General features: G+C 39.5%; 3 protein-coding genes and 1 long non-coding RNA gene across 7 annotated transcripts; 2 read left to right on the top strand and 2 right to left on the bottom strand.

Moving 5' to 3' along the window:
• Positions 1 to 27239: 27239 nt before the first annotated feature.
• Positions 27240 to 29752, top strand: LOC309700010 (dynein light chain Tctex-type 1-like). Its single transcript, XM_082523341.1, has 5 exons — positions 27240 to 27434; positions 27775 to 27816; positions 28378 to 28501; positions 29092 to 29169; positions 29251 to 29752. The coding sequence occupies exons 1-5, from the start codon at positions 27396 to 27398 to the stop codon at positions 29322 to 29324; spliced, it is 357 nt and encodes a 118-aa protein (XP_082379467.1). The 5' UTR covers positions 27240 to 27395; the 3' UTR covers positions 29325 to 29752.
• Positions 29753 to 32471: 2719 nt separating this feature from the next.
• Positions 32472 to 46942, bottom strand: cybb (cytochrome b-245, beta polypeptide (chronic granulomatous disease)). The gene is made up of 13 exons (XM_082524454.1): positions 46797 to 46942; positions 46041 to 46133; positions 43233 to 43343; positions 42059 to 42143; positions 41566 to 41714; positions 40014 to 40195; positions 38915 to 39047; positions 38714 to 38806; positions 38142 to 38395; positions 36140 to 36302; positions 35715 to 35861; positions 35416 to 35540; positions 32472 to 34098 (listed from the first exon to the last, which is right to left on the bottom strand). The coding sequence occupies exons 1-13, from the start codon at positions 46839 to 46841 to the stop codon at positions 33981 to 33983; spliced, it is 1698 nt and encodes a 565-aa protein (XP_082380580.1). The 5' UTR covers positions 46842 to 46942; the 3' UTR covers positions 32472 to 33980.
• A 13539-nt stretch (positions 46943 to 60481) lies between these two features.
• crfa4 (cytokine receptor family, class I receptor 4) lies at positions 60482 to 122255 on the top strand. Of its 4 annotated transcripts, none has more exons than XM_082525655.1 (9): positions 60482 to 60972; positions 89892 to 90001; positions 103996 to 104137; positions 110737 to 110906; positions 113974 to 114152; positions 114808 to 114961; positions 116641 to 116728; positions 118051 to 118120; positions 118556 to 122255. In XM_082525655.1, the coding sequence occupies exons 2-9, from the start codon at positions 89911 to 89913 to the stop codon at positions 119231 to 119233; spliced, it is 1572 nt and encodes a 523-aa protein (XP_082381781.1). In that variant the 5' UTR covers positions 60482 to 60972; positions 89892 to 89910; the 3' UTR covers positions 119234 to 122255. The 4 variants fall into 4 exon arrangements, with proteins under 4 accessions (XP_082381781.1, XP_082381779.1, XP_082381780.1 ...); XM_082525653.1 differs by lacking the exon at positions 60482 to 60972 and adding an exon at positions 74814 to 74922; XM_082525654.1 differs by lacking the exon at positions 60482 to 60972 and adding an exon at positions 88525 to 88866.
• Positions 66404 to 66786, bottom strand: LOC309699728. Its single transcript, XR_014274449.1, has 2 exons — positions 66657 to 66786; positions 66404 to 66576 (listed from the first exon to the last, which is right to left on the bottom strand). It is a non-coding gene; the product is annotated as an uncharacterized lncRNA (long non-coding RNA).
• Positions 122256 to 128320: the final 6065 nt, after the last annotated feature.

The raw sequence follows: 128320 nt of genomic DNA, 5'->3' as shown, positions 1-128320 counted from the left end.
CATAAGCATAGAGGGATCCAAACTTCAAGTACATCAAAACAAACACAAGTGTTTATTTCCAAGTATAGGATTATTTGCAATCGCCATAATGACTATATGGGTTACTTGGTCTGCAGTGAACATGCTTCCTCTGCCCCCAGCATCTGGTCATCTAGCAATTCTGTAAAGTAACAATTTCAGTATTTTTACATCTATGGTATCGGTGTGTTTCTCATTGGCATATGGCAGTGCTACAAATCTTTGTGCGAAGTGACTGTACTAACCGATTCTCATTTCAAGATGTCCTTATGGTACTTGCTACAGTGTAGCGGCTCGAGTTAGGCTGGACCCTCAGGGTCATTCCACGGTTGATTACATGGTCCACTATTGTAGCTCTGATGTCATCAGCAATTCTATTTCTTACTCTTCCTACCCTTCCTCTCCCCCCTCCTCATCTTCCTCTCCCTCCTCCTCGTCTTCCTCTTGCTCCTCCTTGTCCTTGTCGTCCTCTTCATCCTACTTCTTCACCTCCACGTCCTCTTCCTCGGCCTCCTCTACTTCTCACTCTTTCTGCTCCCTCCATTGTACTCCGCACACACAGCTTACCTGTATTATAGTGCTTAGGCTGATTGCAAAGTGAACTAATTATCTAAAAAAGTTTTCACATGTGAAAGTGTGCCAGACAGTTGGCAAGTTAGTGTTAATGATAGCCATACATGTGTATACTTTTGCTAGGAGTGTGTTGGAAATTTGGTAATTGAGTGTTGTGCAGTGAATTGTGCCTACAGTTTTGCAAAGTGTGTGTTACAAAATTGCAAACTGAGTGCAAAGCAGTTTTTGTGCTTTTAGTTTTGCAAACTCAGTGAGTGGTTTTGCTATAAGTCTGGATAGTTTTAGAGATTGTGCTACAGGAATCACAGTTAGGGTTTAAGCATTCAGAAAAAACTGTAAAATGCTTAAAATCTATACTAATGTGGACTGGGTAATGTCTGTGGAATCACAGCATGTTGAAAATGTTTGATGGGAATAAAATTTCTCATCCTACAGAGGGCTTAATTCAAAGACAACCCAGGTGCACTACAGTTGGAGAAGGATCAAATAGCATGTAGCAGAGAATGGCGGCACCCCACCACTGGCTAGGTTGAAACACATGTACTGTAGACCTCTTGGCCAAACTGCCCCCCAACCTCAAACATCCTTAAAAGGAGAAAGAGCTTGTCCATTATTCCACAGAATCAGAATCAAAATCAGAATCAGAAAGGGTTTTATTGCCAAATGTTGAGCAGGTTTACAACATTAGGAAATTGCTGCGGTGCTTCAGTGCAAACATACTGTCATAAATTACGCTTAAATAGACATGAAAAAATAAAAACATAAAAAAATAAAAATAAGAATAAGAATAAGAATTAAAAGTGCTAAGTAGATAGATATATACATGAGTGCAGATGGTGATCAGTGCCAAACATGGAATGAAGCAGTGAACACAGCGTAGGGTCATGTGTTAGTGGTGGGAACAGTCATACGGTTATTGTTCATGTGTCCAACAGCAGAGGGGAAGAAACTGTTCTTATGGGGAGAGGTTCTGGTGCGAATGGACCGGAGCCTCCTGCCTGAGGGGAGCAGGTCAAACAGATTGTGTCCAGGTTGAGAAGGGTCAGCTGAGATCCGAACTGCACGCCCCAGTGTCCTGGAGGTGTACAGGTCCTGCAGAGATGGGAGTCTGCAGCCAATCAAGATGAAGACTGTATTTTGATTTTCTTAATGAGTCCTAAGTACAAAAAAACTCTTCTCTCCTCTTTCCTAGGAGTCTGTAATTGAAACATAACCTTCGGTCCCCCTCCTTAAAGTTACAAATCACTGCCCAGAGCTGTCTGTTATCATTCTTCATTCAGCCTGTTTGTCTTACATGGAGAATCAAACATACTGTCATCACTTGAACATGAACAGGAGATATCTATGTATGTTTCCTGCATGATAAGGTGATACTGATGAGATGTACTTTGAGAAACAGTAGCTCCTTCCTAAGCTGAAACCCGCCGCTGGCAGCTTCCTGTAGTTAGATGGTGGAGGCAAAGGAGTTTTTAGTTTGCTCTGTCCAGCTGAGTGATTAGTGTTAGAAATATAGAGTTTTATCTTAGCCGTCATTATGTTGAGTGTCTTTAAAAGTCATAGTATGGGCCAGTATTTCACCAGAAGGTTTTATTGAACATTTCATCTGAAAATCACTCAGGGTACCAGCATGTTGGCCAACTATCATAAATTTGGTGATTATGGAGGCACTTCTGTAGATAAATTTTACAGACAAACCCAAAAGTAAAGAAACAGTTATTTTGTTTTTAAGGAGAAATTACAGTTTTTTCTGAATGCTTAAAACCCTAACTGTGATTCTTATAGCACACTTTCAAAAACTATTGATACTTATAGCAAAACCACTCACTGAGTTTGTAAAACTAAAAGCACAAACACTGCTTTGCACTCAGTTTGCCATTTTGTAACACACACTTTGCAAACCTGTAGCTACAATCGACTGCACAGCACTCTTTTTGCAGAAGTGTGAACACAACTCACTGCTTTACACTCAATTTCCAAATGATCAATGCACTCCTAGCAAAACTATACACATTTACGGCCATTATTTATACTATTTTGCCAACTGTCTGGCACACTGTCAAATGTGAAAACTGTTTTAGATAATTAGTTCACTTTGCAATCAGCCTAAGCACTATAATACAGGTAAGCTCTGTGTGTGGAGTACAATGGAGGGAGCAGAAAGAGTGAGAAGTAGAGGAGGCTGAGGAAGAGGACGTGGAGGTGAAGAAGTATAGGATGAAGAGGACGACAAGGACAAGGAGGACCAAGAGGAGGACGAGGAGGGGGGAGAGGAGGATGAGGAGGGGGGATAGGAAGGGTAAGAAGAGTAAGAAATAGAATTACTGATGACATCAGAGCTACAATAGTGGACCATGTAATCAACCGTGGAATGACCCTGAGGGTAGCTGGCCAACGGGTCCAGCCTAACTCGAGCCGCTACACTGTAGCAAGTACCATAAGGACATCTTGAAATGAGAATCGGTTAGTACAGTCACAAAGATTTGTAGCACTGCCATATGCCAATGAGAAACACACCAACACCATTGATGTAAAAATACTGAAATTGTTACTTTACAGAATTGCTAGATGACCAGATGCTGGGGGCAGAGGAAGCATGTTCACTGCAGACCAAGTAACCCATATAGCCATTATGGCGATTGCAAATAATCCTAGACTTGGAAATAAACACTTGTGTTTGTTTTGATGTGTTTGAATAAACACCAGTACTTGAAGTTTGGATCCCTCTATGCTTATTGATCTATGACAAAAGTATGAGCTCAAACTGACATAGCCTACCTTGTGCACAGAGAAAGCAAAAGCCAGATGTGTTTTGTATTCATACCATCAGTGTGCAGTTGGCGCATTGTGTGCTTAGTAGATGATGCCCTGTGTGTACTGTTTGATACGGAAACACCATTTTTACGAAGGTGTGAAGAGTTAATCTAGCTGTGTTTGCTTTTGCAAGAGAACTACAATATTTTGATTATTGGGTGACAGGTTTTCTTATTTGTGTGAAGAGTTTTGCAAAATTAGCCAATAGTTACAAAAAATGTGCTTAAGCAATCAGAAAAAACTGTAAGATCTAATTAAATGCTCTTCTCAGAAATGTAGGTTTGTACTGTAGAAGTGTCATCATGACAAGAATCTGTCTTCTAGGAGCTGGGAGCATGCTGAAACTCACATGATGTTCAGTTCTGCAGTTGTTGATATTGTTGTAATATACTCCACATTGCTTGAGGAAATTATGGTTAGTGGATTTTGACATCTTGGGGTGTGTTACATGCTCTGAAAAGACACTGCCATGTGTGTGCACTACAATGCCAGACATTCTGATCTCACAATGTGTTACTGCTTCTAGGGTGTGTGTGTGTGTGTGTGTGTGTGTGTGTGTGTGTGTGTGTGTGTGTGTGTGTTTGACCTCCCTATTAAACACTGTATTTCAAGCAGCTCAGTCATCCACGCAGAAAGCCACAGTACTGTGAGTTCATTTGATCAAGACTTTTCTGCAGACATGATTTGGGTTTCTCCACCAGTGTTTGTGCTGCTGCCGTTTGTGGTGAGTCCATGGCTCTTAGAGTTGATATTGACTGATGCTGAGTTTTCACCCTCTTATTTGATCTTTGAAATTTTAAAAATATTTTTTTGAACCAATCAAGCCGGCACTGCTGGCTGACTTCTAGCATGACAAGACATATATAGGCCAGACCTGGCATACATGCCACTGTTTATGCGATGCATGCCATATCTGGCTCGATTGTGGTTGGGTTTATGGCCCAGACCCATAGAAAACAGGTCTTCCCTAGATCCGGCATCAAGCTGGCACTTCTGACTGACCAGTGTCATGGCAGAGTGTATGTCAATCAGATGTGGGCCAGGTCTGGCAATGATGGCACTATTTATATTCCTATTTTAGTTAGAAGACCCAAATGCCATGTTGCAATACTATACAGCTATGGGAGCCAACGTTTCAAATGCAGGTTTGACAGGTTTGTGAGTGTACACTTTATCCAAAGCCTAGTGAGGGTTTACTGGAAGGTTAGTGGTTCGATCCCTGGCTCCTCTAGTCTGCATGTCGAGAATGTGTATGAATGTAGTTAGGAAGCACTCAGTTTAGAAAAAGTGTGTGATTGGGTGACTGTGGCATGTTGTATAGAGCACTTTCAGTAATCTGGGATAGTGAAAAGCCCTAAATAAAAATCAGTCCATTCACTGTCTGAACATAGTTTTGTCATGTTACTTTTGCACTATTATGCACATGTTGTTATTACATGGCTCAACTGAGGTACACATTAGGATGACATCTGGGGCCAGAGCTGAAACTGTTCTGGGCCAGCACAGGGCCAGCAGTGTGTTTTCAACTGGTCTTGTGCTAGCCCATGTGTGGGCCACCTCTGGTAAACCAGATCTGGGCCACCAAATGGCCAACATTCTTTGCAGCATGTGGACCGTGTGTAGGCACATTGTGTGGCCCAGATTCGATCCATGCCAATTTTGCTATATGGGTAAAGATAGTCAACTTTATTTTTAGAAGATAAAGTTACTAAAAGATGATGTGACCATCAGAGTCAATAACATTATAGTTCATGCAGTATCAGTTCATCTTACCGCACCATCTCCCTAAAGAACTTCTGGGGGAAGATGAACTTCAAATTTCAGCTCCTTACTGCCATTAATTTATTAGGTTTGTGCATGCTTGAAAACGTCTTGAGCCAGCTTATTATAGGACAGGAATGAAAAATAATTGAAGAAGAGCGGTGGATAGTGTCTTTGGACTCAAGCAACAAGTAAACTTATTGAAAACAAACAACCCCCACCCCCCCAAACATTATCTATAAAAATACAAATACAGTATGTTTGCATGGTTAGTACTTTTAACTAACCTGCCATTTGACTGGCACTTCAGCATTTAGGTGCATTTCTTTTCAAATCTCTTTTTGAGCATCCATTACACCGGCCTACTGTCTCACATTGTGTGCAGAGAAGCAGGTAAAAAAACGAATGCCTTGCAGTGGCTAAGTGGGGATATACCATGCAGCCTATGAGTCAAGCAACTATTGTTTTTACTAATGAAAACAAAATAATCATATATCCATACATCAAAAATGTTAACCTGAGAGAGAACAACACATCTAAGCAGCTACAACAGGGGAATCTAAACTACATAGAAATCTCAGACAATATAAATACCACGAGAATGACTCATCTACACAAGTCAGAGCAGGTTATAGAATGTGACTGTTTTATATTGTTTGTATTATACATAGTTCAGTTGATAGTTGAATGCCTCTGCACCGTCTGAGAGACAAACCTGTCTGCCTCTCTGTCTGTCTCTGTGTGCAGGATGACCTATGTTAACCCAAGACAATGTAGAGTCACTCAACCTGTAAACAGGTGCACAATGGCACAAGAATATGTGAAATTCTAAATTAATCCATCAACAAGGTGCTCCTACAGTACTCATGATGATAACTTGACTGTGGTTGTTTCTTTGTTTTTCATTTATGGAGTTGCTGGTTTGCAGTTTGATCATTGATGTTTATCAGGTAAGGCTGTCTTGTTGCTGGATGTGTTTCTAGCCCATGTGATGGATAGATTCATTTGCAGTTAGTTATAACTTAGATTCTCTACCACACACTTGGTAGCAGCACAAGTTTGTGGGCATATGCCTGAATAGAGCCTATTGTTAGCTATGTGGCCTGTTTATACTTCTTGATGTCCAATGACTTGAAAACTAACCAGGGTTTTTGGTTAGGACACACATGTTTGGGTCCAGATTGAGGAGCGCCAATTATTGTAACTACTGTTAGTGTCTTTAGTCCATGTAGTTTGTAGCTTCATTAAGTGAAGTTTGAAGAAAGATTTATATACAGTCCTTGTGTTATTGTAACAGTGTTTCAAAGGGCTATTTCTGTGGTTGGGAAGTTGACAAACTGATAGAGTTTTGATAAAGTTTTCCAAAGATTGTAGAGATTAAAATCGCCTGAAACAACAGCAGCCTCTGAGTACTTGTTCTCATATCTACATATCATGTCATGGAGTTGTCTGAGGACATGGAGGTTGTACATTACCCTCAATACAATCCATTAGACTTATCTAGCTAAATAAGTAATAGCCACCAGAGTCTCCTAGTGTAGTTCCAGGAAAGAGTCGAGCACTATAAGATTAAAATATTCTTTGTGACCCTTTCTAGGTAATCGTATTAAGGTTTCTCTATCATACTTAACATGAGCCTCAACTGACAGCAATGGGTTTGCTGAGGTGTTTAGAACAAAATTATCATTACTATTGTAAATATTATAAGTACCTGAATTAATGTTCAAGGCCATCATTGTATTAGAAAATATATACAATCAATGTAGAATCTAAAGCAGGGGTGTCCAAACTTCAGCCCGCAGGCCCCCGCAGTTGGCCCGCTGGCCATTTTTAATTGGCCCGCAAGTAATTTTATAAATAGAATAGAATATGGCCCGCGCTTCAGCTTTTGCTTGACAATCTGGGATAGTGAAAAGCCCTAAATAAAAATCAGTCCATTCACTGTCTGACCACAGTTTTGTCATGTTACTTTTGCACTATTATGCACATGTTGTTATTACATGGCTCAACTGAGGTACACATTAGGATGACATCTGGGGCCAGAGCTGAAACTGTTCTGGGCCAGCAGTGTGTTTGCAACTGGTCTTAAACTGGCCCTAAAAGATGATGTGACCATCAGAGTCAATAACATTATAGTTCATGCAGTATCAGTTCATCTTACCGCACCATCTCCCTAAAGAACGTCTGGGGGAAGATGAACTTCAAATTTCAGCTCCTTACTGCCATTAATTTATTAAGTTTGTGCATGCTTGAAAACGTCTTGAGCCAGCTTATTATAGGACAGGAATGAAAAATAACTGAAGAAGAGCGGTGGATAGTGTCTTTGGACTCAAGCAACAAGTAAACTTATTGAAAACAACCCCCCACCCCCCCAAACATTATCTATAAAAATACAAATACAGTATGTTTGCATGGTTAGTACTTTTAACTAACCTGCCCTTTGACTGGCACTTCAGCATTTAGGTGCATTTCTTTTCAAATCTCTTTTTGAGCGTCCATTACACCGGCCTACTGTCTCACATTGTGTGCAGAGAAGCAGGTAAAAAAAACGAATGCCTTGCAGTGGCTAAGTGGGGATATACCATGCAGCCTATGAGTCAAGCAACTATTGTTTTTACTAATGAAAACAAAATAATCATATATCCATACATCAAAAATGTTAACCTGAGAGAGAACAACACATCTAAGCAGCTACAACAGGGGAATCAAAACTACATAGAAATCTCAGACAATATAAATACCACGAGAATGACTCTACACAACTTCTGTGTAGAAACAAGTCAGAGCAGGTTATAGAATGTGACTGTTTTATATTGTTTGTATTATACATAGTTCAGTTGATAGTTGAATGCCTCTGCACCGTCTGAGAGACACACCTGTCTGCTCCTTCTGACATCTGTGTGCAGGATGACCTATGTTAACCCAAGACAATGTAGAGTCACTCAACCTGTAAACAGGTGCACAATGGCACAAGAATATGTGAAATTCTAAATTAATCCATCAACAAGGTGCTCCTACAGTACTCATGATGATAACTTAGAATGAAAACAACAGAATTTGAGAGAAAACAACAGAATTAGAATGAAAACAACAGAATTTGAGAGAAAACAACAGAATTAGAATGTAAAGAACTGAATTAGAATGAAAAGAATAGAATTAGAATGAAAAGAACAACATTTGAATGAAAACAACAGAATTAGAATGACAAGAATGGAATTTGAATGAAAACACCGGAAGTTGAAAGAAAACAACCAAATTTGAAGGAAAACAACGGAAGTTGAAAGAGAACAACAGAATTTGAATGAAAAGAACTGGAATAGAAGGAAAACAATGGATTTCGAACGAAAACAACAGAATTAGAATGACAAGAATGGAATTTGAATGAAAACACCGGAAGTTGAAAGAAAACAACAAAATTTGACTGAAAACAACAGAATTAGAATGACAAGAATGGAATTTGAATGAAAACACCGGAAGTTGAAAGAAAACAACAAAATTTGACTGAAAACAACAGAATTAGAATGACAAGAATGGAATTTGAATGAAAACACCGGAAGTTGAAAGAAAACAACAAAATTAGAATGAAAACAACAGAATTTGAAAGAAAACAACAGAATTAGAATGACAAGAACAGAATTAGAATGACAAGAATGGAATTTGAATGAAAACACCGGAAGTTGAAAGAAAACAACAAAATTAGAATGAAAACAACAGAATTTGAATGAAAACAGAATTAGAATGACAAGAACTCATTTATGGAGTTGACAGTTGGATATTAATTAATTAATTTCATGATGAGGGTATTGGGTGTATTGCACTTCTTAGTTTTAACACCCTGAGCTAAAGGATCTGTATTATAACTTATGCGCCTGCTATTTCATGAAAGAGCTAAGGGTGGTACCAATCCCCACAAATGCCAATATGAACTGCCAACAGTCCAGCATCACCTACAGAAAACACCTGGCTCATTATATAAGCGCAAAAAAAAAGAGGACATGAACTGCATGGATTAAAATTCTGTCTAAATGGGAAAACATGCTCCTTTCTAATCTCTCATCTCTCCCATGATGTCTCCATGGTGGGATAATTAACAAATCAGCATTAAACCAATATATAGGTGAGATTGTGTTAAGTAACGCTTCATTAACAAAAACAACAACATAACCCTTTTGTTTTGGTACAGCTGCTGGCTGTTGCTATGCTGACTCGTAAATCTGAAGATAGTCTGGTAAATTTGGGAAAACAAAAATGGCTTGCTCTTGTACATAATTGGGATTACACTAAAGAGAAATGAATTGCCAGGGTAAGTCGCTGTTTCCTTATTTATTTTAAATTGATACACTAACTTTGACATGGGGGCAGCACAGCGGTGCATCGTAAGCACTGTTGCCTCACAGGAAGGATTTCAGTTTGATTCTACCAGCTGGAACCTTCTCTGTAATGTTTGTGTGACGCCCACAAGTGTATGGTCACAATTTTAATTTTTTGTGAATTGTTTTGATGTAAAAGACCTGATTTTATGTTGGTATTGCACTTTTCATTTAGAGTTATGGACAATGTAATTGCGTGGCATTACCACAAGGGAGAGATAGTGGTGAGTGCGATAGGCCGTTGTAACGCTTCTCTGACTAATACGGCGGGGTCCCTGTCGGCTCGTGGCCGAAAAATAGCTTTACTTTGTTGTGTGGGTCAACTTTGCTTGCGAGAGACAGAGAGAGGCGTTGAAAGACTGCTCCAACGGAACTTATTGTTTTCGGAGGAAAACACGAACACAGTGTACAGTCGAGTCTTAATAGCTTACTTACAACTGGGCTCGTCAGGTACTCTTCTTGGCTGAAGTGGTTATTATTATATTTACATGCTTCCAGCTCCCGTTTTTCCTCGATGACAACTCGTACCTTTCCACTCCCCTTTTTCTCCCTCCTCGCTCACAGACACATAACGTGTATGGCAGTCCATTCTCCCTGCAACACGGACTACACTGCCCATGATGCTACATTCTTTAGAGCTATGCTTGTAGCATTCTGCCTGTTAGCTTAGCACAACAACAACAACGAAAAGGCGCTCTCTCACCCAGGAAACTCACAGTCACCGAGAGAGAGAGAGCGTCGCCCTGTAACTATGGCAACCGTAACACTTCCGCCTGGAACAACAGAACGTAGCTGTCAAACAAAACCCAAACAGTCCTGACCCGCGACAAAATGAAACAGGAAAGTATCGCAGTGTAATCCATTTATTTCAACAAACTAACTGTATTCTGAATACCACCTTTTTAAACCGTAACTGTAACGGAATACAGTTACTCATATTTTGTATTTTAAATACGTAACAGCGGTACATGTATTCCGTCACTCCCCAACACTGGTTAAATGTCATCATAACAGCTTTGACTGGCAGCAGTCACGGAGAAACTTGCGTATCTCTGTTCAGGAATAGCAGATAGAGTGTAGGCTCTGAGAGGAGGGCCAGCGTTTACACTACGAAAACACGACCGAGTGTTTTAACCTGACAGCCTGAGGTGTTCTTCAGTAAACTGGACTACCCGACAGAAGGACCCAAGGCCCCGCTGCACTTTTTCGGTAAGTTAAACGTGTTTGTAAGCTAATCCGTAACTAAAATTCAAATTCAAATTCAAATTTTATTTGTCACGTGCACAGTCATACACAGTACGATATGCAGTGAAATGCTTAGACAACTGCTCGTGACCTAAAGAAAAAAAAAGGAAAAGGCTATGAATAAGATAGGAAATAAATATGAAAAATTAAAAAGGGTAAATTTAACTAGGAAGGAATAAAATATAAAAAAAAATTAAGGTTAAAAATGAAATAACTGTACAACACAAATTAGAATGAAGGGTAAATTTAACTGGGAAAGAATAAGATAAAATATATAAGTTAAAGTTGAAAATAAAATAACTGTACAACAAAATACACAATACACAGTGTAGAAATATATAAGAATGTATGAAGAAATATAAATAAATAAATATATATATACACAATACCAGCAGCTGTACAAGTATTAACTGGAAATGAAGAATATAGTGACCAGTGTTGTGCAATCCACATTATGTCTTGTGCAGTGCAAATATGCTTAAAGTGATTTAAGTGATGAAGTGAAAACAATGTCCAGAAAGTCCAGTGTGTGTGTAAGAACTATATGTGTGGGTCAGTACTGTGTGGTGGTGTGATTGAGAGACCGTATCGCCTGCGGGAAGAAGCTCCTCCTCAGTCTCTCTGTGTTGGTCTTCAGGGAGCGGAATCGCTTTCCTGACCTCAACAGAGAGAACAGTCTGTTGTTGGGATGGCTGAGGTCCTTCACCATCTTCCTGGCCTTGGTCCAGCACCGCCTGCTGTAGATTGAGTGCAGGTCAGGGAGCTCGGAGCGGATGGTGCGCTCAGCTGACCGCACAACCCTCTGTAGAGCTTGTCTGTCCTGCATGGTGCGGTTCCCGAACCAGGTTAAGATGTTTCCCGTCAGGATGCTCTCTATGGTGCACGAGTAAAAGTTCCTGAGCACCTTGGAGGGCAGTTGGAAGCCTCTCAAGCGTCTGAGGTGGTAGAGACGCTGACGGGCCTTTTTCACCACGGTGTTGATGTGACAGGACCATGACAGGTCCTGCGTGATGTGAACTCCGAGGTATTTGAAGCTGTCCACTCTCTCCACTGGGCACTCGTTGATGACAGGGGTCTGGTAGTTCCTCTCCTGCTTAGTGCTGAAGTCCACTATCAGCTCCTTTGTCTTACTGACGTTTAGAAGGAGGTTGTTCCTCTGGCACCAGTTCTCCAGATTCCTAATCTCCTTCAGGTAGGCCGTCTCGTTGTTATCAGAGATCAGGCCCACCACGACGGTGTCGTCAGCAAACTTGATGATGGTGGTGGAGCTGGTAGTGGCCACACAGTCATATGTGTACAGAGAGTACAGCAGGGGGCTCAGAACACACCCCTGGGGGGATCCAGTGCTGAGAGTGGTGGAGGCTGAGACATGTCCACCCATCCTTACTGCCTGTGGTCTGCCAGTTAGGAAGTTGGAGATCCACTGACACATAGATGAGCTGAGTCCCAGATGCTCCAGCTTGGTGGTGAGTGTGGAGGGAATTATGGTATTAAATGCAGAGCTGTAGTCTATGAAGAGCATTTTAACATAATTCCCCCTTCTAGTGTCCAAGTGAGTGAGTGATGTGTGGAGGAGATGAGAGATGGCATCGTCTGTGGAGCGATTTGGACGGTAAGCGAACTGTAGTGGGTCCAGTGTGTCTGGTAGTGAAGAAATGATGAAGTCTCTGACCAGGCGTTCAAAACACTTCATCACTACTGAGGTGAGGGCTACAGGGCGATAGATAAGAGAAGCAGGGTGGGGTTTCTTCGGGACAGGAACAATGATGGACTCTTTGAAGCATGTGGGGATCACCAACTGAGATAAAGAGATGTTGAATATCTCAGTGAACACAGGAGCTAGCTGGTATGCGCAGTCTCTTAGGATGCGACCTGGGATGCCGTCTGGTCCTGCTGCTTTCCTGGTGTTCACTCTCTTGAAGGCTCTCCTTACTTCATGCTCGGAGATGACGAGCACGTTTCCGGTGCTGGCAGTATCTTCCTGTCTGCAGCCGTTAGCGCCGCTAGCACTAGCATCGTTGGAGTCCTTAGCTGCAGCCTCGAAGCGAGCATAGAAAGTGTTCAGCTCGTCTGCCAGAGTCACGGCCGCGTTTGTCATACCGGTTGTTGGTGCTTTATAGTCCGTTATTGTCGTTAGTCCCCGCCATAGGCTCCTAGAGTCACTCTGTTGGAGTTGTGACTCTAGTTTCCTCCCATAGCGCTGCTTCGCCTCTTTCACCGCCCTCCGCACGTTATATGATGCGGCTTTGTACGGGTCCATGTCCCCTGTCGTGAGTCCCGTGTTGTAGGCAGCGGTGCGGGATCTCAGAGCGTTGCGGATGGTTTTATCCACCCACGGCTTCTGGTTGGGAAACGTTGTGATAGTCTTTGTCTCCACGGTATCATCCGCTAGTTTCCCGATGAATCCCACAACCGCTTCCGTAAACACGTTGACATCATCATCGGAGCTGTTTCTGAACATGCCCCAGTCTGCGTCATCGAGTGTGTCCTGTAACGCGGCCACCGATTGATCCGTCCAGCGCGCGACCTTCCTCTGAACCGGAACTTCCTGTTTCAGCCTTTGTTTGTATTATGGCATGAGGAAGATGGCGGCGTGATCGGATTTGCCAAACTGAGGGTGAGATTGTGCCTTGTAGCCGTCCTTGACCGTAGTGTAGCAGTGGTCCAGTGTCCTTTCACCTCTGGTGGGGCAGGTGATGTGTTGATAAAAGTTCGGCGCTGCGCGTTTGAGGTTGGCGCTATTAAAGTCCCCCGTCACAATAAGCGCAGCGTCCCGGTGTTATGTCTGGTGCTGTGTGAGTGCCTCATGCAGCTCGCATAAGGCGGTGACCGTGTCCGCTTGTGGTGGAATATAAACGGCACTTACAATGACCGATGTAAATTCCCGAGGTAGATAAAAAGGACGACACATGATGGACAGTAGTTCCAGATTTGGTGTGCAGGAGCGTGTGAGAGGAACAACGTTCGCACTGTTGCACCAATTGTTGTTCACCATTAAACACACACCGCCTCCCCTTGACTTCCCCAAGTCCCGTGTCCTGTCCATGCGGTGAACCGAGAAGAACTCGGCCGGCTGGATGGCGTGGTCCGGCACCGCTGGGTTCAGCCATGTCTTGGTGAAGCAGAGGAGATTGCAGTCCCGAATGTCTCTCTGGAACTTTATCCTGGCCCTGAGGTCATCAAGCTTGTTCTCCAGTGACTGGACGTTGGCGAGCAGGATGCTAGGCAGAGGTGTGCGGTGTGCACAAGCTCTCAGCCTGTTCCTGACGCCGGCTCGCTTACCTCTAGGCCGCCGCCGCTTCCTACCTACCGTCCTTAGCTCGGTCCTGAGACCTAGCTAGCTAAGATGAGGACTCGGCTGTCAGGGTTCGTTTAGCTAAAAGGTGCAGGTGAATGAATTTACTAAAGAAATCAAGAGAAACGCTCCAGGCGACTCAGTCACTAATTACTGTTACTGTACTTTTATTACAAGTATTATACTGTAAAAGCAACAGGATGCACTCTGCTTCAGCTCCTGTGCAGAGCTGATTATTAAATATGTGCAAACAACAGCATGTTTTCAGTCTCTTGTCACATCTATAAGGACAGTAACTTTAAAAAAAAAAAAAAAAAAGCTTGTACCTTGTAGCTCCGCATTAATCAGGAACTATGGATTAAAGTACTGTAGTGTACTGTAATACTGAAAAAAATGTAAGAGAAGAACTTCAGATCCTGAGTGTGTGAGGACAAAAGAATCAGCTTTATTTCAATTTTGAGGGATAAAATTTATATTTGAGTTTGATGGTTCTGTTCTCTTTGTGATTACAAGAGCTGCCCTCAGATTCAGACCTCAGCACCACCCAGTGACAGCAGACAGATCATCCAACATGTTCACATGTTAACTGCAAAATGAACTGATGAAAACAGTACAAAGGTTAAAGTACCACATGTGCTGCAGTGAAAGCTGCAGCTGTTTTATTGATAAAGTTAAACACACACACAAAAAAAAGGATTAATCACACCTGTAACTGTGTCACTGTATATCAGCATTAACAGGACCTTAGTTTGGTGTTTCACAAACCTGCTGATCTTAGACCTGCACAGCTTCCGTTTTAAACACTTGATGTACTCAGCTGCATGAAGAGCACGTTTGAGTTTCTCTGACACAATTAAATAAAACCTGATGAAAGTCAAAGGTCATTACTTGTATGTTGAACTACAAACTTGTCATCTGGAATTCTTTCACAGTTTTTTGCACATAGTGGGTTATTTATCATAAAGTGATGCAGAGTTATTCATACCAGAGTAACCAGAGAGGATCATATATTTTTAAATATATAACTTTCTACAGGACTAAATATAATATCTTTATGTAAAAGTCCGGAGCCTCTGGGGAGTATCCGAGTATTTATAACATTACACAAAGCAAAGGTCTCCATCACAGTGTTCATGAAATGCTGGGTTTATCCATCTTCTGGGGCGGGCCTACGGAGGAGCTCTGAAGATTTCCCTGTGAGGGAGCTGCTGGTGAAGATCATGAGTCCTGCTTGATCAGTGCGATGAGCTTCAGTGTTCCTGGTGTTTCTTAAATGAAGTCTCTTTCAGTGGGTCAACAGAACTTCTGGCACAGGACAGCTGTAATGAAAGAAAGGGAAGTTTCTCCAAACCCCTGGACTCAGAAACCCAGCTTAGTCCTGATGGTCTCCCTCACTAGTTTCTCTCCAGGGTGAATGTAGCTGTTATACATAATATGGACTCTATTATTAAATGAAAACAACACATTAGACTACACTAATGAAACGTTCTGCTGCTGTTTTTAAAGTTTCCATGTTACCAGGCTGTAGACTAGAGATTTAAACAGTTTTAGATCCATTACACTCACAGTCTTAAATGTCAAAATCTCAAAGGACAGCGTTACATTTTTGGTATTAACAGTAACTCTGGGCCTCTGTGGGATGTGCAGATGATCTCATCGCTGTCTAAAAATGGATAAAAAAAAAGAAGAAGTGCTGAATCCTTCAATAACACAGAGTATTAGAGTAACAGGTGTGTAGCATCGCTAACTAGCTAGCAAGAAGCCTCCAACACAGTGCGTATGCTAGCGGCTAATGTAGCAAACGAATTAACAACAGAGCGATTTATAAGATGATAAGCTGTGTGTCTTTTTTTATAACAGTGACATGGTTGTATTTACCTTAATTAAACGAGTCGTCAGTCGCGGTAAACCAGCAAAAAACTCGAACCACAGGTGCTACGTAAAAAGTGTAGGGGGGCGTGTTTGCGGTCATGTCCAGCGGGTGTGTGGGCGGGAGTGTTACACAGTCGCTCCACCTCAAGTCACTACTGCGCAGACTCTGGCTCCAAATTTGCAAGATGGCAGCCTCCACAAGCGGGATATTTTGGCTTCATTTTTGCACAATGGTAGGAGGCGGTGTCGCGTTGTCCATCTTTTATACAGTCATTGGTTGGGACTAACGCGTTATTAAGTAACGCGTTATAGTAACTACGTTATTATTGTGGTAACGTGCACGGTAACTAGTTATTATGCCAAAACCGGGAACGCGTTACTCATTACTGGGATTTAGATAGGCTCGTTATTCGTTACTTCGTGTGGTGGCTATCGCGGAGCTTCCACAGATTCAATAACATTAGCAAGTGGTGGAGGCCAGCAGGTGGATGAAGGAAAAGGAAGGCAAGAGGAGAGACCCTCAGGTGAACTGAACTTCAGGTAAGAAGTTATAACCTGCAGTCCATCTGGGTTAGATATGAACCAAGTTTAGGTGGAGTTTATTTTCGTTATGCTGACTTTTTCGTACTGCGTGCTAGCTAGCATGACTGAGTTTCTATACAACTGAGTGGGTGCTATGTTACTGATGTTGAACTTTATTTTGTTCATAAGGTTAATTATTAGAGTTGCCAACCGTCCCGCAAAAAACAGAATCGTCTGGTACTCAGAGAAAATATTACAGGTTTCGTATTGAGGTGAAAAGGAACACAGTTTGTCCCGGACTTCAACTACAATGAAAAAGACACAAAGCTGGAGTTATTCTGTGTTTACGCCGCACAGCTGCCTCTTCTTCTCTCATCCTCTCACCCTCCCTCTCCTGTTTCTACTTCAATCATGAAACTGATCAATGATCAGCTGATCGGCTTTTCTCTCTTGTTTGTTTATCGCCCACTTTGCGCCAGAAAGAGGAAACCAGCGGATGTCGCGGTAAACAACAGCAGCACGTTTAAGCTTGATCAGCTGTTGTTAGAATTTATTTAATATTAATTTCTAGTATCAGCTGATGTTTGCTGGAGCCACAGCTGTAAACCTGCTGGTCATGATATCGGTTTGGTTATGTGATGAGAGGGAAACATGAAGATGAAACCAGGAAATGTCCTTACTGAATCATCAGAGCTGTGATAGAGAAACAGGTTTACCTTTTAGTTAACATGAATGAGTTGAAGGGAAGTTATGAACTGTTTCTGAGAGACAAATAACCCCAGGATCCTTTTCTAAGTAGCTGACAGCTGGTAACTGTGCAGGGGCAGGTCTAGCAAAGTGTTGCCAGGGGTCCATGTAGGGCATTAAAAGGGAAAGGGGGGCACAAGGAAATACTTTCTTATTCTCATTTAAAATGTCTCACTTTTAAAAAAATAATTATCTGAGTCTTGCAACAAACAATTGATAGATTGATACATATATACCATCAGAACAGTGAACATCACTGTCACAACAGTGTTTATTTTCATTCAAAGGCTTTATGATTTTTGCTATAGTGGTGGGCCCGGGACGATTTTTTTGTCCCAGTCCAGCCCTGTATGAAGCTCATCTTCAGTCTGGTGTTACCTACATCTTCCTATTCAGAAGGCAGAATTTCCGAGTTCTGAGTACAATCGAAAGCACCACGACTGCAGTTTTTGTGTTGGATGTAAAAAGCAGGCTAGGATAGAATCAGGTGTGGCAATCTTGCTGGGTATCCAGTTACGGAAGCAACACATTAACAAGAGAATTCTGAGTAAAACCAAAGTTACTTTCTGTTACGTGTCTGCAGGCTGCATGTTTTCTTTCCCTCCCCTTTTGTTTGCCATTCCCTTAGGTCGCAGACTGCAGGCTGATGTCAATCTGGGGACGTCCAATTAATTAGAGGAGGGAGGCCCTAATTGGACAAACCAGGAGTGAAGCCCTTGATAAGGAGACTCACCTGTGGCTGGGCGCGGCTCTCTTCCCTCCTTGAATTGTTTGACACATGTGTGACGTTTCCCTGCTGTCTTTCTTTTCTTTGATGATTGTGGTGGGAGTAAAGTGGACTAGGTAAGTTTGGGGACCCCATACACTTACTCACGTAGAGTCTTTGTGTTAGAAACACTAGGTAAGTAGGTTGGTGCCACCCATGTAATTTTGAGCTTGTTTTAAGTTGAGGTTTAGGGTCTTTCTCTCCTGTTTGTTGCTTTTCTAGGATAGTAGCTCAGCTCAGCTAAGTTTTGGTTTTGTCTTTTTGGTGGTTTTTTTTTTTTTGGCACAACCTAACTGTCCCTTTTTCCCCCACATTTGTTGTTTGAGTCTGGGTTGTTTATTTTGTGAGAGCGCCGCCATTAAACCTTTTTTCATAACACCTGTACTGAGTTTCCGGAGTTGTTGTGTTATCCCCTCCTGCCCTCGGGGAGACGTAACACTTTCCCTAGTAACTAGTTACTCTGAAAGTAACGAGTAACTTGAAGTAACTGAGTTACTTTTGATAGAAGTAACTAGTAATGTAACTAAGTTACTAATTTAAAGTAACTTACCCAACACTGGTTTTCACCGATTGAGAGAAAGCTAACTATACCGCTATTTGTAATGGCAGCCGCCATTTCACTTGTAGTCGTTGGAGATGCTAGTTCTCTACATTGGAGAACTGGCTGAAAATGTGTGGTCAATGCTTACATATGAAACAAGAATTACATGTTATCTTCTCTTCCTATGTACAAGAATAACTGGCTATAACTGGTATAGGTCCTCCCACATTCCAAAGACATGCATTTAGTCATGATAGGTTAATTGGAAACTCTAAAATTGCCCATTGGTGTGAATGTGAGTGCAAATGGTTGTCTGTGTCTATATCCTAACCCTGTGACGGATAGGTAACCTGTCCACGGTGTACCCTGCCTCTCACCCTAAGACAGCTGGGATAGGCTCGCAACATTGAAAAGGATGGATCGAGATTTTATATTTTAGCACTGCTTACTCTATGCAAGGGTGTCGAACTCCAGGCCTCAAGGGCTGGTGTCCTGCAGGTTCTCACCCTTGGTCAACACACCTGAATCAAATGATTAGTTCATTACCAAGCTTCTGGAGAACTTCAAGACATGTTAGCTGTGTCCCAATTCAGCGACCGCATGCTTCGTAGTACACATTTGTAGACCGATTACGTCACAGTGACGCGACAAAGGGTGTCTCTATTCGAAGTATACGGTGGCCCCTAGAGACGAAGCGCGTACAAACTCCCAAACACTTGCAAACTCCCAAACACTTGCAAACTCCCAAACACTTGCAAACTCCCAAACACTTGCAAACTCCCAAACACTTGCAAACTCCCAAACACAACGTGCTCCAGAACGCTAGGGGCAGTGTTGAGCTTTTGTTACCTAGTAACTACACAAGCCAGGAAGTACCAATGACCGGATTTGGGCTGTATCCCAATTCATGGTCTGCAGCCTTAAAGGCCGCATTTTAAGGCCGATTACGTCACACACTTGACACATGAAAATACAACATTGTGGTATTAATGCGCAGTTGTTTAGAAACCGTTATGCTGTCTTGGCGAACTATATTTGTAACTTACAAAATGTAGTCACCGTAACATAAAAATCTGCTTGACATTTTAACTTCCAAAGAACCTCGGTTTAACTTGATGTTGCAAATTCCATAAAAACCTCACAATTAATGAACAATTCTAGGATGTAGTGAAAGTAAAAAAGTAAATGGCCAAACATAACAGTAAAATGATTTCACGTTTTTGAAAGATTTAAAACATTAAAAATTATAACTGGAACTTAATAAAATGGAAATGGACCAATTTTTTTTAACATCATTTGGTTGTGCCTGCATGTCATTGTGTGTGTGTTTTTTTTTTTTTTTATATAATTTAACATAACTTACACAACGGTAGGTTACAGATATTCTTTGCATCATAGGATAATTTACATACAGAGGAGAGGACCAACAGATTTGATTATAACATGTAGCTTTTATGAGCACACTCACATCTCATATGAATTTTACAATTAACCAGGCCCATCCAGATTTTCCTTTTTTTTTTTTTTTCCAGTCTTTCTTTTTTATTATTTAAAGTAAACAAGTTTACATATAAAATGCACATACACATACAATTACATATACAAAACCTTGAGCACATACAAAAGGGAGAAACAAGGAGGAAAATCTAGCATCTGAGTCCACACAACGCTCACAAGACTTACAGTTTTAATTCGTTCCAGGGGAAAACTTTCCCAAGTTTCAGGTCCATTGTTCGTCTTCTCCGAAGGTCTGTAATGATATGTTTACTCACCACATCACTACTTATCATCTTTTGTTCTAACACTCCTTTGGCACGAGTTTTCCAAATATGTGTGTTTATTACACACATTACTAACCAAAAGAGTCTCCTTTTGTCGTCACACATTTTTTCTTTAAACAAACCATATTTAACTGCTTTAATATTAACATCCACATCATAGCCAATTTCTGTCATTTTCTGCCTGATCTCAGTTGTCCTATAACAATCCAATAGGAGATGTTCTAGGGTCTCATCTTCATCACAACCTGTCATAGGGCATTTCATGGTGGTAACAAAACAACTCCATTTTACCACCGCTCTCACAGGGAGGCGCCCGAGCGAGATGAGCCATGCTTTCAGATAATAATTTGTCTTGTATATTTTTAACTATTGAAAGGTTTTCATCTTCATTTGCATACTTATATTGAATTACACCTTCATTTTTGGTTTCATTAATTTTTTTATAGATATTTTTCGTATTATCTTGGAGAAAATTTAAACTATATTGTTCCCATTGACTTGATAAGTCACCGAACATAAGTCTGTGGTATGGAACACCCGCTCTGGCCCTGCCCCTTTTCTTTTGCCACAATTGCTCCTTCCCTCGAACCCACGGGGCACCCCGAGAAATTGCGCTTTGAGTAATTTTTATAAAAGGAATTCGCAAAACAATCTCTAAGTCTGGGGCTCCCAAGCCCCCGTGCTTCCTACTCTTGTACATAAATTTCCTCTTAGTCACTTCTCGATTGGATCCCCAGATAAATTTAATGCACATCTTACTTATTTTCATTACAGTTGTTCTCGGGGGAGGAAAAATTGCGGCAAGGAAAAGAAGTTTCGAAATTATGTGTGTTTTTACAATATTAATACGTGTTTTATAATTTGTATCTTTATTTTCCCATTTCATAATTTCCATTTTAATTTCATTTTCTTTCTTATTCCAATTTAGTAAACTAGAGTCAGTATTATCAATCCATATACCCAGAATTTTAATCTCCCTACATAGAGAGATCATCATTTTAGGTTGTCTGGTCGGATGTCCAAGCCACACCCCTTCAGTTTTGTCTTGGTTCAGTTTGGCACCTGATGCCTGTTCGTAATGGTGTAATATCTCCATAACTGAAGACAGCTCGTTTTGGTTTCTAATTATCACCGTCACGTCATCTGCATACGCCAAAGCTGCGATTTTAAGGGATTTATCAAGGACGTATCCCTTGATCCGTTTATCATCATTTATCCTTTTCAATAAGGGATTAATTGCAAGGACATATAACGCAGCACTCAAAGGACATCCTTGTTTAACCCCGCACTCAGCACTAAAAGAGGATGAGAGCTTTCCATTTACCTTAACTTGCACTAGGGACTTTTTATAAATCAATTGGATAATAGAAATAAATTGGTCCGGAAAATTATAAGCTTTCATTACTTTCCATAAATAAGAGTGGGAAACAGAATCAAAAGCCCTCCTTTGATCTAATCCTAAAATGCAGAGTTCTGAGTCTTTTCCATTATAAATAATTTCTCTTAACATACTTAAGTTATCCCACATCAATCGTCCCTTAATTGCGCATGTTTGTTCTTTTTCAATGATAATATCTAATACATCCTCTAGTCTAGACATAATTATTTTAGCAAAAATCTTATAATCTACATTCATTATTGTCAGTTGCCTATAATTGTTAATGTCTTCTCTATCACCTTTCTTATATAATAAACACATAACTCCTTCATAAAACGATTTACCCATTGTTTCTCTTTCTATTCCTTCATTAAAATACTGAGTTAACAATTCAGACAGTTCTTTACTCACAGTTTTGTAAAATTCAGAGGGGAGTCCATCCAGACCAGGTGTTTTATCGGTACTAAGTTGGTTAATTACTGACTCCACTTCCTCTCTTTTAATTTTCCCAATCAAAGTTTCATAAATGACAGAATCTAATGGTTCAACCTCACTCAAAAAATTGTTAATAGCGTCGCTGTTTGTAACTATGGATGAAAACATCTCCGAACAATAGTCTCTAATCACTTGTCTTTTCCCCTCTTCTTTAAAAACTGACTTTCCATGTTTATCCTTAATTGAGACAATAAAGTCATTCCGACTTTTCTTTTGATTATTAAAAATCATATAATCACTGTTCCCGTGAAAGTCAGTACGTCGCAACATATTAAATAAAACTTCTCTATTGACTCGATCAATGTCCTCTTTAAGAGACATCATTTGATTTTCCTCCTCCTCTTCCTTCTCCTTCTTATTTCTTAAATATATATATCTACTCACATCTTCGTTATATTTTACATTCTTTGCATGATTTAATTCTCTCGCTTTAAATTTAAAAAATTGACACATACGTCGTTTAAGAAGCTCCCAAAGTTCCGAGAAAGAAGTAGTAAAAATCTTAAGATGTAATATTTTCCTAATTTCAGATTTAACTTCGGACACAAGCAACTCGTCTGCTAACAAGGATGTATTCAATTTCCAATAGTTCAAAAATTCATGGGGACAACACGACACTGTTGCTATAACCACCATATGATCAGAAAAGTCTGTTAAAAGAGTGTCATATTTCAGACCTTGAACATTATGTGATATGTAGAATCTATCAATCCTTGTTTTAGTTAACGAATCGAATCTAGTGTAGTGGACGGTATGTGGATGCAAGTGCCTGTATAAATCACGGAGTGCTGCTTCCTTACAGACTTTAACCAACAATTTGCTTTCCCGCAGTTCTCTAAATTCAACCTTGGATATTCTGTCAGTTGCTTCAGTAACAATGTTAAAATCACCACATAAAATTATATTAAAACCAATCTCTAATAAATACTTCAATTTTTTCAACAATTGTATCTTTTTCGTTCGTTCGGGTGCATTATAAACATTAATAATACGCAACCTTTGCCCGTAATAACAGCAATCAACAAGGAGGAGTCGTCCCGGTATTATGTCTCTTCTTTTGATTATATTCACCGCATCTTTTTTAAAGAAAATACCCACTCCGTCAGAGCTGTCTTCCCCTATCGATATTATTGATTGGGCAGTGTTCCACATTTTATTTAATTCGCATACATCTACGTGTGTCTTTATTCTCATCTCTTGAAGGCACAAAATATCATAATCAAGTCTTTTTAAGAAATCAACCTTCCTTTTCCTGCTCTTATCTGATTGGAGACCTCTGACATTAAATGTTATTATTTTGATGTTACTCATAGGTTGACTAAAGGAGAGACCATCTCAGAAATATTACTCACGGAGGACTTGGTCTATTATCCTTCCGCTTATCTCTTCCAGAGCTAGAAGCAGAAACGCTCCTTTTTCTGCTTCCTCTCGTATCCTCGTTGACGAGCTCGTTGAGGGCCGGGTGACTTCCACCAAAGAAGATCTTCTGTTTTACTTTCGTTTCCCCGGGCAGCGAAGCAAGAGCCAGAGATGCCGCCTCTGAGAGAGGGAAGGATCCATGGTCCTCGCTATCTCCGTCGTCCTCAGGTGTCTGCTCGCTGTCAATTTCTTCGTCATCACTATCGCTTTCATTCTCACCATCCGATGTCTCTATGATTAGATTACCATCTAGCTCTTTATCACTCTCGTCGCTTGACTGAGACAGTGGAGATGGTAACTCATTTTGAACAGGGCTAGACTGGGTATCCTGTTCATCCACTTGTGGATTGTCCAATCCAGGCGAAACTGGGAGTGACAGAGAGGTAGTTGTCGGAGGAAGGTGGGGAGGAGTAGAGGGAGGGGGCTCTCTCACCTGGTCATTCACAGGGGGATCCAAGACTTGGGAAGGGTCCACCAAAGAAGGAAAATCCATGGTGGCAGAAGGTCGAGGTTGTTGGGAAGATTTAAGTATATTCACAAAAGACTTGGGGCATTTAAAGAAAGTGTGCCCTTTCGCACCACAGAGGGAGCACTCACTTTCGTTTTGGCAAATTTTAGCCTTGTGGCCCAACTCACCACATTTCCAACATTTGACAGTGGGGCATTCTCTCGCTTGGTGGTCTGGACCTTGGCAGATGAAACACCTCACCGATTGGCCCGGATAAATAATCCTGCCATTGTAGGGGCCCAACGAGATGGAATTCGGAATAGAAATTATATGTCCAGCTTCGTCTCTACGCATCCGAACTTTGTATTTTCGGACTCCATACCAGAATCCGAATTTATCCACTGGCTTGACTGGGGGTTGAAGAATCTCGCAATACCTTTTAAGATATAACTCGATATCTTGGTCTGGAATCCTTCCAGTCCAGAACTTAACAACAAGAGTCACTACCTCTACCTGGACAGAAGACTCCACTTGCCAGTCTTTCCATTTCGGATGTGATGCGTTGGAAAGGGAGATCTCTAAGAAGCGACGTAAGGGTGCCTCTTCGGTGAAACACAGCTCAAAATCCCGTTTACTGGGGAGAGCAATGAAGGAGTATATGTCCTGCACATTCAGCCATGATGTTTGCAATATCAGCTCTTCAGCAACATAATCACGGGTCGGGGGGTCCCCGTCTCCGATGTACTTGAGTCTCACCCATAAATTGCTGAAGTTTGAAGCAAACGATAATGGGGCATACGGGGGCATGATTACATAACTAATAACCAATTACTCCAGTCTTTCCGCGTCCACTCATTTTGACAGGTTCTTCTCTTCGTAGTATCAACACTCAAAGGAAATGTTGTGGTAATGCTGACCCATTACCACATTCTGCCACTGTCACTGCAGTACAGGTCAAAATGGTACAGATTTGTACTTTATTTCAAATTGAACCTTTAAAGGGGCATTTCTGGACTTTTAAAGATCAGTATTATACTTTTAAGGGAACATTTTTAAAAAATGTACCTATAGGTACAAAAATGTTCTTCTCTCGTACCTCTATTTCTGAGAGTGCAGCGACACAACGAAGGCTGTCCCAATTCAAAGGCAGCTCGAAATGCGGCCCTCAAATGCGCCCTTAATTTCCCTGAATTTTAAGGGTGGGTCGGTGTAGACTTTATGGCCCAACATATCCCAGATTTCATAGCGCGGCGGTGGTGTGGATAATTTCGCCGAAAAAAACGGCGGAAGAGTAAACTTTCATAAGTAAGTACTGAATATTATGTCACTTATTTATGCGCAAATGTTTTTATAATGAAGAACATTAAAACATTACTGTTGGCCACATGTCGGGAAAGTTATGTGACATTATCGATGTTTGTACTAACTTGGTTTTAAAGCCTTTACTTCAAAATATACGCCGTTCAATAGTTGACTTTAATCTTACAGAGAATGTGATGATTTTATGGATAATTAAAGTCAGTCATATATCCACAAACACAACAAGCTGAAAGTCAGTGATGCTGCTCGGTTTGCAGTCCTGAATATCACGGCACAAGCAGGATTCACTGCACTGTTAATGTTAGCTATGTTTTATTGCTGCCTCTGTTCGGTGGTGTCGAGCCAAACGGACTTTGACGTGTGTTTGAACGAGCTGACGGTTCACTCGTTAAGCTGAAAGAAAGATGCTTTAATCACAGGAGTCACACTTGTGTCCACTGTGTCATCTGGGAACTCTTCTTGTTTCGTAATAACACAATCCTCCTTCTTTTGTGCTGTTTTGTAGCAGTGTATACACCCGAGACTGTCACCTGCACTCTCTCTCTGTTTCTTTCTCTCTGATTGTGTAACAAAAGTATGAACATTCATTTATAAGTTACACTTGTGTTTGAATCCTGCAGCTTATCACACATTTGATTTCCATGTGTGACAACTGCAAGTGTCCAGAGTGAGGACAGACTGAGGGACCCACTGCTGCACATCATCTGTGAGGCTTTGCACCCCTGATGATCCACCAGGACAAACTCAGCAGTGTGTGAGGAAGAGGAGGAGGAAGAGCCAGCAGCAGCTGACAGATGGAGAGAATAGACAGACTGTTCCCTGTTTGTGAAGGACTGCTAGAAAACTGTAACATAACTGTCTGTCCTGAATCAGTCTTATTAGGTAATGTTCAAATAATCTTATCATTGCAGTGTTTTCAGTGTGGGAGAAAGTACTCAGGGCCTTCAAGTTACACACTATGAAAGGCAGCAACAAGTGTAATATTCAGAAACCTAAAGTATGTATCAGCAGCAGAATGGACCTAAAAATAAATGTTTGTTTCAGTTCTATGAAGCTTTGAGTATTTTGAATTAGTAGTACTGCTGTGTTTGTTGCATCATATTGCTGTAATTGTTTATATGCTTTATATATTCTGAGGTAAGTTGATCTATAGTGTTACATCATATTCTATAAGGATGTTATGTGTTTGTAGACTTTCTGCCCAGTTTGAACCATTTAGCAGAAGTCAGCCTGTTTAAGGCTCTGATATCTATTCTGTATGACTTAAAGCAGTTATGACATGGTCTGATTTTCTCACCCATTAAAGGAATATTTCATATATCAGTCTACTCTTCATTTTATCAGAAACAGTTTTCACAGCTCGTAAATTTTCCTTTTACACATACGTGTAAGCATTGAGCCAAATCTTTACTGAAGCTCAGTATTTGACACAGAGTTCAAGCTTACTGCTGTAATAAATCATAATAATAATAATAATAATACATATACATATAATATTGGCCATATTATATTTACATTACCAAAGTAAGATGACTAGTCTCATGAACAGTATTAGCTAATTGTTATTTACTAATTAATCTTAAAATGACTCTTCAGTAAAGAAATGAAGCCCAACAATCATGTTTTTACAGTCCCGTGGGCTCAGCCTCAGATACTCAACAAATAAAAGTGATCTCATAAAAAAAAACAAAAAAACAAAAAAACATTTCTGACAGAAATGTTCCTTCAATGCATTCATATTCTTCCAAATTCAATCTGCTGTACCTTGTCAAGCATGTACATTTTTAATTTAGGCAATCTGTATTTCTGTCTCAAGGCTGTATTTCACTGAGCCTCCATTAGGGGTCAGCGGTCAGCTAAGCACCGGTACTCCCTCCGGGTTCGGATCGCTCTTTTCGTGCGTCGTTGACTCCACTGACAGCTCCTCCGGAAGTCCCTAAGAGCTCCTGTCGCTTTATCTGTGAACAAAAGGTTTTTCTGGCTTTGTTTTTTCTTCTGTCAGTAAGAAAAAAAGTAGCCCTAGCCGGTGTCAGATGACAGGAGGAATGGAGGAATTTCATAACGGAAGCGAGGTTAGTCCTGATCCGAATTCACCGTTTTCACCAGTGACAGCAGAAATGAGCTAGCTAGCCACTCCCAGTGATAGCGGCGATTTTTTTTAATGCAAACGTCCTAAAATCAATAAATATAATTTATAATATTCAAAATAATCTGCTGTTGCTTTTACTGCTTAATGTGTTGTTAAAAATAAACGTTTACGTGCTCCAATAAGGTTAAATCTGTTGCTAAAAAGTGTTGCTAAAGTGATCCTATGGGTCACTTTAGCATTTTTCCATAAACGTATGTTTATTTAACTAAAGTCCTGTCATGTTATCTTTATTATGACCTGATGATCTGCTTTCTCTATTTTAGGGCTCATTCAATGCAGAAGAAGCTGACACCATAGTCAAAGAAGTAAGGTTTACTTTTATATGCAGCGTTATAAATCCCTTTAATGTCTTAACCCATTTTGCGCCACAGTGTCGTCATGTTTTTCAGGTCTTTATTAAACAAACACTGATTTTGTTCTTTGGGGAGTAAAACAAAAGCACATTTAACATTTTCCCAAGTATTAAGTCATAAAAATAGAAGTTTCAACAGCAGGTTGTTATGGAGAGATGCTTCGATTGTGTAGTAAACGGTTTAGTTTGATTGACTAAAGATTAATAATTAAATCTAGCCATGTAAACAGCTCAAATACACTCCTATTTTTAAATGTAACTTTTACGCGTCATTCATTTTTGCACATAATTTAAAGCTTTTTGATTTGTGTTTCATTGCTAAGCTTGCGTAGTTTTTCTGTGCTCCTGGGAAAATTCAAGATAATAAAAAAGTATCTTTAAAACCTCAGAAAAACCTTCAGAAACAAGCTGCACTCACTGCCTCTTTGTCTCAGTCTCCTCGGGCGCCAGCAACACCGGCTGACTAACACATGACTCTGAGCGCTGTGATGCCGTTTCTCTGTGTTTGTGTCAGTGCATTGAGAACGTCGTGGGCGGCGGAGACTACAGCCAGAGTCAGGTGAACAAGTGGACGGCGAACATCGTGGAGCGCTGCCTCACGCAGCTCGTCAAACAGGGCAAGCCGTACAAGTACATCGGTGTGTATTTGTTACTGTTAGAGTTAACCTTTTCATGCTCTTATGTTTGCCCTCCTATGAATTGTCACTCAAAAACAAGAAAGTCCCAGGGGGCCCAGCCAATCTTAAATCTTCACTCTCATGTCAATCTCTAATCTCTTCTAAAAATAGAGGAGGGTAATGGATTCACTTGAAGATTTAACTCAAAAAACATAAAAATCTCAGACTGTTGGCTTTAAACTGTTAAAGTGTTGAGGCCAATGTGTGATCCAGCTGCCACTCAGATACAAACTTCATTGCTATATATATATATATATATATATATATATATATATATATATATATATATAAACTAATACGTTTATATAAATCAATTTCACAAATTTCTGCAATACCAGCCCACCAGGGGGCCCTGTACCACATGGAAACAGTTTTGTTTGTTTTGTTTTGTTTTTAACATAAAACAGTTACTGTAGAGGAAAAAAATCAGCTGATCCAGAGATGTTTTTAAAAAATCTTTTATGTGTTTGTCCTCGTGGGGTAAAATAATGAAACCAGATAACATAAAGAGACGCTTTAAAACTAATTCTTGTGACTTTGTTTGTGCACAGTGACGTGTGCTGTGATGCAGAAAACAGGTGCCGGCCTCCACACAGCCAACTCCTGCTACTGGGACACTGCCATGGACGGTATGTGTTGATTTTGGGGTGTTGTTCCCCTCCTCGATGTGCGACTATAGACGTTTTCTCATTGGTTTTTCGTGTCTGTAGGGAGCTGCACGGTGAGGTGGGAAAACCGCACCATGTACTGTGTGGTCAGCGTGTTCGCCGTGGCCACCGCATAGAAAAACGCACACACATTAATGAATCCACGAGGAGTGCAGTGTGCTCTTGTGACCAGCAGGAGGACACCAAGTGCCACAGAGCCTTCACCCGTACAGCTGTCTGTGCCTTCTGTCAGCTCCCTTAGACCAGTGAGCTCTGAGCAGCAGCTGCAGTGGCTCAAACAGCTGTATGGCTTCAGTTTCCAGCCTTCAGGTGCATGAAACGCCTTCATCGTAATGTATTTACTCCCCTCGCGCCACCGCCGTGCTTTCATAGCTTGATGTTCAGCTGCATTTATCCCAGACGCCTGACAGCTTGCTGTAAAACGACACGTTCAGTCAGGTCCTTCAGTGTTTTGTCTGTTTGTGCATCATGTAGATGAGAGAGAGAAAAGACACTTTTTGTACTCGAGCTGCAGGATAATAAACACGAAGACATTTAAGAACGAGCAGCAGCTTCCCCTCGTCTTTCTTTACACTAATAAAAGCGTAATTCTGTTTTATTTTTTCTGCTTATTTATGATCCCATTGATTTTATCCTGCTTTATTTTACATTTTTATATGATTTTAGCTACTTTTTGTTTTTTTTCTTTTCCTTGAATAAAGATTTGTTTATATAATGTGTTTATTTGTAGCATTTATCATTTTAGGCTTCTTTTAGTTAAACAGAACAGTTATGAGATGCTTTAGCAACAGTGTTTTAAGACTCTTCTTTCATTTAAATAAAGTAAACCTAACTGATTATACAAATATGTCTTATACATTTTTTCTCTGAAGTAAAATAAAGAAGTATTTAGCCTATTTAATATTTAATTTAAAACCTAAAGGAATAACATTTTATAGTTGTTTCTTTTATGAGTTGATTGCAGGACTGTTTTGTTTTTGTTTTTTTAAGTTTAACAAACTTAGAAAAGTAAAATATTTTCCTCTGTAGTGCAATGACAGGGAGTTTACAAGCGCCTCGAATTTGTGCCGAAACGCAGCAGCTCTCAGCACCGACTGGAGAACCGGGTTTGACCCGTTTTTCACTGGAACAAAAGATTATTCATGTCTGCCTTGCACCAGTGTCGCAGACAAACGTCAGATGTCGCCATTAAACTAGGACAGCTTTGCTAAAGCAGGGATCAGCGTTCTGCTGTGACACCATTTCCACCGATCGATCTACCTGTGGAGCAAAGTAGTTAAAATACCAATAAAGACCTACTTTAAACATCCATCAGCACTTTGTTCTACATAAATCAGAGAGGGGTCTAAAGCTGTGGCTTAAAGCTCCTGTTTACTGCTGGTAAATTTCCACCAGGAGCTTTATGGGATATCATCTCAAAAGGAATTCAGTTGTAGTCTTGCAAACACTGACCCAGTCTTTAAAATAATCTTATAGGCTGAAAAGGCACGTTTTTACTTGTGAACAGGTAGCAGACTTTAGTCTTTTATAATCCATTTAGAGTGTGGTGAGAGTTACTAAGTATGTGCACACAGACACACAAGAGTACCTGTAGACTTTTACACTAATTATAAATTCTACATGTGTTGTTGTTTTCGCACATAAACTCATCCTGCCAGCCTGGTGACATTAGACTAGAGTCCTGCTGATCTTAAAATAACCAAGTCTGTTTACTGAAGCACGGTTTTAATGTGTTTGTACTTTCTTGTGCTACTTTGTTCAGTTGTGACATATTTTGGATTTAAATTTTGTGCAAATTATCACAGTTTAACTGAAAGTCAGTTAAACTTCATGGATTTTGAGTCTATTTCAACAACTTTGGTGCAAATCAAAGGGACAGCGTTGACAACAATCAGACAATCAAAAAAAAAAGAGGAACGGCTTTGAAGTTGGTGGCTCTCTCTATATTCCTCCTAACTATTTTTCTTTAGTTTGCTTTTTTCTGCTTGTAGCTTGAGATAGTACCTGTGTGACCTGAATGGGTTGCACAGATAGTCCAGCTCCAACAGGATGGCACAACCATGCTCAACATCACAGGAAGGATGCCCATGTTCCAGCAAACCCTCATGTGTGGAGGAGATACCAGGAAATGAGCTGTTATGCAACGAGAGCTGAACAGGGCTGTAGAAGAGCATGAACCCAGCAGTGTTTGTGCCTCATGTGCATGTTTCTAACCAGACTGTCAGAATGAGACTCTATGAGGGTGCTGGGCATTGTGGACAGTGTGGCCATATTAACTAGATGGGTTGCCAACATTGACCGGAGGGCATTTTTTTTGTTATTACATTAATAATATGTGTTTTCTTGTTCTTTTTTAGAGCACTTGCACTCATGCACGCTATGCAGAATCAAAACTGGATGCATAGTACACTCACAGAGAAGTATAACCGCAGTTATAAAAGTGGAAAATATCTTTCTTAGATTGCAGAAGCAAAGCGGGAAACAAACACAGAGACTTTTTCCCTCGGAGCAGACGTGGATCGAGTAACTCACCACACAGTAGGACAGCTGACTGTGAGAGAACTGTGTCTTCAACGCATTGCCATTAGTTTCACGATTTTCGAGTAGGGCTGCGCTTTGAAAACTAGCTGCACAAGCTGGTGAATGACCTTTTTTTGCATGGCTCCTTCCTCCCTGTCCTCCTCAGACGTGCTGGTTACTGTTGCAGAAGCACTAAACTACTGTTAACCCAATAATTAAACTGAGATCATACTGCAAAAAGTTAGCAGCAATACGGATGTTTACGTTTTCCATTATTAAATTGTACAAATTAGTGCAACTTAATTTGACTTTATCAGTTGGTTTAATAAACTGAAACTGTAAAAATGAGAAACCTTTAAAGTCTTGAAGCTTGACAACTAGTAACCAAGACCTCAGAAGTTTTCTTTAAATTGAGTTTTTCGTCCATGTAACATTTTAAAATGTCTTTACTTCATTAAACAGTTCATGCTGTACGTTTAGCTTTAGAGGCTCTGGAGAAAATGTATTCATTATTTAAATACCAACACGTTGTTGATTAAAATCTTTCACACAATGAGTCAAAGCACTGCATTCTCCTGCAGAAACAGAATCAAAGGTGTGTTTTTTTTCCTGCAACATGAAAAGAAGAACAATTCATTCTCTATTAAAAAAGCAACAAAAGAGCATATTCACAAGTGTCCTTCAGCGAAGTTTGAACAAATTGAAGCGGTCATTTGTCAGGAATGCAGTGAAAAGTCAGGAAGTTTAAATTTAGTTTAGTTTTTATTAGACATTATGAGTTAAGAAATATTTTCAGCAGATTCCAAAAGTTTTTTCATTTACTATTTAAAAAGAAAAAAGCAGTGAATCCAAAATAATTACAGCAGGGATGTTATAGTAATTTTACTGCATGGGCCACACACATCCCACTTTGATGTGAAGTGGGCTGAACCAGTAAAAACGTGATAAACGTGTAGAAAATTCATTCAAAGAAAATGTCTTTGTACTTTGGGATAGTATGGATGGCAATGAGTGGTGGGAGTCATTATCAGTAGGAAAAACTACAGAACTTATGAAAATGCTGTTAAAGTTCAACATCTATCCACTAAAGCTGTCCAGGCTTACGTTTGATGCCCCTGACTTACAGTATGACAACAATATAGACATCTGATGTCTGAAAAGAATGACAAAAAGAACAGCAATAACCAAAATGTATAATAATTATCATGAAATATACCTTTTAAGAGTTTTGAACACTGTAATCAGCTAAATATGAAAATAAAAAGGTGGAACTACTTTCTCGTCTCCTTTGAGGATCTTTTTGACTATCGTCAAGAGATTGAGTTTGAGTTTTTTCATTAAAGGATTGAGAGCAATTTTAAATGTGTTTACCTTTGTGGTTGATTATTTGACAACAAGCAGTCTCACATGGTAAAATGAACTTTAGGTGACAGAGCCTCTATTAGTAAATCCAACCATGCATATAACCCAGATTTATGCCACAGCTCTCCTTTTCTTATAGCAACACCACCCAGACCTCTGAAACAGACAGACCCTTCTCCAGAAAGCACTCCAGCAGGTAGCCTTCTGCTCCTTCCTGTTCTTGGATTGGATCAAACAGCTATTCAACTTTTTTAGAGAAATCAGGAAATAATCACACAGTAGAAGATTGCTTCTGGTTGGTCCATTTTTTTTTTTTATCAAAACAAGCTAAACAAAACATTTCTAGCCATAAAAGTCTTTGCCACATTTCTGCTCTCATAGAAAAAACACGGCAGCACAAAAGCATAAAGCATCCTGGAGCTTGTTCGGTCCATGGAGAACGTTTGCAGCAGCCAAAGCTTTAAAGGCCTCCACCTCTTCCCTCATACTGTTAGGGAATTGAAACCGCCTTTTAAGAAGATGAATCCACTTCTGGCACAAAGGAAAATCAATGAGGTGGAAACAAAAAAAAAAAAAAAAAAAAAAAAGACGAGAGAAAACATTCTGAAAGTGGCGGTTTCACTTGTTGATGGAACAAAAAAGGAGAAGACAGTAACCTAGACAACGCCACAGGGTTTATTTTGAGTAACAACTGTATCTTTGCAGAAGTCTGCGGTGAAGACGTGATGAGAAGCTTGTTCCCGTCACCGATGAGCTGCCACTTGTTCCAAATGTAAATTTGTTCTTTTTTCAGAGGAAACTTGATAACTTATAATCAAGCAGCTACTTGGAAAGTTCCCCTTTTTTTTTTTATCATGATCTAGCTGCTGTTTCTGATTTTCTTTGTTTTCCTAGAAATTTTCTTTATTGAAGATGAACTTGACATCAGCAGCTGAATGAGACATACACTGTTTCTCCAGAGATGTCGCCAGCTGAGGCGGACCGCACAGGAACACACCAACTTTAGATCTGCAGGCACAAAACACCCCAACACTTTGATTATAGATATTGGTATTTATAGCATTCATCAGAGCAACAGTCATGGCTGTATTCCACTCAGTGGTCACACTTTAATAGCTTCAGAAAGAATCAAAAGGCAATGAATTAGCAGCAAAACTTCACCTGCATTTTGCTGTTTTGCAAACAATTCAAAAGTTCTCACAGAATAACTGAATTTGTGTATTTGTAAGTCTGTGCTTTAAATACTTACTATTTCCTACAGGCAGTTAAATCCAGTGTTATAAAAAGATCCCAGGGACCCCATTTAAATAGATGTACTACACATACCAGCATTAAAATTTCAAGAAACAGGAAATGGATGAAAAAAATAAATAAATGTTAGGCGCAGAATGTGGCAGTAAGTTTGTACAGGCCTGCAACTAAAGATAAAATACAGATGGATAAAGAAAGATAAAAATCCATACTGGATTAATACACTGAGTGTTTTCTTATTTACCTAATTTGTTATTGGTAAAACTTTAAAAACAGTATGAAATGACCTTTAAAGTAACGAAAAGTGGCACCAACTTGGGAGATACTGCTAATAAAATAGTTTACACAATTACAAGGAGAAACACAATTTATAAAGTTTATATTATCACAAAATATAACTTGTACATGCTGAAGGTCAGTCTGACTAAATCGTTTTACCTTAATACATTATTGGTAACGTATACAGTGTGCCGGACTGATATTTTATTGTTTTGAGAAACTTTTTCCTTTGATGTACTGAACTGTATCATACAGGTATGCAGGAATTGTAAAGTTCGTTGACTAACCAATTAATGTCTTATCAGTATTAAAGGGTGCTCTACAAAATGAAGACTCTCCTGTTTATGTCTTTGAGTATTTAGCAATATGCAAGCAGTTATATATTTGTTATTTACTGCATCAGAAAACCTTGACTTTTTACGTAACTGTATGTGATATTTCACTCTGAGCTGTAATGGACCTAATGTACGACACAGCATGATATTAATATTCTCAAATAAAATTACAAAAATCTCTACTAAATAAAATACTTGAGTAAATCTACTCAGTTTTAAAGCTGCCTAAAATTAGGCAAAGTGGAAGAAAATATGCTGACCCATTTCATTCTTTTATAACTGAGATTGGTATGATGTGCTGACCACTTCTCCCAGTTTACCAGAGATGAGTTTAATAAGATAAGATAAGATAACTACATTTTCAGTCATTATGTAGTGAAGAGGTAACAGCAGTTCTTGAGTAGATGAGATCATGGACTGTGTTTGCTTATGGAGAGATAATAACGTTAAAGAGGCTCACCGAGGGTGCTGCGAAGTAATATTGGTAAACTCATTGTCCCAGTTAGGTTTCCCGTAAAAGGTCTTCTGCTTCAGTCCGGTGATCGGATCATTTTCTGCCTCATGGTGAACACGGAAATGAGCCGCCTGTTAAAGGAAATGACAGATGGATGTCACTTTTTTTCTTTTTATGACTTTTTGCTTAATTTAAGAACCACATGCATTAAACCATAACATAAGAAGATTTCTTCAATCACAAAAAATGGTATTTGTTGTCAGTTCAGCCCACAGAAATAAAAATTTATATCAGTGCCTTCATACCTCCTGCTCCTTCCAGCGGGTGAGGTAGATGTTGTAGCTGAGGAAGCCCATCATGTTCTTCTCCGTCATCTGGCCCTCCAGGGACTGCAACAGGTCTGCAAACCACTCGAAGGCTTGGGTCTCCGGACAGAGCCAGTAGAAGTAGATCTGGCAAACAGTTTATTAACCTGACATTCAGACTTACTTACATTTATCATTTATTTTTTGGTTCATTTCAAACACTCTTATTTCACACTTTTTAACTCAAAGCCTTCAGTAAATAGTTTCACAGCAAAATGGATATGTAGCATCTAGCATTTCTTCCAGACAGATGTTGTAGATAATAATTTTTATTTTTGTTTCATTATGAACGCTTCATGTGGGGCTTATGTGATATGGTTAGTTTTATTTAAACACATTTTTTTTAATTTAAAGTTCTCGCTCACCTTTTTGGTAAAGACATCTTGGTTGTTCTGGATGCGTTTGTACCACACAGATTTGAGGATGGAGGCAAAGGGAGTCACTCCAATTCCTGCACCCACCAGCATGACCACCTCATAACCAAACACGTCTTCACTGGCGGTACCAAACGGGCCATCTATGGCCACCCTGACAACAAAATATACACAAAATAATCTTATATCCTGTTTTTACTCTGCTCTGTGCTTTCAAGTCAAGCTTTATTTACCCAATAAAACTTTGATTATGTGTATTTATCTCAAAGATTAACTTGCTAACTTGCTTAACATGTGGATGTATTGGGACTTTTAGCCCCACACCCTAACTAAAGACCCATGGGCTCTGTGGCTTAACCCACCACTAACTAAATCTGACATTTCCAATGTGCAACTGTTGCTAAAATGTGAGCAATTAAGATATTTTTTGTCCCTCAGAGAGACAATGCTACTTGCTTGGTAATGCTACTGTATGTTTAGTCACTGTCATTGTTCACATTTATGTTTGTGTGTAAAATTAAGCACTCACGTATTGGACGTACAAGTTCCTAGTACTTCATTAGATTTATTAGGTTAATGCTAATTTCCAGAAAATCTTTATTATGTTGAATATATGAACACATGATCTTCTTCTCTGATGTTTTTTTGCTAAATGTTTTGACCCTGTTAAGATTATAAGAGATTCCATTATTTATTTATTTAGTTGTTTTTAACAAGATAATTGTGATGGCCCAATAATTCATGATGTACATCACAAGATCTAAAAATTGAACATTTTAATTACAATAATGATTTTACTTAAGTGACTGTAGTGCATAGTGAGTTTTTCTTTGTTTATTCTCTTATTTGTCTGTGTTATGGCAAATTAATTAAGCTTAAGTTACAAATTTGTGGAACTGGAAATGGCTTGAGTAACCAACATTATACTGAGATTTACACAAGGAACTATACAGAGCATGAGCATGAGAGCCTCCTCTTGATGTTAAAGGGCTGTACTAAAACTTGTTTTATCACCTTTTTATTACAACGTGATAATGTCAGATTGTTATGGTGTCTTTTTAGGAAGTTGTATCCAAAAAATTCAAAATGTATTGTGCAGCTCTGCCCTTTCATATGACATATTAATCAATATGTTTTTTGAAAGATTTTTTTCAAGGTCAGCTTTGACCTTTGGTGCTAACAATAAAGATAAGGTCAAATGCTTGAAAAAGATATCTTGAAAACTGTGGACGTTAAACTGCTGAAAAAAGACATATAACATATTGTCTTCCTTTGGACGGAGAAATATTTGCGATGTTGCCATGCTATGCCTCCAAAAGTGGCTGAAGTCTGCACAACCTCCAGCAGACATGCAAAGAGGCATGGTGCATTGCCATTTTGAATGAAGGCTGCATACATGACTTCAGTCTCAAGCTAACTGCCATTTTTTTGCATCTGCTTTGGCAAATTCTAGAAAAAAATCTAAGGCCAGTTATATAATGTGTATATTTTTTTTTAAATATTAGCTTCTTTTTGTTGTCATCTAGAACAGCTATTTGTTTGTTTTGCCTTCAAGCAACTTAAATAATGACATAATTTCAGGATTATTAAGGGATAATTGAAGACTTGGTCACTGTGCTGTTGTCTAGCAAGTCCAATCAAGGTCTATCCAAGCAAACAGTACACTGGCCTTAAGGTGATTCGAGGCAGCAGCTCAAAATAAAGGCCTCCTTCTTTCATTGTCTGGTCTATAGAAAGGAATTAGTGCTCAAATTTGCACAGCAGGACCACTGTGAAAAGATGGTATTCTTAATATTGTATGATTTTTACTGTTTGTGCCTCTCTACTCATTTCTTATGTGAGGGAAGAGAAACAGACATACACAATAAACCTCTCAGGGCTGTAAATGAAACCCCTCCTGCCAACTTTTCAAAGGCGCGCTGGACAGGCAGCAATCAACTGTAATCACAAGCAATTTAAAGCACAATTTTCCTCTGTTGTCAATCTTTCCTACTTGGGCAGTTTCCAGGCCTCCTGAGGCTCATTTTTGTCCCCTCCACAGGCCTCGTACAGCGCCTGAGTCCAGTCCCCGACAATACGGATGTGAGCACTGAAGTAGTCCTCCTCAGGGGCTGAGGTCAAAGTGAAGGGGTGCCACTCTAGCCTGGAGACAGATGGACACTGAATGAAGACGTACTGTCCCACCTCCATACTGAAGCCTTTCCTCTTCATCTGTAGTTCCAGTGTCTTGGAAGGGTGCATAACCACCTGAAGACCAGGTACAGGGACAATAGAATTATAATTACAGTTATTTATTCAGCCTTTTTGACCACATAGTAGCTATTGAAAGTAAATACAGTTTCAAGTAGTAATAATTTCCATGGCACAACTCTAAAATCCTTTGTGTTGTTACCTGCTGTGTTAAGTGTAATCTGCAGTTGTAGTATTAGTGTAATAATGCAGCTAAAAGTCAACCTTTTTTGAAAGACATGCATTTTTTAATCATTTTTCTTCAGATATTTAGTTGAAACAAGCTTGGTGGAGCTCCTAAAAAATGTATACCAGTGTAACTGAGGCAGGACCGACCTTAGTAATGACCACTTTTTGATGGGATCGGTAGATGCGGACGATCCTCTCACACACATACAGGATCATGGGACCCAACACCCACTTCCATGTCTGAAGAAGGGGAAAATATTGGATGAAGTACTTTTCTTAAAAGCCTGAGAAGAGATGCAACTTGCTGAGTGTTTGGGCTGGTAAGAAGTTTAGAAATTCGAAGCTAACCCCAGGTGGGTTTCCAGCAAATTCTGGGACAGCACAGTTGGAGCCATTTTTACCCCAGTCTTCAAACTTGTCGGAGCAGTTTTGAGGTTTATTTGTGTCCAGGCTGGCCACCGTCTGTCCTCGCACAATACGCCTACAATCAGACACACACAGAGAAAAGATGAGCACTTAAACATGTGTATCAATGATTATTTGAAGAGAGACCTGGGAATTTAGTTTAACTAAATTAATTTAATGGAAATTATATTATTATAAACTATGTAGACAAAATTACTGGGCCAGCTGCACATTACACCTACAGGAGCTGCATGACTATGGAAAGCAATGCCATGGGGCTCCCAGTGATTTCAGCGAGATTTGTAAAATCAAACATTTCTGAAATAGCGTTTGAAAAGACAGACTGCATGGCTTGATGGTTGAGTTTGTGGTTGGTTGAATCCGTGGTCATGGGACTGTATGAAAGAGCTGAATTCACAGACTAAGCGGCATGGCCCAATATTTTTGTTCACACAGTAAATTTGTAAATCCTTAAAACTAAGTGTATGATTTATAAAGCTCAATCACAGGTAAGTACAAATTTTACCAGTTTAGAGACTGATTCAAGACCAAGTCAGAGTAATGACAGTTCAAGAATCAAATAGTATTGACTATTAGTTAAAACTGTGATCAGTATAACATGCGTATGAGTTAAAGACCAAGATCAAGCCCAAATGTCCAAATCAAACCGCTAGTCCTGAAAAATTATGTGACAAAACTGCAGTTCACTTGAGGCTGGGAGTCAGAAGGGAGCCAGTTCACATAGACTCCTATGTTACATTGCCCAATGGTATAGCAGTATATACCGTTGGTATATATCACTTCTGGCTCCAACAAGTGCACTAACATTAAGGATAGAAACATAAAGTTGTGGCTAGATCCAGTCTGGTCAAGACAGAAACCAAATAAATCATTTGTAATAAGCTCATTGAGGGCAAAATACTCTAAGAGGAATTACGTGTGGCTAAGTGTTTCAGGTCAGAAAAAGACAACTAATGTAAAAAAAAGAAAGAAAAAACAGAGCTGGCAGTCCTTTTATGGTTGAAATTTTGTGCTATCTTACGCATAGCCGTGAAACACCAGTCCAATGAAGAAGATGATGAAGAGATGATGCGTGTACCAGAACACCTCAAAGTATGACCTGCGGATGACCTCCATAGATGAAGTGATGATGAGGATGAGTGCTAATGTGATGGCCACACCTGTCAGCCCAGCGACGGTGGTGAACATGACAATGGTAGGATTCTGTAAATGCAGTTTACAGATGACATTTTGAGAAGATTTTCTCTTTAAAAAGGCCAAACAGATGATTAATCTAGAGTGGGATGAAGTCCCAGGTCATCGCCTCAGTTTTTCAGTTGCTTCAGTTGTAATGACACACCTCATGTTTGTTGACTAACTTCCCTCATTTACTAAATGGCTGTTTTGTCATACTTCCCTATATCACAGAGGTTGATTGTTTAACACAAGGTAACAAGAAGGAAACAAATGTTAGAAATGTTGGAAAGCGGAATTTATAAAATGAAATGGAAAGCCTAAAAGTCTCTAAAGAGTCAGCTGGAATGTTGGTCAATTAAAATAGGTTAGCACTTAGCTAACCCCAATTAGCATCGATGGTCAAGTTAAAATCACCAAATCTTATGTACATCTGAGGAAGTCAAACATGTTTACTCCACACAGAAAGGCCCAAGTCAGGATTTGAACCAGGAACGTGGTTGCTGTGAGGCAAAAGTGCTTGCCAAACCACCGTGCTACCCTTTTGCAATTCTTGGATCACTGTGAAGGCACCATGTCTCTGACCTCTGACCACTCTTCATCATGTGCACCAAATATGATCACTTTTGTTTTACTTCTAGATTGTCTTTCTGTGGGAGTTTGGACAATTGTGCTATTTTACAGTAAGAAGACGTTTTTAAGCAGTAATTAAAATGTATTGGTAATTTTGCAGAAAAACAAAACAAAAAAAACATTTCCCCATTTTGTACTGTAAGTACACTGTACTTTTTGGGCTTGGGCTGTTATGGAGTTGCTTAACCTTGCCTACCTTCCAGGTAATTTACAGGAAAGTAAACACTTCTTTCTTGTACACTCCTTTTGAAAGTTATGTTTGAACAGTGATTGTTAAAGAAAAGAAAGACCTGCAAGTTTTGATGGTATTTACTTTTTCTTGTATGTTGGTAAGGAAGAACGGTCCTTCATGGGGGAATTACACCCTTCGTTGTGGGCGGTACCACATTTTAAAATATTTTCATGTGCATGTTTTGTCTTTTTCGGAACCTCAATCTTTCTTTGTCTGAAAGAATGAGGTTTATGTTCTTTTTGTTTTTTTGCTTATATCAATTGTCAAAAGTTTCTGTTTTGGCTTATGAACAATTGTATTTGAGAAACAGTATCATTAAAGATGAAATTTCACAACTGATCTTGAGGTTTTTTTAAGAAAAAGGGAAGTTTGCCAGATGAAGTAATACTACTCAATACAAAATTTAGTAAGAAGTTGCAGAGATTTCAAGACATCATTGCAATACAAGAAAACTCAGCTCATATGACTAATCTCACCATTATTTTTGTACTAAAAAGGAAAAAATGAGGGCAGCCTGGCAATGGCAACAACTCACCGTCTCATTTGTTCTGATGGGGTTGAGGAAGGCGGCGTTGTCCCCATTACCAATTTCTGACAGAACAAAGGTCAGAAGGCTGGTGTTGCGATTGAGCTGGGCGTCCATAAAAAACTCAAAGTTAAACAGATGTGCAATAATGTGCACAGCTACAAGAAACAGAGAAAAAGGAAAAATATCACTATAAATATTCAGTGCTTTTCTCCAAAATGTATACAGTTCTGTTTGGGCAGACATTACTGCATAACTACTCATTAAATGGTCATAAGTTAAAGTTAGATGCAGGTTTATTATTAATCATTACTCAGTGGGATATACAAACTCACAAACTCATCTGTATATTCCACTGACCAGTTTAGTCAGTTTATCAACCTCAAGCTATGTCAAAAAATCTATCTTAAAACTTTAATATGCTTTAAATCATTGCTATCATTAGTTATGGGGTAATGATTGCTCCAACCCCTTTAACATGTTAAGAAAAAAGAAAAATTACCTGTATGGAAGGCAATCATGTAAGCCACCAGTTTGTGAAAAGTTAGGTTTCGATCTAGTTGGCGAGCTGCTGTGCGGCTGCAGCACTGAATTTAAACGAGAAACACACAAAAATAAATTAATAAGCGATGAATATTAAAGCACAAGCAAATACACCACTACAGCATTAATAAGTATGGTACACCTGTTCAACTATTGGTTAACAACATCTACTAATCAGCCAATCACATGGCAGAAACCCAGTACATTTAAACATGCATCAATGGTCAAGATCAGTGGTCCCCAACCCCCGGGCCTCGGACCGGTACAAGTCCGTGAGTCGTTTGGTACCGGGCTGCGAGAGTTGAGGCTCAGGTGTGAAATGCATGGTTTTCAGGGTTTTTATCGGTTTTCAGCGTTATTTTGTTATCGTTTTTATCGTTTACTCGGTTTTCCTGGGTCTTTTCACATGTGTTATGAATAAATCTTCTTTTTTTCGGTACCGGTATTGGTTTTATTTTGTTGTATTTATCCGCGACACCTTAAAGGCCGGTCCGTGAAAATATTGTTGGGCATAAACTGGTCCGTGGCGCAAAAAAGGGTTGGGGACCGCTGGTCAAGATGACCTCAGTTCAAACTGAGTATCAGAATGTGGACTCAAGGTGATTTAAGTTCACCAGTTCACCAGAGGTCAGAGGACAGTAATGCTCTGAGGTGATATGAAAGAAACAATGACTCAAATAGCCACTTGGTACTACCAAAGTTTGTAGCAGAGCATCTCTTCTACAGTACTCTACGGTATTTTTGCTGATCACAGTGTATCTAACTTCTAATGGTGCTTGCTCATAGGGGGTCATTTGATCGTTGGGTTTTTTCTCTGTATGTATTATTGTAGGGTCTACCTTATAATATAAAGCGCTTTGAGGTGACTGTTGTTGTTTGGCGCTATATAAATAAAATTGAATTGAATTGGTTCCTTCTAGTAGGATAAGGTGCTTTTGCACAAGCTGAAAACATTTCAACCTAATAAAGTAATAAAGTGGCCGGTAAGCAAATGTTTGCAGAAGAATCTGGTCCTATACCCTCATTACTTCTATCAAGTCTTTTCCACATAATGGGACACATTACATGCTATATACTGTCGTTTTGTGGTAAGCCAGATTTTCATTTATCTGTTATTTATCCTTAATGAATACCTGTATGGTGCCGCGGAGGAAGGAGAGGAGGTTTCTGCAGACTGGCAGCAGGATGAGCATGCAGTTGAAATTCAGGCAGGCAGCAGGAGCTCTGGCCCAGGGCAAAGCTTGCTGTGGAGAGTATAAAAAAACGGTGTGTTACAATAAAAAGTTTTCAAATTCACTTCCCTCACCAGTCACGTATAACAGTTCACCAGTAGGAGGTGAAAAGAGTTTTATATAAACCTGAAACTTAACTGCTGACAGGTGTTAAGCAAAAAGAAGAACTAGAACTGGACAGTAAATGGAAATGTCAAGCAGCAGTTATTTAGTGAGGTTTGTGGAAGTCTGAATGCCTTTTAATGTGTCACTTGAAACCTTAAATAGATCATTGCAAACAAGGCTAATGGATATAATTTTTTATTTTCTTATTTAAAAACAGGCAAAACAACAAGATAAATCAAATTAGAGCACGGTTATGGACGGCTGATGGGCTGTGAACCGATCCGGGACTTTACACCCTACAGCAGTTGGAAATGGCTTGAAAAATTCCATTAGAGTCATTTCTATCATTTAATACTGGCAGTCATAGACTTCATAGAGATTGACACACATTTTAATTTAACACCGTGTCATTGGTACCACAATGCATGCATGCATATATTATCTAGATCCTCTAATCCCCAGAAGAGCCCTGATGAGCTGAAGCTAATCCCTGATGGCTCACTTTCTTTATTTATTCATCTTTTCCATCAGAGTGTTATTGTACTGCAGTTACAGAGCCAGTAAATGCTGGTGAGAATACACGTGTGCTCTCACCACTCTGTTTTACATCAATAATTAACTTCATCTCAACATGGTATTGTTAACCTCAAACCCAGTCCCTCATCCCCAAATCATCATCTGAGCCCTTCCTTCAGTGTAAATGATTCATTTTTTTAAGCTTTCCTGAGGTTCTTTTTGGAGCTTACAGGTTTCTCAACACTTTTGGGAAAACAGTCTCTCTAAAGAAGCAGGATGCAGCCACGCTGAATACTGTTCCTCATCTCTCCATATTAAAATTTGAAAAACAGAAAGTACGAGATGCAATGTTTCACTTCTGCTGGCCTGAAGCCAGATGTGCAGCTGCTGGTCCAAAGTCAGTGTGTCATGAAGCCAGCTGTAACTTACTTCCCTTCTCTGTGTGCACGTTTGCTTGTCGAATAATGCCTATGTAGATAAGGAGTGTTTAACATGGGTGTATATGTGTGTATCAGGTGTAAGAATCCTAAATTGCAAGTTTTATTTGAACAAGATATAATCAGAAATATTTGCAAAGCCCGACAGAAATGGCCTTTGATGCAGGCTGATAGCACTGTTCAAACACAAAACGTTATTACAAAGTCCAACAAAGATCCAATAATACCTCACAGGCACATTAATGACTACAAACAAGTATAAAGATGACATAGTTTAAGTTACTTAAATCTGTTTTCCCTATTTTTATATCTGATCACGCCATTTTTTATAGTAACCGCATTTAACCTTTACTCTTTGTGGACTTCGTTTAAAATATAATTATTATTTTTTTTCTTATCACAGTAAAAACTTTTTCAAATGGCAATTAATAACTTCCCAGCATTCAAACATTAGAAACATTTAGTGCGTCACTCACACTTTTACAAATCTGTTAATTTTTTTTCTTGTTGGCTGCCAGACAACAAACTAATTAAGTTGCAGCATTAATAGTTCATGTGCAATTTCTGATAGCAACTTTGTAATTTAAAAATGAATGAAATGAGGAGTTAATCATCGCCGTAAGCCAGTCCCATCCATAAACGTGATCAGGTGAGAGGGAATAATCGTTAGCTCTCACAGTGGTTATTTTGAATGGGAGATATGAGGCTCTGATATCTTCCATGTGGACCAATTATTTGTGGAAGTGTTAACAAACTGATGGGTTTTGTTCTTGCGTACAGGAAATTTTGGCATTTCCACAACAGAAACTTTAACCAACCCCAGGAAGGGAAATTCCCTTCCTCGTTTCAGGGTATTAACCAGTTCAGCTAATTTGGGTTAAAGTTATAACATAATAATTATACTTGTTACTGCCTAGAAAATGGCCATACATTACAGATAGATTCAGTCATGAGAAAGGGAACATTTTCACAGGATTGTATGCAGTCCAGTGCAAAACCTAAGTACACCCTTACTGCTTTCACTGTTTAGATTTGTTTGGAAGCGTTGCCAAGAGAAAGTCTCTTCTCTCTAAAAAGAACATGGTAGCACTATTACCTTTTTTACATTTGTGCGATCTCAACTCCAAAGGTCAATTCTTGGAGTTAAAATAGACCGTTATTAATTCATTTGCATGTATAGATAGGTATCATGAATCGAGTTTATCTTAACATATAAAAAAAACCCAAATATCACATAAAACAAAATAAAATATTCATAATTTAGAACATAGAACTGCAAAAATGTATTTCTTTTTAATGCAAGATTGTTTAACTTATTGCCGTGGCTCTGCACTGTATCACTTCTCTATTCTGTTGCATAGTTACAGTGTACTAAAAAGAGTAGTGGGTGGGGTTGCAGGGTCTGCTTTAATTTTCTTGTTGTAATGTTAGAAACTTTTACTGTAGCTATAATTTGAGGAAATGAAAAAGGCAGAGTCCTGTTTTTTTTCTTTTTTTTTTCATATTTGCCTACAACTTTTGAAATAGGTGCAATTGTGTGTTTAACAGCTTGGAAATTCTCTGAAGAAATAAAAACTAGAAATCTACAAATACCGACTCAGTTTGGAGTGAAAGTCTGTGCAACAGAAGTGAAGTTGCAGGTCGGACTCACCCCGAGCAGGACTCTGGTGTAATACCACCTCTCTACCAGGAAGGCCATGTAGAAATGGACAAACAGGAATGCGTTGATCCCCAGCCATACCAGCTGTAAAATGCACCCAAACACACTCAGGTTTAAATCAGCTGCAAATACAGCAACAGTTCAGGGTAGATAAAAGCATCTTTATTAACACACCAGGAGTGCAAATATCAGTTAAGTGCACTTGTTTAAGTCCCACTACAACAATGGCACACTTTCAGTGCTTAACTTGGAGAACATTTTTCTTTACCTGCTGAAAATGACTTCTCTTTGTTCAGAAAACAAGTCAGACTGTAATCGAAGTGCAACTAAAAACGTGGCTCAAAACTGTGGCATCAGCTCAAATTTAGAATGGATGCCAAAGAATACTTCATTCAGTTTCATGACTCTATCCTTGACACAGAAAAGAATTCAGATCTATTACCACGATCTGCAGCAGCCATTTTTTTTTTAGCTTAACCAATTAAAACTAAATATTTGGAAAAATGTTTAACTGTTTCAACCAAAGCCTATTTGGTTCAATCAATAAGAAGAAAAATCATATTTTTCTGAAGAAAAAGCTTGTTTTTCCATGTTTAGTCACTGATTTATATACCTTAACTATTTTATGACACATTAATGAGACACTGGTGACAATGCAGCTTGAATGAAAAAAACCCAAACAAAACAACAAAAACGAACAGACGTCATACCAGAAGCCAAAAGGAGAAAATCATTAAATATACTCACAATAACAAAGACTGAAAGTCCCTCGTTGGCGATAAAGTTCCCCATTATGAAAATTGTTTCTGAAAGGAGTGTGTGAAAGAGAGTGTTAGTGTGACAATGTAAAGGGAGACAGGAAATGGTGGCGGAGGAGAGTGAAGACTGCTGTGACTGATTACTCCTTTTATAATCTTTCTCAGGCTACTAATAAGGAAGTGGCCTTTCTGCAGAGGCAGTTTCCTTCCCATCATTCCTCCAGTTACTCTTAATCAAAGTTTGAGAAAACAATTATTAGATGGAGAACAAAAAAAGGTGATAATGAACCCTTAAGCCAACACAGTTAAAAAGAAATCATTTCATTTTCCTAAGAAGGTGTGAAGGACTTTGTTATCAATTGTTTTCTTTCACTTTCAGTCCAAGGTACCAGCTAACAGTTGACCACAGCTAAGGTCCATACAATGATAAGATCGGTTTTATCCCAATTACTCTGCACTTCCAGCTAAAACATTGCTCTGACCGAGAACACCAAATAACTTCTTTCAGGTTGATTGCAGTTGGACTAAATATGTTTATATCCGGTGATCCGAAGGGCCAGCTCTGTTCTAGGATGCCCTCTGGACCCAGTGGAGGTGGTGAGTGACAGGAGAACGGCGGCTAAGCTGTCATCCCTGATGGACAACATCTCCCACCCCATGCAGCAGACTGTGACAGCACTGAGCAGCTCCTTCAGTGGGAGACTGCGGCACCCACGGTGTGGGACGGAGAGATTTCGCAGGTCTTTCCTCCCCACTGCTGTCAGACTCCATAATAAAGACTTTAACTGATCAAGCACACACATCCATACATATGCAATAATACTAAGTGCAATAATCCTTTCTGTCATCGTTGGATTTTTACTCAGTTGTATATAGTATTTGTATTCTATTTTTATCTTATTGTATATTTGTTTTATTTTATTCTACTGTATATAATATTTTATTTTATTCTATTCTGTACAGTTGTGTACTGTATTTATTCTTATTGTATTCTAATTTTTGCCTCATAACTTTTGCACTGTCCACTTCCTGCTGTGACAAAACAAATTTCCCACGTGTGGGACTAATAAAGGTTATCTTATCTTATCTTATCCTGTAAAGAAGTCCTATTCGGCCTTGTTTAAGGACCAAACATGACCAAAGATGCAAAATCTCAGACTTTAAACTGCTTTAAATACTCAGTTGCACCTACTTATTTTCTACTCTTGAGTCTGTTACATGTCAATGCAAGTGGATATCCTTAAATGTTCATTTTAAGCACACAGAACTGCCACCCACCTGCAGGTCAAATCAGAATGAAGTTGACATAAAGGGCTCGGAGCTAATCAGCTTATTTGATTATTTATGTTTAATAAATAACAAAGAATTTCCAGAAACACTTGCCCAATTTTAGGATCCCTTTGCTCTAACCATTTTGAGACACAACCTAGTGGTCCCCTGAAATCAAGTTAAGGCGCACAAGGGACAACTGGAAACCTTATAAACCCCTGTTGGGATCAAATGCTATTGAAAGTTAACTCTAAAAAAAAGCATTGAGAAAATTCGCTTAACTAGTCCTGGAAAAATCACATTTTTCTTGGCAGATTCCAGAAGAAAGCAGTTATAGAACATGATCATTTTTAAAGTCTGGTTTATGGTCATAGCATTGGTCTTAATGTGGAGGGGGGTGAAGCCTGACATTCAGATAAGAAATGACACTCTTACCAACATGAGCTGTGAGGATGGGTATTCTGATAGCAGCAGTTGAGTCCAAGGTGACTGTTTAGGAGGAACTAGGTACTTGATGGCGACATTGTAAATTTTTGTCAGAGGAAGTGGCAGTTTTCTAAACATGAAGTAAAACAGAAGGTAAATTTCCACACGCTTCCTATTTCAAACTAGACTGCAGCAAGGGAAACACATGAACCGAACATTAACTTTGATTTACACTCGAAGAGTACAACAGAAGAGAAAAAGCCAAAAATGTTAGCACTTTTGAATCAAACACAGAGCAAAGGAAAGATGCTTTATTTGACACTAATAACTGGAGCTTTTTGTGTTTTTTACAATTAGAAAGAAGCTTAGCTGCAGTGTGTCATTCTGAGTGAAAGAAAAAAAGCAGTGAGTTATTATCTTTTCCACTGATGACAATGAAAAGATCTAGGGGTCCTTAAGGATTGTAACAAACTACAAGAGGGTTGCAGAGTTTCTTAGATAAGTCAAGATGGAGGCTCAGATAGGGTTTTTTTATGAGGTAGAGTTAAGGATTAACTCTGGGGACACATCACAGAATGTGTATACTTGTTTGGTTCTTTTTTGAGAGTTTCCTCATGAGTCACTCTAAAGCTTTTTCCTTGCTAAAAAGTGGTTGCAGAGAACTTAGAGAGGTTACAGAGGCTTTGAGACAAGTCATGGAGTCCCAAAGGTCCAGCGGGTGGTTCCAGGGGTGTATGAGTTAGAGTTCATCGACGGATTTCTGATGCATTCAGTGTTCATTAGTGAGTTTCATGGGCTTTTTTATGTCAAAGTTCTGTCTTATCTGGGGTTCTTGGTAAGGTTTGGTATGTTTAAGGGGATTTCAATGGTCATAACATCCTTAAGTCGATTACAGTGGGCTAGAGGGGTCTTGATAGGGTTAAAGGCATAAAAATAATTAGATTGAGAGATCTTGATGTTCAATTTGGTGGCTCATGGGACTCATCACTTGACATTTTTCCACTGAGTTGTGTGGTGGCGCTAAATGGCCTCTTGTTGCTTGGGAACATTTTAAGGACTCTTGGAAGTATCTGTGGCACCTTGGGACCCAGGAGTTGATAGGATTCCAAACTCAAATAGTATTGAAAGTGTTCCTGGGGGTTCCTGGAATATCTGACCTCCTAGAAATTGCCTATAATGTGATTCTTTTACTAGTCTCCATTATGTGGATGGTACCTAGAGCTAAGGGTTATTTGATGGAACTGTTCACTTGGATATATTTGATAGGAACATCTTGATAATCCCTGCATTAGAAGACATTTTTTTGTTTGTTTTTTTCCCCTTTTTAGTGAAACTAAAACCAGCTCTCTTTGCTTGAAAAATAAACTTTCCAAGAACAATAACATGTTCTGGATAAAAACCTGTGGGAACGATAAAATCAAATCAAAAGCATTTAAAAATGATATCAAGGTCATAGTTTTTAAGTTTTATCTGGATTTAAGACCTCCATCACTTTAACGCTGGTGCTTTTAGCACAATTGCATGGATGGAAATCCAACTTTCACTTGGGATTATTGTCAATCAGATCACTGCTGATTGTGTTGAGGGATTTAACATTGCTGATTACATCACACCAATAGTAGTTAAGCCTTAAAATGGCGTCCCTCGTGTATGCTGGAAATGAGTATAAAGTTCCCCTTGAGTGTCATCTTTTCCTTGTTAAATATCTGACTGGTGCTCAGTAAATGCCAGGGCTTACGAATATGTAGTTCCATGAAACATGATTTAAACAGTGCACAGGTTTGTGTGCATGCAATAAATCACCAACATGCAAATGCAGAAACAATGTTGGCGCATTACTGCCACCTACCAGGAAATACTACACAGTGTAAAACATGATTGACAACAGACAGTGAATACATGAATGTAGAAAGTAGAAAAAATACCACATGTATAATATTGACAATTCATAGTAATTAAAATCTTAAACTTTATGTAGCAGTTTAATTCTTTTATTCTTTTATCATAAAATAGACTAAAAATCATACTATCATCGTACTATAAATTCCAGAAACTTCTTTAAGCAAGAAAACTGTCAGTGCATTCCTGCTATTATAAACTTGCTGCAAAAAAACCCAACTTGCTGCATTCTTCTCAGGTCACCGACGCGTAATCTAGACAAAAGATGTTTAAATTTAGCTAAAAAGTGAAAGGACTTCCTCTCCAACATCTCTAATGAGTCCTCAGCTGACCAGATGATTTAAAACCCAGGCCCTTCTTAGGGGTTCTGAAGAGGCATTGTTTGCCACAGCATCACCATTCATAATGGCTGTATCCCAATTCAGGGTCTGCAGCCTGCTTAAAGTACGCAGCCTTAACGGTCCACAAGGGCCGCGTATTCAAAGACCGCTAAGGCCGGAAGTACGAGGCTTCTGAAATGGGACGGTCTAGCCTCCATCACGCTGCCCAGGTTGCCTAGCAACCATGATACTAACAGCTGGAAACGTTTCATACAGCTTTGTTTGACAGAAATGAAGGAGAACATATTTTGTTCATTTGTTTGCTTGTTTTCACATGAGCTTTGTTTGATTTGTTGAGTATCTGAGGCTGAGACCACGGGACTGTAAAACATGATTGTTGGGCTTCATTTCTGTACTGAAGAGTCATTTTAAGATTAGCTAGCTATCTGTATGTTAACAGACCGTCAGATATCGTAGTTAAATATGCTTCTTTAAAATGATATCAACATTTTGGAGCATGATTTGCTATTCAATTGTTTTGTATGACCATAAAAACTGTGTTATAATCTTTACTAGAAATTCACTAATACTAATGGGAATTCCATTTCTCTTCACTTCTTTATCATTGGCAGGAACATACAGGAACAAAAACAAAGTGTTAAAGCCCTCAAAACTGAAGTGTATTCACAAAAAACCTGGTTCCTAGAACAATATTGTGAGTATGCAGTCACCTACAAAAACATGTCAGAGGCAACAGATGTGTTCAGCCTTGGATGGCTTATTTATTACTAGAAATTGTCTAAATTTTGCAGTAAATGAAGCTGTTGAATTGCTAGAGTGTAGTCGGGTATTACTGCATACATTTTTTAAATGATATTTTTATTCCATGTAGACCAGTCAGTCTTCTGTAAGAGCTGTCATTTCCAGTGATGGGAATAACAAGTAACGGCGTTACAAACGGCGTTAACTTTTTCAGTAACGAGTAATCTAACTAATTACTACTTCTATCGTTACAACACGTTACCGTTACTAACAAGAAAATGCCATGCGGTTGCGTTACTATTTTTCAACAACCAGACGGTTGAAACTGTCTTCAGCTTACCGCACCTTACCGCATCAGTTGTACAGAAGTAGCTGTCTACGTAAGTAATCTGGGCGCTACAGCTTTAAGCAGCTGCGCACGCTCCCGCGGACAGCAATCACTTTCTGCCCGACAATCACTTTTTGGCACTTTTTTGCAGCTAGGGGGGCAAAACAATCGCATAAGTGCTGCTGTTTGACTGAGGAAGAATAAAGTAGTCGTGGTAAGCCAATCACATGACTCCTTCAAGATGACAAAGCAACAAGGTGATATTTACCAGTTTTTAAATTGTGTTGATAGGCCGTGTAAAACCAGAGCCATGATAAACAATATATATGCGGCGTTTTGTCCTGAATAGTTTCGTCACGTTTACTGTCTAAGGACAGCACTAGCAAGCACTCTCTGCTTATGACCAAAAAAATACCCCAAAACAAAAAAACACCCCTTTCGTGTTGGTGGAAAAATGCACCATGTTAACGAATCAAAAATGATATGACAACATGACATTTGGATGTTTAGGAAAAGGGGGGAGTTTTAGAGAGAGAGAGAGAGAGAGAGAGAGAGCGAAAGACAGCAAAAAAAGAGAGAGAGCGAGTTTTGAGATGCGAGAGATTTGTGACGTTTAGCGTGTTTGGAGTGTGTAGTTAATGTGTTGTCTTGTGTAGTTAGTGTGTTGTGGATAGTTTTGTGGTGTGTGTCAGAAAAATGAGGTGACTGCTGTCCCCAGGTAAAAAACAGGAGTGATGCACCTGCTGCTGTCAGAGCTGCAGGTATCAGGCTGTGATGTTCTCCTTTATAGTGGACAGAAATATTTAGAGTGGCCCAAATAATTTGGGTGGCATCTTATTGAATGCAGAACAGCTGATTGTTATGCAAATAGTTTGAAACGGTTATTTAAATAAAAGGTCAAAGGTAAATGGATGCAAATAACTTTGTTTGCAAAACTTGTGCATATGATTTTAAAATTGACAATTTATATTTGCATTTAAAGTTATGAACATGATTCATTAAACATGTTTGTGGTTGTTACAGTAAAAATATATCCATTTTCTACTCTGATTTTACGTTTTTTTTGGTCTGATTTTAGATCAATTGTGTAAATACAGTATGTCAAAATGAAAATATAACTGCAAAATCAGACACGTGAGGTTGTGCTGATAAGAATGATACCAAACAAGGCAAAGTAAATAGTTTTTAAAGGTGAAATGTAGAGGAAACATCAAAAGTAGTTAAAAATGGCCAATTATACCCTGGAAAAAATGTTAAACTTTTTTTTTAAAAATAACGCAATAGTTACTTTTCAAGTAATTAATTACGTTTAGAATCTTGTAACTCAGTTACTAACTCAGTTACTTTTTTGAATAAGTAACTAGTAACTATAATGAATTACCTTGTCAAAGTAACTTGCCAGCACTGGTCATTTCTATCTTCAGCTGTAATGTGCCATTATTTAGAGACTGAAATAGATCAGACCACTGAGATAATTTAAACACATCTGTGTGTCCATGTTGCATGCTGGTTTGCATTTGTGCACTGGAATAATGTGTGTGTGCGTGTTTTGTTAGGTTTTGTATGTCAGTTTTGAGTGTCGAACAAGCAGACGGTTGTTGAAGAGAATGGGGGAAATGTATTATTCAGATCGAATGAGACTGAAGTTTAATGGCAGAGTGACACACATTAGATGTGACAGAATGAGTCCAATACCACACACATGCACAGACACAAACACAGAGTGCAGGTGTATCTTCTTTTTATTGCTGAAACATGTTGGAGTTGTTTGACACAGTTGTGAAGATCACATCGAGCTGTCTGTCACAGCCAAACTTTCATGAGTCGATCAAGACCAGCTGAGGATCATGTGGCTCGATTTTGCTACATTTAAACACTTCTGTCCAATACTGATGAAAATATTTGTAATAGATTAAACTACGTGCTGAGCCCAAAACTTCAGATTACAAGGTAGAGACTAAATATTGATGCTGGTCCCCTGGTACTCCAGTACAGGTGTCCATCTCAACACTAATGTTAAAGTGGTGTGACAGGGCCATGTGAGATTATATAGTTTTACTGGCTCACAATGAAGCTAATTTAATGAATTCATATACTACTGGTTAAATACTGTAGGCATACACTGGACCCCCTTTTACCACCAAAACAGCTGCACATCCAAAATGAATATCTCATTACATCACATGCCAAGGGTGCTCTATTGGCTTAAGATCTGGTGACTGTGGAGGCCATTTGAGAACAGCGAACTCATTGTCATGTTCAAGAAACCTTTTTGAGATGATTTGAGCTTTGTGACACAGTGTGTTATCCTGCTGGAAGCAGCCATCAGAAGACAAGAACAATGTGGAGATAAAGGGATGGACATGGTCTCAAATAGGTTTTAGTATTTAAATGAGGCCCAGTATAATACTAACGTGACCAGAGGGTGTCAAAAAATATCCTTTACACCATTACACCACCAACAGCCTGAAGTACTGATAAAAGGCAGGACTGAGCCATGCTTTCATGTTGTTTACTCCAAATTCTGACCCTATCATCTCAGTGTCGAAGAAGAAATCAAGACTCATCAGACCACACAAGCTTTCTGTTATCCAATTTTAGTGGGCCCATGTAAACGTGGCACTAAATGTGATCTTCTGCTGTATTCAGAGATGCACTTCTGCATAGTTTGGTTGTAACAAGTTGGTTATTAGTTAGTGGTTGATTTGCTGTTGTCTATTTCAGCTTGAAGCCATCTGACCATTCTCTAACCTCTGACATCAACAAGGCATTTCGCCCAGAGAACTCTCTTTTTCAGACCATTCTGTAAACTCTTGCAAGGGAAATCTAGTAAAAAATTAATAGCTAAATGACAAGAAATGCCATGCCTCCTTTAGACTTATATGATTATGAAGGAGATTTGCCCAGCTGCGTTAGCACCTCTCTTGGCCAATCCAAGAATACAGATGAAAGCATTAGTTTTGGAGAGTCCATCAACAGGAGTTTTTGTCAATGGACCTTGACTTTATTACAGCAAACTGGCAAAAATAGAGGCTAATAAGAGGCTTGATGTCATATACCAGGAAAACATTATTCCTATCTGAAAGTATCATTCTTCCACCATCTTCGTAAAACACACACTCTGGAGAGGTTGCTAGCACGTTAAGAAAACCTCTGAGCAAATATAATGAGGCTATTTTTACAACAGATGTTAAACTTTATTTGATAACAGCAGAAGCTAAAGGTAATATTTAGTCAAATTGAACAGTAAGACATCCAGTAATGCATACAGTTAAATGAATCTTATTCCACTGTGTTCACCACCTCTGCTGCTGTGCCATGTACACAACCTTTGTGATTATTTTCATTTACCACATATTTGATGTAAACCCTCAGCTCTCCACATTGTATGTGCTTTATTTTATTTATTTGTTTTGTCCTTGGGATAAAATCCAGCTTGTGTTTGTCACTTTGCCTCCTGTGCCAAACAGTCCAAATGAATTATGCAAGTTCTCCAAGTGCACAAAGTCATCCAGTCAAACCTATGTAATTGTTGTCTCTATTACACTGCTATTAGGTAACTATCAGTTAGCCTGTTGGTTTTAGTCAGGGTTTGGTGTTGGTTTACACCCTAAACAGTCTTTGGATATCTGCCAATTAAGAAGCTCAGCCTGGTTAAAATGACTTGTCCACATTGGTGCAGTTCCTCACTTCTCGCAATGCCTCAGTTAAGCATAACGAATAATTATGATTCTCCATCTGAAATGTGCTTGGTTTGAAGGGAGAATGTTTAAGGCTGAAATCCTGCGAAATGAATAATTTATTCACTTGTCATTCCGCAGCTTCGCACTGTATTTCTATGTCAGCCGTGAGCAGTATAACCTACAAAAGAGGTCAAAACTTAGTCCAGGGTGGAGCGTCACAGCATATGGTAAACCTGCTGTAGAAGATGGAGGTTAAACAAATACTCACATGGTGTGTAATTTAGACAAAAGACCTTCTAGTGATTTTTCTTTCTAATCTGGGGAAAGGGGATTAGATTAAATCTGTTGCATGGCGACTGTGACATCACCGCTGGCCCGTTTCACAATCACAAAGAGCTGCAGGCACTGCAGCTGAGACCTTTGAGCTGCCAAACCAGAACCAGGGCTCGAACGTTTGTAGACCAGGATTCACATTCACCACTAAAAACGCATAAAGGCTTCTCTCAAGGCCTTAGAAAAGAGGGCGAGGGGAGGGGGTTCCTAATGGAGTTTGTTTCCATTAGGGCTGCCCACTGAGACTCAGTCCTCTGTTTTCAGTGCCCTGACCTTCATGAAATGCACTGTGGACCACATGACATAAAAATCAACTATTGTACTCACAGTCTCAACATGAAGTGATACAAGCAGAGGTAGACCGCACACACACAACACCCTGTCATGGACAACTAGTGACCTGAAAATTTTCACCCTGTGTTCTTTTCCCTCTGCAAGAGAAATGAAGCCAGCATGGAAAACTGCAGTTCCTCTAATGTCCACTTGAGGCTGGCCCCCAAACTAAGCCGATTCTTATAGATTCCCATATTAAAATGTCCAGTATTGTAGCAGAATTAAAAAGGTTTACAGCCTGTTTTCCAATAACTCAGCTAGGAAGGCTTAAAATACTTTGACAGATGGATGCTGACAGAGGGAGCTGACTAACAGGGTTGCTGCCTTTGTAAACATTTTCCATAGAATCACCAGGTAAATATCATGGCTCACTGTTTTTATAGCAGTTAAAAAAATGAATTTAAACACAACCAAAAACAAAGCAGTTCAGTTGATTATTATACAGCTCAATAACAAAGTGAAATCTAATGTGAAATCGAAAATAATCCCACTAAAGTAAAATAAGCATACATTCAAATGCTTACATAAGAAGGTTAACTTTCTCAAATTTAAGATGCCAACATAAAACAGAATTAAAAATAGCTGTGTATAGTAAAAAAGAATATGGTAAAAAAAAAAAAACAGATTAAATCACAGTCTATCAGACAATGCACTGCAGTATTAAGTATTGTGACAGTGCATCCTTGATATATTAACATGACATTATTGAATATCTCACAACCATTTTCAAATATTTCAGTTTTATTGTGTTTGATCTCATATATAATATGAGATGCCTAATTAATAGTTTATGCATTTACAAATCCCCATCGGGAGGTTGGAGGGGTTCAGCACTCACACTGACTCAACGTCTTACACAGCAGAGACACTTTTCATTGGAAACAACATAGTGAAGTTAAGGAAATATAAACTGCTTGACTAAGCTAAGAAATATAGTTTGGGTTATGTATAATGGCTTCAGCTTTTTTTTGTTGTTGTTGTTGCCATGGTGACTATTCACTTCTAAAGAGTCTGGAAAACAAAAATACTACCTGCAGCTATTACAGTTTATGGATGTAGCTGGTAATAAAAACTAACAATACATACGCCAGCTCAGTCAGGCTGCTGAGTGGTGGAATTTGTTTCTTAAAGGCCTTTTTAAGCTGTAGGTAGGTCCTTAGGATGTTGAAAACAAGCTAACTAAAAGTTTTCACTCATCACACTTTAAAAAAGCGGTATGACGGCTGCAAACATCCAAACTATGGATATTCATGTGAAGTCCTACAGCCAAAATTTAGAGATCTCAGTTTCAAAGGAACTTCAGTAGTGCAAGGTTAAGCTGCTTCAGCCGTGTTAGCATCTGAAACAGAAAATTCATACCCGGAATGGAGTCAAGCTGTAATGACGAGTCAAGAAAAGGGGAATGAAATAATTTCCCTCAAAATGAGGAAAAAAGCAAAAAAGCAAGCACTCGTGAAAACCTCATAGCCCACCAAAACATCGTCCGAGATTTAAAGCATCTACTTCAAAATTGTACGCTGAGGAGTTGTTTTGGCTACAACATCAGGTGAAGGAAATGCAGGAAAATGCCACCTGCAGAGTGAGTCGGGAGGCTGCTCAAAACAAGGCCTTAACTTTCCAGCTGAAGGAGACTCTAAAAGTTGTTAGTTGAGTTGTTCTTGAGATGAACTTGAACTAATAGAAACATGTCTAATAGTTTATTATACAACTGAAAATGTCTTGCACTAAATGGGTTTAAGGAGGCACAGAAAAAGAACACAAATTAAATACATCCCGCAATTAAACCAAAGGTACTCAAAACTTAAAACGAGTCTGAACACAGCAGGTTCCTTTGGTGCTGCAAGCACTTCAAGCAGTGTTTCAGTTCAGGTACAGTTGACAGCGGGTACAGTTTAGGTTCACAGTGAAACACAATGACTCAGTTGTCCAGCTTCAAAAAAGGTGGCCAAAGGTAATTTCTCTTTCCTTATTGCTAGTGTCCTTGTCACTACTGGCAGGATCAGATGGTGCCTGCAACTCATTCAGGTTAATAGGTAGACCAATTCCAAGAATGGACGGTCATGTTTGCTGCAACAGGAATCTTTGCTAGGTCTCCCAGCACAGAATGTAGAGGTGACCCAAGAGAATGGATATGCAAAAGAGGAGCTGGACAAAATTGTAGAAGGGCATCAACTCCACGGCAGGGCTAATTATAGACACTAAAAGCTGCTTGGGAGAATTCCAGTCAGTAAAAATCTACAAGTTTGTGCTGCAGTTGAGAATCTGCCCCTGTAAAAACAGTAATCCTTGGAATTGAAAACTGAAAGCACTATTTAAACCTCAACCTAAATTAAATAACAGATTTATAAAACAAAGTTTATGTTGGCTAATGTATTCAGCTCTATCATATGTGACATATCCGTGTCCCATCTGGTAGAAAAATATTCCACTACCACAACCCCACCTCACATCAGCTTTCATTTATCCAGGCAGTCGCCTCAGTCACTGCGTCTCTGGATCTGGGATCTCTTTGATGAATCATTCAAAGGACGATGCACTCTAACTAATTTGAGTCATGCCTCCTGACTTTGGGGAGCAGTCATGCTCTTCTCATTGGTTAAACATCGGCAGCGACACAGTGAACGAACAGAGCAACATACAGTGGAGGCCTTGCAGCACAAGGGCCCTGAATCAAACAAGCTGCTCCTGAGAATAATCTGATTATTTTTGTCTCCGTGGGGCAGAGCTAATACTGATCCAGGATGACTGCTCTTTCACACGTCGTGTGGTACTGTCAGCGCTGCTGCAGGATCAAGATTTTTTCCCCAAAAGCTGTCAGTGCTATTTTATGCTTCTCCCTCGCCACATTTTAAAGTGAATAATTGTACTTTTTACTGCAAAACGTGTATCTGACAGACGCAGTTATGTCTCCAATTAATATTTTATATACTAAAAAACAGATGACGTCTTTAGAAATTGTGCACTAGTATGATTAAACAAGTGGTTTCCAACCATTTGGCTTGTAGACTCATTCCTTAACCTTTTTAGGTAGCTATCTAAACCTCTTTTTTAAAATCAAGATGAAGAAAAGTCTATAAAATTCACATATTTGTGAATATATATATCGCTCAGATGTATAATGTGGCCCCACTAAAATCTGAAACAAAAGAAATAGTGACAGTGAATACTGGACTTTTATTTAGATGTTATTTCCTCATCTTTCATCATTTGGGCGAGGCTTGTAACAAACACCCCAAGACATCATTGCTTTGTTTGTGTCAGATGAGCCTGGTTCTGCTGGAAGTTTCTTCCTGTTAAAAGGGAGTTCTTCCTTCCCACTGTCACCTAATGCTTGCTCACAGAGGGGCTGTCTGATTTTAGGTGTCTTCTCCTTAATTCTGCAGCGTGTAGCTGGGATTTGGTGTTATACAAATAAACTGGAATTGAATTAAATTTGTATTGTCATTTGACTTTTTATTAATTATTAATAATAGAGATTTTATTTATTTTCATTTATTTGTTTCATTGTAATTCATGGATTTCTTTTTAATGCACCAGAAGTCATCTGGAACTAAATAGTGGGAAGACCTTTACCTTTTTCTTCAGTTTCACAACTCAGTTGTTTCTGACCATAATCACTTAAATCACAACAATCTGCTTGTCCCGTGAACATTATGTTCATAAATCCTGATAAAATAACACAAACAAACAAAAAAACCCAACACATTTTGTTTTGCTTTTTTATCAATACAGTATCAAAAATTTAACATAGTTTACATCCTTCAGTTTTTCGTTCATTTTCTCCTGCTAATTAATCCAGGTTTACCGTATAAGAATTTACGACAGGACATCCTCACTTATTGGTGCCCATTTCCAAACAGGATGTTACACTTGAGTACTTTGTTAAACCTATGAGGTAGCCTGACATGCAGCTTCCCAGAAAGATATGTACACATTGTGGTAACATAGACAGTAATATGAGGTATAACCAGAATATACTGATTAATACGGAGATCCAAAAGTCCAAAGAGAGACCACAGAAAGTGAAAGACATTCTGATACTGCGAAATAAGCAACAGCAATGGGAAGTGGGTGGGAACCAAGAGAAACGTGTCCCTGCTTCCAGGAGAGCCACTGAAGTGACTACCATTTTGTCACATTACAGCCACAAACATGAATCAATTTTATTTGAATTCCACATGAAAGACCAACACAAAGTGGTTCCAAACATTTTTTTTACAAATAAATAACTGCAAAGTGGAGTTAGTGCAAAAAAACAAAACAAAAAAACCCAACACTATTTAGTCATTTATAAATTTCCTTTCTCTTAAAACTGGGACTTCTTCATATGAACAAACTGGCTCTAATTTAGAATTTATTTAAAAATGTTACCTTTTTTTGTTTCTGTTTAATTTGCTTCATTTAGCGCACACGTTGTATTTCTATTTTGGCACTAACTGTCTTCCACACATTGCTCCTCGGAGCAGAGCGCAATGGAGACGAGGAGGTGGTTCAGTAAAGATGGGTGGGGGAGTCCAGAGCTCCAGCTGGTGTTTGGCTAATGACGCGGGATCAGGTGGAGGAAAAGCTCCTTATGGAGGGGAGGGGGACAGAAATACTGTGACAGGGTGGTGAAAGGCGCATTCGCTCCGCGGACAGCACATCAGCACCGAGCAACAGCAGCAGCAGCTGTTAGAACAGCTCCCGACTCTTCGTACGGACTTCATCCCCACTATCTGCTCAATCGACGGGCCACCGGCCGGTTCCTGCTCCCCGCGTGGGTTTGTGTTTGAGGAATCGCGCCACAGGAGGCGTTAAAGAGGCTTACTCCAGGTAAGACGGATTCCTGCTTTTTAATCTGCAGGTCAAGTGCGCCAGTTTGTAAGGTTAACAAGAAGATCCCAGTTTACAAACTTCATGTAAAGCGGAAAGAAAATGCGTGAACTGTCTGAAGAATCACACAACTGTTTATTACTGCTTATTTATTTTATGCAAAACCCCAATAGGAGAGTTTTCACCACAGTTTGCTTACTGACGCCCCCCCCCCCCCCCCCCCACACACACACACACACGTTGAATCCATCGAAAATATAGTGACTATTGTAAATTACCTTTAAAACTGATGCTATTCTGTGTGTTGGAGTGAACATGTTTATCTACTGACATTTGATATAAATACGTTTCTTTTTAAAATTTCTTTACACCTGACAGTGAAACTGCTGCCTGAGGAGCACATGTACACCTTTTCAGTATGTCTGTACACCTGCTCCTGTGTGTTTTGTAAGTCCCTTTTTGAGAAGACAAATGGTCAAATTTAAGTTTTTCCCCAAAAAATAATCGATGCAGAACCAGATGTAGGACAAGAAAAGAAAAGAAAAGAAAAAGATCTGTGAAGTTTCTTAAGCACTTATCAAGTTCAGGATATTGAGGATGGCATTCAATTTACTTTAGTTATTATTTGAATTCACTTTTAATACAGGTTACTTTAATTGAGTGCTCTGACTTAAAATTGTTCTTTTCTGCTCATTTTAAATATCTCTCAGTGTGGTTTGAAGATTGACCTTTTGTGATACCACACGGTTCAAATATCATGTCTGCTTCTTGATCAAAAAACCATCCAAAAATATGAGAGATAGCAATGAAAACCATTGTCAGTGTACAGCAGGAGTGTCAAACCTGTGTCCAATCTGGGTCACTGGGTGACCTCACAAAGTGTGAAAATTGCGGTGGAGTCATTAATTACAGACATTATCAATACGACACAACACCTGCTGTGGTGATGGCAGCAGTGCGTCATCACAGTGAAAACATCTGGAAAGTTAAAATTATTTCTAGGATGATGTAAGTTGCTTCAAATAAAAGATGTGAAATACTTCTGTTTAGTTTCAACAAAGCAACGGCTGTGTAACTTTCCTCTTTGATCCGTAATCGTGTGGTGCATGTAATGACAGCTGTGTCACTGAATGTGGAAAGACGTTGACGCATCATTGAAAAGTGCACTTATTTTTTTAAAGATGTCAGGATGTTCCACCGTTTTATGAATAATTTAATGAGAAATCTAACCTTCTGGTGATCAAATTGGGCCCTATGTGATCTAGGAAGTGCCCATGTTTATGTGCTATTGAAGAGTAAGGTTTCAGGCAGACGTAAAGGAAAATAAGCAGCGCTGTAATAAAATTAAATCTGTAAGCATTTAATTCAAGTTGGGGTTCATCTACTCAACATTTGTAGACATTTTGTACACAAATACTTCAGGAATAATAGGAAAACCCCCAATAATATTTCTGTTAAATAAAATAAGACAAACTCTTTGCCTTCAGTGGATGCCGGTCAGCTGTGCTGGTGTCACCAACAAGCAGCTATTCAAGGCTCAGGAAAATCCCTGAATTTTAGCTGAAAGAGTCAATTAATGTAACCTAAAATCATCTGATCATCATTCCAGATTCTAAAATGTGGCACTTTGTTGCTTTACTGTTTGTTTGTTTTTTTTAGTCTAATGAGCTGAACATTTGGCTTTCTTAGTGTATTAATGCTGTATTAATTCTTAGATAACCATTAACTGTGACTTGGACCTTGGAAAGATGTAATAACTAAAGTCAGATAATGGAGCAGAATAGAAAACAAGAGTGACATTTCAGAACGTGAAATCGATGCTTTTTAAGATTTTTCTGCAGACACCCAGCTCTGTGTGAGCTTATCTCTGCCCAGTAAACCCCTTCGCCCTCATGACCCCATGTGTTATAACAGATAAGAATGGCAGCAAGCATACATTCAGCCACTTCCGCAACAATGAGCCATAAACAAGATGTTTTCTGAGGCTTGTTCAAGATCAGTTCAGTTCCTACATTAAGAGACGACTGTGCACAGGGATTCGCAAGGACGAAATTCTGGGTGCAGTTTTGTGAACACATCTGTTCTTTTCTTCTTTGTCGTTGTTGCAAATGTTTAATCACATCGCCACCTTCTTCTTCTCTGAAAACTTTTGTCTGCATGAACTGGGCTTTTAAAGTCAGGAGAAAGTAGATCTTGTCATCTTCTCTAACTGAAACTTCTAAATGCAGCTCAAGTATGGGAACAGAGGGCATTTACAGCATTTATAAAGTCAGTAAAACACACAGATTGAGCATTTCTATTTTTGTTTAATCCTTATGTTGTTGCCTTTCAGACGTGTCTGCACTCTAACTAACTGATTTGTAGTCACTGGGTACCATCTGCACATACCTGGAAATGCTTTCTAATGATATTGTGAACAAGAAGCATAACATGAAAGATATCGAACCTACTACAGAAAACTACAGAAAGCTCCATAGCTAATATTAGTGTTTGAGGAAGACTTTATAAGAACAATTTGGAATCTGTTAGATTAATATGATTCAGACCAGAGCATCCAAGTTTTTTTCAGTGAGCCCAGCTGAAGTCAGAGAGAGGGTGATGATCATTAACCCTATTTAATGATTATTTCCTCTGTTTCTCTATCTTCTGTTTGCTCATCACTTCAGAAACACTGAGCATATAAAACCACTAAATAAAAAAAACACAAGTTGAGCATTTCATGTTGCATTTGAGGTTGACATTGCTGCAGACCTAACTGTAAATTAAAGACTGTAGATGCTTTTCTTTTCATTTTCTTTCATTTACTGTATTTTTAGTCACAACAGCAGTTGTCTCAGTCTGACACAGTAAGATAAGGTGCTACAATGCTGGAGAGAGAACTATAACAATCAGCTCATCACATTTGAGCAGGACTGTGTTTTAGTAGTCCCCCAGCAGCTTAAGCGTATAGCAGCTTAACTAAAGGATGGCTCACGGTCACCTGATCCAGCCCTAACTGTAAACTTTATCAAGAAGGAAAGTTGTAAGTCTAATCTTCAATGCAGAAATAGTGTCACTCTCCCAAATCCAAACTGGAAGTCTGGGAGCCGAGTGCTCTGTTGGGATAATAGACCACTTGGTCTCAAAGAAGCAAAATAGATGACCTAGTTTTTCAACATCACTCTGAGACAGGATGTTTAACAATACTGCACAAATGGAAAGAGCAAGGTCTACAGATTTGGTTAGTTTGTGAGTTAAAGACACGTCTTGGTCAGAAGTGACTCCAAGTTGTTGATGAACAGAGATGGGCAGTAACGCGTTACTTGTAACTTTTCATTTTCTTTCATTTACTGTATTTTTAGCCACAACAGCAGTTGTCTCAGTCTGACACAGTAAGATAAGGTGCTACAATGCGTAATCAGATTACAGTAACGCGTTACTGTAATCTGATTACTTTTTTCAAGTAACGAGTAAAGTAAGGGATTACTATTGCAAAAACGGTAATTAGATTACCGTTACTTTCCCGTAGGAACGCTGCGTTACTGCATTACTAAAACCGTGATTTTTTTGTGAGAATGTTTCATGACAGTGACGTAAGCGAGTGCGACATTCGTGACAACAGCTGTGTGCAGATCAACAGTGGATCATATATCGAGTGCGGGAGAGAGTATGAGCGTGCAGCGTTTAAAGCGTGGAAGTACTGACCTTATTTTGAGTCTGATTCCATAAAAAGTGACAAAAACATTAGCGTCCTTTGTGCGTGGGAAGAAAACGTCTTTTAACAGCAAAAAAAACCCCTAAACTTCCAAACAAGCACCGAGTGCACTATGACGTAATGGGAAACTCACAGAGAAACTCACGGATTCTTCCACTGACCGCTGCAGCACACCTGCACCAGGGCAAACCTCCGCCTACCCTACTCCTGCTTTACAGGTGAAAATAGAGCAACAGGACCGCTACTCTTTGATTTTATTTATTTTCTGCTGTGTTTTACTTGCATCTATTTGAAAGAGTGAGTGTAAACACAAAAAAAATTATTTAATGTGCTGGAATGTGCAGAAAATAGGTTTAAATGTTAAATAAATTTCTTCCAGTCAGAGAATGTTGCATATAATTAAATTTTTGCTTGATGCATAAAGTTAAAAGATTAAAACTAATAAAACAAGTTTTAAAAAGAGAGACTTTTCCATTTGATTACATTTTATATGATGGATTATGTAGAAAAAGTAGAATTGGGCTGAAAGATCTATCGCTTTATCACCTATTCAGGTTGTAAATCATGTTTTTAAAAAGTAACTAAGTAACTAAGTAATTAATTACTTTTGAAAATAAGTAATCAGTAAAGTAACGGGATTACTTTTTGGGGGAAGTAATCAGTAATTAGTTACTGATTACTTTTTTCAAGTAACTTGACCAACACTGTTGATGAATCCCAATCTGCTGCAGACAACAAAGGCAATGATGGAAAAGATTTTCAGGTTTTCAAAGTTTTGGGAGATCTAATCAAGTGTGCAGCTTTTTTTCCCGTAGTTTTTGCACCATCTACATTTGGGTCAGTGTTGTCATGTACCTGTTTTTATTCAGAAATTGCTTTTCTCCACAGTGAAATCCTCCATTTGATTTGCAGATTGAATGCTTTCAAGAGAATGAAAAGGTCACGGCGACACCAATACATGAATGTATTAAAATGGACACCAGATAAAAATCAGTATCGATTTAAGCAGAGCAGAACTCTGACAAAATAACGGAAACATCCCATAGTGTCTGACGTTTATACCAAGTCAACTTGTTGATCCCAGGTGGAATGATCTGCTAGGCTGATATCTGCATAATCAAACTCAATGACTTTCCTCTGCTGTGATAGGTGAAAATACATGATCCACTAACTGGAGTTTGGGCCGTGCTGCTGATATTTTATCCATCCATCCGTCCATCCATTTCTTTCCACTTCCTCTGGTTTTTATGCACTAGGTGACCTGAAACCTGTTAGGGGTAGAGTTAGAGTTAGCACCTTAAACTATTTGGCAAATCGGCTAAAATTCACTTAGGATACAAGAATGGCATCCACCTACCTTAATATTAATTTGTTTAAATTATGATCATGAAGGCATTTTAGTTTTGTGTTTAACAGGAAAATGTTAGGCAAGTGACCCATGCCTATTAATGACTATTCATGAGACCTGCCACCACACAAGCTTTGACTGAAATTCATAAATACCACTGTAGTCACTATAATTGTTGTTACTGACATCAAAACAGCTACATATAATATAATGCACTTTACTACACCATAAGGAAATGATTGTCTAGAATTGCAAGGACACTGAATTGGGGTCCTGGACGGTGGTAATGTTGCTGTTTATAAAAATAGAGTTTCCGTTTATCTGAAAATGTCACGGTATGGCATGGCACACCGTGGAAGGAGTGGGGAAGGAGGACCCAGGCGCGGTGCTCTATGTATAGACAGTGTTTATTTACAAAGTGAAACAACGTAACAATAAATCCCCGTGTTCTCCCAGACTCCAGTGTCGTGTCTCCCCGTGAATAGTCCGTGTTTCTGTGCTCTCTCCGCTCCCGTGTCAGCACCCCCCGGTGCTCGCTGCTCTCGTGTCTTCCACGCTGCTCCTGCGGGAAACATAAGACGCAGCCGTCAGGACACATACAACTGCGGGCATGCACACTAACTCAATAACAGGACGACTAACGTGGAGTCTCATGCAATGATCCCGCGTCGGTGGGAGCTCCAAGACTCTCTTAAGTAGCTCCCCCGACGAGGCCTGATCAGCAGCAGGTGTGTGGCTTCGGGTGTGGCCAGTCCCCTTGCAGGACCACACCCTCCAGGCCTGACGCCGCCTATAAACGGGTGCTCAGCCACACACACATATATACACACACAAGCACAGAGAAGGGAAGCAACACCAAAATACATATAATAATGATAATAATAATATAATTCATAACTGCTCAGAGATCCTGGGTCGCCCAGTCCCAGGACCCTGACAGAAAATAAATTGAATGTAAAAGAAAAAAATGACAAAATAAAACTAGCGAAAGAAAGTTTCAGAAAATATTAAGAGCTGTTCCAAAACCAGGTCTACTTGAAATAAAGTGCGTGGTGTAAGTAAACAATGTTGATAATCACATATAATGATGACAAATGTGCTGGGTAATGTAGCTTCAAAATGATGTCACAAGCATTAATTAGCGGAAACAAAATGAGCGGCTCTTTTTTTCCAAAATAAAGTAACTTGACCGTGTTACCTTGCATGCAAGCACTAATTAAAGCTCTGCTTTTCCACAATGTGACCATGTCAGTAATTTCCATCCAGTATTTACTCTCATGGTCATATAGAGTACAGCTAGCGAGTGCTCTGGCACCACTCTCCTTAGTAATTCGTTTACATTTGGGTAGCAGATCACCAGCTGCTAGCGTCTCGTTTTTTGTGGCCTGGTTCTGCTCGTTGATGGCTATTTGCTTGTGAAGTGGTGAAACAGGTTTGTTGTTTCCACCTTTAGTGGGAGCAGTTTTCTGCTCAAGTATTGAGTTTTATTCGAGATTGTTTTAATAGTTCCCTTTTTTTCCTACTAAACCGTCAATGGAGGCTCACACGTGGCTCTCACTCTTATCCATGACTGAGCTTGTTGTTATGTATGCTAGGGAAGCTACAGACTTGGTGTTGCCATATTACTGATCTTAAAATGTGACACGTTTGTACCATGTAAGCATTTATACTGGTATATAAGAGGATGGTATTATTTGGCAAAGCCCTAATTATAATAATGGTTACCAGGCTTATGATACTGTGTGGTATATTACCATATTTTTTGGACCATAAGGCGCACTGGATTATAAGGTGCATTAAGTGAAACAAAACAGTCAGATACGTCAAGCTTTAGTCAGCTTATTCTTCTTGCTTCCTCCACTTCCATACCATTGATTCATTAATGTTGAATTCTCCTGCAGCGGCTCTATTCTCATGTTGTTGCAGTATATTAATGACTAACCTCGTATTGTGGATGGATTATCTCAGTTGTCTCCTGACTGAAGTTTGGTCCATTTACAGTATCCTGCCATGTGATTGCATTTGTCTCTAACCATCAGGAACCCTCGTGTTAACTTTTATCAAGTGGAAAAAGGTTAGCGTTCATCCTCCAGCTTCACTGTGTTTATGTTATGCTAACATAGCTGTGTCGCTAGCGATCACATAGCACATCATTATATACCAGCTAGCCCAACTTCAGTAACCCTACAAAATTCACTGCTGTTTGGTTTTCTGTCTTCATTTATGCTGGAAGTGATAGCAGAGCTGTAAGTTTTATTTTTTTCAGAAATCTCTCAGTCAGAACATGCTATATCATGTTTAGGTGGAAACTAGCTAGCTAACTTCCTGCTAACTTCTAAGTCGGTTATGTTTTCATGGATGCTTGAATATTAAACTTCATTGTTACACCTGGTAAAGCAGCAACACTTATCATTTTTAAAGATGAAAAAATTTAGACAGTTTTTAACTCTCAGTGAGTTCGTTTGACTTTGGGACCTGAATCTGTCAAAAAACATTTTTTGACAGATTTTGAGCGCTGTGTACCACATATAATCAGTTAGAGGTGTTACGATCCTGGGTCTTATGACCCAGTGTTTTGAGTTTTAGTTCATTTTGATGTTTATAGTATGTTTAAGCTCATTAGGTCTCCTAGGTTTATTTGCTTATTAGTTCCCCCTTGTGTTTCCAACCCATGTTAAGTCTCCCCTGCTCTTCATGTGTTTCATGTCTGTGTCTTACGTTGTCAAGTTCTGGTTGTCATGTCTGCGTCTCATTATGTTTCCTATTTTATTTTGAAGAGATCTTGTGTTTTTATATTATGGTTTATGTTTTGAGTCCCTTGTTGTACTGTTTCTTGTTTCCCTAGGTCTGTTATGGTTATCATAGGTTTAGTTCTTTGGCTTTGTCATATGGCTTCCCTGTGTTCCATGTTATGTCCACTGTGACGTTTTTGTACCATGTTTCAGGTTCCTATGTTCTGTCTCCCCAGTTGCTGTTAAGTTTGCATGTTTAGAATTCAGTCAGTGTGTTTCCTGTTTTACTTTGAAGGTCCATGTCTCATGTGAGTGTTTCTAGTTTTGCTTCCCTTGTCTCGTCCAGCCTGATTACTCCCAGCTGTGCTCTCCTTCTGTGTCTCATTCCGTCGTTATCCCTCTGTGTATTTAAGCCCTGTGTTTCTCTTTGTCAGTGTCATAGTCTCCCTCATGGCTGTGTTTCCCTGTGTGTTAGTTATCCATGGCCCAGTTTAGTTTTCCATGCCATTTCTGCAATAAAGCAGCTTTTTGAGTTTAATTTCGTTGTCGTGAGTTTTGCGTTTGGGTCCTTCTCCTGCCTGTACACAGCCGAAACATGACAAGAGGTCAGTAAGCACAACCAGAATTCATACATACGGCGCTCAGGATTATAAGGCGCACTGTCGATTTTTCTCACAGCACAAAGGGTATATTTTTTAGAAAGTAAATTGATGCATTTTATTTAAAATTATTTTTTTAGCAAGTGGCTAAAAGGCAATGTGGATTTTAAGAGTTTAAGAGCCTTGATCTGTCCTAACAGTGTATCCACCAGTTAGCTTTTTTCTTTGATCACTGATCTAATCAACTTTTACACTGTTTAATCATCCATACATTAAGATGGACATATGAAGCTGAACCACAGACTTACCTGAACTGCAAGGTTATTCTCCCAACTGGCAACCATAGCCTGACAAAGGGCACCTATTCTGTTCCTTTCCACCTCTAAATGTATTATTGATGGACCCTACTGAAGTAGCTATGTGTTATTTGCAGTTTGAAAATGAAATATTGAAAAAAACCTAAGTCTTTTCCACAATAGATCCCAACCAGCCTCAAGAAGAAGGGAGAGAGATTTAATTTTGAGCATCTAAAGAACCTGAAAGTATGCCAGATCTGACGTGCAAACTCAGATGCTGTCTTCCGCTCATTCTCTGTCTGAAACAACCTGTTTTAGCTCTTTCCTCTTTGAGGCACTTCTTCTGATTGGCTGACACTATTAAAGTGAAAGTTTGACCAGCAGGCAGTTCTGATATGGCAAAAGATGGCCATATCAGGGATACCCACTCTCTGTGACATTAGAAAAAAAGAAGAAGAAAGAAACAGCATCCTAAAGCCTGAGCATTTGGCTCACAGGGATTAGTTGTACAGTCACTGACCTCGTTATTTAAAAGCAACGCAGGTTCACTTTAAAAGTATTTTAGAGGACTGTTCTGCTTCCAGAAAAGTGGACTGTGCCCGACTTTCAGTGCCCTGAAATCTATAGTAGAGTCATGAAGTATTCAGATTTGTTGATTAAAGTTGTGTTATTACCTTTTTCAGTTATTAACTTTACCTAAATAAGTTTAAGACCCCTTAAACAACAAAATCACGAGAGCACACATTGTGTTTAAGGCTCTCAGCTCAGATTCAAGCTGTTTCAAGCAGACTCCAATTTTCTGGCTGTGTTCATCAAAGATTGCTGTGGGATTGGGTCAACATGGACATGCAGGATTATATAACGCTGAAAACCAAACATAACATGTGAGTTCCTGTGGATCGAACGCCCCTGTCCATTCAGATCTATATTTCCTTTGTGCGTTGCCCAAGGCACTGTGATGGTTTGGTGGAAAATGGAAACCACAGAGCAGCATACATCCTCCAGATAAGACTTATCACTGCACATGACAATTAGAACCGTGGTCACAGAGTGACAGAAACATGTTCTTGTACTTTACAGGGATGTGAACACAAGTTAATTCCTGGGAGGACTTTCAGGTCTCTTCTTTGGCTGTTAAAGGGTTTGCATTAGTGCTTGAGCAGCTGTCATTTGCAGGCTGTTCAGCCCCTGGTGTCTGTTCACTCCAGCATGGTCTGCAGATCAGCGAGCAGAAAAGTGACAGCATTAAAGCCAGACGTTTTCATTGTGGCCTGTGCGCTTTTCTTTTGAAGAATTTACACTGGATTGTCGGAGCAGGTCAGTGATTTGAGGATTTTCTGTCTCGGTCTGAATTCAACATAAGGCAGCCAGCTAATCCCATACACTGTGGAAAAAAAGCTGTTTAGAAAAAAATAAATCAGACAAAGCACTCGCAGGCTGACCTTTGGACTCTTAAGTAAAGCTTGTATCGCTAACACACACAAACACACTCACAACACACACACATACACATGTCAGGCTGGAAAGAAACAAGTCATGCTGCTCTGATTAAGCTGTAAAGGAAATGTACATGAATCCAGAACTGAAAAATAAATATATAAGGCAGCAGCTCTCAAAAGGGTGAAAAATATGGAGCGCAACAAAAGTCTTTCTGGAACAAACTCTCAATGCTTGGCAACCATCTTGGTAACACCTCTTGGCAATTATTTTGAAGCCTCTATATCAGTGGTTCCCGATCTTTTTTTGCTAGCCCCCCCTTTGTTTTACAAGAAAATCTTCATGATGTTGCGATGCTTCAACCTCTGCATTTGTGTGGGAGCCGTGTCAAAAAACCTGTCCATTATGCTAGCAGTGTTGTTAACTTGTACACAACTTTGGTGACAATGTAGGATCAAGTGAAGAAGGCCCTGGTAACACAGGCCTACAGACTGGTCCAGGATCAACTCATAATCATGGTTGCTAGGTAAAATGTCATTCCTGGGCCGGTTAGCAAGAAACTTCTTGAGATTGCTGATCAGCTGAAACACAAACTGGAAATACAGACTTCAAAGTAAAAGCTGAGTCTTTTGAAACGTGTTTGATAAAACATTCATTATGGGCGTTCTCTGTTTCCAGTTTCCTACTGCTACTTTTTGAGTTTTACTACTGCTTGATGATTAGTAAGCAGTAAGTAAGTGTTTGCACACAAGTCGGCATCTTCCTTGTAAATTAGTGGCAAACTCAGCACCTCTTTGCAAGACGATTTTACCTAACGACAGGCAGCAGCCTTCAGCAAACACCCACCGACTGATTGGGAAAGACACATTTTTCCTTCATCACCATTGGTTGTATAGCACCCAATATGGAAGACTTTTCCCTAAAAGTCTCAGCTTTTTAAGCTGTTGCAGGATTTTCCTCTCTTTAATTAGAGGGATATATCAGAGCTTCTGTGTGGATATATCACTGAAACAGTGAAGAGCAACCTGACTTTGAACTTATTATGCACTTGTTATAAAAATCAAGAGATGCACGATTGGCTGAAAACACACCAAAATGTGGTTTGTGCCAGGGGATGTGATGTCACCGACCACGAGGGCAACAGCAGCGGGTAGGACGAAGGCTTTACTTTCTCTGAGGTTTTAACTAAAACCATCACCAACAGGGGGCAGAATTTCACCAGTGTGTGGTCAGTAGATGCCCGCCTAATACAGCCCCCCCCCCCCCCCCCCCTACCACCCACACTACCACACTACCACCCACCTCCTTTGTTGGGCTTTTGTTGCTCTTTAAAAGTCATCAAGCTTTTGAGCCTTTGTCAGGTTTGATAAACTGGATGGCACAGTGATACATAAACTTGTGCTCCCTTCTTTAAAGTCACTACACGTTTGTTTAGCCCATATTTTACTGCTTGTGTGTTTGGATGTAATTAGAAACTTAATTTTTAAAGGTCAGCGCCTCGCCTGTGGGGAGCGCAGCGCCGTGACGAAGCAGCAGCAGATGCAGTAGCCCTATTCTTTTAAAGTAGGAGATAAGGTTTAATTTAATGGCTTTTTGAATGTCTGCTGCAGCCCGTGACCACTTTTATAAGCTCACAATCACAGGTTTGCACAGACACAGCAGCATGGAAACATTTAATTGTTTTTTTGTGTCTCACTGGCTGCATACCTGCATGTCATCAGAATGAGAGGATGAGAAACACATAGCAACTTGCCATGCAAGGAGAGTTATCTTTTTCAGTCTTCATGACAATGCCAGGTCGGGGTCAGGTGACCGTGGAGTCAGCACTCCTTTGATCTTGTTTGGTCTTCAAAGCTTTGAGGCGTGTTTGGGCTCATTATCCCAGTGCATTTTGAATCCTTCACAGAGATGCAAACCAGAGGAATAACAGAGTCTATTTGACTTTAATCTTCCCACCAGCATGTTTCACTCTGCATTTGATCCCCTTAAGACTGGGTGAGTAATCGGGTCTTTAATTTCACTAACAATTTCTAATGAAACTGAAAGCGAGATAATCAGGATTAAAAAATATATATTCTTTTTTAACCACAAAGCTCTCAAAACTATCAAAATTAGCCTGCCAAAGACTCCAATCTTTCCCACTGGACAGCTTTGGAAAATGTGAAAAAAGACATAAATTTTAGACTTTTAACTGTATTTTGATACAAATTACAGCTTGTCCTGCTCACCCACAGTCATTCATACTACAGTAATAAAAGTAAGAGACAAACAAGCAAGTGACAGGAAAGTTCTGATTTATTGTAACATGGATGTCTAGGCAGTGAGCTACAACAAGTCTTTCAATAATTTTTCACGTCTTACAATTTAAGCCCAAAGAGCCGCGCTGACACATTTATTTAATTTCCTACAGCAGCTTTTCATTATCAGATCGTAAAACTGAGGCATACTGTTGAAATTGCACTTGTTTTTCGACTGCCAAGATATCTCAGGGATTGCAGTTTAACTACTTTACACTGACAGAAAGGGGAGTTTCACCAGTTAGGATCAAAGTGCGCTGCATATGGATCCCAATGTAAAATGAGTTTGACATCCCTGATCTAGAAGAAAGTTTCTGTATGCAAACCTGTTACATACGGTTCTCCAGGAGTGGAGCATTGCCATAGGTGATGGTTGTCAACTTTTCACGGTGCTCCCTTTGTTTCTCCTGCTGCTACCTGAGTCTCTAGTTGTGCCCTACAGTAAAGGCCCCTTCAGAGTCAAAAACACCTGTTAGCCTGACCTTTTTATCCCCATCCACCTTCGTTTTTCTTTAATTCATCATTCAAATTATACCTGAATTTCATGCAAATTCCCAGAAAGGATGTGTTTTTAAATGCATCAACCTTATTAAATTATTATGCCAAATAAAATGATGTTAAACTGAAGATAAAAATGTTCAGATAATTATAATTATGATCTTTACGATAAGCCAGCAGACCTCTTGTGTTATTATTCTCTTTCTCTTTATTGCCTCTGACTGGGATTTAGTCAAGTACAGTGAATATTAGTTGAGTGAATTATGTCAAAAGGAATTTTTTTCTCCATAGTTCACTGTGAAATGCCGGTTCATGATATTTAGCCTTGTTTTCCCTTTTGGGAAAACTTTCAGAGAAGCCCCTCGTCCTCAGAATCTGCTAATAGGTGCTCACTTTTTACTATTCACTGTTCTCTCTCTATTTATTTCCATCTTTACTAAGGTATGACAAAAAATAACTAAAGAAAGGAAATGATACCTGACTTCAGTGTGTATACATACACACACATGTGGAGCGTATATCTTTCTACACATCCCTGTAACACGTATAACCAGAGCAACAAATGAAGCAGTTTCATCCTACAAATTGAGCATAAAGTTCAGAATGTCAACAGAGTGACGCTCAACCTTAATCCTCTTCAGATCAGCTGATCTCAGTGCCTGCCCACATCAGCTGATTTCTCGTCAACACATCCCATTGGTAAATCTCACACAGGGAATACTATTCAAGCTGCTTTTGTCACAGTCCCATGGTTCAGTGCTGTTTGTCACTTTTGAATTCCCTTTTTGTTTTTAGTAGTGCTTTGGACACGTTACATTTCAGTTTTTTTGTAGTATTTAGAGAAATTCTGATTCAGTGTTTAATTAATAAAATAAAAGATAAAAGCTTATTAAATGATCTACAGCTGGGCTCTAACATCTTTGCCTGAGACAAATTGGGTATTAGGAAGAATTCAATGATGAGTGGACCAGCAGCTCCTTTAGTTTTTAGCACCTGCAGCCCGAGGGAATGACTGCTTTCACTGCCTGGGATCACACCGCTCAATATGTGTGAGTGCAAACAAGCAAAGTTACTTTAGAGGGCTGACTCACAGCTCTGCTCTGAGCTGGTGTCCTGTTTCGTGCATGTGTTTCACTGCAGTTGTTTGTGCAGTATGAAGATTGCAGTGCTTGGAAATGGAAATATCAAGTTCGATATGATAAGAAGGCAAAGACGGAGAGGAAGACGTGGCACATGCTCTTCTCTGATTTCCTCTTCCTATTTTGCTGCCATGCTGCTGATCACCTGTTTGCATATCGGTGCCTGCTCCACCTGCATTTACACCTGATGGTCTTAAATGACAGACTCTCAAGCTTTGTTCTTTACCTTGAAATGAGGCTTTACTCTGCAGGTATTTTGGGGTAGTTTAGGGGGAAAATTAATGCAGGTTTAGGGTTATAATAGTTAACCTTCAGATTTTTATATAAGTCACACTTATCTGCTCTCTTTCTGTGTCTGTAGCCCTGGTCCAGAGGAGAGAATATGTAGAAGTGCATAGAGGTTAACATGAATATGTCTCATTTAAGGTCATCTTTTCCTGTTCTTGTTGGCCGAGCTTCATGAAATTTGGCATAAAGTGTCCTTAAAAATGTAGGTGAGTGGAGAACAAAAGAATTATATACAGCAGATGGGCAGTATCTGAAAGTCATGTCCTCAAAAAACAGGAAAAAATCCAGCAAAGACCTGACGCAGGACCTGAGAGATGCATCTGGGTTTTCAGTTGATCATCTAGTATTCATTGAAGCCTTATCTGAAGTGGTCTCAGTGGAAGAGTGGCTGTCAAGAAGCCATTCTTAATGAAGGGAGACAGGGAGAAAAGGCTGAGGTATTAAAATTGAACAAGAACTGCACTGTAAATCAGTGGCAACAGGTCTGATGAAGTGATGAATTCAGATTTGAAGTTTTTTGGCGTAAATCATTGTCAGTATGTAGGGAGAAGTTCAGGAAAGAAGTACAGTGAGTGTCTACAGCCATCAGTAAAACACGGTGGAGGCTCTGTCATGGTTTGTAGTTAAACAAATGGTTGAATTAAGAACACAGAGATGTACCATCACATCTTGATTCACCATGCAAAACCACCTGATTAGGAATGGCTTCATTTTTTAGCATGACATGGATCCCAAACACTGCCAATGCAGTAAAATCATACCTGGATAGAAAAAGTCAAACTCTGTTTTGATTTTATATACATTATTTCCATGTATGCATGTATGTTTCGGTAAATCACAGGATCCATTTTTCTTGCTCAAGACTTTTTGCACAGTATCGTACTATATATATTGACATCACCATGGGAGTCTACAGAACCTAGAGTTTCACAGACTTCCATATTAAAATGTTCCACTTTTAAGGTAAATTGAACATGTTTACAGTCTGTTTTTTGTTTTTCTTGTTTTTACAATGTGAAATTCTTTTCAACAAATTTACAGGTTTTGCACTTTTATAAAAATCAATCGTTTTCTGTAATTTGGGACACTTCAAATAGCAGGTTCAGTGCAGGTTCAGTTCAATAGCCATCCACTGGGTTTTGTCTCTGCTAATTGGCATTACTTAACTTATCTTCTCAACCATGTCTGTGCTGTTGGTTCCTTTTGGACCATGTTAACAATTAATATGACATGCTCTGTGCTTGGTTGAGGTTAATTATACTAACAGACAATCGCAGAAGAAGCTTTTGCTCCATTTTAGCTGTTGCACGCATTAGAAAGGACTTGGGATTGACTTTACTCACCACACATTGTTGACCACAATTTGTTATGATGCTTCCTTTGAATTACTACAAAAATATTTCACTTACTGACCTAGAATTTCACTCCTTTATTCTCTAGCACAAATTTCTAGCTGCTGGTGCATTTGGAACAGTCTAAAAGTACAAAGGTTCAGAATTCAAATAGTGTGACCCATGTTATGAAACAAGCATTCCAGCAACTACACCTCCTGTTTGGCACTAACTTGTCGAACCACTATAATCGTGTTTCGCACCACCAGACATCTCTCACTCGCAGCTGCCCAGTTGTGATCTCATCACATCTGTTGAGATGTATATTAATGTCAGAGGGTGAGCTAACGACTTAACTTCCTAAATTGATAAATAGTGTTTTGGTGTCTATTTTTTACAACAGAACCAAGATAATCTGATTTCAATTCCCCCTGTCCAGAAAACTTTTTAAATGTATAACTGGATCATAACTACCACATGAGTGGTCATTAAACCAATCATGCGCAGAGCCTCCACATGCTCTTGCGCTGAATTCCTCAGAAACATAATTAGATTTCATCTTTTAAGGTCAACAGCATGTTCTGGGGAAAATACACAATTATTTTTTCCTTAAATATGATAACAGTGGTCATATTATGCACTCGACTCCACAGTCCATGAGTTTGTCTCGTGTTGCAGAGTCTTTCTCTCAACTTACGAATAGTAAATTAACTATTAGATGTAGAGTGATTTCCTTCTCTCAGAGACACATGTTTGTTTGTTTTACTACAATCCACATTCACGGCGTCTTACTCTCTAACTTTTAAGGCCTGTATCTATCACGCAGGGCGACTAACTCTGCCTCGTCTCCGCTAATTGGCATTACTTAACTTATCTTCTCAATCGTGTTTGCGCCATTGGTGCCTTTTGGAGCATTTTAATGCAATTACCCAACAATTAATATTGCCGGAGGAGCTGCAGATCAAACCACAAAGCTCCTGATTAGCCATGGCCTAGAGATGGGAGCCTTAGCCATGCATTTTACAATTGTGATTTAAAAAAAACCCAACAAAAAAACCCCAACACATTTAACCACCTGTGGCATTGATTTCCATTAAATAAGGCATACATGAAATACAGACAAAGCAATAATTTTTCATTTTCAGCAATGCTGTACTCTACTACATGCTACATAAAGTTCATAAAAAACTTTATGTAGCATCAAACATTAGCGTATTTAAATTTGGCCAATCCCCCGGTCAAGGACCCCATCAGGTTACTTCTGCCCAAAGTAACCTGATGCTTATAACAGAGATAGCACCTTTTATAGATGAACTTTAGCTGTAAGTGATTACGTGTTGCAACTGCAGTCTCCCATCAACAACTTAATTAATGTTTCCTACATAAGGCTGCTGAGTAGAAAATTATTATTATTGATGGTACTGAAAAGAAGAGACAGCGTAGTGACTGACATTGATTTTACCCAACGACAGCAGTTGAGTGACAGCTTTGCCAGGGATACAGCAAGACCACTTAGACAAACCTGCATTAGAGCCAGTGGGGAACTGCCTTAGAACTGTACTGTTGAACTGTATTGTTTCTAACAGCCAGCAAAGGGGGAATTACCTGGTTTCAAAAAGAAGTCAGATTGTGCAGAAGTTTCTCATAATTTATGCCTTATTTCCTGATAATGATGATGATCTATATTTGTTACACTTACATGTTTCAGTTCATCAAACAAATTTTTATTTTGGAAAAGATAAGCCAAGTAAATATAAACTGTAGTTTTTAAACGATGATTTGATTTATTAACGGAGGAAAAAAAGCAATCTTAACGTATCTGTTTAAGGTCATGCCAAAGTCTCTCAATTGGATTTAAGTCCAGACCCACTCATGTGTTTTGGGTCATTGTGCTGCTGCATAACCCAACTGCACGATGGTCAGATGTAAACTCATTCAGGATTTTCTGATAGAAAGCAGAATTCATGGGTCAATCAATTACAGCAAGTCACCCTGAAGCAGCAAAGCAGCCCCAGACCATCACACTACCACCACCATGTTTGACTGTTGCAATGATGTTCTTTTTATGAAATGCTGCTAGTTTTATGCAGATGTAACGGGACTCAAACCTTCCAAAAACTTCAGATTTTGTTTCATCGCTCCACAGAATATTTTCCCAAACGTCTCGGGGATCATCAAGATTTTAGTGGCAAATGTGAGATGAGCCTTTGTGATAATTTTGGTCAGCATTGAACTCCAATACTGACTGATGTTTACTGGTAGGGTCGTCTCCATATCTTTGAAAAACATCAGGTTTTGCAGTGAATTTAGGGCCCAGATATCCAAGTTCTGTAATAGAGTTGGATATTCTCTAAGGGCACATTAGCAGTCAATGGCACATTGTAACTTATAATAATCTATTTTCACTTGAAACCGGTGTCTACTTTGAAGCACAAAGCAGCAGCATCAAAGAGCTTTTCTGTAGTTCAGGAGCATGAATGAAGAGCAGTGGGCATTCCTCAGTTTGTGCAGGACCTCTAAGGCTAAACCCCAAACAGTGAGCCAGAAAAAGACCAGTTCAGAGAGTCACATGCATTGAGCTCATTTGGCACATTTCCCTCAGGCTTGATTTAGATGTTTTCTGCGTGACAGGAAGCTGTAAGTTAGCTAATTGCTCAGCAGTAATAAGATGAAGATCGAAAGAAATCTGCTCTAGTCATAAAAAAAAAGATCCATGTGACTGATTAGCTCACAGTGGATGTGAGGATTCTCTTTTCCGTCACGTTTTTTCATTGAAACTGAAATTATGCTTGTTTTTCAGTGGTAATTATAGTTCACTAGTGTGTAGTGGCAGACAGGGCAGAGACGCTGAGTCAAAAGATGTAATATTTTTTTTGGAAAGTCTCAGAGTTCATCTAGCAGCTATAAATCGACGCTCAAAAGAAAACCAAGCACAGAACAAAAAGATACAAGATGGTCACAGAGAGAAGTGATATAAACTCACCACAACAAGATAAAACAATTTCACAGAAACATAAAATAACCACAAATAGTTGTTAGAGGACACTTTGTAGCAACTACAAAAATGACCACAGATGAATTGAAAAACACACAAAGAGGCACAAAATGACTTCAGAAAAATGTGAAATAACCACAAGTAAGTGGAAGGAGACCACAGAGACACCAAATTACTCTAGAGGGATACATATCAGGCAAAAGGCGCAAAGGAGCTACAGAGAGACTCCCAGTGATATCAACTGACCACAACATGAAAATAAGATTAAAGAAACATTTTCAAAAAGACACTGAATAGACATAAAATGACAGCACTGAAATACAAAATGACTATAAAAATGCCAAAGACACAGAGATACAAAAGAAAATTCAGTGATATATAAAACAACCACAATTAAATGGCAAAAGACCACAAAGAGTAAAAATTAAAGCAAACCAGCCACACAAAGTTGCAAAAGAGACACAAAATAACCGCAGAGAGACTTAAAGTGATATAAACTGACACAGCAATGCAAAAAATATTCTAGATTTTTTAAAAAGACACACAAGCGACACAAATATCTGCACAAAAATGCAAAACAATCACAAAAACTCATAAAGAAAAATGTTAACTGAAGTTCTAAGGAGGTGGTGCTTTTAAACCCTAGCCAGCAAACCAACTGAACTGCCTCAAAATAAAAACACAAAGAGCTTATTTTATCACAAGTGTTAGCCCTTTAAATCCCTAAATACAGAGCATGGGGTATGATAAACATAAACATAAAATCTGAAGTGCAGTCTGAAGCTTTTAAAACAAGTGTTTGGCTTTTTTTTTAGGTCAGATGTTTGGTGAGGGACGCCGAAGGATTAGAAACCGAGACTTTTTTGTGCTTTTTGAGGTGGTTGCGCCTTGTGGCGTGTCAGGGTGAGCCGAGGCTGCCAGATAAAACCCAACAAGGCCTCGCAGTAATCCTGTGAGATCAAGGCGGGGATTATTCGCTGTGATTGTTGTCTTAGAGCTGGAGGATGGAGCTGAGCTGCTGCTATTGTTGCTGCTTGCATGTCAGTTCTGTCATCTTTGCCTTCATAAGACCAGACTTTAAAGGCCCTAAGCCCCCGTGTGGCTTCATTAATGTCACACAGGCTTCACGCAGTCATGATGAGGGAGGCTGACAGATTTATTTATACTGTTTTCTCCTGTTGTTTCATGTCTCCTGTTGCTAATGTAGGTTCATGCCCATACAGTTGTCAGCAACAGGACGGCCCAGAAATTCAGTCCAAGCTTAAAGCAATAATCAGCTACATGTAAGGGTCAGCTATGAGCAGTAAAAGAAAGGCAGAGGGAGGTGGATAACATGGAAAGAAGGAAGGCAAGCTTGAACGTGACAGGTAAAAGGATTTAAACAAAGTAATAAAAAGAAATAAGGAGATGGGGTGAAAGCAAATGAAGTAAAAGTACATAAGGGCAGATGAACAGGAGAAGTAAACAGTGTAAACAATATAGGTGTAAGAAGGAAGGTAAGAAAAAAACACAGAGAAAAGAAATGGATCCAAAAGATCAGAATAAAATTAGGGACACTAGGAAAAAGCAAAGAACAAACTAAGATTAAAATATGGATATATGGTATTAAGGGAAAATATAAAGTAGGCATTAATGAAATGAGAAAAACACGATATGAAAGGAGCAAAAGGAGACATGGAGTGTAAATCTGGAACGTGTTTGGAAAATGAAGAAGAAAAACATGACAAAGAAAAAAACTAAAGAAAGAAAAGTTAAAATGGATGAAAGACAAACAAGTAGTGGCAGAAGTAGTAGAGGTGATGACCTCAGACTCCTGGGTGAAAGCCTCATGTAGGCCTAATGCCACTGCATCCACCTGCTGAGGGGAACTTCGTGGTTTTTTCTACAATTTGCAAAGAGAAATAAACTTCACAGTCAGTGCAGGTAATCAGAAATTAAGAGGCTTGTAGTTGTTTGACAGGTAACTGTCACTTCTGAAATATTGTCAGTGGCCAGGCCAGGAACCACATTTAGACCCTGCAAAGTTCCCGAGCTCCTGGAAAAATCTGTTTATGGTCACTTTAGCTGATTCTAGGAAGCTGCAGCTGAGTAGTCCTCAATAGTTCCTGAGTGCCAAGAAAATCCAGCATTCATTCAGCTTATTAGTGACTTTAGACTACAAGCATTTGGTTTTCCTACTGAAGACCCTCATTCTCAATAGAAAGACAGAAATGACAGAAAACGTTTATCTTCTTTTTGCCTCTCGATCACAGCACGTCTTGAGAATGACTTGTGTTTTTACCTCTGCAGAGAAAACCACCAAAACATATCAATAAGTCCACTCTCCTGATCCTTCAGCAGTGTGTGTAAATGTGCATCTATGACTTCTTGCACATGCTCAGTAGGCTCTGAGGAAACAGTTCAGTGGAGTAAGCTGATTAAAGTAATGAGCTTTGAGCAGACCCTCTAATATCTGATATCGTTGATGTTATCGAACACAGCAACCTAAAGGTCAGTGTCACGGCAACGATATGTTCTGATTTAAAAAATCATGTTTTGTGAGGGGACAGGTCTAAATACTGCAGCACTTTATTTCTAGAAACATCAAAGTCCCTCCAACAGTGTTTTAATCTTTTCATCCAGATGGTTTGACTAGTCTCTGGGGATTCTGGTGACAGTAAGTACTATTAAACCACTTTGTGGGTCGTGCAAACATTGCAGGGTAATTCACTTTTCGAAAGATAAATAAGATCTGATGTAAGCTGGAGCGAATGAGCATCAGCAGTTGTTAGAGTTACAGAGGAGAACAAAAGACACCAACTTGGAAATCATCCACAATTTGAAAGTGAATTTACACCAAGTTTTTCTTTTTTTAATGTTCAGAAGATGTGTTTGTAATGCATCTTTAACTATTTGGAGTTATATTTAAGCCAAAGTTAAGAAGTCCGCTGACTTTAAGTCATGTAATATTGGCTGTGGGAAAATGAACCCATCAGACTGAGCCGTAAAAGAAGAAATTGTCAGTATCTTACCTTACACATGGGCAAAAATCCCTCAAATTTCAAAACAGTGCCAATATTTTAGACTTAATATCCAAAAACATGTCCAATATCTGTTCTGCCAAGGTTGTTTTGTCAGTTTAGTGGGTAGTCCAGCTTCAAATGCTAATTTGAAACAAACAATTTGGGATTTTACAGACCAAGGTCTAGTGCCCAGACTTTGACTTTATTTCTCTAAAAAATAAGTACAGCTACAAACAAAGTTACTAAGTCACCACTAACTAGTTCAGAGATCTGCAGTTTCTTGCTGGTTTTCACAGACAGCATAATATCAATCTGCATACATTTTCATTGCTATGCAGACGATACCCATCTTAACACACAAAAATTAGTTATTAAACTACAGGAATGTCTTAAAGACAAGACTTGGAAGACTTCTAATTTCCTGTTTCTAAATTCAAGCACAGAAGTTTTTATACTCAGCCCTAAAATCTTAGAAATATGGTATCCAACCAGATGCCTACTCTGGCTCCCAGTAACACTGTGTAGAATCTTAGAGTCATTTTTGACCAGAATATGTCCTTCACCTTTCATATTAAACAAATATGCACACTGAAGGATATACTCTTGCTTTCCATGATGCACTGACCATTTCTTCTTCGCTAAACTCTTTTCATTCTCTACGTTGTGTACACCACTCTGCAATTATTAGTTATTAGTAAAGGTTGGGCCTCTCTCCTCTAGTTTGCTTTTTCTCCAATCTCTCTTTGCTCACTTTCCTTTCCTCTCACCATATGGCTGCCCTTCTCTGAGCCTGCTTCTGCTGGGGCTTTCTTCATTTTAAAAGGCAGTTCTTCTCTCATCGTAGCCAAGTGGTTGGTTGTAGGAGGTTGTGTGATTTGGGGATTTATTTCTAGGGTATTTACCTGACAATATAAAGTACTTTGAGATGAATTGTTGTGAATTGGCACTATAGTACGGTGGCCCCTAGAGACAAAGCACGTACAAACTCCAAAACACATGCAAATTCCAAAACACATGCAAACTCCAAAACACTTGCAAACTAAAGAACACATGCAAACTCCAAAACATGTCAGGGCTTTAAACACTTGCAAACTAAAAAACACATGCAAATTCCAAAACACGTACAAATTCCAAAACACTTGCAAAATCCAAAAGACTTGCAAACTCAAAAACACATGCAAATTCCAAAACACAACGGAAGTGCTCCAGGACGCTAGGGGCAGTGTTGAGCTCGATTTGCAAAATAAACGGCAAGTTTGTCTGTATGGGACGGTCTAGTCTCCGTCGCGCTTCCCAGGTTGCCTAGCAACCGTGATACTAACCGCTGGAAACGTGTCATACAACTTGGTTTGACAGAAATGAGGGAGAACATATTTTGTTCATTTGTTTGTTTGTTTCTACATGAGCTTTGTGTGATTTGATAAGTATCTGAGGCTGAGACCACAGGACAGTAAAACATGATTTTTGGGCTTCATTTCTGTACTGAACAGTCATTTCAAGATTAATTAGTAAATAAGAATTAGCTGATGTTGTTCATGAGACTAAAGTCATATCACTTTGGTAATGTAAATATAATATGGCCAATATTCTAGTTATTATATTAATCATTATTAGCTATTACAGCAGTGAACATGAACTCTGTGTCAAATACTGAGCCTCAGTACAGATTCAAGTTGCAGTTATTTACATGTCTTATCACCTTAAATCTTCACTCAAAGACAAGTATCTTTGACAGTGCATATATAGGTGTATGATATATGAGACAAATGTTGTTCCTTCATGTTGGCATTACTAAATTTGGCTCATTGCTTACATATATTTATAAAAAGAAAATGTACGAGCTGTGAAAACTGTTTCTGATAAAATGAAGAGTAGACTGATATATGAAATATTCCTTTATTGGGTGAGAAAATCAGACCATGTCATAACTGCTTTAAGTCATACAGAATAGATATCAGAGCCTTAAACAGGCTGGCTTCTGCTAAATGGGTCAAACTGGGCAGAAAGTCTACAAACACATAACATCCTTATAGAATATGATGTAACACTATAGATCAACTTACCTCAGAATATATAAAGCATATAAACAATTACAGCAATATGATGCAACAAACACAGCAGTGCTACTGATCCAAAATACTTAAAGCTTCATAGAACTGAAACAAACATTTATTTTTAGCTCCATTCTGCTGCTGATACATACTTTAGGTTTCTGAATATTACACTTGTTGCTGCCTTTCATAGTGTGTAACTTGAAGGCCCTGAGTACTTTCTCCCACACTGAAAACACTGGAATGATTAAATTATTTGAACATTACCTAATAAGACTGATTCAGGACAGACAATTAGTTATTTTAAACTTTTCTAGCAGTCCTTCACAAACAGGGAACAGTCTGTCTATTCTCTCCATCTGTCAGCTGCTGCTGGCTCTTCCTCCTCCTCTTCCTCACACACTGTTGAGTTTGTCCTGGTGGATCATCAGGGGTGCAAAGCCTCACAGATGATGTGCAGCAGTGGGTCCCTCAGTCTGTCCTCACTCTGGACACTTGCACGTGTCACACATAGAAATCAAATGTGTGATAAGCTGCAGGATTCAAACACAAGTGTGACTTATAAACACATGTTCATACTTTTATTACACAATCAGAGAGAAAGAAACAGAGAGAGAGTGCAGGACAGACAGACAGGTGACAGTCTCAGGTGTATACACTGCTACAAAACAGCACAAAAGAAGGAGGATTTAGTGTTTGTGTTATTACGAAACAAGAGGAGTTCCCAGATGGTACAGTGGACACACATGTGTGACTCCTGTGATTAAAGCATCTTTCTTTCAGCTTAACGAGTGAACCGTCAGCTCGTTCAAACACACGTTAAAGTCTGTTTGGCTCGACACCACCGAACAGAGGCAGCAATATAACATAGCTAACATTAACAGTGCAGTGAATCTTCCTTGTGCTGTGATATTCAGGACTGCAAACCGAGCAGCATCACTGACTTTCAGCTTGTTGTGTTTGTGGATATATGACTGACTTTAATTATCCACAAAATCATCACAATCTCTGTAAGATTAAGGTCGACTATATATATATTTTTAAAGTAAAGGCTTTAAAACCAAGTTAATTCTGAAAGTACAGACATGACTAATGTCACATAACTTTCCCGACATGTGGCCAACAATAATGGTTTAATGTTCTTCATTAAAAAAATATTTGCGCATAAATAAGTGACATAATATTCAGTACTTACTTCTGAAAGTTTACTCTTCCTCCGCTCCGCTTCCACCGGTTTTTTTCGGCAAAATTATCCACACCACCACCGCACTATGAAGTCTGGGATATGTTGGGCCATGAAGGCTACACCGACCCATCCTTAAAATTCAGGGAAATTATGGACGCATTTGAGGGCCGCATTTCGAGCAGCCTTTGAATTGGGAAAGCCTTCTCTTGTCGCTGTGACGTAATCGGCCTTAAAATGCGGCCTTTAAGGCTGCAAACCCCAAATCCGGTCATTGGTACGTCCTGGCTTGTGTAGTTACTAGGTAACAAAAGCTCAACACTGCCCCTAGCGTCCTGGAGCACTTCCGTTGTGTTTTGGAATTTGCATGTGTTTTTGAGTTTGCAAGTGTTTTGGATTTTGCAAGTGTTTTGGAATTTGTACGTGTTTTGGATTTTGCAAGTGTTTTGGAATTTGTACGTGTTTTGGAATTTGTACGTGTTTTGGGTTTTGCAAGTGTTTTGGAATTTGTACGTGTTTTGGAATTTGCATGTGTTTTTTAGTTTGCAAGTGTTTTGGATTTTGCAAGTGTTTTGGAGTCTGTACGTGTTTTGGAGTTTGCATGTGTTTTTTAGTTTGCAAGTGTTTTGGATTTTGCATGTGTTTTGGAGTTTGTACGTGTTTTGGAGTTTGCATGTGTTTTTTAGTTTGCAAGTGTTTTGGAGTTTACATGTGTTTTGGAATTTGCATGTGTTTTGGAGTTTGCAAGTGTTTTGGAGTTTGTATGTGCTTTGTCTCTAGGGGCCACCGTACTATAGAAAATGAAAATGAATTCAACCAATTTGAATTACCAATTCCTCTTGTTTTCTGCCCTCTGGCTCCATGTACATGTTAGCACTGGGTCTGGGTCTGTCAGAAATGTTGATTCCATACAAGTTAGTTCACAGCCTCAGATCCTCCGGTGGGTCCTTCAAAATGTCACAATGCAGACATGGAAAAAAAAAAATACGTGCCATGCTTAAGTAGCATACAGAGCCACCTTTAACAGCAAAAAGCTTGAAGTAATGATACAGAAGTCAAAATAAAATTATAGTAACATAGTAGTACAAGTACTATAATAATAGCTGGCAGATGCCTCTCTGCCAGGTCACACAGGTATAATTCAATTATAGTTGGTGATAACATATGGTCTGTTAGAGAAGGTGCTTCACTCCAAATGCTGTCATTTTTTCTGTAAAGCAAATTTACCTTGCCTATGGGTATAAATAAAGTTACCTTGACCTTGACCTTCACTCCTAACCACTATCTGCAGTAAGTGGTGCAGAGGGTGGTCAGGATTATCCACGGTGGATAACAGTTTGGTCAGTGACCTCCCCACCTCGACTTCAAAAGTTTTCAGTCTTCAATCAATCACAGAGCCAGCCTTCCTAATCAGTTTATTCAGTCCGTATGTGTCACCAGCTCCAATGCTGCTTCTCCAGCAGATCACAACAAAGTACACTGAGCTCACCACAACTGAGTGATAGAAAATCTCCAGCATTTTGCTGCACACATTGAAGGATCTCCAGAGGATACGGAGCTTTACAGCCTCATTTTGTATACATTTTGGTCCAACTGTTCAGCCTTATGTTAACATGCATGCCACAGTACTTGCACTCCTCCACCGCATTAACATCCTGATCACATTTATAAGCAGATGATTCCTCCTCGACCACTTCATGGTGCTCTCTTTCTCCTGCCCATCACTAATACGTCCAACTAATGCAGAATAGTCAGACTATTTCTGTGGGTAGTATACAAAGTGAACAGGAATGCAGACAGCATCACCTGTACTGCACATGACCAAATCAGAGTGAATTGTTTTCTGTATGACTTTAACAGTATCTCACTTTATTGTTGTCTGTATGTAATTTTTTATGCACAGCTTGCTTAAAGTTGCACCAGAAGAATCAGGTCCGGCTGAAGTATGGACTTTGGCTGAGCCGTTACAACACCTCGAGTCATTTTTTTTCAGCCATTCTGTTGGAGATTTGCTGCTGTTCTTGGGTTTATTGTCCTGTTCCATGACCAAGTTTTCAAGCTTTAGCTGGTGGTCCTTACAGATGTCCTTACATCTGACTCTAAAACAGTTTGGTATATAGATGAGTTTATGGTCAGTTCAGTGACTGCAAGGTGTCCTGTGTTTGCTTTTCTCCAAAAGCGGTGCTGTGTGAACAAACATCTCCATTTTGGTCTTGTCTCTCCAAAATATATTGCTAAAGAAGTGTTGTGATTTGTTCAGATGCAACTTTGTGAACCTAAACCATGCTACCCTGTTCTTTTTAGATAGAAGAGGTTTTATCCTGAAAACTCTTCCAAACAAGTGATGCTTGTTTAGTCTTTTTTTAATTGTTCTGTCATCGACTTAAACATTTCCCATCCCAGCTGAGGCCTGTAGAGTCTGAGTTGGGTTTTTGGCTTTTCTCTGTGCATTTCACATTCGGATATTGGGCTTATGTTATGGGGTGCCGAGGCAGGCCGTATGGATTAATAACGGACCCAAGATGCAGACTGCTTAAGTGGAGGGTGAGCTTTATTGACAACAGGTGAAGTACAACAAAAAAGGGTGGCGAGAAACAGAACGGTAAAAAAAACTCTAAACTGGGAAAACTAAAACTAAACACAAAGCCAGAACACGAACGAGGGTACCTTGCAGGGAGAATGACCAGGAAGCCGGAGGAATAAACACAGAATGACGGAGGGGGAATAACGCAGACGAACCAGCAACTAACAGAGGCAGACACGAGGTTAAAATACACAGAAGGATAATGAGGGGATGAGACACAAAAGGAGGGCACAGCTGGGAGTAATCCGACCTGACGAGACTGGGGAAAAGTAAACTGAACACACTGAGAACAGACACGGACCTTCAAAGTAAAACAGGAAGCACATACACGTAATGACATAACACACCAACTTAACACAGACTGGGCGACACAGAACATAGGAACATGAACCATGAAACAGAGAAGTACAAACACCCAAGGTAACCAAAACCACAGAATAATAATAAACTAAACAAAAACACGGAGTCACAGACTCCGGACCATGACAGCTTAATTTGCTGGCATGTCTTCTCCTGGGAATCTTGTGGCATTGTGTTACCAAACAGCTAAATGCTACACATTAGCAAATGGCTAAAGCATCTGCTTTTACAGTTAGTCACTGCATAGAATGCTAAAAAGGAAAGAGTAAAGGCAATTACTTGCATTTATAATGATTAAAAAGGGACAATTTTTCTTATAAATTCCATTTAAAAATATGTGGATTAAAAAGTTAATTCTATGATTACTGAGTATTTTGTGTGCTGTGTTACATTTCATTCAGTTAAATGGTCAAAAAAATAGATGAGGGCATCCTTTTTGGATAATTTAATGAGCAAAACCTGTCTGTTTGCTATTTAGTTTTAAATTTTTATTACAAGTCCATTTCAGTTAAATTCATTTAATTATTATCACATTCCAGTTTGGGCATTCATGGACTTCCATACCAATGGACAGTGTTTTTCTCTGTTGTTTTATTGTTGTGTAACATGCACCAAGGCAGATTTTGTTTTCTGCTCCTTCTGCAAACACGTGGAAGATTATCAACACTGGGAGGTAAACAGATAAATCTAAATTAGTTTTTTCTCCTATACGTTTATTAATTCATTGGAAGAAGTTGTAATTTTAGGAATGCATGAAGTTTTTAATGGGAATCTGGTGAGGCGGCGGTGTTGTTCAGGACTGATTTGATGGGAGAAAGGAGGAAGTGAGGGGGGTTTCATCCCTTGTGATGTGTCTCATGACTGGAGGAGGCAAAGCTGTTGTGTTTGGACTTGAGGAGCTGCAGGGTGAACCCACTGAGGCCCCTTAAAATTGAACATGTGACTCTTAGACAAGTGGACACTTAGATAGACTTCACTGTTATCAGATGGAAACTAAACTTTCTCACAGTAAGTGCATTAGGAGCATTAGGTGTTTAGTGGGTCTTTTCCCCAGCTCATATTTGAATGTTTATTTGTGTTGATAGGTTAACAGAAGGCTCTGAGATGTTGTGGCTGCTGCTCTGTCTGCTTCCTCCCGTGAGTTACGGCAGGATCGTCGCCCAGAACAACGCTCACACCGAAAGACACAACCATGGTGAGTCTGAGAGCAAATGATTTACAAATGATTTACAAAGTATTTATTTATTGCCCAGGTTTTCTTTTTTTTCAAAACTGTTTGCTCATCTGTGCTGATGTCACACCAGATGGTCCCTCTCCTCTTTAGCCTGGAGGCCACAGGATACATGAACTTCAAAAAGTGTCTCAGACTCTGATTGGTCAGACCCGCACCACTTGGCCTCAGGCCATCTTAAACGAGCTCAGACTCATTGAAGAAGATGTTTTTGGATCCATCTTTTTCCTTACTCGGTAGAGTTTTAACTTAATGAGCTGTGTTTGCTGACAGTTTTGCCTTTAGAGGTGTTCCTGAGTTCATGCAGCAATCTCCACCACAGAATCAGCTCTGTTTTTAAGGCAGCGCTGCCGGAGGGGCCTGAACTCCACCAACATTTAATGATGGTCTGCAGGCTCGTGTTTTCTTTACAGAGATTTTACAGACTTTCTGAATCTTTTAATTACATTATCCTTCCTTATATTTACTTTTGAAAAGCACTGTCATTATTTTGGGAGGAATTTTGTTCTACTGTCTTGTCTGTTTGCAGTCAGAGAGCACAGCTATCCCTAAAGGGCAATGGCTGTACTAAAGCTTTGATCTTTATTATGTTTTTTTTACAGTATGATGATGCCAGCCTCTTATTGCATCATCGTGACATTGCAGGGAATCATATTGAAAAAATACAAAGTGTGTTGTACAGTTGTGTTTATGTCCTTTCATATGATATATTACTTAATATGGTTTCTTGAAATTTTTTTTCAAGGTCAACTTTTATCTTGAGCGCTAACGATGAAGGACACGGTGAAATACTTAACCAACCTAGCTTCTCGTGTCGGCAAAGGTCTATTATGCTGTTGTTTGAAGTTTGAAGATGATTGGTAAAAAATTGTGGGTAATATAAACTTTTTACGGATTTTCATATTTGGTGTGACCTTGATCCAGTTTTCACCTAAATGAGATCAGTTCAAGCTGTTATTGGTACCTATCATCACACAATTTGAAAATGATATCTTGAAAACTGTGAAGCCTAGACGGGTAGCAAGCAGACAACCAGACAGAACCGATAACATACTCCCTCCCTTTGGGGAGGGAATAACTGTTAACAGGGCAGTCCATCAGCTTTGTTCAAGATTACTGAGTTCATGTCTTTAAACAATTTAAATCACACAGAGAGTCCCGTAATGGGCACTTTCAATCAGCTTGATAAGTTTCCAGTTAATTTTTTGCGGTAACCTTCACATCAGTGTGAACATTTAAAAATAAACTCAGAACAGCAGCAGCTTTGTCTGCCGGGATCAGCTTCAGACGGCTGCCAGCTGAGTTTGACAATTTCCTTCCGCTCAGATGGACATGTCGGCAGCTCATCGATACCTCAGCTGGAGAGGCAGGATGACTCACAAACCTGATGGCTGCTCATGTTTCGGAGCATCACACGGGTTTATCTCTAGGCCTACACAAACACGCTTTGTCTGTGTCTTTCTGATCTGATTTTTGAGTGATGTTTAGGTGAGAATTCATGATTGTGTTTGAAGATACGCACAGCACAATAAGAGATTATCTCATGGCCGCAATTTGAGTTACAAAATTGTGCTTCAGCTTTTATAATGTGTTGAATAACTTACTTTTCATTGAGGAAGAAGAGATATCCTTCCAAGGCTACACTGAGTGAATAATTCAACACTGCAATTCAAGTATGTATGCCCTGGTGTATTTATCGAAAACAAAATGCCTTAGGAGACAAAAAGACAAAAGACGGCAGCAAACGAAAACTTCAGTTCTGTGGAACAAACCATCCATCCATCCATCCATCTTCATCCGCTTTATCCGGGGCCGGGTCGCGGGGGCAGCAGCCTAAGCAAAGAGGCCCAGACCTCCCTCTCCCCAGCCACCTCCTCCAGCTTATCCGGGGGAATACCAAGGCGTTCCCAGGCCAGCCGAGAGATATAATCTCTCCAGCGTGTCCTGGGTCTGCCCCGGGGCCTCCTCCCGGTGGGACATGCCCGGAACACCTCACCCAGGAGGCGCCCAGGGGGCATCCTTGTCAGATGCCCGAACCACCTCAGCTGGCTCCTTTCAATGTGGAGCAGCAGCGGCTCTACTCTGAGCCCCTCCCGGATGGCCGAACTTCTCACCCTATCTCTAAGGGAGAGGCCAGCCACCCTTCGGAGGAAGCTCATTTCTGCCGCTTGTACAAACCAGCTCAGCTCAAATAATTACATTTCCATGTTTTGGCTTTTTCTTTATTGGCTTTTTGGAGGGAGAAGTGTTCATATATGGATGAGAGGGTGCAGTGTTATCAGCAGCAAAACAGTTTTTAGCCACGCGTGTAACCGGTCTCAGTTACACAAGCCTAGAGACCTGTCAGCGATACCTCAGGAACCATCAACTGCAGTCTCTCACAGCCAATCACAGCTGTTTCCAAAGGCACTTGACAGCAGTGATGTACTGCAGATAACGTAACCCATAGGTCATGACGTGTCACTGCTATGCCCTAACCCCTTTATAGTTGAGGCTTGGGTTTTCATTGACTACTTAGTCTTCAACCCTTGAGTTCTCATTTATCTTCAGCACAAGTTTCTGTGTGTGTTTTTATGACATTAATTATTCTCATTAATTAATCTCACCCTTCAGTTTAGAGTTCATTCTTGTCCCTGTTTAGTTGTTCCCTGACTTCCTGTTTTGATATTGGTTTTCCTGTCTGTTTGTTCTTCATGGTGTTGTTTTACTTCTCTCCTCTTCTCTGATTGTCCTGATTATGTTCAGCTGCATCTTGTCAACCATTACCTGATTACCCTGTGTGTCTATAAATAATGCTGGCTTCCCTTTGTCCTCCCTTGTGCTTTTGAAGCTTTTGGATTCTGCTTGCCTCTTCAAGCTATTAAAATTTTGTTTGGATCCATTAAAAGGTCTATTAAAAGGTCCATTGTCAATTCGTTTCATGAGTCTGCATTTGGGTCCTCAGTCTCTGAGTCATGATAGTCAACGGGGTTACCTAGGCAACTGGAATGTCCACTAGTGAATAACTGTCTACAAGGGGATGTTTACAGAAGAAACCACACAGCGCTGTCTTCTTCCATGCTTCTCTTTTGATACTGTGTGCATAGATTTGAAAAAAAGCCCTACACTGCACACTTGCTGGATGGACTCCCCGTACCAGCACAGCAAGACACATTATTTGTTAGATAATTCCACTTAAAATGCTCCAAAAAGCACTAATAGCACAAACACAATCCAAAGGTCCAGTTCAGTAAATGCAATTACTCCAATTACTCCCCTCCCGTCCCACACACAAACACTGTTTTTATGAATGTGGAAATTATCCATATGGAGAGCAAAGCCTTATATTTTTTTATATCGCGCTGTAAACAAGTTCATTTTTGCTGTAAAGCTGGTCAATTTAATGTGGGAGTCTTTGGGGATTGAGTCACATCTGGAGCCAGCCTCGAGTGACCATTAAGCACAGGTTTCACTTTTCAGTCCTGCACACTGGTGCTTGGTGACAACAGCTAATTTGCAGCCTTTATCTTAAGTCCCCTGCAGAGATTTTCTCTTGCTCCCTCTCAGTGACTGTACCTGCTCTGAACCGCAGACTTGGTCATTTTCAGTAACAGGAGTGGCTTGCTTCAATCAGAATCAAGTAATATGGCAAGTTGCGAACTTTAAGTTTAATTTTGAACTCTTGCTGTACGACTCACATGCTTTCTCTTGTCATTTAGCTCACTGAGAAATATCCTGACATTTTCCTTCAGAAATCACAGGCTTAGTTGACTGACTCCTGGCTCAGAAACAGCAGTATAGGTTCACGCAGGAAGTGTTTATCGACATTTTGTTTTCTGCACAACTAATATCCCAGGAAGCTTACGAGTAAACCTTTTTATATTCTCTCTTTTTTATGACATATGGCTGAAATCTTATTCTCCCTTTCAAACTTTAGCTGTGAAACACTTCTGACCCTGCAGTGTTATTAGCCTTCTGTGATTTGTCTGGCTTTGTTCTACTCGGACGGCTGTTTGTGCATTTGACAACGAAAACGGTTTTGACAAATGTCAGAACAAATTAGTTTGATGTCTTCAGTCTGTGTGTGTGTGTGTGTGTGTGTGTGTGTGTGTGTGTGTGTGTGTGTGTAACTGGCATTCAATAAATCAGTGTGGCTGGACATGGTATTTGCTTTATTTCATATCCAGATGTCTGCTTTTGTTTTGACATTTACGGGAGGCTCAGCCATTAGTTCGTTCCCAAAATGCTAAAAAGCTGCGACTGCCTGTGCCAGACAGCAGGACCTGCTTCTGATCAACAGCAGGAGCATCTTTTTATGTTTATGCTTGTCATTGAGTTTTGCATCATTTCACCAAGAATTACAATCTGGAAAAAATAGATGGTTCTTATATATGGACATCTGTTTCTAAAATTTTAAAAGTCATATGGCATAGCGAGAAGAAAAAAAACAACAACATATATATATATATATATATATATATATTTTTTTTTTTTTTTTTTTTTTTTTTTTTTTACACATATATATATATGTGTGTGTGTGTGTGTGTGTGTGTGTGTGTGTGTATATGTATGTGTGTCTGTGTGTATGTATATATATGTGTATGTATATGTGGGCAATCCAATGGTTGCCAGTTTGAGTCCCAGTTCAGATGCTGTTGTGTCCTGTAAAAATAAGCACTATAAGCAGTACTGTGCAAAAGCCTTGACCAATAATTTCTTTATAAATTGCTAGGGAAATGGAGCATTTGAGATCATAGTATGAACCATCAGGAAAAGAAAATTCATCGAAGAATTTATATTTTCTTTCAACCTCCTACACTCCATGCACAGATGTCTGAGGGATCTTCTAGAAATGGCCATGCTATTTTTGCAGGGAAGTGATCGGTCAACAGGAGGTGATTTTCTACCTGTTGATCTCTAATCTGGAGCATAACCTCCTCCAGAGCAGATCAGGTCTGCAGCATAAGTTACCATGGAGATGCACCCAGTAAGGTGTGAACTGCCTTTGTAACGCTGAAAAAACCCGGGATTAACCTTGAAGTTACCTGGATAAACCCAAATCCTGCTTCGTAGCGCAGACCTCAGGTCATCACGTCTCTGATGCACTTTGCTTTGAATCATTTCAGGAGAGAATATAGTCTGTTCTGTTATTTTGAAAATTGACTTGATGCTCTCTGGTAATACTTTGTCTGACTTCCTGACCTCCTTCTCTGCTCTGTGCAGATTGAGAGGGCTTGAAGGTTTACATCAAAAATAAATTTAGCACTTGTTTTTAACGACACTAGTGCAGAGCCAGTTCTGGTACACTTCAATAATCATGTTATATTCTGGTTGTTTCATGTAAATACGAGGCTGGTCCTTTGAAATCTCTTCATATCTTCATATATTAAACTAGGTCACTCTAAGAATTGCCTTCTTTCTTTTCTCTCCTTCTGTTGGTGCAATTAAAGCCGGATATCATTCTTTGTGAAAAATTAAATTGCAAGCACTGCTGTTCATCTGCAGGTAGAAATTTGTCCAGCATTATTGGTGCCCAGCGTGCGTTCCTTAGCTGATTTATTTCTGAGAAGTGTTGGTTTTTCATGAGAAAGTCCCTGCAGCGTGGCTCCCTGAGCTTCTTACAGCAAACACAAGGCCTTTGTTTCCCTGCTGCTCGCAGACTGAAGCGCCACGAATTCTCAGATGGATTACTGCTCGCTTCCCACAGCGTCATCTCAACGGGCAAGCAGTATTTCATTACATTAATCACCACACTGAGGCCCTGCTTTAACATGATAACACAGACATGAGGTGTGCCTGATTTTGCTGCTCTGAAGCAGTTGGTCATGGATAACTGTTCCAGATTCACACGTTGGGTACACAGTAACAATTGCTGACTTGTTTATGCAGCATCTGTCTGGATACAGGTGAAGCTTAAAAGTTAGGGGTGTAGTCGCTGTGTTTCAGAGGTGGATGGAGGCACAGGTGGCTGTAGCTGCTCTGTCTGCAAGAATCAAATTCAGTAACTGAAGTGTTTGTGCTGTTGGCAGAGGCATGCCTAGAGGGAGCCCCTGTAGTGCCCCCCCACCAATGTCATTGGAACAGAGTACTATTAATCTTATATTGCCCAACACCAGAGCAGTTGGAGTGTAACTGAGTACATTTACTCGAGTACTAGTTTGATGTACTTGTATTTAATTTACGGATTTTTTCGTTATGCTGCTTAACAGTCCTTTGCTTTTACTCCATTATACTTTCACAAATTTCTAGCACCTATCATTAATTCAGGTGTGCAGAGCTTTCTAATTTTTTTGTTTGATACAAATATTTTCTTAAAAATGATTAAGCATCAGCATCTTATTATTCTGAAGATTCATTTTACTGTCATAGATCAAGGTGGACCATTAAAGAGACGTGTACACATCAATAAATGAATAATAATAATTATAGCTTAATAAAATGTCTATATATTATGTATATAATATTCTGAAAATGGTCATTTTACATAAGTAGAATGCTCTGTATAGCTAGCTCGATACATTGACATTTATTTTAATCTCACAAGACAAATTACTTTGATTCTACAGCTTGTTTACTTTTAAGCTATTTAACTGGGATTGTAACTTTTACACAAGTAAAAAGTCTAAATATGTTTTTTCCACTTTGCAAAACATTTGCCCAACACAAAATTATATTTAAAGTCTTGTGCAGCTCCACGTTTCATGTAATAAATCTTTAACAGGACACAGCAGTTACTCATTAGCAGGTATCTCAGTCTGTGTGTTGCACTCATACATTTTATACATTAGCTGATAATTGAGTACTTCATCTCTCTCATCCATCAGAGAAGTTACTTTTCTTCTAGTTACAAACTTCATTCTGCTGTTTGCGTGCATCCGTTACTAGCAGAGCTTTGATTATTATTTAACAGCACTGGGACTGCAGAAACCTTCCATACACGACCTCTAATCCTGTATTAAAGAATCTGTGCAGTACACTTTGAATTTTTGCAATTATAAAACTGTGATGTACTCGGGTTGTTTGGAGGCAGGGGATTTCTGCCTCACTGCTTCATTAAACAAAAAGTAGGCGCCTAACATAAAAAAGCTATAAACTCGGTTAATTCCTAGAGTGCTCAGAGCTCAGTGCCACCTCATCGCCTGGATGATGCCGTTGATCTTTCCTTTTTTTTCAAAATTTATAACAAACAGCATGCTATCTGTGCAGACAGGACCGCTTTCCCTCTGCTTTCAGATGCCAATCAATTTTCCAGCACTGCTTTAAATCACAGTCATGGGACTAACAGTCTATCAGATAGAGATGGGCTGGATAATTGTGTGTGTGTGTGTGTGTGTGTGTGTGTGTGTGTGTGTGTGTGTGTGTGTGTGTGTGTGTGTGTGTGTGTGTGTGTGTGTGTGTGTTTGAGGTAGAAACTGATGAAATTAGAGAATGGATTTTGTCGAGGTGAAGCAGATGAGAGATGACAGCTGGATAATTGATTTTCCTCCCTGTTGTTTCCCACTTTATGTATGTGGGGTGTGTGTGAGTGTGAGATCTAGCAGTCTGACTGGATAGCCATTTCGTTACCTTTCCATTATCCAGTCAGTCACAGCTTTTTCATTAGATGCTTTCATGTGTTTACTGGGACGAAAGATTTGATTTTCTCTCCAGCAGTTCGCACGTGTTGGCACCGAAGCTGCTTCGGCCGGTTAGTTTCAGCAATGCGACTTTGCCAAAAACGGCTCAGGAGATACCGAAAACAAAGCGGTGAACAACTTTTTAGCAAGTTTTCCTTCCTGTGTAGATTATGATAAGAAACGTAGGGTTTAATTTCCGTCTTTTATTAGATGCAAAATGTCTTAAGGTGCAGAAATAATAGCTGGGATGTTTGCCCCCAGCATGTGGCAGAGATACAGAGACCCTGCAGGTATTGTTTAATGATTTAACATGATTTAATAGTTTGTGTGTAATAAAGGCAAAGTTGACACACTGCTGTGCTCCCACAGTGTTTTATTAATAACTACCATGCTGTGTTGTCATGTATAATATGTTTACAATACATTAGGTTTTTGTCCTAAGTCACCACCTCACTAGTCTCCCTCTCCTTGTTGCTGTTCTTAAGCTGGGCTGAGACAGTATAAATAAACACAAGAATAGAAAGGAAATGAATAGATGTGACCCAACAGAGACAGGTTTACACAAGTGATCTGATCAAATTAGCTTTAAAAGGTTCACTTGTCCCACACTTAGATTAAATTAAAGCAAGCAAACAATACATTTTTCATTTATAAGATTCTTTTATTTTGTTATTATTATTTTTTTTTAATAGAAAAGGAAAAAATGTCTTTATATACACATTGATGGACAGAAGTTTCATGGAATGTCATAGTAATTTTTGAGCTTTAATGATTTCTGTGGGTGGAATGATTGCACGCACACATCTTTAATGAATTTAAAAAACAAGCACTGGGTGCTCCAGTCTGAACTTATTTTAGATTTTTTTTCTAATCCACACAGGGTCAAAAGCCTTCTGGCTGGATATTTGACCCCTCTTCTTGGCAGAATTGGTAGCATTAGCTTAAATTGGTTGGTTTTCTGGCACAGACCTGGGTTTAAAGCACGGTACACAAAATGTCAATATAGATGGTGTTGAGGATTTGGGAAGTTCATTCCAGAAGGTTAATCTTAGCCTGCTTCATCCACTCAAAAAACAGATTTTATCTGTTTTTCTTTTGTCTTGTGTTTGGTCAGTGGTCAATGGTAACTTTATTGTCCCCAGTGGGAAATTGATTTGCAGTCTGTTCATACAGAGAGATGAAAACAAAGAAACACAACACAAAGCCCAGAGAAAACAGACCAAATTTTTCATAAAAAAATGCAAATGTGCAATGGCAACAACCCTTACGTATTATTAACCGTGATTACAGCAGCAGGTACAAAAGACACGCTATGTCTCTTAGACTTCAACGGAGGCACTTTATACCCACGACCACAGGGAAGCAGCTGAAAATCATTAAAGAGAGGATGGTCTGAGCATAACATGACAGAGGTTGCCTTCCTCAGCACCTGCCTGTTATAAAAGTCCACAAGTTGGACCTGAGACCTCCCTGAAATCTGACCAGCCACTTTAACCAGATTGCTAAGTCTGGCCTTATTGTTAAAAGACATATTACCATACCAAGCAATGATGCAGAACAAATAAAACAGATTCAATAAAACTTTTATAAAAAAAAAAAGGGTCATTATTTCAGAAGAAACATTAAAACCCAATCTCCTTAAAAAGTAGTCTTTGTTGAACCTTTTTCACTGTAGCAGCAAGATGTGGCTAAAAGGGACAGAGTCTTATCAACAACCCCCAAATACTTATAACTGTCCACTAGTTCAATGGCTGCACCATTTACCACTGTTAGTGCAGGATGGGGGGATGACTTCCTGAAGTCAATAACCATGTCCTTGGTTTTCAAGGTGTTGATCATTAAAATGACTGATCACACCAAGAAGCAAACTCATCCACAACAGGCCCATGGGAATCCTCTTCACCATGAAGGAGGCTTACCATGACTGTGTCATCGGCATCTGTAATGACATGCCTGTTAGCCTGTGTACTGCGACATTCATTACTGTACAAAATATATAGTAAAGTGGAGAGGCAGCAACCCTGTGGTGAAGCAGTAGAAGAGTTCAGCTGTTTGGAAAAACAGCCGTTTACTCTCACACACTGAGACCTGTCAGCTAAAAAGTCTAAAATCCAGCCAACAAGATTAAAATCAAGTTTAGACTGGTTAAGAAGTTCATCAGCTAAGCTATGTGTCTAAGTCCTAACTAAGTCCAGTTTTTATCATTTAAGGCGACTGGCAAGAGTAAAATCTTTTCTTTCGAGGCAGCACCTTGAAACAGTGAGCCATGCTTTTATTTCTTCCTGCCTGGACTACTGTAACTCACTTTATGTGGGGGTCAGTCAGTCATTGCTCTCATTGCAGGTTCAAAATGCGGCTGCACGACTCCTAACAGGAACTAGAAAAAGAGAGCATATAACCCCCGTGCTAGCCTCTCTGCACTGGCTGCCTGTGTCTTTTAGAGTTAATTTTAAAATTCTTGTGTTTGTTTTTAAATGCCTTCACAGTCTTGCCCCGCCTTACCTCTCTGAGCTTCTTCATCCCCACACACCCTGTCGCTCTCTCTCAGGTCAGCTGACCAGCTGCTCCTGGAGGTACCGAGATCCAGGAGGAAGCTCAGAGGGGACAGGGCCTTCTCTATCATGGCTCCAAAATTATGGAATAATTTGCCCATGCACGTTAGAGAGGCCCCTTCACTGTCCACTTTTAAATCACGTCTTAAAACCCACTTTTATTCCTTGGCTTTTAACCTCAGTGAGACTTAGTTTCTCTTTTAATTGAAGTAGTTATTTAATTAATGATTCCACTCTTCTTTTATTTGGTTTTTACTTATATCTCATGTAATTTTATTTTACAGTTCCACAGCACTTTGTGTCAGCTGTGGTTATTTTAAAGTGCTTTATAAATAAAGTTGATGATGATGATGATGTGGCTGGATAGTATTAAAAGCTGAAGAAAAAACAATAAATGAGAGTTGAGCATGACGCTTTGGCACCATCAAGATGGCAATATAGGAAATTTAACAGAGTGACCACTGCATCATCAACACCCCTACACGGCCTGTATGCAAATTGTAGTGGGCTGATAAGCTTTTCTACCTGCTGCAGGATCTCCTTCCTGATAATTTATTCAAAAGACTTCATCACTAAAGATGTTTTTTCCATACCTCGGGAAACCTTTTGTTGCTGAAGTGATAAAAGAAAGATATAAGAAAAAACACTGCAGAGTTGCTCAGCACATGTTTTAAGCACCTGGCCACATATTTGTTTTTGTTTTGTTTTTTCTAAATCATTGTTCTGCTTGAGACATTTTGACGATCTAGCTGTTGATTTGAGGTGAAGCTGAAGAATTTGGAGGTATAGTCCTCCTTCTTGATTTTTCCATCCAGTTTATGTAATATGCTAGTACAACTGTCAGCAAAATAGCGCCATAGCATGATGCTACCACCACCATACTTGCCAGATGGTACAGTGTTTACATACCTCTGTCTACCAATATACCTCTTGTCGTTGTGGCCAGGCGGCTCAAACTTTCTTTTGTCTGACCACAAAACTTTTCTCCAGAAGGCATTTGGCTTGTCCATGTGGGCAGCTGCAAATTTCAGTCAAACTTTAAGGTGTTGCAAAAAAGTTACAGATACAAATTCTTGAAATGTTGAACTGATCATCTTGGAATTTCCAGTTGTTTACAAAATGGCTCCAAGAGACATTCCTAACCTGTGTAAATCTGCAAATCTTAATCTAAGTTCCTTGAATTTTCCCATTGTCCTGAGTGTTAGTCAGTCCAGTGATTGCTGTTAATTAGTGCTGTTGTGCTGAACAATGAAGCAACCACTTGTAGTCAGTAATGATCACTAATAAGAAGTTAATACGCCTTAAAAAGTTAAAAAACTCTGCAGAACCCTCAGCATCGCTGAAAGATTTAAGTGAGTATATATTTGAGTCTGTATGTATAACTCTGTACATTAGAGAATTCCAAAATAAATTCAAAATTGTGAATTGAAACTACAACGGGGTTTTTTTTTTCAGAAATATAAATGAATCCATAAATATTTATATATCATTCAACTGATATGTTCATTTATTTATTTTAATTATTTCTGAACATTTATTTATTTATCAATACATTTTTTTCCTGCCTCCTTTTTGGCGCAGGGCGTTTTTTGACACTCGCCAACTGTTCACGTGTGGCTGATGAGTGCTTGATTGATTTGTCTGCCCCTGTTTTCGGCCAGTTGTTTTTCTGCTTGTGAAAGAGTGTCATGCTTTAGAGAGCACTGTGTTTGTATTCACAGTGTGAGTCTCCAAAATCCCTGCTGTGCCTGAAGAAGAGCAGATTGATCAAAGAGTTACTGTGTAGCACAGCTGTATGCCCACTTTGTCTGTCTTTTATATTTAATTTGAAAGAAATTGAATTATCATCAGTCTGCTCTCAATAAATCATAAAAAAAGAGAGGACGTGTTTTTAGAAATGATTGTAATAGTTTTCAGTTTGCTGCAGTCATGTGGGCCATGTTTGCTTCAGTTGTCCTACTTCTTAATTATAGGATTTGTAAAGAATTTATTCGTAAATCACGGTGGAAAATAAGTATTTGGTCACCTCAAACAAGGAAAATCTCTGGCTCTCACAGACCTGTAACGTCTTCTGTAAGAAGCTTTTCTGTCCCCCACTCGTTACCTGTATGAATGGCACCTGTTTGAACTCATCATCTGTATAAAAGACACCTGTCCACAGCCTCAAACAGTCAGACTCCAAACTCCGCCATGGCCAAGACCAAAGAGCTTTCGAAGGACACCAGGAAAAGTATTGTAGACCTGCACCAGACTGGGAAGAGTGAATCTACAATAGGCAAGCAGCTTGGTGTGAAAAAATCAACTGTGGGAGCAATCATCAGAAAATGGAAGACATACAAGACCACTGATAATCTCCCTCGATCTGGGGCTCCACGCAAGATCTCATCCCGTGGGGTCAAAATGATCATGAGAACAGTGAGCAAAGATCCCAGAACCACACGGGGGGACCTGGTGAATGACCTGCAGAGAGCTGGGACCAAAGTAACAAAGGTCACCATCAGTAACACACTACAACGGCAGGGAATCAAATCCCGCAGTGCCAGACGTGTTCCGCTGCTGAAGCCAGTGCATGTCCAGGCCCATCTGAAGTTTGCCAGAGAGCACATGGATGATACAGCAGAGGATTGGGAGAATGTCATGTGGTCAGATGAAACCAAAGTAGAACTTTTTGCTATAAACTCAACTCGTCGTGTTTGGAGGAAGAAGAATACTGAGTTGCATCCCAAGAACACCATACCTACTGTGAAGCATGAGGGTGGAAACATCATGCTATGGGGCTGTTTTTCTGCCAAGGGGACAGGACGACTGATCCGTGTTAAGGACAGAATGAATGGGGCCATGTATCATGAGATTTTGAGCCAAAACCTCCTTCCATCAGTGAGAACTTTGAAGATGAAACGAGGCTGGGTCTTCCAACATGACAATGATCCAAAACACACCGCCCGGGCAACAAAGGAGTGGCTCCGTAAGAAGCATTTGAAAGTCCTGGAGTGGCCTAGCCAGTCTCCAGACCTCAACCCCATAGAAAATCTGTGGCAGGAGTTGAAAGTCCGTGTTGCTCGGCGACAGCCCCAAAACATCACTGCTCTCGAGAAGATCTGCATGGAGGAATGGGCCAAAATACCAGCTACTGTGTGTGCAAACCAGGTAAAGACCTATAGTAAACGTTTGACCTCTGTTATTGCCAACAAAGGTTATGTTACAAAGTATTGAGTTGTATTTTTGTTATTGACCAAATACTTATTTTCCACCCTGATTTACAAATAAATTCTTTACAAATCCTACCATGTGGATTCATGGATTTTTTTTTTTCACATTCTGTCTCTCACAGTTGAAGTGTACCTCTGGTGCAAATTACTGACCTCTGTCATCATTTTAGGTGGGGAACTTGCACAATCGGTGGCTGACTAAATACTTTTTTGCCCCACTGTAATCATCAATGATTTTTGCACCACAGCTGCCATTTCTTATTGTGTGTCATACATACAAGTTTAAAACAATGAAGGTCACTGTATATACAGGTGTTCATTGTGAGCAAAATTTCAGGTTTCAGACACTCAGGTTCAGTTTTTTTCTACTCTTGGCCTTGTATGATATCACAGGCACAAATGTGGCCAAATATTTCAAACTGACAGACAGCCAGTCAAATGAATGTTAGGTCAAAGGGAGGATGACCTTAAAGAGGAAGTAGCTGAAATGGCTTGTAACAGACAGAATGAATTAAACTGAGGGGCTTGAGGAAGAAAGATGTGGTGAGCAGACTATAATTTCATCATACTTCCTCTAACTCCACCCATGTGTGACTCCACAGAGGCGACTGGTGGCACCACGACAAGGCCTCACATCTACTTCTGCCGCTCGCCAAACATGGAGGACTTCACCTGCTGGTGGCATCCACTCAGCAACCTGACAGACGGAGAGGAAGTCACCCACATCCTCACCTACTCCAAAGAGTATGAACTCCACATCTCACAGTTAACTAGGACTAAAATAAACAGTAGATAGGTGTTGACTGGTGGCCTTAGTGCATATGTTTGAGACTGAGGGACTAAAAGGCTTTAAAAATTGTAATCAAATTGTTTCAAATTTCATCAATGCTTTACACTAACCCACATTAGTGGGGTTAGTGTAAACATATTATGTTATAAAACCTTATAAAACATCCACCCTAACAAACAATAAGAGCCTTGTTTTAGCCTTGTGAAACTATAAAAGAAGCCCCAGATCAGCAGCACACTGGGTCAGTTTCTGGGTCAGGTGAGTTTGTGCAGTTTGATTTCTCGTGCTTCGCGTCACCGGGAAGCTTTTAAGAAGGTCAATATTTCCAAGCTGCTCTGAAATCCTGAACGCAGACTCACGTGGCCTCAAACAGATGCCAGCTGGCCCAGATGGCAGCCACAGCAAAGAAAACGCTGCCACTAATCAGGACAAATTGGATTGTGCTTTTGACCACCACGTGGCTTCAGAGCTCCTACTGATTGTTGTTTCATCTCCTGCTGCACTTTGTATGTTTGTTTGGGAAAACAAATGTAGATCAGGGATTATCTGATAAAATAAAAAAAAAGACAAAATCTTACTAAACACCAAAGCAGCTAGGAATAAAGTCACAGCTCAGAGAGGGAGATTACACTCTGCAGGCACACCTCAGTGCTGTTTGTGTTTTAATATATTAAACTGCCATTACACACTTTTTATTTACATGAAATACCCTCACTAGGACTGAATACAAACATGCTAATAAGGTTAAACATAAGCTTGTGATTATCCTCCATATAGAAAAGTTTCAAAACTTAAAGACAAGTTCCTTAAAATATTACAGTTAAGATCAATTTGAGGCATTAGCCTAACGTTGAACCTGATTTGGGGCTTTGATTTGGCCATTTCTTTATAATGGTTTTAACCTGGTTTTAAGCTGGTTTCAGATGTTGGGACTACTAGGTCAGGACTGGATTCAGTTTGGGGCTTGATCGAGAACTTTCCCCAGAATTTGTGTGTCTCTCTCTGTAATCTCCATGTGTTAACCTCAGGTCCTCAGGAGTGAGACCATCTGTTGTGGGATACCTTGTTTTTCTTTTGGCTGAAAACAGTTCTTCAGCCCTCTGGTTGGATGTTTGGCTTCATGATGTCTACAATAAGTGTGATAAATTATTGCAAACCTGCTTGGAAATTAGACAAAACTAGAAAAATTTGCATTTCCTGCGAAAATGCTGTGTGGATGCCTTAACGCTGAAGATGTCTGCTGAAAAAAGCTGAAAAAGTTGAAAAAAAAAACAAAAAACATTGCCCTGAGCAGGATTTGAACCTGGCCCTTCTGGTCTAAAGGCAGCGATTCACCTCACTGCACCAAACTCATTCACACAAAGCAGAGGTGGAGAGAGTGACAATTGTGGTGAAATTAGCAGAAGCTGCTTAGAATTGTGCTGATAAGAGGTGAAAAAGCTAAACATTTGGCAGAAAAGAGGTGAATCAGAAGAATTTCTGCTGAAAAGAGGCAAAGAAACAAAAAGATGAGCTGAAAAGAGGTGTAGAAGCAGAAGTGCTTGCTGAAGATGGCTGTATGTGTAATGACACACTGGAGAGCAGTGACACACAAGAAAGCAGAGCGCATGCAAGCAGGGAACATGTGTAGCAACTGTCACAGGTAGGATTCAAACCTCTGCCACCGGGTCTCACTGCAGATGCCCTACCCTCTGAGCCAAATGAGTTCTGGTCACAAGCAAAGATATGATGAGAGGGACAATGTGCACTGTGGAGCAGAAGCTCAAATTAGCAGAAAAGAGGTGAAGAGGAAGAACTTTGTTGTGAAATGAGGTAATGAAACTGAAATTTGTGCTTAAAACAAGTGAAAAAGCTGAACTCTGAAATCCTGCTAAAACAGAAGAAGAGGCTGATATTTTTCAGCTACTCATTGAGCCAAACTGGTTCTCACGTAACTGAAAAAAGGTGGAAAAGCTTACAATTTTAATGAAAACAGCAGAAGAGGCTGAAATTTGTGGTGATAAGAGGTGAAAATTCTGAACCAATCAGAGGTACTGCTTCTGTCTGCTTCATCAGACAGAAGCACTTGTATGTGTTTCTGCCATAGACTGTTAACAAGAATCTGAGGTCCATATTAGAAAAGCTGGTAAAATCATAAAACTTTGCAGAATTGTAATAAATTATCAATATGAATTACCGGTCTGTGATAGTGTATAAATTTGTACTCAAAAACTAGGTGGGATAGAAGCATAATTCTTGCACTGGGTGAATCAGCGGACTTTGGTGTACTTTGACTGCGATTTACATAGCTCTTTGTATCTCCGTCGCGGAGACATGACGAGAGAAGAAATGGCTTAATTTTCGGAGTTTGAAAAATGAGAGGAGGACAGATTTCCACCCCTCAAACATGTTTTTGCAGAAACACTGTAATTTCGCTTAAATAGTATGAAATAGCAGTAATACTATGATTTGGCAGAAATACTACTTTTTAGCACAAATACTATTGTACAGAATGGTGTACGTCAGTTTAATGCTGGGTGGTGCTGCAATAGTAACTATCCTCGGTCAGAAGGAGAGGCTGACATCCAGGGATTAGATTACCACAGGTGGAGTTTATTGGCGGTCAGATGGATGGTACAGGGAGGCATGGCATACAGTAGGAGGATGTGGAGAGGTGATATGGTGTGGTTTCTATGATTAAGAAAACTGGCAACAAATTCCTCCACTACAAATCAGTCTGATACCACTTCTTACAGGGTTCACGTTTACTAAGGCACTACCCAAAAGGCGCCACAAGAGGGCACTCCAACACAAGAGATGACCTATTTACACTGTAAACACCCCCTACTTAGCCACTACATACTACAGTGATATTACAGTATACAAATTCACACAAATACTATGATTTGGCAGAAATACTATGACTTAGTAGTAATACTATAACATAACAGTTCAATGTTCTAGCACAAATACCACAATATGGCAGAAATACTATGTTTTAGCATAAATACTGTGATTTGGTATAAATACTACGATTTGGCACACATACTATATTCCGCAGATACACTATAACATAACAGATATTCTACGACTTAGTAGTAATACTATAACATAACAGAATTATTAATTGGGCACAAATACCACAATTTGGCAAAAATACTATGATTGGGTACAAATACTATGATTTGGCAATAATACTGCATTTTAACACAAGTACTGAGATTTGATTGAAATACTATGATTTTGAAGAAATACTATTACTCCATACAAATACGATGCTTTGGGACAAATACTATGTTTTGGTTCCAATACTATGATGTGCAACAAATACTATGATTTGGCACAAGTACTATGATTTAGTACAAATACTATGATTTGGCAGAAATACTATGCCTTAGTAGTAATACTATAACATAAGAGATATACTATGGTTTTGCAGACATACTATGTTTTTGCACAAATACCATGATTTGGAACAAATGCTATGATTTAGCAGAAATACTAAGATTGGGTACAAATACTATGATTTGGCAATAATACTGCGTTTTCACAACAACTACTGAGATTTGATTGAAATACTATGACTCCATACAAATACGATGCTTTGGCACAAATACTATGATTTGGCAGAAATACTATGACTTAGTAGTAATACTATAACATAACAGATTTCCTAAAAAAACTATGAAATTGCAGTAATTCTATGACTTGGCAGAGATACTACGTTTTAGCACAAATACTATAACAACGCAGAAATACTATGACTTAATAGTAATACTATAACATAACAGTTCAATATTCTTGCACAAATACCACAATATGGCAGAAATACTATGTTTTAGCACAAATACTGTGATTTGGTATAAATACTACGATTTGGCACGCATACTATATTCCGCAGATACACTATAACATAACAGATATTCTACGAGTTAGTAGTAATACTATAACATAACAGAATTATTAATTGGGCACAAATACCACGATTTGGCAAAAATACCATGATTCGGCACAAATACAATGACATGGCAAAAATACTATGATTGGGTACAAATACTATGATTTGGCAATAATACTGCATTTTAACACAACTACTGAGATTTGATTGAAATACTATGATTTTGAAGAAATACTATTACTCCATACAAATACGATGCTTTGGGACAAATACTATGTTTTGGTTCCAATACTATGATGTGCAACAAATACTATGATTTGGCACAAGTACTATGATTTAGTACAAATACTATGATTTGGCAGAAATACTATGCCTTAGTAGTAATACTATAACATAAGGGATAAACTATGGTTTTGCAGACATACTATGTTATTGCACAAATACCATGATTTGGCACAAATGCTATGATTTAGCAGAAATACTATGAATGGGTACAAATACTATGATTTTGCAATAATACTGCGTTTTAACAACAACTACTGAGATTTGATTGAAATACTATGATTTAGAAGAAATACTATGACTCCATACAAATACGATGCTTTGGCACAAATACTATGATTTGGCACAAATACTATCATTTAGTACAAATAATGTGATTGGGCAGAAGTACTATGTTTCAGTACAAATACTATGATTTGGCAGGAATACTCTGATTTAGCAGAAATACTATGTTTTAACATAAATACTATCTTTTGGCAGAAATTCCTGCTAAAAAGGACTATTTCTGCTTTTTAGCAGAAATACTGTAATTTGGCATAAATACTATAATTTGGTATAAATACTGTGATTTGGCACATATAATATATTCAGCACATATACTATAACATAACAGAAATATTATGATTTGGCCCCAAAACCATGATTTTGCACAAATACCATGATTTGGCAAATATACTATGATTTTTCAAAAAATACTATGATTTAGCAGAAGTACTAAGATGTAGTAGAAGTACTTTGCTTTAGCAGAAATACTATGATTGAGGAGTAATACCTAAACATAGGAGAAATATTGATACACAGACACACATACACAGACAGTAAAGGGAACAGGAGCTGTTGAGAGTCTGGGCTTGGTATATGTAGGTCAGTTAAATTAGCTGCACCTGCTGTAGTCAGCCCTTACACACGCAGACACAGAGAGAGGTGTGAGTTTTCTTCAGTGTATTTCTGACATTCAGGATTCCCCTCGAACAAATGGCCATAATTTCCTAACCGTAGAGGCTAGAACGGTCATTCAGACATTGTTTTGTTCAGAAGAGATGGGGGAATCTTCAGGTCTTCATAATTCAGAGATAAAATATAAATTATTAAAGATATATGACTTGTAATACACTGTAACTGAGTAGAGGCGAAGCAAAAACTGCCTTGACTTGCTCTCAAACAACCTTTGGTAACTCTAAATCTATATGGAGCATCAAAATCATTCTTTCACCGTAAGAAACAGCAGGCTTTGGTGAACAGTCATGGAAATTTTCAGGGCTCTGTGGAAATCCATCAAAAAGATATGATGAGAGAAAAAAGTGACTCATTTCCAGAATTTGAAATCTGATGAAATCTGAGCGAGAGACAAATTTCCTACCCTCAAACAAGTCTAACTCATCTCAGAACGGTAATAGGTGAGAAAATAATTCTTGAATTGTGAGCATCAGGAGTGTCTGAAGATATACCGGGACAAGCCTCATGTCTTAACTTCGCTTCGTTAAGGAGATATGACAATTTGAAAATGCCTCTCATTAGAGAAATCCAGCGGTGATTTTGAACAAACTCTCCATTGAGTTTATATGGAGAGTTTTCTGACTTTGTGTTACTCTGAGGAGATTTGCAAAATAACTATGAGTCCCACAACAATGATAGGGACAGTTTCTGAAAGCCAGCAAAAATACCTACGTTTTGGTGTATAATCTGTGGGGCTTGAGTGGAAATTGAGCGAGTAGCAAGAAGTTGTTTGGACATGAAGAGAAAATTCAAACAGTTTCACTGTCCCCTCTGAGTTAATTGCATAGCAACCATAGCAACGCATGTATTTTCTGAAAAATCACAATTTTGCAACTGAAGACTTAAAGAGAGATAAGATGAAAACAGTAGAAGATCTGAAAAAGCTGAATCATACAGGAATAGCCCAATCATTTGAGAACGTTTTAAAGTTTGAATGGAGTTTCTAGGTGAAAGTATGAGGCAGTAGTTAAGTTTCAAAGACAAGAAAGTTTTAGCAGAATTGTGGAAGTTTCCCATTCATTTCAATGGGACAAATTAAAGGAAAAAAGTGTAATATTTTAAAAAGTATAATAGTAATAAACACCAAAAGTCATAGCCGGCATAAGCAGAAAGAGCAGAACAGTTTAGAGTTTGAACGGTGAAAATAGCACAAAAATTGTGGAAGTAGATCCACGGCGAAAAGTGTACGGAAACACCCGGAATAATAAAGAATAAAGAGAAACAGGAACTCAATAGTGTGGATGCCTATTAAGGCATCCACACAATTAGACTGTTAAAAAAGCCAAAAAGAAAAGAAAGCCCAAGTATTGTTTAAAAAGATGTCCAGTGTTAATTTACTGATTTCCCTTTTGTTTGTTAGTGTTTATCTAAATGTGTTTTTTCTTTGATTTTGTGAAGGAAGGAAGCCAAACTGGAATGTCCAGACTATGTGACTGGCGGCCCCAACAGCTGCCACTTTGACAGCAGCCACACATCTATATGGATGGTGTACTGTTTGACCGTGACCGCCATAACCACCCACAGAAACTACACCTCCAAGCAGCACTGCCTGGACGTGGCGGAAATAGGTAAGGGGTCGGATCTCGGTTAAAAATGCTGATTCAAACTAATTATATGACTCCATTACACAGAAGTTCAGTTTTTTTGCTTCTTTTTGTTTTGATTTGGTTCGTTTGTTATTCAGCCAACAACAAAACTGTTCTGTTAAATGGAATTTGATTCCATTGGAAATGGATTTTGGTGCAGATTTCTCCTTGCGACCTCTTATTTACTGACTAACATTGAGAACAAAGTGATACAAGAAAACAGACGAAAACAGAGCGAGTTTCAAGGCTTCAAAATTCATGTCTGAGTATTGATAAACCCATTTTTTAAAAAAGAAATCTTCATGCTCAGACAGCCAGCTGCGCCACCTGTGGTCAAAGCAGCAGCGAAATAAAGGGCAAAAGTGAGATGACTTTATTGTCTGCAGGCTTTAATTCATTTTACCTCCTGGAAAACTTAAAAGATTGCATAAATAAGATAATTCACAGCAAGTTCACGGGAAGGAGAACTTGTTCTAATCTCAAACTCGATATAAATCAGAAACAGAAAAACATTTGTACACGAAGAGCCAAAGGACTTTGGACTGGAAATCAGTAGGTTTTTAACTTTTCCTCACTGTCATCATAATTGAGCTGTAATTTTATGTGTATCTGGTAAAAAGCCACCAAATGTGTTATTAGTACAAGCAGCTCAATATGACCTTTATTCACTATGTAAATAACAGGTTTTGTCCTTGCTCAAAATTAGCCCTAACTAAGTACAGCTGTAAATTTGACCTCTTTATCATTACATCACACCATTCATTAAAAAAAATTAACACTCAAGGACAGAGGAGGATCTTTAGGCTCATCTTCAAGTTCATAAAAAGACAAAGAGAACTTGACAGTTGACAGAGCTGCCAGTTTGCCGAGAACTAGGAGTTAATAACAACTGTAATAGTCACTGTGATGGCGTGAATAATTACCCACCTACTTCATCTGGATTGGATTAATCCTGAACCTAAATAGAGGATAATAGGGGGATGTGAGGTGTGCACTATGAAGGGAGATTAAAGGAAGCGTTGTGGCTATCTGGCTGAATCACCATGGTACTTACCCTCAACACATAACCTCATCTGGACAGGTCGTGTTTAGAGTTTTGATTTAAAATTGTCTTTAAGTGTAACAAGTACCGTCTGCTGAGGGAATACCTTTTACACATAAACTGTATATAACAGATGGACACAGCCACAGTGATGTCACACATTGGTTTGTGTGTAAGTGTTTTGGCTATGCTTTTTTTGTAACCTAGAGGGACCATGTTTGGATGACAGGTCAGAATGCTGTGTTGTCAACATTTGGCTCTTTTGGCACTTTCCATTTGTACTTTTGCAGAACACACTGTCTGCTGTCTCCTCACAACTTACATACATTTAAATTCCTGAATCAGAAAATACATTACCAATTGGCTTGGCTCTTAACTCCATTTTTAGCTGGAATGGCAACAAATCAAGCAGATTAGAAAGCTGTTCAGTCTATTACAGAGCCTATTCAATTTGGGAAAACAAATTTTACTTTGCTTTGGTCCAAAGCTAAAGTGATTTCCTCGTCTCCTTCATTATGGCACAGTGCCATACCTGAATGCGCTTCTTCAGCTCTATTTAAATGGATCTAGTTTAACATTTAACATCTTTAATGAGCAGCTGTCAGTTTGGAAAGAAACAGCAGCATTGAGAGCAGATTGAGTGGCAAAATAAATGTTTTCACTTATGAATTCACAAGATTAATGGTTTTCTCCCAGCACTGCTCTCTTGACTTATTTTCAGAGCCTGTTGCTTTCTGCCAGAATATGTTTTAAGGCTTAATAACCTAAGAAGAAGCAAACACACCTTAGATGAATCAGTCAGAGGGTGAATTTCCCTCTGACAAATACCCTTTGATGTCGAATTTCAATTAGAGTTTTAATGAGAACACTCCAATACATTTTCAGACTCACTACATAATGAGTTTGACATTTTTTAATGTTAAAATATAGAGAGTGTAGTGTTTATATTATATCCCTGTATAGTACTCTCAAAGCCTCCCAATATGCTTCAAGTTCAAGTTCAAGGTTCTTTATTTGTCACATGCATAGTTATACAAGTATAACACACAGTGAAATGTAGCCTGACACGCTCCTCGACATGTGCAAAGAAATTGGGAGGGGGGGGGGGGGAGGGGGTGTAGAGGAAGAACATTATATATATATGTAGTATATACATTGGGTGAATGTGCAGTAGTAGCAGCAAGCAGGTGAATTCTGTACATTAATATGAATAGACATCTGACTATTTTACAGGATAGACAATTTAAAATTAAAGGAATTGAAATGTACATTGTGCCTTGGTTTAGAGTGTTTGGAGGAGAGTCCTGCCTCAGTCAATTATAGATGATGTAAGAGGGCGGGTGTGTGTGTTTAGGGCACGGATGGCTTGGGGATAGAAGCTCCTCTTGAGTCTCTCTGTCCTTGCCCGGAAGATGCGGAACCTTCTACCAGATTGCAGAAGTTGGAACTGTTTGTTGCCTGGATGGGACGGGTCCTTCAGTATCTGCGCTGCTCTAGTCTGGCATCTCCTGGTGTAGGTGTCCTGAAGCGGGGGGAGAGCAATCCTGCAGCAGCGTTCTGCTGTACGGATCACTCTCTGGAGAGCTTTTTGGTCCTTCACACAGCTGTTCCCGAACCACGATGTCATGTTCTGTGTGAGGATGCTCTCCACAGCGCCTGTATAGAAAATCCTGAGGATCTTTGGAGAGACCCTGAACTTCCTCAGTTGTCGTAGGTGATACAGGCGCTGCCTAGCCTTTTTGGTCTGGACCTGAATGTGGGCAGCCCTTGTCAGGTCTGAGGAGATGTGGACACCAAGATACTTGAAGGACTGCACCCTCTCCGCTGGAGCTCCATTGATGATGATGGGCTTGTAGTCTCTGTGCTGACCCCTTCTGAAGTCCACCACCAGTGATAAGTAGGGTACTAATAGTTCCTACCCAAGTCTAAGAGAAAAGAGAACCCAGAATTTTGACAATTCTGATACACTAGTATTTACCATGTTCTGGATCCTTTTTTTGTTCACAGTTCAGACGGAAACACCAGTCAACCTGACCTACAACCTGACAGACGTCGGTGGTGATGAAATGGGCCACAATGCGCTGATCTCCTGGACCTACCCGGTGCCTGCCCATGTGCAGTACGGTTGGATCACGCTGGTCTATGAGCTGCAGTACAGACGTATTACCGAGCCAGACAACTGGAAGGTAAAGAGAGAAGTAATAATGAACTACAGATGAGTTTTTATACAAATGGAAGAAAAGAAAAAAAGTTCTTGGGGGAAGATCTTTACATTTACAGTTCTGGATATTTATTTAGGAAAGAAAAGAAATCTTTACATCACTGAGGTGTGTTTCTGAATTAAATTGGTGATATTTGCCTTTATTTTATTTTACTTTTAAAAATAATTTAAGCGCAGACAACTGATTCAAATGTGAGATTACAGTCATTTGTTTTAATCGAGTTTTGGTTTCAGGTGAATGAGAAACTAGCTTGTGGGTGTGAGGAAAATGTTGGGTGCATCATCTACATAAAAGATAATATTTTGAATCTTGTACAGAATTTAATTAATAGACATTAGAAAAAACAAGCTCAAACAAAAATGTGATGAGGATGGCAAACTTCAACAAAATGTCAGGAAAAAAGAGGAGAGACCCTAAATTGAGCACATAGAATCTCAAGATACAAAACAAACGAACCAAGAACTTAAAAAAAATTTGCCAACAAAATCCTGTGTAAAACAATGTGGCAGAAAATGTTATACACGTTACACTGAGTTCATTACTCTTCTTTAGACAGAGTTTTACGTATAAAGTAGTTCATTATGGTCTGCATGTCACAGAACATGTTGTCTGTATGCAGGTGAAGTATCCTCTGCGTGAGCCTCAGGTGGAGCTGCTTGGACTCCCGGTGGACGACTACGTGGTCCGAGTTCGTTGCCGTGCGCAGCACTCCAAGCTGTGGAGTGACTGGAGCGCCACGCTGGTGATGAGCATCCCCCCGAGGCAGTCTGCAGGTACATCAGCAGCCAGACGGAGTAACGGTGCTGATTTACATGCTTCTGGTTTTGACTTTCAAGTGTTTCTTATTTTTACATTTATTGTTGGTTTAATTGCAGTGAACACAGTATGTTTCTGCATTTTTAAATTATATTTTGTCGGTTTCTCGTGAGATTCACTTTGAACAAATTTTAAGGCAAGTACAAAAAAGTTAAGCACCTATTTTTATTGTAGATCCTAACTAAAGCTTTATAATGCAGGCATAAAATCACATTGCATTTAGTACAGGCAATGACAAGACATCAATAACTTAAAAAAAACACCATCCAGTTAAAAGCTCTCAACACAGGCTCAGTAGTGCTGTGGCACAGGAGGAAGGATTCAAACATCTACAGCTTGACACTAGACATTAATCCTGCAGACACATGCTAAGCTTTTTAAGCACATTAAGCATATTTCTTTTACATGCAATGTTGTTTTAAAAAAAACAAATTTAAAAAAACAAACAAAAAAAGACAGTTTTTCAGACATAGAAACAGCATTTCTTTCAGTGCAGTGCCAGGATTCTGAATTTGGACAGAATGGATCAGATCTATTTGAGCTGAGGATTCACATTACAGAAGTTAATGTTTTTAATGCTACCACTTCTATTTATTACAAGCAGGTACATGTGCCTGTATCAATCAAGGAAGCAGTACCCAATCAATCACTGTTATTTTTGCTGTACATTAGAAATACTAATATAAGCCAGTTCACAAGCTGTGGGCAGTGACTGAAAGAGGCTCTCCCTCAGTGATCGGGTGAGAACTTCAGTCATTTGGGAGGGATTCAGATTAGATCTGCTACTACTCCATAGATGATGGATGGATGGATGGATGGCTAGACACTGAAATCCAACTGAAATTAAATAAATCCTGTCTTATTTGAATTATTTCCATCATATAGGCTAGATCACAGTAAAAGAGAGCTGAAGAAAGAGACTGTTTGATAAGCTACATTGACTCTCATCAGTCGAGAGGCTCATTGTATTTAAATTCATTAACTTCTCTCAATAGAAACTGCCTCTGCTTTCAAAGAGAACGATATGCAGAAATGTTCAGCTCTGTGTAGTTCTACTGTGAAAAAAAGCTACTGTGTAAAATACATGTGACCCATTTATTAACAATCTCAGGGAAAATTAGTTTTTTCCCCTAAGGGTAGTGTAAATATCTTTTAAACAGCAGGAGAGAGCCATGCTGCTTCAATAAGCATCATGCCATGTCACAAGATATGCATCCACAGCAGTATGCAATGCAAAAGAAAAAAAATTAAAGAAAGTTTCTTTGCTGAATGACTCCTGCTTGCTTAACATGCATCAGCTCGTGTGAAATGGCCTGTTCTGATTGGTGTGAATGATAAATTAATGAATGTTATCTTCAAAGATTGGAAAACGACAGTCTTTTTTCATTTTTTATTTTTAATTGTATTTGTTATAATCATTTAACATGAAATCGAGGAAAATCTCTCTCACAGGCAGTCCTGATGGGCTCTTTGTTAAATTGGTGGGTCCAAGCCCCTTAGGCCCACCCACAACATCACAAAAGATTTCCTCTGTTAAAAAAACATCCCTTTTCCCAATTAAATGTGTCACTGAAGGAGTAAAGCTGCAGGGGAGGAGGAGAGGGACGGTGACTCAAGGTGTGTTTTACCTGTGCAGGTAAATTGCTGGTGCTGATTCTGGTGACTGGAGTTGGCGTTGTGGCTCTGCTTGTTATCACCTTCAGTATTGTTCTACAAAGCAAGAGGTGAGAAAAAATACACATCTGTTTCTATCTTTGTCTTGCCACATATACACATGCGCCCGGACACACAAACACACACACATCATTTGATTTAGATTTTTGGGTTTAATATTGCAGGTGTAGAAGTAAGACGCTAACTGCTGCCCTGCTTCTTGTTTTTGTAGCTGTCAATAAGAATTTTCTTTACATCTGAACTGATTCATTTTTAGGAAGACCTTCAAATTTGTAAAGAATGTTCAGCTGCAGAGAAATTGTTAAACTTAAATTGTTAAACTATCCAATTCTGACGCACAGGAAGAGCAGGCTCAGAGATAACGCTACATTTTTTAAAAAGATTAAATACATTTTATGGCTGGAACACTGACTTCGTTCAATGTGTGTGTGCTAGCTTAGTGCTGCCGTGAAGCTGCCTATTTTATGTGTGTCAATTAAAGGCAAGTACACCCTTTTTCAAGGTTTTACATATCACTACATATTAAAAATAATCTAGTCCCACCAGAGCATTTCAATCAGGTTAAAGTCTGGACTTTGACTGAGCCACAGTCAGTCTGCTGTAGATTCTCTACTGTGCTTGGGATCATTGTCCTGTTTAATGACACAGTTTGGGCCGAGCTTTAGTTGTTGGACAGATGGTCTCAAATTTGACTCTAGAATACTTGGATATACAGAGCACCTCATGGTCAACTCATTGACTTGTGGCTGCAAAACAAGCCTAACTCATGATCCCTCCACCACCATGCTGTAAGCTGGTATGAATTGTTTGTGCTGATACACTGTGTTTGTTTGTGCATTATGATCAGACATCTTTACTTTGGTCTCTTCTGCCCAAAGGATGTCTTCTGGTTTGTTCAGATGCATCACTGCAAACTTAAGCTGTGTTGCAATGTTCTTTTTAGAGAGAAGTTGTTTTCTCTTGGCAACCCCTTCAAACCAGCTTGTTGATCAGTCTTTTTTGAATAATCCTTTTCACATACAGCCACCAGGAGGTGATCAGGATATTTTGGCTATTTTGGCATGTGTTTGAGCTTCTCTTCCCTATAATTTATCATATCTGCATTGCCCCATAATACACACCAACAGTTCCTATTTAAAGCAGAAAGTGGTTCAGAATAATATTTTCCATGGGAACTTTTCAGAGGCTCCACAGAAACACACTGTGAAAAATAAAGATTAGCTTCACTCCTCAGTGTGGACAAAATGAGCGAACGGCGATAGGTTTTGTCTCTTCTCAGGGTCACACTGTTACAGCGTGGGAGGATGAATGTGTTGTTTTTGTTTGCGTACTGACATGTTCAAACCTCCTCTCTGTCTACATTCACCTTCAGAATAAAAGAGTACTTCCTGCCACCCATTCCAAAGCCACGGATCATCGGGATTGACCCATTGCTCCTGAAGGTAAAATGCGTGCATGCATCCCTCCTTTCAGGGTCGTGTTTTAGCCATTTGTCCTGACCTTGTACTTCTGCTCCTTTATTGCCTTCTTTCCATTTGTTGCTTTTATCTCCCCTCCCCCTCTTTTTCTTATTGTATCCTCATGTTTCTCCTTCTTTTGCTGTTTTCACTGAAAATTGCCCTCATGTTCTTTTTCTTTTTTCTATCACTTTCCTCATTTCCCATTTACATTTTGATTCTATTTTTCCTCATCTTAATTTTCATTTCTCATGCTTTTGCTTTCCTGATCCTCTTCCTCTTAATTTCTTAATTTGCCTTACTATTATTTCCTTTATCATTCTTCTTCTTTTCCCATTTTATTCTACATCTTAATTTCTCATTGGTTCATTATTTTTTTCTTTATTTATTTATTCCTCCCATCCCCACCTCCATCCTCAGAAGGGGAACTTGGACGAAATCAACCGCCACTTCAGTAACTTCCACAGATACAGGCCTCCAAGCTACTCTGAGGAAGTCTGGGACCACGTCAGCACTGATGACATCTATCTCACCACACCGAAGCACAGCAGCGACGCACACAACCCTTCGGAATCAGAGAGGGACACCTTAATAGTTCCCTGCAACCCGGCGCCCTTAGAAGTGTCCACCCGGCATCAGCTCACAGCTCTAAACCCAAACTCGTACATGCAGAATGTGCCACCTTACTGCTCTTTACCCAATAAAGCCTTCACCCCACCTCTGAGTATTCCTTCCCCGTGGCCGATGCCAGAGATCGTATCACTGCCCCGGACGGACTACAGCATAATGGAACATCCCAGCCTTTCCAACACCATCCCCACTCCAGACCTCACTTTCAGCACCAGCCCCTCACCGCAGGACTTCTACACCTGTGTCCAGCTCTTAAATGAAAGTGGTGAGGTACATCTAGTGCCATGCTTGCCGCCGCCATACTGCAGGGAGTTCCCACCTCTCCCAAGGGCTAATTTAGATACTGCAGAGAAGGAGGAGAAAAAGAAGACAACCAACCACCAAACTAGGAAGAATGATGGTGGCAACTCTGAGAAGAGTGAGGCGGCTGTCCCTCTGCTGCCTGTTGCTGTTGACAACAGTGGCTGAGTCACAGGAAGGAGATCTATAAACTTTGAGAAAATGCGTCTAACGCAGAGACTTTTAAAATATGCAAAGTAAAATCTCCTGTAACCTGCTGGTTTGACTGGAAAGTGATACTGTTCTGTTCCACACCATTCAAGCTTCAAAGAAGAAGAGCACCTGGTTGACTTAACAACAGGAAGTAAATCTGCAAGCTCAAAGAGCCTTTTTTTTTAGCTTGCTAACATCCTGATCTAGTATTGGAAACCATTTAAAAGACTATGGACCAACAATACTGATGCAATAAAGAACATTATGTTTCGATGACCAACATTTGGGCCCTCACAGTATTGAAACTGATCATTTCAAAGACACTTGGCTAAATTTTAAGCTTCACATGCACTATGCTAGAGCTAAAATCAAAGAAATCAATAGTTAAGAGGAAAAAAATCAAGACTAAATTAATACAAGCAAGCACGTCATCCACAAAAGCTGGATTTCCTGATGAGATTAACACTGAGCTCTATTTATGGGTAATGGAGTTCATCAAACTTGAGGAAGCGTAACTGTAAATAAAATAATATAAATGTCACTTTACCACTCGCTGCTTTTCCCCAAAGCTTCTCATTCAGGGTTGTATGTCTTCTCAGGAAAAAGTGCAATCTGATGTTGAAGGGTGTTTGATTTACGGGGATTGTTTAACTTTCATCCCACTGTTTTCTCTTTCAGTGTCATTAAAGCAACATCTGGTGCATATTACACATATATGTTACAAAGCTGTAAATATGGCAATCTTCATGTCCAGGATATCAACTTATTCCATTGTGTAGTACTTACATGTGCCGGCCTTGTAGGGGAATATTTGCATCACTTTCAGAATGTGAGTCTGGCACATTTCAGTGGGTGTCCCAGACTGGGGAGGAATAAAAAAAAAAAAAAAAATTATATATATATATGTGTGTGTGTGTGTGTGTGTGTGTGTGTGTGTGTGTGTGTGTGTGTGTGTGTGTGTGTGTGTGTGTGTGGGTGACGGAAAGGCTTGGCTCCGAAATTAAACTCACACTCCTGGTATGACATGAAGCTGGCTGCTGCCAAGAAGCCGGACTTGGCAGATGAGAACACCTGTTTCTCTTCAGAGGAGGAACCTGTTACATTTTCAGTCCAGAGTCCCAAAAGATTTATTTAGAGATTTATTCCAGAAATATAAGGAATCAAGGAAAAGTAACTCCACTCCCTCAGGAAGACAGAAACTGTGAATTTATTTTCATTGTACTCAGTATGTTTAACTTTATGAGGTCTCAGTCAGGACCCTATATTTTGGAGAGAAGCAAAAGGCATTCTGATTGCTGTAACGTTTGGGAATTGGGATAATAACAAAATGACTTTGTAATCGCTAAGCATCAGTATAATCACTGAGACCTCACAGGATTAACAAACTTCTACCTCTGGCCACATCTCTTTAGTTTCCAGAGAATATTTAATAAGGTAAAGCCCTCCCCCTCTGGTCTATTACACAATAGTATATATTTTCATAACAGATGGTTTTAGTCAGGATTAAAAAATAACACTATTACAAAAAGTGTTATATATATTTTTTGAAATGATGAAAGACCACCCTCAGGTAGTGTGTTCTTTATTTTCTTGGATCGAAGTGACATATTTTGGAAATCAAAGAGAACCAGTGCATGCATTTAAATTGCAGTATTACATTTTGTATTTAGGTCAAAGAATTCAAAGAGTCTGAGGACTCGTCAGGGGTTAAATACAAAGAGTTGGTTGAAAAAGAAGGATATTTTTAAAGAGCAAATCCAATCTGTCCATCTGCTGCTGGCTGATCTTTGGTGCCAGGTGATCTTACTCTATTTCCAGATTGTAATGACAGCTAAAATTAGAAAGCTGTTCTAGCCCTATTCTTCAGACCAATGGGATGAACAATACCTGTAGTGTGTCTAAGACATAAGGCCTCTTGATGTATCAGTCTTAATTCTGAATGTCCTAACTCTTCCACAATTTATATCCTAGACACCCTGAGAAGGATTTGACCAGTCAGCATCCTGACATTCAAGCCCAACAATATCATGAAATCATTTGGCTGTTTTAGAATGTCTTAAAACGTTTCCAGCATCAGAGTGCCAAACATGCCACCAAAGAAAAGCCAGTAGCATTTTACCAGCTGGATACACTAGGTGATTTTTGATTCCTTAAGCCTCAGAGAAATGCTGTAACCACTGTGTTGAGGTGGGTTCTGTAGCTTACTAATAATTTCTACCTTGTTATTGTCGAAATGGCTGCCATTGTTGTCCCACTAGCTGTTTCAGGACACAGAAATACATGAAATGACCACAAAATCATACTTTAGCAGTGGAAAGCAATGAGTTCCTATCCTGTTGCCATGGTTACCAGAGAGTTTTACATGTGTTTGCTGGTTAATTCCATTAAAAAGTATTTTTCCAACATGATGATGATATCTTGACAGTGCAGTGCCAGGAGATCACCGGAGATCAGCTGCAGGTGCGTGGGCCAAGGGCGTGAGCCCAATCCGAGCTCCGCCCAGGCAGACAGGTAGGAGAGAGAGAGAGAGCAAGGCAAGGGGAGCAGAGAGACAGTAAAACAACAAGCACTTGTGGCCACACTGGGCTGGCCGGGGAGGCACAGGGACCATGACACACCGCTGCCCTGTTAGCTCTGACACTGAGAAGTGTGCCGTCACCGTGGGGTTTTTTTCTTGTGGATGTTGCAGTTAGACGTCGTGCTGTTACCTCTTCTTGTGCCTGTACGTGCCTTTTCTCACAGAGTACTATTTGTTTGCTATTCCTCTGTCGTGTTGAACTCTCAAGCAGCCAACGTGCCACTCCTACACTCCTGGAAATCTTTTAATATGAGCATAAATGGCTGATGGGTGAACACCTACAGTGTCTGCACATGTGTGCTGTGTGGAGCATGTACAAAACCTACTCAGTGTTAGTTACAGTTTCACCTTTTATTGTGTCTAGACAAAAGCACTTTCGATTACTCTTCAATAAAATAAAGAGTTTAAAAGCTTCTAAAAGTGTGTGGGCTTCATCATTCTTAATGCACACACCTTTAAATCAAAACTGTTTGAGATGGTTGATAAAACGGAGTGATTCGTGATTGCTCCAAGAATAATCCTTCTTGTTTATTTCCTCTCATGTTTCTCACTAATGTGTCCAAATTGCAGTTACCTGTCAGCATAACTGGATTTGGTTCTGTCCTGCCTCCTATGCGAGTTATATCTTCTTGTCCTTGTGATGATCAACAACTTATTGAAGATAGATAAATGGTTACTAAATATTAATGAACTGTCAATATATCATTTATAAATGCCTAGAATAAAGAGCTAGGCTTACTTTAGGCGGAACTGGGCTTATCGTAAGTTTTATTTTGTAACAGGCCTAAAGGAACCAAACACCAAAAGAAGCTAAAAATGAAAAAAGTAGAAAATAAATAATGTGAAATTAAGAGAAAAACAGTGGTTTTTGTGAGAGTCAAATGTGTCATGTGTGAAAGTCCACTGACTGCTCAAGTTTTCCCTGGATGCTCCATTTTCATTCCTCAGTCTGAGCACATGGTTCTTTGGTAGGTCACAGTCCCTTCCACCAGAGATACAATCAGACACCAGGAGTTAAGGAGTGAAGTAGGTGTTCTACTTAAGGAGCCTTCCTTGTTGTTGTTGTTGTTGTTTTTATTAAATATGCTGATTGGAACAGTTCCATCATTTACCCACTGTTTTTTGTTTGTTTGTTTGTTTGTTTTTTAAAGCAGGCATTTAATGATCTCAACATGACAGTATTCCTGGACCTGTTTATATTGTCACAGTCATGTGTACAAGAAAGATTTCTTTGCAGTCCTGTGGCAAACGCTCTATGATTCAGTAGCTCGTGGAACCCCCTTTAACTGCAACAAACTGAATTCATCATTCAATGTTCCACTTTATCAGTCTCTCACATGGTTATGGGGGAATTTTGACCCTCTCTTCTTGCTTCATAGAGGTGTGTATGCACTCATCAATGCACGGCCCTCTTAAAGTCCCTCGGCAACATTTCAATCAGGTTGACATTTGGACTTTGACTGGGCCTCTATCTTTTTCTTTTTCAGCCATTCTGTTGTACATTTTCTGCAGTGCTTGGCATCCAGTTTGGTCCAAGCTTTAGCTGTTAGACAGAAGTCCTCACATTTGACTCTAGAATACGTTGGTATACAGAGGAGTTCATGGTCAGCTCAGTGACAGCTCCACGTTGGGCTCATATGTTCAAAGGATATTATTCTATAAGTATTCAAGTATTCAAGCTGCCATGTTCTTTTTAGCGAGAAGAGGCTTATACCGGGAAATCCTTTCAAACAAGTCATACTTGGTCGTTTTTCTGATTATGAGGTCTGTAGCATCTGAGATGTAACCCATGGGTTTTTTGCAGTTTGAACATTGCATGGGCTATTTAGCCTCTTAATCAGCATCCTTTCAGCAGATCCAACATAGCATTGCTATGTAAGCTGTAAGCGTTGTGTCTCAGCAGCTGTGGTGACTAACTAGATCAAGCACTTCAACTATATATCAGAAGCTTTTTTTAAAGAAAAAAAAAGAAGAAGAAAAAGAAATATTCAAGGCCCAGGCAAGAGGAGGCAGAGGATGTGTTGTCTCCTGTCGCTGCTACAGCAGACATGGACATTGCCTCAGATACAAACTTAGGAGGGTGAATTCGGACCCACTGTAATCTTACTGTGGCTCACCGAGCCAGACATTCACACACTTCTCCAGTGTCCAATTTCTCACTTAGGCCTGATTGAAAAATAAATTCATTACTCACAACAAAGTTATTAAAGGAAACTTCAGAGGCCAGTGAGAAATGTCCATGTCTGTCACACTGTCACCATAAAATCATGCCTGCTGCTCAGAGTAATGTCAGTGTTAACAGCAGTGTCTCTATTCCTTCTGTTAAACTGTGCACACAGGTATGCAAGAGTGAGTAACCATGGTTACAAAGAGACGCCGTAATCATCATTCCCAGCCGAACACCTCAGGCTATTATGAAATTTTAGCTTTTTTTTTTCTTTTCTCTTTCGCGTTATGAGGCGTTGATGGGAGAGAGGAGTTAAACACAAAACATGCTAATAGAAAGGTTTGGTTTTACTGAATAAATAAATAAAATTGCAATCCAGGTATCCACAGAAGGGTAAACAGTCAGGAGGACAGGTGGGGAGTTGGGACTATAGAAACACTTGGACATGGGTGAAAACCTTACAAAAGAGGGAAAACAAAGAAAGCAAAGCAAAGTTGTTGTTGTTTTTTAAAAAAAAAGGGAAAAATGGTGAAACCAAGAAAAGAAGAAACAGGAAAAGTCAACCCAGGAAAGGCTCTTTTATACTGACTCAATTATAAAGGGACCAACATTTTCAAAATAAGAGCATGACAGTAAAGAGGGTGCTCAACCTCACAGTTTATCATCTTATATAGCAGCTTTGTCCCTTCCTGCCATACTACAGCAGAGCTGTATCTCACACCACTTTATACACAGAGGGTTAAAAACACTTGTGTGTTCTCAGTCACAGCTCCTCTGCCAATCCTCCTCTATCCTATAGCTTCATTTAGGGTTTCCTTCAAGACTGATTTTAAGGACACAGGCAGAAAAAAAGGCCCTGAACTGGCCGTAGGTTTTCTGTCTGTGTGTATGTCACCCCTGTAATGGACTGGACGGTGTGGTGTGAAGATCAATGTCTGCAAAATCATTAATTTTGTAGCAAATGATAAAGAGTTGATCTGCAGAAGCAGAAAAATATCATCGTTTTAATGTCAATGTTCCTGCTTAAAACAGCTGGATTAGAAATCACCACAGGCAGACTCTGAAATTGTGATTATTATAATATTTTATCCAAGAGCTTTTCCTGCTTTTTATTCAGCAGTTACAGTAAATAAAGTCTTTCCATAATTAGCTCTACATGCATGCAGGAAGACTCGTGTATCTTATTAATCTAATGAGACTAAGTTGAAACACATCACGTGAAGTGGAAATAGACTCTCATGGGAAAAGAGGAGTTTAAATTCAGTTTGATCTGCTGAAACATCCAGTAATTGGAATTCATTTTGTGAGCCTTTAAATAATGAGCTCATAATATCAGTGTGTGTGTGAGTGTGTGTGACTTAAATTAGCTGCATTCTCAGACTATAAATAGTCCAGATGATTGTCAGCTGACTGCAGATAAACACAGACACACACAAACACAGTTGGGAGACTGTAGTTCCTACCACTGACTTCTGTGAGGACAGCATTGTGCCATCACGCACCAGGATGAGTTATAACAATGACAAACCCTGGTTTACTCCTAAACTCAAAAAGCTGTGGCTGGAAAAGAGAAAGGCGTTCAGAAGCGGAGACAGGGACTGCTACAGAGAGGCCAAGTACAGGTTCACTAAAGAAGTGGACATTGCTAAACATCAGCACTCTGAGAAGATGCAGCAGCAGATCTCAGAGAATGACTCGGCCTCTGTGTGGAAAGGTTTTAGGAATATCACCAACTACAAGCCTAAAACCCCCCACTCCACTGATGACTTGCTCTTGGCCAACACCCTTAACGACTTCTACTGCCGTTTTGACGAGCCATCAGGCAGCCTTCACACCTCCAACGGCCCCAACAATAGAGACACTTTGGACACTCATTCCCCCACCTCTCCCCCCTCCATAGAGCCATCACCACCTTCAAACCGTTCACCTACAACACCCCCCTCCTCACCCCACACAAAAGAGGATTTCACACCACCTCCTCCGACCACAACTCTTCATATTCATGAAGCAGATGTGAGGAAGCAGTTTAAGAGTCTGAATGCTCGAAAAGCTCCCGGCCCAGACGGCGTGTCTCCTGCCACCCTCAGACACTGTGCAAACGAGCTGGCCCCAGTGTTTTCTGGCATTTTCAACTCCTCACTGCAGGCATATCATGTGCCTGCCTGCTTCAAGTCCTCCACCATAATCCCTGTCCCCAAGAAACCTAGGATCACTGGACTAAATGACTACAGACCCGTGGCTCTGACATCTGTGGTCATGAAGTCCTTTGAGCGCCTAGTTCTCTCCCATCTCAAGACCCTCACGGCCCCCCTCCTGGACCCCCTGCAGTTTGCATACAGAGCCAACAGGTCTGTAGATGACGCCATCAACATGGCCCTACACTTCATCCTGCAGCATCTGGACTCCCCAGGAACCTACGCCAGGATCCTGTTTGTGGACTTCAGCTCTGCCTTCAACACCATCCTTCCAGACCATCTCCGAGGCAAGCTTTCCCAGATGAATGTGCCTGATCCCATCTGCCGGTGGATCACTGACTTCCTGACGGACAGGAAGCAGCATGTGAGGCTGGGAAAGAATGTCTCGGACTCCCGGACCATCAGCACCGGCTCCCCTCAGGGCTGTGTTCTTTCTCCTCTGCTCTTCTCCCTGTACACCAACTGCTGCACCTCCACCCACCAGTCTGTCAAGCTAATCAAGTTTGCAGATGACACCACCGTTATTGGGCTCATCTCTGACGGGGATGAGTCTGCCTACAGGAGGGAGGTTGAACGTCTGGTGTCCTGGTGCAGCCACAACAACCTGGTGCTGAATGCCCAGAAGACAGTGGAGATTATTGTGGACTTCAGGAAGCACACAGCTCCACTCCCCCCCATCATCCTGACTGACACCCCCATCACCTCTGTGGACTCGTTCCGCTTCCTGGGTACCACCATCACCCAGGACCTGAAGTGGGAGCCCACCATCACTTCCGTCATTAAGAAAGCCCAGCAGAGGATGTACTTCCTGAGGCAGCTGAAGAAATTCAACCTGCCAACACGGACGATGATGCAATTCTACACTGCAATCATCGAGTCCATCCTCACCTCCTCCATCACCGTGTGGTACGCTGGAGCCACTATCAGGGACAAACAGAGACTGCAGCGTGTTGTGCGCTCTGCTGAGAAGGTGATTGGCTGCAGACTCCCATCTCTGCAGGACCTGTACACCTCCAGGACATTGCGGCGTGCAGCTCGGATCTCAGCTGACCCTTCTCACCCTGGACACAGTCTGTTTGACCTGCTCCCCTCAGGCAGGAAGCTCCGGTCCATTCGCACCAGAACCTCTCGCCATAAGAACAGTTTCTTCCCCTCTGCTGTCGGACACATGAACAATAACCGTATGACTGTTCCCACCACTAACACATGACCCTACGCTGTGTTCACTGCATCATTCCATGTTTGGCACCGATCACCACCTGCACTCATGTATATATCATGTATATATCTATCCACTTAGCACTTTTAATTCTTATTCTTATTTTTATATTTTTATGACAGTATGTTTGCACTGAAGCACCGCAGCAATTTCCTAATGTTGTAAACCTGCTCAACATTTGGCAATAAAACCCTTTCTGATTCTGATTCTGAGAAAATCAGCTTTCTACGGGAGGTCGTGTTACAAAAGCAAAAATAAAAATAGTTCTGTGCACTGAAAGGACAGGAAGGCACTTATCAGTTGTTTGCTGAAGTCCAGTGATACATCAGTGTGGAGTTTTTATTTCTTACTTTTCCTTTCTTTTAGAAGCTTTGTTTCCTGTGTTTCAAAGCCAACGTGTTATTATGCCGAGTGACTATAACGCAGAGAGTTTACCTGCTGTCTGAAACCAGAATACAGGAAAAAACACTAAGTGAAGAAAAGGGGAGGGCAACAGAGGAGTAGAGAGAAAGGGCAAAGAAAGAAACTTTACAAAAGTGTAAAGGAGAGAAAGAAAAGGACTCAATAAAAGGAAAGCTCTGAAGAAAAAAAACGTCATGAATAAATTAAAAAGAAACTGACCTCCAAACACATTTCATGATGTTTTTGGTCATTATTTGATAAGCTTGCAGCATTGCTGATGATGTAACAACATTGTAACTTTAAAGAAAATGAATACAATGTACTGTACAATGTATCTACAACATAAATGCGATAAAGTTTTCTAATGCAACAATGTAACTTTGTTACATATAAGACATACGCTTATCAGATGTAACCTATCTTTTCACAGAAAAGGTAGATAGATAGAAGTAACTCTCATATAATTCACCTATAAAAAATGTGTTTTTAAGAAGGATTTAAT

This window comes from Aulonocara stuartgranti, assembly GCF_965226115.1.
Source record: "Aulonocara stuartgranti genome assembly, chromosome: 23".
Taxonomy (NCBI): Eukaryota; Metazoa; Chordata; class Actinopteri; order Cichliformes; family Cichlidae; genus Aulonocara; species Aulonocara stuartgranti.
Note: the sequence above shows the minus strand (reverse complement) of the source record. Positions and strands in the feature narration are given on the sequence as shown.

What these genes read in the sequence shown, in the direction of transcription:
- LOC309700010 (XM_082523341.1), top strand. Translation starts at nt 27,396, where the DNA reads ATGACAGGAGGAATGGAGGAATTTCATAACGGAAGCGAG. An exon ending in AATTTCATAACGGAAGCGAG is followed by an intron (nt 27,435 to 27,774) that starts GTTAGTCCTGAT and finishes TCTCTATTTTAG; the next exon opens with GGCTCATTCAATGCAGAAGA. An exon ending in CTGGGACACTGCCATGGACG is followed by an intron (nt 29,170 to 29,250) that starts GTATGTGTTGAT and finishes TCGTGTCTGTAG; the next exon opens with GGAGCTGCACGGTGAGGTGG.
- cybb (XM_082524454.1), bottom strand. Translation starts at nt 46,841, where the DNA reads ATGGGGAACTTTATCGCCAACGAGGGACTTTCAGTCTTTGTTATT. An exon ending in ACACCAGAGTCCTGCTCGGG is followed by an intron (nt 43,344 to 46,040) that starts GTGAGTCCGACC and finishes TACTCTCCACAG; the next exon opens with CAAGCTTTGCCCTGGGCCAG. An exon ending in GAGGCCTGGAAACTGCCCAA is followed by an intron (nt 36,303 to 38,141) that starts GTAGGAAAGATT and finishes TTTTGTTGTCAG; the next exon opens with GGTGGCCATAGATGGCCCGT.
- crfa4 (XM_082525653.1), top strand. Translation starts at nt 74,882, where the DNA reads ATGACTGCTTTCACTGCCTGGGATCACACCGCTCAATATGT. An exon ending in CCTGGACGTGGCGGAAATAG is followed by an intron (nt 110,907 to 113,973) that starts GTAAGGGGTCGG and finishes TTTTGTTCACAG; the next exon opens with TTCAGACGGAAACACCAGTC. An exon ending in CCCCCCGAGGCAGTCTGCAG is followed by an intron (nt 114,962 to 116,640) that starts GTACATCAGCAG and finishes TTACCTGTGCAG; the next exon opens with GTAAATTGCTGGTGCTGATT.